The sequence below is a fragment of the Suillus subalutaceus genome (assembly GCF_016647625.1).
Source record: "Suillus subalutaceus strain FC151 chromosome Unknown DFJ58scaffold_102, whole genome shotgun sequence".
NCBI lineage: Eukaryota > Fungi > Basidiomycota > Agaricomycetes > Boletales > Suillaceae > Suillus > Suillus subalutaceus.
The window spans coordinates 1-130,195 of NW_024540351.1; the positions used below are offsets into that span (position 1 = coordinate 1).

At 47.7% G+C, this 130,195-nt stretch overlaps 39 protein-coding genes and 1 non-coding gene across 40 annotated transcripts; 21 read left to right on the top strand and 19 right to left on the bottom strand.

Annotated features, from left to right (window-relative positions):
* Positions 1-4,883: 4,883 nt before the first annotated feature.
* Positions 4,884-5,528, bottom strand: DFJ58DRAFT_802753 (uncharacterized protein; the record flags this gene model as incomplete). Its single annotated transcript, XM_041390940.1, has 2 exons — positions 5,296-5,528; positions 4,884-5,230 (listed from the first exon to the last, which is right to left on the bottom strand). Coding segments are annotated over exons 1-2 (223 nt in total), but the record flags the coding sequence as incomplete, so codon positions are not given.
* A 1,195-nt stretch (positions 5,529-6,723) lies between these two features.
* Positions 6,724-7,964, top strand: DFJ58DRAFT_731228 (uncharacterized protein; the record flags this gene model as incomplete). Its single annotated transcript, XM_041386012.1, has 6 exons — positions 6,724-6,883; positions 6,938-6,988; positions 7,027-7,114; positions 7,170-7,384; positions 7,431-7,647; positions 7,706-7,964. The coding sequence occupies 6 exons, from the start codon at positions 6,724-6,726 to the stop codon at positions 7,962-7,964; spliced, it is 990 nt and encodes a 329-aa protein (XP_041240672.1).
* Positions 7,965-8,474: 510 nt separating this feature from the next.
* DFJ58DRAFT_664845 (uncharacterized protein) lies at positions 8,475-9,386 on the top strand (the record flags this gene model as incomplete). Its single annotated transcript, XM_041382467.1, has 3 exons — positions 8,475-8,700; positions 8,754-8,941; positions 8,979-9,386. 3 exons carry the CDS (start codon positions 8,475-8,477, stop codon positions 9,384-9,386), a joined length of 822 nt encoding a protein of 273 aa, XP_041240673.1.
* A 675-nt stretch (positions 9,387-10,061) lies between these two features.
* Positions 10,062-10,319, bottom strand: DFJ58DRAFT_617349 (uncharacterized protein; the record flags this gene model as incomplete). Its single annotated transcript, XM_041380987.1, has 2 exons — positions 10,062-10,148; positions 10,218-10,319. Coding segments are annotated over 2 exons (189 nt in total), but the record flags the coding sequence as incomplete, so codon positions are not given.
* A 725-nt stretch (positions 10,320-11,044) lies between these two features.
* On the top strand, positions 11,045-14,255 carry DFJ58DRAFT_731230 (uncharacterized protein; the record flags this gene model as incomplete). The annotated part of the gene is made up of 11 exons (XM_041386013.1): positions 11,045-11,263; positions 11,344-11,602; positions 11,660-12,222; positions 12,273-12,320; positions 12,369-12,423; positions 12,485-12,705; positions 12,799-12,811; positions 12,866-13,062; positions 13,116-13,305; positions 13,361-13,435; positions 13,489-14,255. The coding sequence occupies 11 exons, from the start codon at positions 11,045-11,047 to the stop codon at positions 14,253-14,255; spliced, it is 2,607 nt and encodes an 868-aa protein (XP_041240675.1).
* Positions 14,256-16,015: 1,760 nt separating this feature from the next.
* DFJ58DRAFT_802756 (uncharacterized protein) lies at positions 16,016-18,945 on the top strand. Its single transcript, XM_041390941.1, has 12 exons — positions 16,016-16,082; positions 16,138-16,168; positions 16,227-16,253; positions 16,307-16,437; positions 16,488-16,518; positions 16,573-17,139; positions 17,193-17,573; positions 17,625-17,831; positions 17,881-17,928; positions 17,983-18,390; positions 18,442-18,580; positions 18,632-18,945. The coding sequence occupies exons 1-12, from the start codon at positions 16,060-16,062 to the stop codon at positions 18,874-18,876; spliced, it is 2,238 nt and encodes a 745-aa protein (XP_041240676.1). The 5' UTR covers positions 16,016-16,059; the 3' UTR covers positions 18,877-18,945.
* A 971-nt stretch (positions 18,946-19,916) lies between these two features.
* DFJ58DRAFT_802764 (uncharacterized protein) lies at positions 19,917-21,934 on the bottom strand (the record flags this gene model as incomplete). The annotated part of the gene is made up of 9 exons (XM_041390942.1): positions 19,917-20,310; positions 20,390-20,522; positions 20,646-20,871; positions 20,915-21,081; positions 21,132-21,305; positions 21,351-21,493; positions 21,551-21,579; positions 21,630-21,695; positions 21,848-21,934. Coding segments are annotated over 8 exons (1,254 nt in total), but the record flags the coding sequence as incomplete, so codon positions are not given.
* Positions 21,935-22,831: 897 nt separating this feature from the next.
* On the top strand, positions 22,832-24,534 carry DFJ58DRAFT_802768 (uncharacterized protein). Its single transcript, XM_041390943.1, has 7 exons — positions 22,832-23,034; positions 23,087-23,183; positions 23,235-23,298; positions 23,350-23,571; positions 23,626-23,745; positions 23,799-23,975; positions 24,037-24,534. The coding sequence occupies exons 1-7, from the start codon at positions 22,883-22,885 to the stop codon at positions 24,087-24,089; spliced, it is 885 nt and encodes a 294-aa protein (XP_041240678.1). The 5' UTR covers positions 22,832-22,882; the 3' UTR covers positions 24,090-24,534.
* Positions 24,535-25,183: 649 nt separating this feature from the next.
* Positions 25,184-26,955, top strand: DFJ58DRAFT_802771 (uncharacterized protein). The gene is made up of 7 exons (XM_041390944.1): positions 25,184-25,227; positions 25,291-25,774; positions 25,823-25,843; positions 25,878-25,929; positions 25,983-26,253; positions 26,304-26,705; positions 26,768-26,955. The coding sequence occupies exons 2-7, from the start codon at positions 25,611-25,613 to the stop codon at positions 26,803-26,805; spliced, it is 948 nt and encodes a 315-aa protein (XP_041240679.1). The 5' UTR covers positions 25,184-25,227; positions 25,291-25,610; the 3' UTR covers positions 26,806-26,955.
* Positions 26,956-27,709: 754 nt separating this feature from the next.
* Positions 27,710-29,487, bottom strand: DFJ58DRAFT_907254 (uncharacterized protein). Its single transcript, XM_041395050.1, has 7 exons — positions 29,141-29,487; positions 28,945-29,090; positions 28,807-28,900; positions 28,719-28,756; positions 28,345-28,666; positions 27,765-28,292; positions 27,710-27,730 (listed from the first exon to the last, which is right to left on the bottom strand). The coding sequence occupies exons 1-6, from the start codon at positions 29,438-29,440 to the stop codon at positions 28,032-28,034; spliced, it is 1,161 nt and encodes a 386-aa protein (XP_041240680.1). The 5' UTR covers positions 29,441-29,487; the 3' UTR covers positions 27,710-27,730; positions 27,765-28,031.
* Positions 29,488-29,565: 78 nt separating this feature from the next.
* Positions 29,566-30,913, top strand: DFJ58DRAFT_28283 (uncharacterized protein). Its single transcript, XM_041379654.1, has 6 exons — positions 29,566-29,924; positions 29,984-30,110; positions 30,164-30,230; positions 30,284-30,454; positions 30,505-30,711; positions 30,764-30,913. The coding sequence occupies exons 1-6, from the start codon at positions 29,692-29,694 to the stop codon at positions 30,775-30,777; spliced, it is 819 nt and encodes a 272-aa protein (XP_041240681.1). The 5' UTR covers positions 29,566-29,691; the 3' UTR covers positions 30,778-30,913.
* Positions 30,914-32,865: 1,952 nt separating this feature from the next.
* On the top strand, positions 32,866-33,561 carry DFJ58DRAFT_731237 (uncharacterized protein; the record flags this gene model as incomplete). The annotated part of the gene is made up of 4 exons (XM_041386014.1): positions 32,866-33,090; positions 33,155-33,268; positions 33,336-33,399; positions 33,452-33,561. 4 exons carry the CDS (start codon positions 32,866-32,868, stop codon positions 33,559-33,561), a joined length of 513 nt encoding a protein of 170 aa, XP_041240682.1.
* A 281-nt stretch (positions 33,562-33,842) lies between these two features.
* On the bottom strand, positions 33,843-35,061 carry DFJ58DRAFT_664803 (mitochondrial carrier domain-containing protein; the record flags this gene model as incomplete). Its single annotated transcript, XM_041382462.1, has 7 exons — positions 33,843-33,909; positions 33,959-34,128; positions 34,191-34,447; positions 34,504-34,720; positions 34,767-34,859; positions 34,921-34,956; positions 35,008-35,061. The coding sequence occupies 7 exons, from the start codon at positions 35,059-35,061 to the stop codon at positions 33,843-33,845; spliced, it is 894 nt and encodes a 297-aa protein (XP_041240683.1).
* A 336-nt stretch (positions 35,062-35,397) lies between these two features.
* DFJ58DRAFT_907256 (uncharacterized protein) lies at positions 35,398-37,680 on the top strand (the record flags this gene model as incomplete). The annotated part of the gene is given in 5 exon segments (XM_041395051.1): positions 35,398-35,757; positions 35,779-36,883; positions 36,903-36,942; positions 36,992-37,421; positions 37,476-37,680. The coding sequence occupies 4 exon segments, from the start codon at positions 35,398-35,400 to the stop codon at positions 37,413-37,415; spliced, it is 1,929 nt and encodes a 642-aa protein (XP_041240684.1). The 3' UTR covers positions 37,416-37,421; positions 37,476-37,680.
* Positions 37,681-37,687: 7 nt separating this feature from the next.
* On the bottom strand, positions 37,688-37,891 carry DFJ58DRAFT_664819 (uncharacterized protein; the record flags this gene model as incomplete). The annotated part of the gene is made up of 1 exon (XM_041382464.1): positions 37,688-37,891. One exon carries the CDS (start codon positions 37,889-37,891, stop codon positions 37,688-37,690), a length of 204 nt encoding a protein of 67 aa, XP_041240685.1.
* Positions 37,892-38,936: 1,045 nt separating this feature from the next.
* DFJ58DRAFT_28349 (NUDIX hydrolase domain-like protein) lies at positions 38,937-40,767 on the top strand. Its single transcript, XM_041379656.1, has 7 exons — positions 38,937-39,034; positions 39,096-39,693; positions 39,749-39,861; positions 39,915-40,011; positions 40,066-40,209; positions 40,262-40,349; positions 40,408-40,767. The coding sequence occupies exons 1-7, from the start codon at positions 39,024-39,026 to the stop codon at positions 40,692-40,694; spliced, it is 1,338 nt and encodes a 445-aa protein (XP_041240686.1). The 5' UTR covers positions 38,937-39,023; the 3' UTR covers positions 40,695-40,767.
* Positions 40,768-40,828: 61 nt separating this feature from the next.
* On the bottom strand, positions 40,829-42,833 carry DFJ58DRAFT_687283 (glycoside hydrolase family 18 protein). The gene is made up of 5 exons (XM_041383323.1): positions 42,431-42,833; positions 42,285-42,372; positions 42,086-42,231; positions 41,384-42,029; positions 40,829-41,330 (listed from the first exon to the last, which is right to left on the bottom strand). Exons 1-5 carry the CDS (start codon positions 42,622-42,624, stop codon positions 41,151-41,153), a joined length of 1,254 nt encoding a protein of 417 aa, XP_041240687.1. The 5' UTR covers positions 42,625-42,833; the 3' UTR covers positions 40,829-41,150.
* Positions 42,834-42,886: 53 nt separating this feature from the next.
* On the bottom strand, positions 42,887-43,416 carry DFJ58DRAFT_664850 (CoA-binding protein; the record flags this gene model as incomplete). The annotated part of the gene is made up of 3 exons (XM_041382468.1): positions 42,887-43,069; positions 43,125-43,271; positions 43,321-43,416. 3 exons carry the CDS (start codon positions 43,414-43,416, stop codon positions 42,887-42,889), a joined length of 426 nt encoding a protein of 141 aa, XP_041240688.1.
* A 1,400-nt stretch (positions 43,417-44,816) lies between these two features.
* Positions 44,817-47,049, top strand: DFJ58DRAFT_717635 (tryptophan synthase beta subunit-like PLP-dependent enzyme; the record flags this gene model as incomplete). Its single annotated transcript, XM_041384379.1, has 14 exons — positions 44,817-45,039; positions 45,097-45,167; positions 45,228-45,273; positions 45,329-45,444; positions 45,529-45,591; positions 45,629-45,664; positions 45,795-46,007; positions 46,055-46,148; positions 46,202-46,305; positions 46,356-46,438; positions 46,491-46,553; positions 46,607-46,759; positions 46,814-46,848; positions 46,985-47,049. The coding sequence occupies 14 exons, from the start codon at positions 44,817-44,819 to the stop codon at positions 47,047-47,049; spliced, it is 1,365 nt and encodes a 454-aa protein (XP_041240689.1).
* Positions 47,050-47,364: 315 nt separating this feature from the next.
* On the bottom strand, positions 47,365-49,610 carry DFJ58DRAFT_664827 (uncharacterized protein; the record flags this gene model as incomplete). Its single annotated transcript, XM_041382465.1, has 10 exons — positions 47,365-47,675; positions 47,728-47,817; positions 47,867-47,945; positions 48,002-48,108; positions 48,162-48,279; positions 48,325-48,939; positions 48,994-49,138; positions 49,194-49,240; positions 49,292-49,476; positions 49,562-49,610. The coding sequence occupies 10 exons, from the start codon at positions 49,608-49,610 to the stop codon at positions 47,365-47,367; spliced, it is 1,746 nt and encodes a 581-aa protein (XP_041240690.1).
* A 1,624-nt stretch (positions 49,611-51,234) lies between these two features.
* On the top strand, positions 51,235-52,399 carry DFJ58DRAFT_915784 (uncharacterized protein; the record flags this gene model as incomplete). The annotated part of the gene is made up of 2 exons (XM_041395449.1): positions 51,235-51,263; positions 51,322-52,399. The coding sequence occupies 2 exons, from the start codon at positions 51,235-51,237 to the stop codon at positions 52,397-52,399; spliced, it is 1,107 nt and encodes a 368-aa protein (XP_041240691.1).
* A 1,448-nt stretch (positions 52,400-53,847) lies between these two features.
* DFJ58DRAFT_802821 (uncharacterized protein) lies at positions 53,848-54,869 on the bottom strand. The gene is made up of 2 exons (XM_041390945.1): positions 54,090-54,869; positions 53,848-54,031 (listed from the first exon to the last, which is right to left on the bottom strand). Exons 1-2 carry the CDS (start codon positions 54,638-54,640, stop codon positions 53,962-53,964), a joined length of 621 nt encoding a protein of 206 aa, XP_041240692.1. The 5' UTR covers positions 54,641-54,869; the 3' UTR covers positions 53,848-53,961.
* A 3,265-nt stretch (positions 54,870-58,134) lies between these two features.
* DFJ58DRAFT_t118 lies at positions 58,135-58,206 on the bottom strand. The gene has a single exon. It is a non-coding gene; the product is annotated as a tRNA-Ser (tRNA).
* Positions 58,207-61,328: 3,122 nt separating this feature from the next.
* On the bottom strand, positions 61,329-62,484 carry DFJ58DRAFT_28666 (uncharacterized protein). The gene is made up of 6 exons (XM_041379679.1): positions 62,186-62,484; positions 62,108-62,134; positions 62,039-62,050; positions 61,898-61,985; positions 61,612-61,845; positions 61,329-61,555 (listed from the first exon to the last, which is right to left on the bottom strand). Coding segments are annotated over exons 1-6 (492 nt in total). The 5' UTR covers positions 62,188-62,484; the 3' UTR covers positions 61,329-61,426.
* A 1,936-nt stretch (positions 62,485-64,420) lies between these two features.
* Positions 64,421-65,578, bottom strand: DFJ58DRAFT_802844 (uncharacterized protein). Its single transcript, XM_041390946.1, has 4 exons — positions 65,200-65,578; positions 65,051-65,148; positions 64,698-64,997; positions 64,421-64,644 (listed from the first exon to the last, which is right to left on the bottom strand). Exons 2-4 carry the CDS (start codon positions 65,078-65,080, stop codon positions 64,489-64,491), a joined length of 486 nt encoding a protein of 161 aa, XP_041240694.1. The 5' UTR covers positions 65,081-65,148; positions 65,200-65,578; the 3' UTR covers positions 64,421-64,488.
* A 2,285-nt stretch (positions 65,579-67,863) lies between these two features.
* Positions 67,864-72,102, bottom strand: DFJ58DRAFT_731251 (WD40-repeat-containing domain protein; the record flags this gene model as incomplete). Its single annotated transcript, XM_041386015.1, has 19 exons — positions 67,864-68,067; positions 68,123-68,180; positions 68,237-68,468; positions 68,519-68,653; positions 68,712-68,771; positions 69,017-69,030; positions 69,089-69,117; positions 69,173-69,211; positions 69,265-69,279; positions 69,332-69,360; positions 69,402-69,434; positions 69,500-69,679; positions 69,736-69,745; positions 70,452-70,526; positions 70,578-70,787; positions 70,870-70,941; positions 70,994-71,005; positions 71,065-71,091; positions 71,143-72,102. The coding sequence occupies 19 exons, from the start codon at positions 72,100-72,102 to the stop codon at positions 67,864-67,866; spliced, it is 2,394 nt and encodes a 797-aa protein (XP_041240695.1).
* Positions 72,103-74,924: 2,822 nt separating this feature from the next.
* DFJ58DRAFT_802867 (uncharacterized protein) lies at positions 74,925-79,294 on the bottom strand. The gene is given in 18 exon segments (XM_041390947.1): positions 74,925-75,251; positions 75,304-75,336; positions 75,431-75,534; positions 75,613-75,730; positions 75,782-75,992; positions 76,045-76,084; positions 76,116-76,197; positions 76,283-76,384; positions 76,445-77,025; positions 77,073-77,678; positions 77,730-77,928; positions 77,981-78,187; positions 78,243-78,416; positions 78,468-78,568; positions 78,619-78,633; positions 78,653-78,754; positions 78,802-78,912; positions 78,965-79,294. The coding sequence occupies 17 exon segments, from the start codon at positions 79,191-79,193 to the stop codon at positions 75,304-75,306; spliced, it is 3,015 nt and encodes a 1,004-aa protein (XP_041240696.1). The 5' UTR covers positions 79,194-79,294; the 3' UTR covers positions 74,925-75,251.
* Positions 79,295-79,388: 94 nt separating this feature from the next.
* DFJ58DRAFT_29099 (uncharacterized protein) lies at positions 79,389-80,230 on the top strand. The gene is made up of 5 exons (XM_041379696.1): positions 79,389-79,481; positions 79,537-79,568; positions 79,620-79,661; positions 79,711-79,872; positions 79,929-80,230. The coding sequence occupies exons 1-5, from the start codon at positions 79,396-79,398 to the stop codon at positions 80,192-80,194; spliced, it is 588 nt and encodes a 195-aa protein (XP_041240697.1). The 5' UTR covers positions 79,389-79,395; the 3' UTR covers positions 80,195-80,230.
* A 54-nt stretch (positions 80,231-80,284) lies between these two features.
* Positions 80,285-82,284, bottom strand: DFJ58DRAFT_664831 (uncharacterized protein; the record flags this gene model as incomplete). The annotated part of the gene is made up of 7 exons (XM_041382466.1): positions 80,285-80,628; positions 80,679-81,280; positions 81,338-81,456; positions 81,509-81,717; positions 81,765-82,062; positions 82,114-82,179; positions 82,234-82,284. 7 exons carry the CDS (start codon positions 82,282-82,284, stop codon positions 80,285-80,287), a joined length of 1,689 nt encoding a protein of 562 aa, XP_041240698.1.
* Positions 82,285-83,929: 1,645 nt separating this feature from the next.
* On the top strand, positions 83,930-86,052 carry DFJ58DRAFT_706521 (aspartic peptidase domain-containing protein). Its single transcript, XM_041383732.1, has 6 exons — positions 83,930-84,281; positions 84,330-84,373; positions 84,423-84,649; positions 84,699-85,001; positions 85,058-85,225; positions 85,278-86,052. Exons 1-6 carry the CDS (start codon positions 84,054-84,056, stop codon positions 85,700-85,702), a joined length of 1,395 nt encoding a protein of 464 aa, XP_041240699.1. The 5' UTR covers positions 83,930-84,053; the 3' UTR covers positions 85,703-86,052.
* Positions 86,053-89,499: 3,447 nt separating this feature from the next.
* On the top strand, positions 89,500-92,214 carry DFJ58DRAFT_29242 (uncharacterized protein). The gene is made up of 8 exons (XM_041379705.1): positions 89,500-89,758; positions 89,819-89,926; positions 89,990-90,002; positions 90,052-90,340; positions 90,392-91,101; positions 91,152-91,308; positions 91,357-91,652; positions 91,717-92,214. The coding sequence occupies exons 2-8, from the start codon at positions 89,859-89,861 to the stop codon at positions 91,909-91,911; spliced, it is 1,728 nt and encodes a 575-aa protein (XP_041240700.1). The 5' UTR covers positions 89,500-89,758; positions 89,819-89,858; the 3' UTR covers positions 91,912-92,214.
* A 2,958-nt stretch (positions 92,215-95,172) lies between these two features.
* Positions 95,173-99,243, top strand: DFJ58DRAFT_664815 (Fusaric acid resistance protein-like-domain-containing protein; the record flags this gene model as incomplete). The annotated part of the gene is made up of 15 exons (XM_041382463.1): positions 95,173-95,654; positions 95,705-95,946; positions 95,996-96,029; positions 96,079-96,736; positions 96,788-97,071; positions 97,128-97,294; positions 97,429-97,670; positions 97,725-97,757; positions 97,806-97,843; positions 97,894-98,070; positions 98,139-98,288; positions 98,338-98,520; positions 98,570-98,753; positions 98,804-98,959; positions 99,016-99,243. 15 exons carry the CDS (start codon positions 95,173-95,175, stop codon positions 99,241-99,243), a joined length of 3,258 nt encoding a protein of 1,085 aa, XP_041240701.1.
* Positions 99,244-101,244: 2,001 nt separating this feature from the next.
* On the top strand, positions 101,245-102,684 carry DFJ58DRAFT_802904 (uncharacterized protein). Its single transcript, XM_041390948.1, has 3 exons — positions 101,245-101,446; positions 101,506-102,105; positions 102,154-102,684. The coding sequence occupies exons 1-3, from the start codon at positions 101,401-101,403 to the stop codon at positions 102,366-102,368; spliced, it is 861 nt and encodes a 286-aa protein (XP_041240702.1). The 5' UTR covers positions 101,245-101,400; the 3' UTR covers positions 102,369-102,684.
* A 3,719-nt stretch (positions 102,685-106,403) lies between these two features.
* On the top strand, positions 106,404-108,010 carry DFJ58DRAFT_29464 (uncharacterized protein). The gene is made up of 6 exons (XM_041379717.1): positions 106,404-106,670; positions 106,724-106,979; positions 107,031-107,067; positions 107,119-107,197; positions 107,249-107,571; positions 107,635-108,010. Exons 1-6 carry the CDS (start codon positions 106,589-106,591, stop codon positions 107,836-107,838), a joined length of 981 nt encoding a protein of 326 aa, XP_041240703.1. The 5' UTR covers positions 106,404-106,588; the 3' UTR covers positions 107,839-108,010.
* A 5,037-nt stretch (positions 108,011-113,047) lies between these two features.
* Positions 113,048-113,934, bottom strand: DFJ58DRAFT_29493 (uncharacterized protein). Its single transcript, XM_041379719.1, has 3 exons — positions 113,821-113,934; positions 113,625-113,767; positions 113,048-113,575 (listed from the first exon to the last, which is right to left on the bottom strand). The coding sequence occupies exons 2-3, from the start codon at positions 113,673-113,675 to the stop codon at positions 113,159-113,161; spliced, it is 468 nt and encodes a 155-aa protein (XP_041240704.1). The 5' UTR covers positions 113,676-113,767; positions 113,821-113,934; the 3' UTR covers positions 113,048-113,158.
* A 768-nt stretch (positions 113,935-114,702) lies between these two features.
* DFJ58DRAFT_802923 (uncharacterized protein) lies at positions 114,703-115,842 on the top strand. The gene is made up of 6 exons (XM_041390949.1): positions 114,703-114,978; positions 115,030-115,056; positions 115,116-115,127; positions 115,180-115,266; positions 115,319-115,552; positions 115,608-115,842. Exons 1-6 carry the CDS (start codon positions 114,880-114,882, stop codon positions 115,734-115,736), a joined length of 588 nt encoding a protein of 195 aa, XP_041240705.1. The 5' UTR covers positions 114,703-114,879; the 3' UTR covers positions 115,737-115,842.
* A 925-nt stretch (positions 115,843-116,767) lies between these two features.
* On the bottom strand, positions 116,768-118,446 carry DFJ58DRAFT_915792 (uncharacterized protein; the record flags this gene model as incomplete). Its single annotated transcript, XM_041395450.1, has 10 exons — positions 116,768-117,035; positions 117,071-117,095; positions 117,431-117,526; positions 117,573-117,780; positions 117,836-117,865; positions 117,964-118,010; positions 118,061-118,120; positions 118,184-118,240; positions 118,298-118,339; positions 118,385-118,446. Coding segments are annotated over 10 exons (895 nt in total), but the record flags the coding sequence as incomplete, so codon positions are not given.
* Positions 118,447-121,361: 2,915 nt separating this feature from the next.
* Positions 121,362-122,257, bottom strand: DFJ58DRAFT_29546 (uncharacterized protein). The gene has a single exon (XM_041379724.1). The coding sequence runs from the start codon at positions 121,964-121,966 to the stop codon at positions 121,409-121,411; it is 558 nt and encodes a 185-aa protein (XP_041240707.1). The 5' UTR covers positions 121,967-122,257; the 3' UTR covers positions 121,362-121,408.
* Positions 122,258-123,678: 1,421 nt separating this feature from the next.
* On the top strand, positions 123,679-124,550 carry DFJ58DRAFT_802940 (uncharacterized protein; the record flags this gene model as incomplete). Its single annotated transcript, XM_041390950.1, has 4 exons — positions 123,679-123,786; positions 124,005-124,079; positions 124,132-124,365; positions 124,422-124,550. The coding sequence occupies exons 1-4, from the start codon at positions 123,739-123,741 to the stop codon at positions 124,548-124,550; spliced, it is 486 nt and encodes a 161-aa protein (XP_041240708.1). The 5' UTR covers positions 123,679-123,738.
* A 2,905-nt stretch (positions 124,551-127,455) lies between these two features.
* Positions 127,456-127,931, top strand: DFJ58DRAFT_802947 (uncharacterized protein). The gene is made up of 2 exons (XM_041390951.1): positions 127,456-127,589; positions 127,801-127,931. Exons 1-2 carry the CDS (start codon positions 127,497-127,499, stop codon positions 127,888-127,890), a joined length of 183 nt encoding a protein of 60 aa, XP_041240709.1. The 5' UTR covers positions 127,456-127,496; the 3' UTR covers positions 127,891-127,931.
* Positions 127,932-130,195: the final 2,264 nt, after the last annotated feature.

Genomic DNA, 130,195 nt, shown 5'->3' on the forward strand with positions numbered 1-130,195 from the left:
CCAGTGCCTTGCTGTGATTCAGCAGAAAGCATTGAAAGGTGGTCTTTCAGGTTCAACCTGAAATATGATCTGTAGTCTCAATTTATTACACATATTGACTTAATCTCCTGCTAGGCTTCCACTCTATTAAAAGCCAATTTAACATGTATAGATTCTCATTTGGACTCTAAGTCTGTTCTGAGAATGAGTCTGTCTCAGCCTCTGATAAAGAGTTTGAGTTGAAGTTAAAAAAACTGAGTAGGTTGGACTAGAAGGTAAGCACAAATGATAAGCACCCTGTATGCTCATGCTTATATCTAGCTCAAAAGCTTTCTTCTTTTCTTCACTGTGTGACCCAGTTTATATGGAATTTAAGTTGAGGTTAGTCTGGTAGTAGAATTGCACATTAACAAATTCAGCAAATCTTCAATTTCTCTTGTGTATATGATGGGTGACTAGTTTTGAGCTATTTTTTTGCCATTAGACAGTCTAGATACTCAAAATGTTACTAGTAGTTTACTCACTTTCAATATAAAGATATTGATATGATGAAGTAGGATGTTTGTTAAATAGAGACACAGTGTAATACTGTACTGACTCTTCATAAAGCTAGAGCCATTACCAAAAGTCCATATCCCACAACCGAATGACACTGAGTGGTCAAGGTTTACATGAGGTTTTAAATTATGTTATTCTGAACTTCAGGGATTCTATAGATCTTAAGCCTATATATACAAAGTTATTAATAACATATATAGTCCTACTACAGTTCTTTAAGAATCCAATCCCTATATTATTCAGACCACCCATCTACATCATTGGTGGGACTCTTGAGAAGCTTTGCTAAAGTCTTGGACTCCATCTTACATATTTAACCCAGGACTGTAGTCTAAAAGATCTAAGATAGTAAGATGTCCTGTTAAATCTTTGATACTAAATTAAAATGGCTTAACCCATATTTATCAGATCAATTTACAAAACATATGCCCTCTGGTATGAATTTTATCCTCCTATTAAATTCATGTCCTGCTCTGCTTCCTTGCTCAAGTCATTCAGATTTAGTATTTTTTCTGTATACCTAGTTCAAGCTTAGGATGTCTGGCTGCAGCTCACCTTATGATATTTTTGTCATCTGTTGTGGTAAAATATAAAGTGAAATCTTAGATGCAATTTGTTAAACCTGAAGATGTAAAGTCTGTAACTTCAGAAACAGACCTAGGCTGACAAGATAAAAAACCGAATAAAGAGGTAAGAATTGATGCCTGGTCTCACAAACTTACCTTATAATCATGTAAAATGTGAAAGATTACATAAAATACATGGAGGAGATGGGTGAGACAGGTGCTGGCATAACCCACAAAGATGATATCAACATAAATGTCAAAAATGTATTCACAACCAAATGGGGTACATACTTTAAAATGTGCCCTTGTTTCTTTGATATATGCAAGCTCATTACAGAGCATCCAAACCAGGTTCCTGTAGATCTTGGCAATAGCACAACAAGTTTTAACATGACTGTCATCACTGCTAGCTCTAAATTAAAACCAATAAGCAAGCGCGGGTAACAACTTTCTTTTTATCGGAGTTGTAGATTGAAGCGTTAATGGTGAAGTATGCTTTTACCAAATATAATTATCTTAGAGCCTGGTCAGGGCTTCCGTTGTAGTGTGTAGGTGCACCTGCCTTCAGCTCGGAAGAGGTAGTGGTTGACATTCTGAAACTAGGGTTGGCTGTTAGGTTTCAGGGTGGTTGTTCTACTGGGAATTCGTCGGATGAAGTCAAGGATTGGTTATCTGGTTCTGTGGTTACAGGAGACGGTGTGCGTCTCTCTCTGTCGTCTGGTTCTTCTACAGGGGATGGTGTGCGTCTCTCTCTGTTATCTTCTGTATCCGGACCGGCGGCCTCGTGATACTCTTCTGGGGAATCGGGTTCGTTAGGATCGCGTTCCCACCAATACTTTCTGACCCAAGTGGTCGTCTTTGCTGATCAGCAATCTGGGCCTCTCATGGTGGAGAGGTTCGAAGGGTACTTGAATCTTTTGTTACGAACTAGGATAGTTCCAACAATAGTTACTCAATACGAGTATTTGGCTAAGGTCGAGTCAAGACTCTCACGTATGCAAGAGTTCGTAAGACAAGGCAAGGAGAGTGTCCTTGACTTGAATCAGTTTCAGACGACTTAAGATTGGAGGTCTTAAGCAAAGAAAGTTCCAGGTAAAACCTAGTAAGATTAAAGTAAAGAACTACATACATAGTACAAAGTGGGTTTATATAGTGAGTGATAACTGCTTTAGGGCTGGTACAATGAAGTCAGAACGAGTCAGAGATAACAAGAATAGATCACCTAGCGACGGCATGATGCGATCATGATGTAATACAGCTGATGATAAGAGATAAGTCTAGCGACAGCTATGATGGCGATCATGACGTAATACAAGGTAAGAAGAGAAAATGAATAGGGGCGTACGTAGACTGTAACAAGGTCTGGAGTAGAAACAAACAAAGGTAGACTACACTTAAGTAGAGATGGAGTTGACAGGAAATAGACAGAAGTCTCAGAAAGGCAAAACTCTGGCTTAGAGAGTCAATCCCTAAGCATGGATGTAGACAGAAGGATAAATCCAGAGGACTGGAAATTCAGCCTAGGGAATCCTTCCCTAGGCCTAAGGAAAGGTCAGACTAAGATGGACCAAGGTCTGAGATAGGAATGAGTAAAGAGAGCAAGTCTATGTTGATATTCGAACTAAGGAAACTCTACAGGAGTTGTACAGAGGTTTATATACTGGACAAGATCCAAGAGGATCAGTAAGCTGAAGACAAATGCTATGTACAAGCATGTGGAAACATATTGGTAAGTATGAACGGAGCATAAGTAAATGAACTTGGAGATGAGACAGAATACAAGGATCAATAAGCAAGACAGAAACAATAACCAAAGTCAAGAGTCAAGGGGATTACCATAAGGAGATAGATGCTGATTTAAGGTTTGAGCTTCAGATATGGGTATAGGTCAGATCTGGAGGTCTGGAGATATTGGATGAGGTGTCTGGATATTAGATGAGCGGATCCAGTGGTCTAGGTGAAGACAGAACTAGGATATGAATCGTGGATATAGCCCGGTAGTCTAGGGAAGGTAAAGTCCCAGGTGGAATGAGCTCAGATCCGATTGGAACAAGGGTGGATGAAGCAGGCTTAGCTGCGGAGGTCTGGAGGTATGGATATATGGATGTGCGAAGTTGTACAGATCTGAACCGATAGTGGACTGGAGGTCTGGAGTCATGGATAAGGGTATGGAGGTCCGGATGTGCATCCAGAAGGCGTGGGAATATCATCGGACATAGGTCTGGAATATGGGATATGACACACCCATACCCCACACCCACACAGATATACCCATACCCATGTAGTACCCTAATAATAATCACCTCATCAGGATTACAGAATACAATTTCAATAAAGGTCATCCTGTCATTTTAAGATGCTATAGAGGAAGAATTGACAACATGTATGAAAATGTGACAGTGGATAGGAGAGTGTGTAACAAATTCAATCTCCTCTATGGCAACTTGGTTAATTCCCCCCCATTCTCGCAGGCAGCATGTTGAAACCAACAACAACACTACTGAGTCAGTACCGCAAGACATGCTGAGTCACCTAGTCATCAAAATTCAATGTATGCACCATTTGGCGACTATCAACCACAGCCTATCCCTCAACATTGCAACCCTCAATGTCATGCATGGATCTTCCTCCACCTGGTAGGTACACACCCCCATATTATCCCATGCACCATTTGGTGCTTCAGCCCCAGTGAAAATCGACAAGAATGAGGTAGATACATGCCAATAGATGTCTAAGTACAAAATGAGATGGATACAAATCTAAGAAATTCGAGAAGGCAAAACTCTAATTTTGTGCAAACGCAAAGAATCTTTCCAAAGGTGAAAAGATGCAAACATGTCGGACTTCGATTGCGTAGTTTGCAACTTTGCGACAAATTTTGCACCTGCATGCATTCAATGCACGTGTGTATTTTGCATAAGTCCATAACCCAGACCGTATTTGCATTATGTTTATTGGAGTCCTAGTACAGTTGAAACACTCGCATCTTCTCATCTGCCCACCATGTCATTCGCCCCCACTGCGACACTGAGTCCAGCTCGATATGACCACTCCCTTGTGTTACTAGCACAACACAACAACCACAAGCCCAGGGCGGCCAGCAGTTGTTTCGCTTAATGTGACTGCCAGTGTTGTCCTTGAGGAGAGGAACTCGGTCCTTGCTAGTTCTTCATGCCTCTCCCTTATGTTTCCTTGGTCACTGGTCTTTCTATCACACTGATTAATCTCTCTACTTCACTCAAACCAATCTCGTCTTCCACGCTTCATTAACCAGTCACGGTAGCATCACGCACATGAAATCTATTCATTTTCAAATCATCAAACTAATCTACAGCAGCCCTTCACTCTCTCATCCTTCTCATCCCTTACCTCCCCTGATTGACCTAGTAGTGAGCTGGACTTGTTTCATGGATTGTCATGAATGACAATCCCGTCTACTGGACTTATTGCTGGTGCGCTCCTGATGACATCGACACAACACCTGAAACCCACGAGTCCTCCATCAAGATCCCAGATACATTGGCCACCTCCCCCTCTAATCCTCTGAAATGAGCTGTATCTCCTGATGTCGAAGTTCAACCAATACCAGCACCAAAAGAAAAGTGGACTGGCAGTACTACGAGTGGCCTCCCAGACTCACCTTCACCACTCTCCATCAGTTCCGAGATTCCCTGTATTGAATCTCGTGATCAAGAGAATGAGGTAAGTGCCATATTTTTCGTACTATTTTATTGAATAAGTCACTGGCAGGTAATGAGGCGACCAGACTCACCCTGCGGCTCAGACGTTCTGTGGCACCTGCCGTCTGAATGTGGATCAGCACCAGCGCTATCGCCGCTATGTAGTGCCGACAAAGGAAACGCTAAGGAAACGGCCAACATAGAGGTGAGTCAAATGTGCACCTCACATTGCATCAATTTGGCACTGACTTCAACTGCGCTCGCTAGATAAAAAATCCACTGTAAGTTTTAGATGTCTCGATACTTGGTCACCAGCGTGAACCGGCTGCATTCGCACTCTACTGGAACAATCTGTCTACCAGTATCAAGGAGGTATGTGCTACATCGGGGAGAACCTCCCGCGCTAATGCAGTACACCAGGAATACAAACAAAAGGCCACAGCACAGGTGAGTGTCGTCATGGCTACTGGTTCTATAGGCCACTGTACTAACTGGTTCTTCTACTACTACAGGTCAGCTCTTCTTTGACGCTCCAAAGCAAGGGCAGCAAGAATGAGCACCATGACTAGCGGCAGGATCCTGGTGGATGTGTGCATGATAGCATTGGTGTTGGGATGGCGGGATGGTGGGAGGAGCGACCCCACTATTATAATACCTGCCTAATACCAGCAATTCACAGTGATACCCATCTACAATTCATTCAATAGCATTAGATCTGTATTGATATCATTTTCCGGGCCAAATCGGGCCAAATCAAACCATTTTGACCTATCTAAAGATCTCAATTTCCTTTCGACTTCTATCTTTTCTCATCTCAAAAAGTGCTGTTTTTTCGAAAGACCTCAAAACATGATGATAAGATCTATAGGCTTTATTTTCTTCAATATATATTGACACGTATCTACCTCTTTCTTGTTGATTTTTACTGGGCTTCAGCTTCAGCCTCCACCTATTCCTCTCTTTGCACCAGTAGCTGGTAGCAGAGCAGATTTTTGAGTTGGTGGTGAGGTACAGATGTATGATGTTGCACACAGTCAACCTTATTCAGGACCATATCACCAGTACAATCACAACAATTAGATGAATCACAATACTTAATAATATATTGCTGTATTCATTATTTTTCAGACCTTGGCACAACTTCAAGCTTCCAGTTCGATGACTCAATGTCAACAGATCGAGAGCTGCGGAGAGTCAAAGTTGACTGCGCCACCTGGTCTTCCCAATAAGTAAGCCTTATTAAGCTTGGTGCTTACGCGTACCGGCAAGCTTAATTAGGCTTGGTTACAGTAAACCTCCAACACCAGCGTTAAATATCGCCCCAAATACCTTTTTACCTTACAGCTACTACTACCTACCCGCTCAAAAGGGTAAGGACCGCCCCCTGCCCTCCCCACGTATACAGCACTTCCCGCGACCTCCCCGATTTACCTGAACTTTGATCAACGGCGGCTTCCCACGCCCTTTCTGCTCTTACCCTACACCGTCGACGTCACTGGGCAGTTACAGCCAACAATCCAGGCATCTGGCTAGTGTCCTAGGCACTGCACTGTCCCCTCAAGGTACCTGCGCTCCTGCCATCCTACTAGACCTGCTCTGTACCCACCTGCGCACCATCCTCCTCATTCCCGCCACCCTGCGCTGCCACCATCTTCCTAGTTCCTGCCCTGTACCTACCTGTACGCCATCTTCATCTTTTTCAGCACCCTGTGCTGCCACCATCTTCCTAGTTCCTGCCCTGGACCCACCTGCCCGCCATCCTCGTCTTTTTCAGCACCCTGCGCTGCCACCATCTTCCTAGTTCCTGCCCTGTACCCACCTGCACGCCATCCTCGTCTTTTTCAGCACCCTGTGCTACCACCATCTTCCTAGTTCGTGTCTTATACCTACCTGCACCCCACCCTTCTCATTCTCGCCACCCTTAGATCATGCTGTCCATCATGCCGCGTGGGACGGGGACTTCCAGGCTGAAAGGCCTTTCTAAATCTATCATCTCACACAGCTTCAGAGGGCGGCATCGCCAGTCACATGTGTTGACAGCTGGCAAGCAATCTCAGCGCCGCGAGGCAGCTGCAATGAGTTGTCTGGCTCTAGTTCAAGGTATGTAGTATTTTTTCTTACTTTCTATGACCGCCATACCAATTTTTCCCATAGAGATGTCATCTGAGGACCGCGAGATGGTCGAGAACATGATCGTTGACCATGGTATGGATGTCGAGCCACAACTGTACACAGCCCCCCAGGTGAGGAAGGGTTAGACATGAGCCATGCTGGAGGTGAATTTGAGGCATTCGAGGGACTTGCCCATGAAATCGCTGGGATCAGTGGATGGTGAGTGCTTTTTTTTTCACTACCTGCGCTATCTCAAACACACATGGATATGGAGCCGCTATGTAGACCCACGCACTTGTACTGATCGCATCGAAAATGAAACGAACCACTGGAGCATTCAAATGGGCTGCCTGGTAGAGGCCTATTTAGACTATCGCCACCGCGACTTGGGGGATGGCATGCCCAACTGCAATGGGATACCTGCAGCATCACCCTCTGATGATACTCAGCGTGTTTCACTGAGTGAAATTGAACTTATCGATATCTTTAGTACGTATATTGACTGCGTTCTTCTTGTCAGTACTAATTTAAACAGGTCGAAAGTGCTCTTCGCTTCAATCACAACCCTTCCATATGTATCCTAACGAGACTTTAATTTATCACGGCTACATTGGATGTGCACCGGTGTATCCAACTGTTGCTATATCTCTCCGTACCCTTGCTGCTTACCAACAAACACATCCTGTGTGCCCTTCATTTGGTTTTCAAGCACAGTGCAAAGCTCTCTGCTTTCTTCATGGTGTAAGCACTCTGTTTGTTTGGGCATTTACATAAATTATAACGAGATTTGACTTGACAGATCTCTTATAGGCCTTACCTCACCGCACAACTATCTTCCGCCTTCAACGTCTATTTGGAAATTCTCCATTGTGTGGACCAACGCCTTCACATGGCCCTGAAACGTGATACTCCAAATTGGCGCCTTCTAAACTCCTGTCCTGCATGCTTTTACAAGCTCGAGGATGAGCCTAATCTGGAATTTGAGTGGCTCGTATCAATTGACGGCAACAACAGCCTGAAGAGATGGGATTCCATGACATACGGGACGAATGCACAACTTGATTCTTGAAAGGCTCGCTCTGACTTTTGGGTTGATGCAGAGTCTGTGGACGAATTCAGCGGCAAATTGAGAGCATGGGCAGTGAGTGTCGACTTATTGCACAATTATGTTCTCATCAGCCGTATAGGCGGAAGACAACGATGTTGAGAATACAGCAGCTGAGACCAACCCTGCCCCATTCAGTTGTGCCTGATCGGTGGAAAAATGCAGGTCCGGAAACTCGCAAGAAGATGTTCTCGGTGTTCGATGAATCGGGAATCTTCATTGCAGCATGTTGTCATTGGTTCGTGCTTATTGCTTGTGATATGATCCGAAGCGGAGAATTGTGAGTTTGTGTTTGCTCATCAGTTAAGTTTCATCTAATATATTAGGGCAAAATACCCACTTGCCATCATTGACAAACTGCTTACAGTCTACGGCAAGAACGGTGCATGTGCATATGATATAGGCTGTGCCTTTACCAAGACATTAGGTACCAGCGCTCTAGGGCCACAAGCGCGAGAGCTTGGGTTTCGTCTTATGGTTGGGGCATTCCATGGGCACGCTCACAATCGCATGTGTCAACTTGATTGGCATCCAATGTACATTACAGGAACTGGACACAGCAAAGGAGAGGGCTGTGAACATGTATTTTCTGCATCTAATGCTCTCGCACGTGGCACCCGACATGCAAGCACATTCCACCGGCATCAGACGATTGAGCAACACTTCGCATTTTGGAATGACGACAAATATGCTAACCTTAGTAAGTTCTTGTCTAACTGTGTATAAATGAATGATGACGTTAATGTACCTCAGGCAACTTTTTGTGGAATCACTACCGCGAGGCCCTAAAATCAATTGAGACCCTTACTGTTGAGCTATCCGCTATCAAATCGGAGCTGAACATTACCGATGATGACTTCCTGCGCTACTTCGAGCAAGAACGTGCTTATCTACATAGCTTGAAAGAGCCACCTGCAAGAGACCAGCTTTGTATCCATTATGTTGAAGCACTTGATGAACTAACTGAATGAAGGTAAGTTGTTTTTATATGTAGATATGTCTGACATTAACAATCTCAGAACTGATTGGCATGCAGCACGTGAAGCTGCTAATAATTCCCTTACAGGGATTGCAGCTAGCAGCTTGCAGAAGATTAATGAAGCGCTCACACAAGCTCGGATCCGAGTCGATTCATCATATGCGAAGTTACAGCACGCAGAAGCGCTAGTGGCACATGTCGAAATTCAGCTCACTGTGGAAGCACGATGGGAGGTAGGTGGCCCAGAATACAATGAATTCAAAATGGAGGCACGTATAGGCAAGTATCGTGCTGCACTTGACGAGCTGGAGCGCCTCGTAGTCATGCATTTATTTGAGCTTTCCAAACTTTTGTTGTCAGGGACAGGTGAGTTCTGCATTAGTACCCATATAGATTCTCTCTGCTAATTAAAATCTTAGGCTACAAACTACGTCAGCAGATCAGCAAGGCTTTACAACGGTGTTCCGAGGCTATCCGAAATGTGATAAATCGGTATAACATGCAGGCTGTCGCCCTAACTCCCCGCGCTCATGAAGAAGTCAAGCGACTTAACGTTGAAGTTCGCCGCTTATGCACTGCAATTCACACTGAGGAACTCCAAACCTCTGCCGTCATCAATGACTTGCTTCTGTCGGACCCAAGACTGGCTGCAGAGCTGCAGTGCCAATGCCGTCCATTGCTATTGCTTAGATCGTATTGAGCACCTGGCTGGATTATCGGGCATCAGGGGCATTGGTGTCCGCATGCAGTATCCTTTATCGACTCCCAACATCCCTCCCGCCTCGCATCCTTCAACATCTCCTGACGTTCATACAAATTCAGGTAGGCCTCCTCGCATACTTTCTGTGCCGATTTAATTTCTTTCATAGGTGCACTGCAGAATGTTGACGACATTGATGCAATTATCACATCTGACTATACTGACATAGAAGCGATTGATTGTGAGGAGCACAGCACAGTGGTAGAGGATATGGCCGACTTTTTCATTCGATCACTGACTAGTTTACTTGTGTCATTTTGTGTTATTAAACTTATTCCAATGCATCATAGGTTTTGAGAATTCTCATCTGCTGCAGCATCCATTCACTGGCCTTCACACCAGCATCAGAAAGAGCCTTGTCACACAGGTCTATGGTACGCTTGAGAAGAGGTTCCACAAGATTCTCCAGCTGCACACGTCCAAGCCTTATGTTGATGTGCTTGGGACTGTCGACGGTAAGCTCGATAAGAGGTTCCACAAGATTCTCCAGGTGCACACGTCCAAGCCTTATGTTGATGTGCTTGGGACCAGATGCATCAGCAGTGATATATGAGAGGTTGATTTCCGTCTGCGTTGTTGTGGGTCAACGGTACGCTTGATAAGAGGTTCCACGAGATTCTCCAGCTGCACACGTCCAAGCCTATATATGTTGATGTGCTTGGGACCAAATGCATCGGCAGTGATATATGGGAGGTTGATTTCTGATCTTTCTTGAACTTCGCCAAGATGTGGTTGAGCAGAATGATGTTGAAGTACTGATTGGAAACGTGATTGATGCAATGATTCACAATGAAAGTCGACTCAACTTGAAGTACTTGATCGCAACAATTGAACTAGGAGTTAGGAAACAGCTTTATGATATCACAGTACTTGAATCTGAAATCATGAACGGCTTGTTGCATGAAATTCAAGTTTATTTGATCTAACATCTCAAATCGGCAGCACTGCGCTGCATCTTGTCCGAGTCAATCACACATCTGATTGCATGCTTACTAGTAGTAGTAGCCTCACACAACCTTAGATCATCCATTTCCGATGCTACAAGCTCTTCAAATACTCTCATCCAACTCAAATGGATTGATCCTGGTCAACACTCTTACATTACATTCACAAAAGAATTGGCCACTGGCAAATATCAAGGTAGAGCCCATGGCAGAATTTGACTTTTGCACTTTGTGTTATCTAATGCTTTAGCCCATTTATGTTCAAGTACAGCGAATACTCGCTACCTCTACAACTACTCTCATATTGTCTTCAATGACCATGCAGTCTCAAACTGAAACACAGGGTTCACACTATTTCACAATGTCTGGACTCGCTGCGCTACATTGCTCGACGTTTGCACAAGGCTTCAGCAACAATCAACGCCAGGCTGCTGCCAGGGCACTACTTAGGCACGACGCTCACATTGATGGCACGCATTATCATACCAAGACACTTTGTGGCCTTCATCCCTCCTACATAGCCTTTCACTCTAATGGTCAAGAACTGGAGTCAGGGAGAGCGCTATCTCCCAAAGAACTTGTGGAAGCAACGCTCCAAGACATCTTTGATGCAGCAAGCAAATTTCTTCGTTTTTTATAGCTAAATCTGACACTCTTTAGATTGCTATGCAGGACCATCTCGACGGTGGTATATCTCTGCTTGTTCGATGTGCAGGTTCTGGAGTAGGACCGACTATGTCACCCGAGAAAATTCCTCTTGACCTGTATATCACGCCATGCGAGCTGCAAGAAGTTCCTCAACAGATTGGAGGAGATGTCGTGGTGCTTGTACAAGCATTCGCTCAAGAGTTTGCGATACCGCATCTCCAACGTTTTGCTAAGCGCTGTGCCATTGAAAATATCAAACCACCTCAGTCTTGTAAGTCAAACTGAACTCTCCCTTTTTTCACAACACATCGCTAACAAATCCGTGAAGTCCCTGCTACTCATATCAGTACAAATGGACCACAGCACCTCCCAGGGCCTATCGTGGCTACTGGGGCTCGCATTGCATGCTCTGCACAAGCACCAAAAACCTTCGAGAAGAATCTGCAAACCTCATCCGTTCCTGCTGCAGATCCAAAGAAACCGGCATCTGCAGCAATTTCTGAAGGAATCCAACTGGGGGCAAGTGTTGCAAAAGACATGTTAACTCCACGTTCACAGATTCGCTGGCGCCGAGCTGCTGAAGTCTTTGTTGCTGATAGAGTCCCTGGCCCAATCTTTTTGGTTCGGCCTGAATTCGGTTACAATGCGATAAACTTTAGTCCTCCGCTCATTAGTATCGGTCCTAATACCGATGCTGCTCTTGATCGGTTCAAACTGGGAGATGAGCTCTTGCCCAAGCTCCGTGTGCTTGTTGGAACTGTGCAAAGCAGTCGTTGGGAGTTGGTTCTCAGGTCCCAGAAGTGGGATCTGAGCTATGAGCAAGCCTCTATCTTGGCAAACGCCCTTCTTGCAGACCTTCAAGGGGTGCCGTTCAGCCCTGAAATTGTGAAGGTTTGTAATTTGATTGCAGCTGCACACCTGTCAAGCTAATAATTTGCTAGCGCAAATCTTCTGTGCTATCCGTCATTCTGAAGTGTCTTGGCATTCTAGTATTTTTATGTGCGCTTTACCTCTTTGGATTGTTTATCATCTTGTAGATCGTGAATAATTATCTTGCAGTTTTTCACCGTGGCATTATGTCTAAGCACAAATGTTTTTAACGTCTCTGAACTTTGTGTACCGACGCTAACTTGCTTTCTCTCTCTTTTCATAGACATGGTATCTCCCTCCACCCACAAGAGCAGCGCCAGGCGCCGCATGCAGCAACCTCGCATCCATCCAAAGGTTGTCATAAGCAAAGAGGCCCATGCTCTACTCACAGCCAACCAACGCACCAAGTCTCGTCAGTTCAAAATCGCCCTTGATGAGGCTTGGGGCCAGATCGACGAGGCCACGAAGACTATCGCTTCAGCTCACCATAAAAGCATTCGCCGTGTGCAGAATGAACTGTACATTGGCCAAGGGATCCTGCGTTCTAAGCGCTCCAAGCTGAACGCATGGAATGCGTTCTGCTGGAAAAAAAACTAGGCCAGCGAAAATCGTAAGTTTTGTTTTTCCTTCTCACTGTGTATTGCACCTGACGTATCTCCTACAGGCAACCAAGGCAAAGGTGCACTTCAACAGCTCGTTCATGAGCATAAGGATGAGTACCACAACCTTTCAAAGGACGAGCGGGCAGATCTACTTAAAGAGTATGCCGACTGGTCATTAACAAAGGCTACTGGTGTGTGCACCTCCACCAAATCGAAGGTCAACGATATCACTCAAACACTCAAGGCTGTCGAAATTGAGGTTTGTGTCCCCCCCTCTGAATTTTCTTTGGCTCATACATGTGTTTAAAATAGCTTAAAAGTCTGCAATGTCGTACAGGCGCAGAAAGCATATTCTATACCACGCGCGGGTCGACTGATCTTCCCCTTCGAAGCATAGCCTTTGCGACTGAAGGCGTTCAGGACTTCATGCCATCTGTGATGGGCGTCGACAATCAAGATCTACTTGGTAAGATGGAAGGCTTTGCGGTTCAAGGTGTGAAAGGTGCGAGTTGCTGCTTTTTTTCGGTAGAACTCTAACTTATTTACAACAAAACCAGGTGCTGCACAAAATCACCAAGAGCGTGTGTCTCAAGCACGCGCAGCCATCCGCAATATTATCAACAGTACTCTTCGTAAGTCCCTCCTCCCATTCTGTATGATGTATAACTAATTTACTGCTATACAGGTCAGATCACTGGCAACCCTGACGCCAACATGCAATGGGCACTTTATTTCCGGAACATTATCCAACGCTACCAAGTCATGATAGAGGGGTGGCCTGACAATATTCCATTCGCCAACCTTAGCCAAGTGTCTAGCGCCCTCCCAGAGCTCGACAGGCTCTTCCGGAGGTGGAAGTCGGGTGCGACGCACTGGAAGACTTTAACGGACAAGGAATTCGAGAAAGTTCTCCAGGAGCACAATGATAAACTCGACCATGGCGAGATCGACGACCATAGACGACGGACTCGATCTGACAAGGGTAAGAAACGAAAGAAGCCCACAGCCATGGATTCTAGCTTGTGCGGCCGCAAGAAGTATAAGAGTGCAGCTACTGTCGAAGACAGTGATAAGGAGAATGACGCTGAGGAAGAAGACAATGACAAGCATGAGGCTCGTGGCCAGTCCTCCGCACCCTCTGGCGCACCCTCTTGTCATGCTTCCAACGCCACTCCAGCACCCTCTGGCGCACCCTCTGGCGCACCCTCTCACACACCCTCTGGCGCACCCTCTGGCGCACCCTCTTGTCAGCTGTCTGACACTACTTCCAACGCCACTCCCGCACCTCATGTGTCTCGTGATACTTGCTTCTCCACACCCTCTCCTCACTTCAGCAATGATTCTGACACTAATAGTGCTCTCCTGGACTGTGATGCTATGTTGGATAGGTTAGGCGAAATCTTTGGATCTACACATCAAGATGAAACAACGATGTCTATGATTGCACCATGATCTACTAGACTCGACTCCTCTACTCCACACGACTTCATCAATTTCAACATTTTTGGTACTTCATTCTGACCCTTTGAACCTTCTACTAGACTCGACTCCTCTACTCCACAAAATTTTCGAATCTTTCACTTCTCATGACTCCACAAATTTGGTACTTCATTCTGACCCTTTGAACCTTCTACTAGACTCGACTCCTCTACTCCACAAAATTTTCGAATCTTTCACTTCTAGATGTTTGGTTCTATGTTCTGACTCTTACATTTTGTCTTCCAGAAATCAAACATTGTTCAGGCATGTGATAGGGAGGGAAGATGCTTCACTTGATGCTATTGACTTCGTGAAACTATACAAGTGTATGATAACAGCAACTCCAGTAGGCTACTCGAACTTGCAAATGTCCACTACACCATGTTGTCTCGACCATCTTGCAGTACTAAGCTGACACTGGGGAGACGAAGATTTAAGAGCAAGCAATGGTGATATAATTTTCTATGCACAAGGCCTTTCAGCCTGGAAGTCCCTGTCCCGCACGGCATGATGGACAGCATGATCTAAGGGTGGCGAGAATGAGAAGGGTGGTGTGCAGGTAGGTATAAGACACGAACCAGGAAGATGGCAGGAGCACAGTGTGCTGAAAAAGACGAGGATGGCATGCAGGTGGGTCCAGGGCAGGAACTAGGAAGATGGTGGCAGCGCAGGGTGCTGAAAAAGATGAGGATGGCATGCAGGTAGGTACAGGGCAGGAACTAGGAAGATGGTGGCAGCGCAGGGTGCTGAAAAAGACGAGGATGGTGGGCAGGTGGGTCCAGGGCAGGAACTAGGAAGATGGTGGCAGCACAGGGTGCTGAAAAAGATGAGGATGGCGTACAGGTAGGTACAGGGCAGGAACTAGGAAGATGGTGGCAGCACAGGGTGCTGAAAAAGACGAGGATGGCGTGCAGGTAGGTACACAGCAGGAAATAGGAAGATGGTGGGAGCGCAGGGTGCTGAAAAAGACGAGGATGACGTGCAGGTAGGTACAGGGCAGGAACTAGGAAGATGGCGGGAGCGCAGGGTGGCGGGAATGAGGAGGATGGTGCGCAGGTGGGTACAGAGCAGGTCTAGTAGGATGGCAGGAGCGCAGGTACCTTGAGGGGACAGTGCAGTGCCTAGGACACTAGCCAGATGCCTGGATTGTTGGCTGTAACTGCCCAGTGACGTCGACGGTGTAGGGTAAGAGCAGAAAGGGCGTGGGAAGCCGCCATTGATCAAAGTTCAGGTAAATCGGGGAGGTTGCGGGAAGTGCTGTATACGTGGGGAGGGCAGGGGGCAGTCCTTACCCTTTTGAGCGGGTAGGTAGTAGTAGCTGTAAGGTAAAAAGGTATTTGGGGCGATATTTAACGCTGGTGTTGGAGGTTTACTGTAACCAAGCCTAATTAAGCTTGCCGGTACGCGTAAGCACCAAGCTTAATAAGGCTTACTTATTGGGAAGGCCAGGTGGACTGTGCTGGTGCTATGCCGAGGTGTGACTCGATGTGACCATATTTTGCAGATTAGCAGAATTTTCTCGGCTTTCATCCGACACCACACCATAACATCCTAAAAATGAGAAAAAATCAGATCTATATAGAGGCGGTACGAATCTACAACACACTAAATTTGTGGAAGATAATATGAAGTGGTTGACGAGCTACAAAAGATTTGCTGAAAAAGTTGCAGATTGCCCGGAATGATAGTAATATTAAATAGACAAACTTGTTTGTCTTTGCTTGTCCCACTATACTTTGCTCACTGTCTCGGGTGGAAATTCCTTGGTGTCGCAATTATGCAGGACGGCAGAGCACCTAGGTTTGCCTTATTAACTTTTCGTATCATGCAGAGACTGACTGGCTATGACTTCCAGAATCAGGAATCGGGCGCCTGCCGCTATCCAGGTTTGTTTCATTGACATATGTGTCTGTATTTGTTGACCCTCCATATTTACATCCATAGATCACCGCAGAGCAACTTCTACGAGAGGCGCGTTGTTCAAATTCCCCGCCTTTCAGTATTTAGAATTTGATATCCTTTAGGCTCAAGAGCGTCAAGAATCCACCTTCCGCGCTCCCAAACAACGTGTCGAGGATTTTGAAGAACTCCACGAGTACCGTGGCCGCAAGCGCAAGGAGTTTGAAGAACGAGTCAGAAGGACAAGAGGTAGCATGTGAGTGTAGCATTCGGCCTTGGTGGTACTCCCGTTGAATATTGTATCAGCAAAGAATGGACTCAATATGCAAACTGGGAGGTACGTGGTTTCAAATCTTTGGTTGATGTCGCGGTCTGATACACTCCGTATCAGGCCAGCCAAAATGAGTTCGACCGATCTCGCTCTATCTTTGAACGCGCTTTGGACGTGGACCCTCGAAGCGTTCAGCTATGGCTCAGTTATACTGAAATGGAGCTAAAGTCCCGAAATGTCCAACACGCGCGCAACCTATTCGATCGCGCTGTGACTCTATTGCCTCGAGTAGACCAGCTCTGGTACAAGTATGTTTACTTGGAGGAGCTTCTGCAAAATGTCCCTGGTGCCCGACAAGTCTTTGAGCGGTGGATGCAATGGGAACCGGATGACAAAGCTTGGCAAGCATACATAAAGATGGAGGAGCGGTATGATGAATCGGACAGGGCCAGTGTTATATATGAGCGATGGATAGCTGTCAGGCCGGATCCTAGGGTATGGGTGAAGTGGGCAAAGTTTGAAGAAGAGCGGGGGAAGTTGGACAAGGCAAGAGAGGTATTCCAAACCGCCCTCCAGTTCTTTGGGGACGAGGAAGAGCAGGTAGAAAAGGCTCAAGCAGTTTTCAATGCTTTTGCTAAGATGGAAACTCGGTTGAAAGAGTACGAGCGTGCTCGAGTGATATACAAGGTATGTCGTCACGCGCATACTCTGCTAGGGCTGCTTCACAATCCAAATAATAGTTCGCACTATCACGTCTTCCGCGATCAAAGTCAGCGAATTTGTACGCAGCTTATACCAAATTCGAGAAGCAGCACGGCACACGGTCCATTGTAGAATCTACTGTGCTTGGCAAGCGAAGAATCCAATATGAAGACGAAGTTTCGCAAGACGGACGAAATTACGACGTCTGGTTCGACTACGTTCGGTTGGAAGAAGGTGCCCTACGAACTTTGCGAGAAGAAGGGGGCACCAAGGAAGAGGAGGATGCAGCCATGGAGCGCGTGCGAGACGTTTACGAGCGCGCTGTTGCACATGTACCTCCTGGACAAGAAAAGCGTCATTGGAGACGGTATATCTTCCTTTGGCTTGAGTATGCTCTGTTCGAGGAGATCGAAACCAAGGTCTTTTTATTTCCGCACACGCCACTTTTTCACTCTGACATTATTCTACAGGATTATGACCGTGCACGCCAAGTATATCGTACCGTTCTGAACCTCGTGCCGCACAAACAATTTACTTTCTCAAAACTGTGGATCATGGCTGCCAAGTTTGAAACCAGACAGTTGGATTTAATGGCAGCGCGCAAAATGCTCGGGACCGCCATTGGCATGTGCCCGAAGGAGTCTTTATTCAAGGGTTATATTCAACTCGAGATGGATGTACGTTCTTTACTTTCTTGGCTTTACGATATGCTAATATCATGTTTAGCTGCGAGAATTTGACCGCGTGCGGACATTGTACGAAAAGTATCTTGAGGTATGTTGTGAAGGTCTCTTCCTTTCCTTGGCAGTGATGAAACATCTTCTGCAGTACGATCCTACCAACTCAGCGGCGTGGATCAAATACGCTGAACTCGAGACGGCTCTTGAGGATTTCACCCGTGCAGAGGCGATCTTTGAACTCGGAGTGTCTCAAGCATCACTATCGATGCCCGAAATCCTTTGGAAGGCATATATCGACTTCGAAGTTGATGAGCAGGGTGATCGGGAGAAGACGAGATCACTTTACGAGCGCCTGGTGGTTCTCAGCGGACACCACAAGGTGTGGATATCCTATGCCGAGTTCGAAGGGTCAAGTATTCCATTGCCCAGAGCTATGCGAGAAGAAGAGGAGGACGAGGATTCCGAACCTCGTGTTGTCGCTGGTGATCCCGAAATAGCACGACAAGTCTTTGAACGTGGTTACAAAGACTTAAAGGTCAAGGGCCTAAAAGCTGAGGTATGAGCAGCAGTTTTATAATCCAGTTGGAGCTGACCGTTTTCATCACAGAGGGCTGCTTTACTTGAGTCATGGAAATCGTTCGAACAAGAGCATGGCAGCGAGAGCGATTTAGCCAAGGTGGAAGGCATGATGCCTATTATCGGCAGGAAGCAACACGTCGACAAAGAGACAGGCCAGGTAGTGGAAGGTCAGCGATCTACCCCGCATATAGCACAGCTTCCTGATTACTCTGACACAGATTGGGAACTTGTATTCGCCGATGATGAACGAGAAGCCAACCCGAGATCTTTCAAGTTCTTGCAGATGGCTCATGCCTGGAAACATTCACAGGCCAAGAAATCTGGAGGGCCTGGTATTCTTTCTGGTTTCACTCCTGCGACGGCGAGTGTGCCTGAATCTACTCAGAATGATGATGTACGAATGGAGGACCGTAGGGAGCAGGACGATTCACATAGCGATGTCGCTAGCTCCGACGGCGAATGATGGTTGACCACAGGTACTGCTTGAACTATGTATTCTGTAATTTCTGAATGCATTTGCTTGTTGAGACTCTAGGCTGTAAGCTTGTAAACACGGCACGTGGAGGTAAATAACGGTGTGCAGTCAATGTATGCTTTGACACTTGCCTTCGCGGAGTTCAAAGTGAAGGGGGTCCCGTCTTCGTTTTAGATATCTCTCGTGGAGAATTCAGGTGTGTGGCTGTCTGCACAAAAATAATTGACAAAAGGATAAGACGGTCAGACCCCAGATTTCAAAACACCGTCTTATGTGGGTCCACTGACCCACGAGGAGCTGGGCACATGTACAGATATAGCATTGCACTGCCAAAGCGTGCCCAGCACAATAGCCCCAATCCGGTACATCAGCGGCGAAAAAATAACCCGAAAATGCCCTCGGAGGCTCGAGAAGCAACCAATACGAATCTTGTTTTTGTGGGTCCAAGGAAAATTCTTCGACTGATACGTGCAAGTCGGACAACCTATGCTCTGTTATTGAAATAACGTGGTCAGCTAGACGGAGTTAACTTGTGACAGCGGTGCTCATTGACTCGAGGCTGCGCGTAGACGATCGGATAGGTGGCTCTTCTTCCATCACACGATGTCTTTTTGTGTACACGTCTGCCTGATAATTTTGTCCCTCGAATAATCGAGGAATGCTTGCACACTGCGGTATGCACTCCCGGGGAAAGACATTGCTGTGATCGCGATTTTTATTGGACAGTGCTTGACTGTTGATCCCCGTGAATGGCCCACTCCCCCGGAACTCGATGGCTTAAAGGTGTATAAGAATGTGCCGGCGTTCAGTACCTTGACTTCTAGGGCCTCGTTGCTGGTGGCTTCCTCCCCCAGCTCTTGCTTCTCGTTTGGAGATCTATGATCATGGGCACTGGGTAACGCCTAACAGGTCAGAATAATCTTTGATTCGCGCGCAATATCCGAATATGTGGCATTGCAACGGACTTCCTCCCAGCCTCATCTAGCCTCACAGATATTACTATCGGCTCAAGAAATCTCTCTCGTTCATTTAATGTAAAACATAAAAATATATTATCGCGATCGACGTGTATTACAGATGCTAGCAAGAGAACTTTTCAAGATACACTATTTTTCGGAAACATTATGCTCCAAGACATTGTTCGACGGCCTCCTCACACACCACATCAATCCTCTGCGCGCTCTCCTAAAAATCTCAGTCATACAAATTACCGTGCAGTGTAGCCCGTATACGATGAACTGGAGGCTGATCAGGGAGCCAGCGATAAAACACATGACCAACACAGCAGTGGGCCAAGCGGACCATGCAACTGAAAGTAAAAAGGCCATTAAGGCGCATGCTGACACAAACATGCATACAGCAGGAAGACGCGACGATATGCAAAAGAACAGATATTTGCCGTATACATCAGCGAGCAAATTTCTAGGCGGCCTTGAGCATTGTGTTCCGATATGCGCAATCGAGAATTACCTGAAATCTTTTGGCGTTTGCTCCACTGTACACCAAGAGGAACCAACCATCGATTGCGATGCCGATGCCTGAAGCAACACTCCCCAGAGCTATTGAGCTTCGGGCGAAAGTAGTTGACGGAGAATAACGAGCTGGACGAAAAGCCGAACACAGCCGCGTCAAGCCTAGGAAAGCAGATCAATAATTGCGGAAAGAAGTCATCTTTCATGATGCACATACCCGGCAAGAGCGACCAGCTACGGATAATCCAGGCTAGATGAGAGCAAGTGGAACAATAATGACATCACGCACCGATGCACCCACAAAATACCATTCAGATGTGAGTTTTTCCAAGATACGCTCGTACTGAGAGTCACTGCAAGCCTCTCGAAGTTCAGAATAAGGCGAGAAAGAGTCGACAAGGGTATCGATAAATGTCAACGAATTATCCACAGATATCTGTTCTGTGTAACTGGGTAAAAGGGAAGGCGCAAGGGAAACAACATCGACCACAGCACTCGAGTCAGGCATCGTCTGTAAATGCATAGCTGTCACAGCTGTCGTTAATGCGGTTGACGTGCTCGTCGAGTGGACGGTCATCATCTGTGTCCGAAGTATATCCTCGGCGGATGCGTATGCCGGATAATTCAGGTGGGACTGGAGGAGTTATAGCGCGACTAGAACAAGAAAAGTTACTTGTCCTATCTGATTCTGATTCCAAACTCGGTGAAGAGCGCCCAAGTGCTGTATTACAGTCGTCAGCCATTGAACACGACTGACAAGACCACTCTCACACTTAAAGTCATCGTCGTATTGGTCTTCTGATGTCAATGAATCTTGTAATACGTGGAGTCTCGCCTGAGTCTCAGGGACCTCAAGCGTAGCAACAAGGGAAACTGAACATGTTCCACCTCGAGCCAACCTACGCGTAGAGGGCTGAACTACAGGGCTCAACGGTATTTTTAAAGCTGGAATACATTAGGCACAGTACAATGGCAATTCACAACACTCACAATTTGCAGTATCCCTTAACTTAGATAGAGCCTGAAGCGACAAGGAAGCCTTTGCAACTAGATACCGCTTCTTGCGTTTCTTCTTGCTCGGCGCCTGGTAATATACATTGATGTCCACTCGAGAACGGCCGTCCGCACCTTGTCTGGTCAAATGTATAAATGAGCGGAAGGAAACTGCAATAGTTAAAAAGATGACAAACATCATAAAACGTTCCCTGAGGTTTGGGTTCTGACCAGTCGCATCCTAGATTTACTTCATAACGGCTGGTGTTGGTCTACCACCACAGAAACAATTGGTCTCCAAGACTTTTCAGGACGCAAAGGCTGATAGCCTTGGGCACGAATAACTGTGATTGCATAAATAGTAAGTCAAGCAAGTTTTCCAAACTGTCTACAGCTGGTGTATACGTGCCAGTGATTACCCAAGGACTTAGGAAGTAACGTGTTACTAGTGATTAACTTCGACCCTTGCGCTATTCAGCTGATAGTATGCGCACCGTGACTCTAATTCATATTGCATGTGCAGCAGAAGTAACTGGGAAAGTGGGTGGTGTGGTCGGATGACAGTGTGAGATAAGGCTTAGTGGCAGTGCTGAGCGCTTTGACTTAACTTGCACTTTCCAACAATATTTTTCAAAAAATAATAATAAGTCGTGTGATAGCCAAATCCGCGCCGGATATCTTCTGTTCTTGAAGATGTGGGAAGACGTGGGTGATCATTCTTCTTGTGAATCATCATGCGGCTCGGAAAATATATGCACCAAGCTAAACACCTGGTCCATATTTAAGCCTGCGCACGGCCATCTTGCTTCATGGGTCAATCAAGCAGACGCCTTGCTGAGGCTTCAATATTCTTGTAAGTTGCGAGATTAATCGGAAATACAATACATACTATATCGAATTTGCAAAAATGGAAGATGGGATCAACTCCATCAATCAATTATGATACAGGCAACGCGGGTCCTTGCAGGCGCCCTTGATCAAGGTCTCATCGATACATCCATGATGACATGATGGCTATGTAGCCTTGTGATCGTACCGAACGCACGAAGCACTGCAGGGGTTCAAAACTCCGCGTCATGTATTTCAAATAAGTATTTGTCCCAAACTTTCTACTCCGCGAGGGCGGTAAACTAGCAAGATGCATGATGCGTGAGCATTAATATTGATGGTATGCACAACGACGGAGGACCTTAACTGGGAACCTGCAGCTCATGACAACGGTTCAATAGGCTCGGTGTATATAATTGTGTCATGGTGTTAACGTTGACTTTGTTGAGCATTGCAATTTGTGGGCGCATGTTTTTCCCACTGAATTGAATCATACCAGAATCACGACAAATCCCGATCTTCAGTCTCCTTGTTCTATCCATGATTTATTGTTGCGAGGGAAACTCCCAATCGAGGCCGAACACTAGCCTTACCAGGTCTCGCAGGGGTAGAAATACCAGACGAATTAGAGGTATGTGCTAGATCCCCATCAACATACTCCACAGATTCACCACATCACTAGATTCTATCAGAGCTGCATCATGGTTTCCTTCTGGAAGAACTTTCATACGTCGCGCGAGCAGGTCCTCGCCGATATAGAGAGCGTCCTGGAAGCTATTCTTAAAGTCTGTACCGCCAATTTGGACTCACTAACCCAGGAGGAGCGATCATCTTTCATGGATGAATACTCGAGGTACCGTGCATCCATCATGTCGTATTATATACTACATTTTAATGACTGATAGTCTTGCAGATGCTCGTGTTCAATTGAATAAGGGCACATCTAATAGCAAATTGACCGGGGCACTCAACGAGTGCGAGAAGTTGAAGTTGAATATAGAGGTTCGTTCTTTCTAACTTCCTAGTAAAAACTACATTGACAGTGGTTTACAGAGAGCGTGCAGGAAACACGAACAAGACAAAATAAGAAGAGGGCTGGAATCTCCTGCCGCCATAGGTAGGCGCTATCTACCGTTGCTGTCGCTCAAGACTGAGTGCCGCAAATCAGCTACCCCTGAATCTCGTCAATCATCTATTGCACTGGTTGATCCCGACCCATCTTATAGGACCCCACCGTCCGAAAGTTCCACTCCAGTTCAGTCCAATCTCGCCCTGACAAGCGGAAACAGCTCGTACCCGAGCCCTTCCAATCCTTCAACAGGAACAAGCAGTTCTGCTGTTTCTTCCGGTACTCCTGTAGCCCACGAAGCAACCTCGAGCACTTCCGCAGGCACGTGCACCACATCTTAGCCTTCATGTTCAATAATGACACCATAAAAATTAGTACCCACGGATGGAAGTCTACATGCACCGCCCACCGACACAGAGTGCATGATGTTCGGCCCAGACTCGTCTGTTGGGTCACCCACATTCAACATTGACTCCGAGGAGGCAACTGGAGCAAGTAAGCTACATGTTTTTGAGTGTGCTAATCCGGAATACTGATCTGTCCTTTAGCTCATACGTCCCCTGGCAACAGTCCATCTCTCGGGCTTTCAGCACAGAGACCGCCCACGGGTGCTCACCAGCCGCAGACAGCTCACACCGTGAGGCGTGAGCGTGTCATGCTTTTCACCTCTGGCACAGTAGCTAGCCCGACCTTCAACATCCGGTCTCCGCGCGCTTCTGGCACTAGTGAGTTCACTCTTAATTGTATTCGTCTGTTATGAGCTCGGCGTTAACTGAATTTATTCAGTCGAACAAATCGTTTCTCAACGCTCAGAAACGGTGACCGAATCATTCCGTTGAACACGTTGTTTATGATACTCACAAGCCTGGCACTTGGGAATGTGAGCATGGAGAATATTATACAAACATATAGTGTTGTCCATGTGTTAGCGACCCGTGTTGTACATATAGATTACTTAGTCTGTAGTCTCATAATAGAATGAAGAGTAGCCGTTCCTTGTAGATCTATATATGAGATATCGAAATTTTAGGAGTACAGCGTACAGCTACATACATAGCCAAAAAAAGCCATATGAATGTGTATGTCTAAAGTTAAGTAGTGGGTGGAGGCATAGCAGGGAGATGTCTCGATAAAAATCGGAGACAGCGAAGCCAATGAAAGGCATCATAAAAGGGCCGCCTAACAATCCATTCCTCCTCCATAACTGCCCTGGAGCGTAACGCTCGATGCTTGGTATAGTATTACGCATGATCATTCTGCAACATATCCGAAATCAGAGGTTCCATAAAACCCAGGCCGCGATAGATTTATTATTCGTGATAATCGTGATAACAGAGTACCACCGAGAGTGAATGGCCTTCAAGAAGCTGTTGTTGCATAGTAACGCCCAGATACCACACGTCAGTACTTCGGAAATGGGTTATAAGGTTGATCATCAGACAACAGAAACTCTGGGACGTTCCTGGATACTACCCTCCCCAAATCGGAAATTCTAGGGGAGCACTCTCCGAAGGTTGATAGTGTTGAGATGTTCCAAGGCCGATAAAAAGGTATCGCAGACGGTGCTTCGTACATGAGCGATGTTCTACCTGATATTTGATGTCCAGATGTCTTAGAAGGTAGGCATGGATGATATGCAAGTGGATGTGGGTGCATCTTCATGCAGGGAACCATCATGAATATGATGTTCAATCCATACAATCACTGAAAAACCACAAATCAACAGCGAAGCAAGAAGATAATTGCGTACCGGCTACGTGGTGCTTATGCGTGATCATGAATTGCAAGTCCTATATGTTGGAAACTAATAATCCACATCACGGACAACTTGATAAGCGAATAGTACTGATTAACGGTCTAATGGTTACATAATACGTCCTATAAAACCGATCTATCATACAATTCAAATAGTTGTAAACATGGACCCACCAGAGTCCGATTTGTGTCCACTTCTACTCCGCGAGGGATGTAAACCTGGTATGTCGAATTTTGACAATTAAATATACAGGCCCTATGATAAGGCGCGACTCATAATAATAGTTTTGTATATCATATTTGAAAGTTTCAAACACATGCGCTTAGCAGTCCACGTTGTAGCCCTGTAATGTGTGGGGGCGAATTTTCGATTTATGGGCGTGTGGCGACACCTTCCCAGAACCGCCTGCATCACCGTGAGTCCTTCAACCTTCTTCTTCCAGCGGCTGTGTTATTGTTTAATGCTCTTCAATCGTCGCGAGGGAAACTCAAGGCCAAACACTCTTCTAGCTGGCGTTCCTGGCGAGGCTTGAGTTGTATACTGAGTCCTTTGGCTACCGATTCTAGCATAAATATGCTATGCTAAATGATACCAACGGCCCCGCATGGTTCGGTTCAGCATGTTTCGGTCACTCCTTAAATTCCCCACCAAGCACCGCGGTCATGAAGACGCAGAGAAGGAACTCGTTGAAGTCATGGACCTTTTCTCCGAATACCCATTGCACCTGTCAGAGACTGACAAGACCGAGTTTAAGGATGAACATGACAGGCATGTCCTTCTTGAGTTTTTTCTCTTTATCGCTGATATCGTCTACAGACTTCAGCGCGAAATTCGATTGTATAAAGCGGGGGAATCAACAGCAAAACCTGAGGAATGTGGATATAATATCGGATGACTGCAGAGCCCTCAAAGGCAAAGTTAAAGTTACGACCCTGCTTCTCTTTCTTCTCAGATTCGTGCTGATATTAAATTGTAGAAGACGATCGACGATCGTAGAGTAGCTTATGTGAGGAGAGAAGTTTCAGTACCCACAGGTGTAGGTGGACTCGGAGGCCACCAGAAGTTGAACCCATCACCTGCTAGAGTTGCATTAGAGACAAACTCTAGCCACTCAGATCAACCACCGGACGTCAAGACCATAGCGTCGCTTTCTACAACATTAGCAGGCACGTTGCCCACTGATAAGACTCGTTTCAAACCTCAGTCAGGTGTCCCTTCCGTTAACCCTCGTTCTGGCCTCCCTCAAAGTGAGCAACCTTGCGATCCAAAAGTTAAATTCTGAACCATTTTTAATCAGGCCATCATATTCCTACACACGCTAACTTGAAGCAGGCGATTTCCCAAGTAACGTCGGGAATCTCGAGTGAAGTGGACTCGATGGTCATGGTGGGCACTACTGCGAAGTGTCCAACTCTGAACATCGACTCCCCAGATTGCACTGGTGCTAGTACGAACTTTGATCAATGCTTTTTGACGAGATTGACAACCTCAACCACAGAAATCCTCTCGCATGGGCCCCAGATTGCTCAGCAGGTACCTCAGCCCGCTCGCCCTCGCCGAGCTGTTGGTAGGCGTGCACAACAGCAACCCCGTAATTTCATGCAAGGAAACTATTCGAGCAATAGTTCTATGATACTCTGCGGTTCCAATGTGACGGGTGCTACGTTGAATATCAATTCCACAAACTCCTCCGGAGCTGGTAAGCACTTTTTGTCTAGCCAAATGTGAAATCAGCTGAAAAACACGTTACATAAACGGCAGTGTTTCATCATGATAACCATCTCAAGAGAGTTCGATAGAGAAGAAGGATAGAGATGATCGACCCTTAGTATGGGGAGCATCAAAGACGTGGTCCGGGTGCATCATATGTTCAACCGTGATTAGCCAGATAGTTTATCTCAGTCTTAATACGGGCAATGGCAATGTCAGAATCTTCACAATTGGCTTTCGTTGGCGCAGAAAATTAGTGGCTCGTTCTGTGTTGTAAAATTGCTCAGTGATTCCATTATGCCATAAACTATGTAATTTGACATCAAAAAGTCTTATCGTGAATGCGGTCGTAGACTTTCGGAAGTCCACGTTTAGCTAACCGTTAGTAAAAAACGACACTGGTACATAGTCGACACAATAGTCAAAATTACGTGCTTTGTTATGCTAGAACTACATAGAAGGTGTGTTACCCGTACCAATCAAGTGTCATGAAAGGACAAGATTGCCCCCCGTTCCCATGTGATCGCATCGACAATCCGTGACATCGTGTTGTCGATGATCCTCACTGTTCTTCCTCAAGTTGATAGCATGAGAAGGGGTTCTTGCGCGAAGGAAATACCCAACTGCACTGGTGAATTTGATATCGGTGTTCCTGGTGTAGTACCATTTGTCAACTATCTTTTCTGCGGTAATTACCACTATCAGCAACGAGTAGTAACGCCATTTGCAAGGGCTTGTGGATCAATCGATCATGATTCATGAGTGAACTGGTGACGTGGCCGAGTCATAAAACAGGGACCTATTTTCTTGTAACGGGAAGCTGTCCGATGTGTCATTAAGCGCGAGCACCTCGGACACCTTTCATACGGGCCAACAACAAGGACAAGAACTCACAGGCTCCAAGATGTTGTTCTGTGTGATTTCTGGTTAGACATTTTTAAATTTTAACCCATCGTTGGATTGAACGAACTAGTAGTTAACGCGACCCCCCCTTCATTCCAAACTCCGCGAGTAGCGGTATCCGACGATCGTTCTCTCAAAATGATATCGATCTCAGCTCTCTCTCCGCGCTGGAGGTAAAAAACAACAACAGAAGCACACTGATACATCCTCAGTATTAGACTACTGGTGAAGTAACGACAAAAGGATACAGCATAAGCATATGTTTTAATCCAGCTTGTGAATTGACCCTAGTATGTAGTATCATCGAAGATCTGGACATGTCAAGTTGCGACTCGTATCGCCAACCAACGTCGTAGATAATTCAGAGTAGCGGTGTTCTGGATATACATCGCAACACTGCAGAGGTATGTGATCATTCCTGAAAGCGAGGTATGGCTGGTGCACGCTTGACGATGAAACCTATCCGTCGCCTCCAATGGGTAGCACTGCGATACATAGTTTCGAAGATATCTTCGTCTCTTGCAATAACACGGGAGCGTAGTTTCCATGAGCTGAGCTGCTGTCGAATCAAGTCATAACGTTCGACTACCACATTCATCGTAGGTCTCGCATTGGGATCATTCTGAACCATGTCATCTACGAGAGGTTTCAGAAAGCCAAAACCTATTTTTGTCTTGATCACGGTGATAAGCAATCGACAGAAGGAGTTTCGTGCAAACACCTACATCTATAAACTCCTCTCTAATGACGTTGCCGAGATAGTAGACATCGGTGGGGAATGGGTTCACGGGGACGTCTGAGTTGTTTTGAAATTCCGGTACCGATTTGTCGCCGCCAAAAATCGGGTACTCTAGCGGAGTGGCCTCGGGAGGATCGTATCGACGTGATAAGCCAAAGTCGATGAAGTAGTATTTTGGTGGTCGCTGAGTGCGGGTATAATGCCTCACACGGCCACTGAAGTCACGTTTCATGTGAGGATCAACAGGATGATAGGGCTCGGCATAGAGGTCTTTGGCGTCCATCATTATGTTCATCCACATGCAGTCGCTGGCTATTGGTTAGCCGAGAACGCGTAAAACAACAGCTCACAACTACTCACCGATGTGCCACATGGTTATTGTGCATGAACAGCAGACCCTATGACAACTCGCTGAGACGGTATGAACATTTCATACAGTTGTACTTACTTCAAATAGTTGTCTAAAACACTCCAACACCTCACCAAATGTGTCGAATTGTGGCCGAGCGAAAGGAAGCAGCAGCGGCATAGCAATCAATTGACTATCTTCATCGTTCGGTGGCGATAACACCTCAAAAAAAGGTACACAATGATTTTGGGATGCGACGAAAGTGGCTCTGACATGAACCATTGCCCGATCTCTGCTTCATGAGGGTGTAGCGACTTCTCCACGATTTTGAGAGAGACATGTACATCGTCGGATACACGTGTTGCATCCATGATTTGGCCAAACTATTCATCGCATCAGCCAACAAACGGTGAAGGACCGAAACATTTCTTACTTCCATAGAATGACCATCTTCGCAAGTCAATGGATCGCGCTCGGTACCTTCCCAGGATGGCACCCAACCTGGCGCGTACCGAGGACGAAGTAGATACCCTTGACTCTTCAACCACAAATAATGTTGACACCACCAAGTTTCATTCGCAGTCAAAGCTCCAGGCCGGTAATCGTGTTGTCGTCCAAAGAGTTCGAGTTCCTTGCGAGCTCTGCGTCTCTTATTTTCTGCAGCCTCTTCGGCTTTGAGTTCGGCCTTCGTCTTGGTAGTGCTTTTGCCCTTCAGAAAGGAAAGTGTCTTCATGGGAAGATGCTGAGACAGTGCATGAGGCAAAGAATGGTGGATCGTTCTAGCATAAACAAGTGTACACAAGGACTAAAGCTTCAAGCTCGATATAGCGAGTACTTGGATTAGTTCCAGTCGACCCCCCAGTGGTTACTGTACTAGATATTTCGCATATCCAAGTATGACTATTCCCTTGTTGGATTTAACTTTCGTACATAAGACCTATAGAGCCATGGTTAACTGGTTCCTGATTCGACGCCTCGCCAACGATGTCCTCCGAGCAAGAACGCCAAACTATCCTTATTCCTCTAAACCTTGGTTCCCCTTCCCAATATGATCGATCGATCTTCCCTCTCATGAAAATGAAACGGATGAGCGACCTGGATCAAGTAGATATAGTTCTTGAAGCCACAATGGATGAATTATTCAAGATACGTGAAATGGCAGGGAATTTGAAACAGTTAGATAGAGTCTTTGTGCGTGCTAAGGAGGAATATGATAAGTACGTTTCGTATACTCATCGCGCCGTTGGCGTGTTACCGTGACTAACCAGCGTCGAAGGTTAAAGTCGAAGAAAGAACACCTGGAAAACCAAAAGACGTCCTTCAATCCTGTGAAACTGTTTTCGACATATCGTTCTGTTCGACTGCTCGCAGTAGCAGGCAAAAACTTGTATAAGAAAACTAGGGTACGGTGGTGCTACCTTGATTGTTCGCAGTAACCCTCATACAATTTCATCAGAGTACATCTGAAAGCCTGAGGAGGCAGCTACTTTCTGTAAACGGACGAGATGTTCAACCAGTCGACTGTCTGTTCAAAAATTGTACCTCTCCATGTACATAACTCACGAACTGACTGCAGATGACGACGTACCATTTGACGCTCGCATTAGCGCCATCGCTATTCCACTGGAATCGCAACTAGACGAACCCACGGCTACGTTCTTCACTGAAGCAGCGGATTTTATTTCTTCTCAGGTTAATCTCCTTTCTGACGACAATCCTTTCGGAGATGATCAACGAGTGGAAGAGTGTAAGACAGATCATACATCCTAATAGTCTTTGCGCTGATGTCTTTGCTAGCTGCAGATACTGAATACCATACACCCTTTGATTCTGGAACCCCCGATAGCGGGGCTGCATCACCAGCCAGTTCTCATTTCTTTGGAACATCCTCGGGGCAGGGATCTGGCAACAACTTTTTCATCTTCAATAACAGCTACGTTGCCTCGAGATCAGTCATCCAATCGCCGACTCTTAACCACGGTGGGTCACAAAATCAAGGATCATGTTTGTACTTTCAACATTATCATGCTATAACGTTATTCATCACACACATTAGCTCCTCACCATTGACACCATCAATTATTGAATATTTGCTTATATACACGATTGAAAAAATATCATGGCTCTCACTTGCAGTGGTTTTCGTTGGGGATAAGACGTTCCGTAACACGCCGCATACAATGTTCTCAAGATTTCGATGGCGTCGAATAGCAGTCGACGAATACTTTTGTGTGTCATTCCCTATTTGTCACTGCGCTCAGGTCTCAATAATCACGTTCTACCACCAAATCTGCCTTTTATGCTCCGCGATGTTCACAATATCTCCGCGTTACTTCCCTTATTAAGATTCCCCTCCAAATTGTATTCCAGGAGTTTCGACTGGAGGTTGCATACTTATTCTTGGTTGGGAGACCTTACGCATGATTTCAGCTTACAACCGCATGCGAGCTCTTCGACAATTCCATCGAAACGTCCAAGAAGCGCCTGCAAAATAATATCATGCATCAATCATGCATAGAGGAACACTTGCCAAGTTTGTTCCGACTCCCTAGTCAGGTCTTCAATTTATAATCGAGCGAGTCAGTACTAAGTTTAGGGTTGCACAATTACGGTGAAGGTGGGATCTTCCCTATCCAAGTATGTAGTATATTCCGTTCAAGAAGTCCGCAGGAAAAACACAAAAACCTGTTACTGGAACAAAGACAAGCATCCCTATAGTAATATATTCGTGTCTGGGGGACTGTAGGACATTAAAATCCAGCTGAAGATATGTTATTTGCAGTACACAAGCGACATGACGTGAAACTTGGCCTGAAATCAGGTACGCAGCCGGATGATACGCAATTCCACTTGATGTTGGAGCCTAACAAAGCATAGAAGAGCACATAATATTATTATTGACGATTCCTGTGTGCACATGGCTCGTTAATGCATTAAGTGCAGTGTGCTGCGGAGGGAGAGAGCTAGGGACGCTGACATCCACGATCTAAATCTCACACTCCAGTGGTTCTTGTGGGTGGCAACCAAGCCTGGAGCAAATAGAGATCGAGGATACAGTCACAATCCTTGAACCAGCAGTAGTGATTATTTTTCTTCCGCAGCTGTCGTGGGTGCGAGATCCACGAGCGGGGTATCATTTAGACTACATTTCAAGGGTTTGAAGCCTATGCCACAACCTGGGACGAATACCCACTCTGAGCCCTTATGTATCATGGAGAACATATGTCAAGGCAGCTTACTGGCAGTCTCAACGCTCCGATGCGAGCGTGAGGACTGCAGGACGACCTGAATTGTGACTTTGTGGTCCAACGACCCAGTGGTTTTGGTCTGTCCGGCGTATCGTAAACATCAGTGGCATCAGTGCTGCATCACATGTTGTTCAGCCTGTCGAGGAGTTGTCGGGAAGTTCAAACTGACCTCGAGCTGTCAATGGGTGTCTCCTCTGGGTTGTAGATACAACCTTACTCACGACGCTCACGTGCGCTGTTTCATTGCATTAACCTGGGTAGTCATTGTGATCGTCAATTGATTTATATCCCTGTGCCACACCATAGCACAGAAGTGAAGCGCCCAAACATCTCTTACCCGCAAAGACGTCCATCTTCACAAGTAAACGGATTGCGCTCGGTACCCTCCCCAGATGGCACCCAATCCGGTGCGTACCGAGAACGAAGTAAATGGCCTTGATTCTTCAACCATAGATATTGTCGACACCAGGTTTCATATACCGACAAACTTTGCTCCTGGACGAATCCGAGTCAGGGACGATCGTGTTCTTGTCCAAAAAGTTCGAGCTCCCTTGCGAGCTCTGCGTCTCTGATTTTCTGCAGCCTCTTCTGCCTTGAGCTCGACCTTCGTCTTGTAGTACTCTGGCCCTTCGGCAAGGAAAGTGCCTTCATAGGAAGATGCTGAAACAGAGTGCATGAGGCAGTGAATGGCCCCGGATCGCTCCAGCATAACACAAGGACCCATCCCATTATGATTCTACTCGATATAGCAAGTACATAATTAAAAAGTCTTCGAAGTTCTACATAAGGTGTACTAGATGTTTCACATATCACAGTCATTGACTATTCCCTTGTTGGATTTCCACAACATCTCTGTTCATATATAAGACCTTCTATAAGCCATGGTTTCTGATTCAATTTCTCGCCAACGATGTCCTCCGAGCAAGAACGCCAAACTATCGTCATTCCCATGAACCTTGGCTCCCCTTCTCAATATGATCCATCGATATTCCCTCTCATGAAAATGAAACGCATTGACAATCTAGATCAAGTGGCTATAGTTATTGAAGCTACATTGGATGAATTATTCAAGATACGTGACATGGCAGGGAATTTGACAGAGTTGGAATCGATCTTTGCGGATACCAAGGAGGAAGTGGCAATATGCTAGGTATGCTTCATGTGCCACACTGTTAACATGTTACTGAACAGCGTTGAAGGTTACACTGAGAGAGAAAAGAGCTGGAAACCCAAAAGACATTCTTCCATCCTGTGAAATTGTTCTCGAGATATCGTTCCCTTCGACTGCTCGTAGCAGCAGCAGCCATAAATTTGTATAGGCAAACCAGGGTATGATTGTGTCACCTTGATTGTTCGCAGCATACTCTAATAATTGGCTAGAGCTCATCTGAAAAGCTGAGGAGGTGGCTACTTTCTGTAGAGGAAGATGTTCAACCAGTCGAGTGTCCGTTCAAACTCGTGCCTCTCGATGTACATAACTCATGAACTGACCGCAGATGACGATGTACCATCTGACGCTCGCATTAGCGCCATCGCTGTTCCACTGGAATCGCCACTAGATGAAGCCACGGTTACCTTCTTCACTGAAGCGGCCGATTCCGTTTAGACTGACCTCAAGCTGTCAACAGGTGTCTCCTCTGCGTGGTAGGTACAACCTTACTCACGACACTCGCGTGCACTGTTTCGCTGCATTAACCTGGGCAGTCATTATGATCGTCAATTAATTTATATTCCTGTGCCACACCATAGCACAGAGATGTGAATACAAGAAAACTCATGTGTCTGCACATTGTTGTTCTAGTGCGATCTAAAATATGAAAATATAAGCGGACTGATCCACCATAGAGAGCGTGTCCCATTGACGTGCGGGAGTTGAATCCTCGATAATTATGAATAAAGCAGTCTACTAGCCATCTCAAATCCAAGGAACGTCGCCCCGTTCGCAAATGGTGAACTAGTGAACCATGAGTTAGTGAAACATTTCTGAGAAATCAGATACGTACCGAATCAAAGTGGGCCCCAGACCACGTGTAAATGCGCCAATTCCCTCAGTTCTCCAAACTTTCCGCACACAATCCCGTGCCGAGGCATATTTTTGTCCAGTAGAAGGGGTAAATCCATCAGTCTGCATTCTAGATTTGATCACATCTATAGGGTATATCACCGCCCAAAGCTATCGCGGAATTAGCTCAATGTACACGCGAACATGCACTGGGTAGAGGGGATGGGACTTACGGCGTATCCAGCTGTCGCGCCGTACAAAACGGAGTTCATAGGGTTAATCTGGTCCCGTCGTATGCCCTTCTGGGTCATTTCGCGTTGTACAAGCTTTTCGTATACCAAGAAGTAGGCGCCGTAGCCTGTCGCTTCACGTAAAAAGGTAACAGCTTGTCCTTTGAATAGTGCGGCAATGCCGTGTTGTGAGGCGATTTGTTTCATTGCGTTAAATGGACCTTTGTATATTGGATTCGTGTTTGACTGTGTCTGCAGACCTAAAGAAGAGGTTAAAAGTCAGATACTAGTCATACACATAACACAGGGGACTCACGAATGCGAATGTGTTCCACCGGACCAGACACCACACCATTGGCAAGCCCTGCCGCTACTCCAGCAATGACCAGCTGCCCCCCACCAAGCATCTTTCCTTCTTCTCCCCCTTCACCTCTAGCTAGATTCCGAGCCGTAAATATCCGTTTTGCATACTCGAGTACTCCAAATTGTATCGATACACAGACACCAATTCCCAGTAATGGTGTTAACGTGCCCTACCAGAATGTGAGAAGGAACAGCGTAGAGTGACAAGAGCGTTACCTTATAGAATGCCAGAGGCCCTTCATTTTTCAAGATACCGCCAGCGCAATGCAGCATGCCACTGTAAGTGCCCTTTGCCGAAGTTTGCATGCGCTGAGGGAGAGTCATAATGGGTATGCAAGTATCCTTGCTTGGATTTTATAGCCACTCTCACCACTTTCACGATGTCGAAGGGTTGTCCGACAAGGACCTAATACGCGAGTTGAGTCAACACGTAGCACTGAGCCTATTTCATACGCACCTGAGCTATTCCTCCAGCTGTTCCAGCCGCAAGGTCCTTGATTGTGTTCGACATTTGCGACTGGTTATTCCTGAGGGAAATTTAACCTAAGTGTGACTCTGAAACCTTGAGATAAACAGCTGGCGGTTATGCAAATCGCGGAGTTTCGCACAAAAAGTAATTGCCGACTACTAGCGCACGCGCAGACGTAACCCTAACTCATGCTAGCCAGCTCATTGCCACGAATATGATACGTAGAGACACAGCATAACAAGTGTGATACTCAATAAGATGGACGGTTGGCTACATTGATGATGAATCGATGAAGTTCAGTATATAATTACTCCGGTCTGCACCCGACCATAATCAAGACTATACTTATGACCTTCCATTAAGCATCTCCCAGTACTCATGACTGAACCTAGCTCCGGGGAAACAGACACGACAGCAAACTCGACTACTAAACATATTGGAGATGAGGAGGTAGATGAATGGGTTGAAGAGGACGAAAATTATGATGACGATGACTACGATGACGGAGAAGAGGAAGCGGAGGAAATTGCACGTCGGTTGAAGGAACAACTATGGGCGGACATTAGTAAAGCACAGGCAGACCGCGTAAACGTCACTACGACGGCGTCAACTCCTGGTGCACCACCACATGGTGGTGTTCCGTCTGCGGTTCCTTCTCCAGTCCCAATCACACAACCGCCTCCCCAATCATCTACATCGTTCAAGAAGGAAGAGGCCGCCTTGAAGACAATGGGGAACGTGCTGAACATTGCTGGAAAGGATCCTCTGGTTCACTCAACTCTAGCGTCTGCAGTCGTTCCTGGTGCGGGCACCAGCGTTCTGGAAATACTCAGTCACACAGTTTCTGCTGGGACAATTTCCAAAGAGCTTGCAAAAACACTCAGCATGACCCTTGTATCTTTGGCTCGCTCCGACACTCTTTTTGCCGCAATGCGTCATTCCAATGCGCCCGCACTACAGCTAGACAAGGGCAAGAGGAAACGCGACGAGACCGAAGAAGAACGGCAGAGGAACGAGCCACGAGCTTTCAAACGGCCAACTTTTGCACATGGTCATTTACAGAGCCAGATAACAGACGCAGTTCGCGCGGTTTCAGAAACTCTAGCCTCCCATCCACATTCCAAGGGCCCGCCAGACCCGTCGATCATATCCTCAATCCAGCTACAGTTACACCAAATATTTCTTTTTGCGGTCACTTCTTCTGCGAGAGGAGGACCTGAGACAAACGCCTTACAGGAGATCAGTGGACTCATTCAGGTGGTTGGAGTCCTGAGTGGTAGTCCCATTGGTCCCACCGCTGTCCCACCGCACGCTCATATTCAACCCCCTGACGTATCGATGTATCCTCCCCGCCCATGGATACCGCCGGGAACTGGCCCCCAGCCTGTCCCTTTCAGCGACATTGGTACCGCAGTATATCCCTGCCTAGTTCCAGGTTGCCGCAAGATTTTCGCGCGATTGTTTAGCCTACGAGCACACCAACAAGTGCACGCAGTGCACAGGCCATATCGTTGTGCTGCATGTCCTGCCTCTTTTGCCCGAAATCACGACCTGAGACGCCATGCCAAACTACACGACAAGACGGGGTACCAGTGTGCTGGCTGCTACAAGTTATTCTCGCGGCGTGACGCAATAAAGAGGCACAAAAACAGCAGTGCGGCTCGTGGTGGCAAAGGAGAAGCATGTGTCAACGCGGCAATCAAAGAAGTCGAACTGGACAAGGAAGGTGGGGACGATGCAGTGCGGGAAGGTCGACGAACACGGATGTGGGCTGATATTGCGACGCATTCTGTGGCGTCCACAGCAAGTTACGGAACGTTTGGTGATGATTGGGGCCCAGAGGAAGGGGAAATGGACTGGCAACGTCATCGGCCATGCACAAGAGGCTGTGCTTAGTCTCCATAAGACGTTGCAAGCGCATGTGTCGAGCGCGCTAGGAACAACAGCGGATCATAATATTCCACCCATGCAGGTTCGAACCGGCTGGAGGTCAAGCGACCTTGGCTAGCGTCATCGCTAGGGCCCAGCTGCAAAATATGCCGTCTTCGCAAACTCAACAAGATAATTCAGCGGTGAGCGCTGCCAATCCTAGCATGGCCGATTCGCAGCCTCTCTCTCTGGACGACGGATATTACGCTCCGAATAATGATCCAGCCGCGGACAGTGCAAATGTTTCTGCCCCGCCGCTATCACTGTATGGTCTTTCGGAGGAACAAGCGCGACTTTTGGAGCAGGCAATCGCTAATGCTGCGTCTGCAGCTCAAGCACAGGCAGAGGCAGAGGCTGCGTTGGAAGAACAGGAAGAGGACTATGAAGAGGATTACGACGAGCTGGACAATGACGACAATGACAGATCAACTGTCGGAACCGAAGTCCCTTCAACGTTGGGACAATAATCTTGTGTAGGTATTGCGAGTGTGCCAAGTACGTATCAATCTGATAATTAGTACTCTAGCTTCTGCCACCTCCCAGGCATGTTCGGCAGCCTTCAGCCCATCTGTAATGCATCTATCTAATCGTACAATTGTTGATAACGTCCAAAGTAATGAAAATATGTACACAGAATGCGAAGAACCTGAATGGCAATAGCATGGTAGCAACGTGAGTAACGAACTAAAATTCATGGAGGTGGTCGCTTACTAGTCATGCCATCATCAAGATATGGACCCTACATCTTTCCCCGTGGGTTAGGTGATCTGGGTATTGTGTAGAGTTCTTTGCGTTTTGCCTCTGCTTGCCGCCAAAATTCTTGGCTTTGTGGAGACTCGCGTCGCCACGCTTCCGCAATGACTTGAGCGGGCGATAAGTTTGCGTGATATAATGACCCTGTCATGGTATTCCCATCTTGTTTTGGGCGGGGGTCGGACGTCATCGCATTCTAGAGTTCAGAAAACATACGAGTTCAGGATTCGGAAATACTAGAGAAACCGATGTAGCAAAATTGGCGTACGGCAGCTCAAGGTTCAAACATCAAACAGGTGGGACATGGACAGGAACCGGGTGATTGGACTTTTATACAAGGTTTGGTTAGTGGACCAAATCTTATTTCTTTCCGTCTGCGGGAGCGGGTCGAATCTCGAGGCATACCAGGGCAAACTCTCCATTGTTGTTCGCCGTATATGGAAGGATCAAAGCTGGCGGATAGACTACCGGACGGTATATCTAGGCCTTCTGCGATGAGCGCAAGACTTCGCGTAGTAGCCGAAAATGGGTAGTGAATAAACGAATTGCCGTAAAAGGCAGTTTCAAGGCGGACGGCGCACGTAACTTTCATGGAATGAGCGCTGTGTTAGAACGCCTCGTGCAAATTGCATCAATACATGTCATGGTGTCCATTGTCTGAAGTTCACAGGGTGACAGAATGACTTGCCTCATGGTTCAATGGGAGCTAGGAGAGTGAGTCAGGGGATCAGCCAGACCCACGAGTGTGGCAAACGCGGCATAGCTGCGGTGAATAGCCTGGGTGTCAGGGACCCAAGTGCCAACAAGGCACTGTTCTTCGTTCTGATTGGAGTACCACCCACCAAGCTTTGACCGGTTAATAGGCACGGGAAGCACGGAGAAGAAGCGTTCTACTTCGAAATCACCTTGCACATGCATTGTAACCCAAGTATGGGAAGATCAATGTACATTGTACGACTTCATCTTAAGCGGAACATGTGCGTCAACTGTGCAGAAACAAGATAAGATTGGCGAGTACCTGCAACTGGTACAATGGACTTGTCTACACGCTCGCAGTTCCGTAAGGTTCGATATCATTACATGGGCGCCCACTGGCTTAGTTCCGGGGAATGGAAGTAATGAAATGCGGGGTAAGAATTGACGTTAGAACAAGGCATAATTACAATTTTATGGTCTGTCGTTTGGTCCGAGCTGCGGCAGTGTGTGCTTGGGCCTTGAGGCCTTGAGGGGACCGTGTTAACTAATCATGACTCCACGCGTGACCCGCTTGCGGCCGCCTCTTGTCTGCAACCATACCCTTCCGAGCACTGCACATCAGCAAGATGGCCGAAGCGTCAGTGTAATGATTTACATACGTGACACATCGTTCTGATCGGATGGATTTTGTCTCCCAGATTTACAAATTTCCTTGCGGGATCACCTCTCAATCGTCTATCATGGCTGCGGACTTCTCATTCATTCCTCAATGCAGTCGTTGTTTCACCTGCTACGAGGTGGATCTTATTTAATGGAGGCCAGCCACTTATCGCTTCTCATCCTGGTAATACACAGAAACGAAGTCTGGCGTTATTGACCACCGAGGACGTTAGACCCTTGCTCGGTGCAGAGCCGTTCTTTGGTCAAGGCGAGCAGGAAGGGGAACATTGCGCATCTGATGCACCCGTTCTTCAGGCTGCCCGAGTCCGTGGTCCTTCAGTAGTGTTCCTTGGTTTGAAAGAGACGGAAACTTCAGGAAGTGCTCTCCCATCTTCCGAATTCAAAGATCCCCATTCTGCTGTTGCGAAACTCACTGGAACCCCTTACTTTTCCGCGGATGTCGCGGACCTAGATGAGAACAAGGTTAATGAAGCCATAGAGAACACTGGGCTTGTAAAGGATGGATCGACACTGGCTTTTATGGAGCCACGTGCGGCGATGTCAAGCCTCGATGCATATACCGCAGCGATATTTGCGGAGGCTCGGAGTATGGTAGACTGGAACCAAAGGAACAAGGTACGTGGCAGTATTTGCAGAACAGAAGCCTTATACGGGAAATGTGATGATACAGTTCTGTCCTGCTTGCGGTTCACCTGTATATTCCTTGTGGGCTGGATGGAAGTTGAGCTGTACATCTCTACTTCCTTGGGCCGATAACACGGATAGGAAACCTTGTCCCTCTGGGTTCGTTCCAACACCGTGACTGCGTCGGAAACAATCACTTATATGACATGAAGGCGAGGGCTGCATAACTTTGCTCATCCCCGAACGGACCCCGTTGTAATCATGCTCGCCATTGATGAATCAGGAGAGAAAGTCCTTCTCGGGAGAAATGTTCGCATGCCGGTCTTCAATACAAGTTGTATTTCCTAACGTGGCACGTAACAGAAAAAATTCCCCGGTAAATTCTACTCCGCGCTTGCTGGCTTCATCGAGCCAGGCGAGTCCTTCGAGGACGCCGTCAAGCGGGAGATGTGGGAGGAGGCTGGAGTGAAGGTCTGGAATATCCGATATCACTCTGGACAGCCTTGGGTACGTCAACTCTGCACAGCAGAACTCCAACCTATCAATCTCGATATTTTAGCCATATCCAGCCAATTTGATGGTTGGCTATTATGCAACCGCTGATTCTTCTGCACCAATCCGTACAGATTTGGATAACGAACTTGAAGGTCAGTGGTCTGCTACTGAAACGTTGATGTTGTAGTTTGACTCTGGGATGTGCCATAGATGCTCGATGGTACACCAGAGAAGAAATTCTTACTGTCTTGAGACATGCTAGTGGAACTCACTTGTCCCGTCGTGACCACAAGAAGATCGGGGAGATCCAAGATGGTCCCGACAACTCCACGTCGGCGAAATCTCAAGATCAGTCTGTAGAAGTTAATAACAACGACGAGCCACCCTTCAGGATACCCGCGCCAACTGCAATCGCGGGGGTTCTCATTCAGCATTGGGCAGAAGGAAAGGCAAAGATGCTATTAGAGAGCGGGTCTACAGCCAAGGCATGCATGTGAATTAGTAGATTCTATAGAAGCATGACATATAAATAGATGTGGGTATGATTCAATCTATTCATTTAGTGTGAGACTCTGCGCCACAAAGGTTACCAGCCTGGGGGTGCTTCCTAGTGACTACATCGGAGGAAACTGAAGGAGATGAGAGTAATAGATATCTACAATACGAGTTTCGAATAGGAATCAATAGTGATTCGGAACTAACTAAAGAATAAGTATATGGACTAACTACTCAAACTGTAAGGTTACTGTAGCCGTGTAACGAAAGATAAAGGCGTCGCGGCTAAGGATGCAGCGGCGGCCGCACAGTAAACAAAGGGAAGTCCTTTCAGACAATAAGTGCTGATAGACTGGCAAAGAGCGTAATCGCGATAAAGAGTGTAACGTACGTGGTCATATCTATGTAAACGAACGTGATTTGGCAGTGGTTCCAGACCTTAAATAGCGCAGACGAATCTAAGCACACTCAAAAGCATCGATGATAGAGTCGAGGAGCATATCATTGTGATCACCACCCGCCTCCCACATCGCGAAACCGCGCATCTTGGTGTCCTTGATATATTTGCCCTTGGTAGCAAACGATTGGGCGTTGTCGAAGGAGATCATAACTTGCGAGGTCTCATTGTACACATACGGCTGTAAAAGCAATGAAATGAGCACTATTCCTTCAGGGCGCAAAATAATATTACCGTCTGACTGCAGGTGTCATATCTATAGTGGATGCCATCAGCAGGCTTGCCTTCTTTGGTGAGGAAACCGTTGTCGATGAGGCCCCAGAAGTTGAAAGTGCCACCTGGGCCCTCGTAAACGCCACAGACATCAACAGAACCAGTGTTATCCCATGCATCACCCAAGGGCTGGTTGGAGGCGTTGAAAGTAGGGTATGCAGCTAGCGTCTTCGCGCCGGATGTGAAGGCTTTAGAGGGAGGGACGCTGAATGAGTGACCGTAGGAAGCAACACCGAGTACGATCTGGTTGACTGGCATCCCTGCGTTCGTCCACGCCTTGACTGCAGAAACAGCAGAGCCCTGTTGGTTCGCGGGCGCGGCGCAGGTGTCGTTCAACGGTGCGTTAGGCCCCACAGTCGAGAACCAAGGGCCCCAAACGTCGTAATTCATCACGGCGACGTAATCGAGGACCTTCGCAAATCCAGTGACGTCAGTTAAAGGACTTCCTGTAGCATTAAAGAACGGTCCCAGTCCTACGGCGGCCGAGAGGGTGAGCTTTGCCGCCACTGGGTTTTGGCGAAGCTCTTGGAGGAACGCGAGGAAATTTGCCGTGTCGTGCACGCTAATAGTGTTACAGCCAATTCCCTGATCGTTCGGGGACTCCCAGCTGTTAAGGACGACTTAGGTCAGTGCGTGATGTCAGATTCACAGGAACCAACCTACTCGAATTGGATGCCATCGAGCTTGTACTGTGAAGCAAAATCTACCACGGTCTTGACAAATGCCGTCCGGTTTTTGGCAGTGGCAAGGTTAGAAGAGAACCACATGCTCCCAGTCCAGCCTCCGACAGCAATATGGGCCTCGACACCCTGCGCATGGGTTAGATTACAAGTGTAGGAGCAGCAAATTCTTATTTGCTCACGTGTGCATGGGCCTCAGAGACAAACTGAGGGAGCATTTCGCCATCAGAGCCTAACAGGCTCAGATTATTGACATCTCGAGTGGTCTCTCTAAGATTGATCGCGTTAATCGAAGCTATTTGCATTTACGCCAATACAGGTAACTTACGCAAATGAGTAGTACAGCGTGTTGTACTTGTCCCAGCTAACTGAAGAGAGCGGGAATCCTTCAGTCGCATGCCATCCCGCATACCAAGTTGCTTTGACGGGTGTAGTGGAATGGGCGGCAATGGAACGGGGGGTAAGAGGGCTGGCGCTTACATTAGTCAGGGCAAGAAGCGGTAAAAGGAATGCGAATAGCATGACGAGAGCCTGAAGGAGAATATTGTGATCACAGAGACAACTTCTTATATCTTGATTCCTTGGCTCGTTTGGGACTAAATTAATAGCGATCCACGTGGTTGCAGACTGGCAGTTGGATGATCTTGCGGTACGAGTGACTCGGACTCTAGTATCATAGAAGCGGTCAATCGATCGGACTTGCCGGTGATCGCAGACTATCCGATGATCTGCCAGAATGCGGAAAAGGCAACTTCATAGGGCAATGATAGTGCATTCATGAATATTATAACATTGCCTGCAAGACCCCGTCACCATCTCTCAGTATACACTCCCCTTCGAAAAGTACACGGTCAGACATCCCGTTGTCTTTGATGTACTGAACGCAAGCAACATCAGTTGCTCCTGGCTGGCACCAGACAGCGGGAATCGAAAGCTCCTCGACTTGCTTGAGCAGATCGATAGTGATCTTGTCAAACACATATTCAGTAGTGAAGCTGTGAATGTGGCAACATACTACTGACCCTAGCGGGCGTTATGATACTCAGTGACGTTTCGGTTGGGTTTGGAAGGTCGGTTAAAGACCGTATGGTCTTTATGCCCTCCAACTCGTCATTCGACGGGTGGACCGGGGTTACTGGTTTGTTCCGCTGAATATACCATTGCAAAACCTATAGACGATATTGTCATGTTTGTGACAAATGCTGAAGTAAGGAGTACCTTCGTGCCGAACTTTGACTGGTCTGTAGAGGCACCGACCACGGCATAGCGCGGAAATGACAAAAAGAGCTTTTGCTTTTGAATTGTGTTTGTCATGGTGGAAAGAAACCTGAGATGCATATCTACAGCCACAGCTGTGAGACTTGGGAATGACGTGCTTGACAAGGAAATAATCCATTTATAGCCGTTGTGACGCCATGACGCATGTAGATCTTGGCTTTCATTTCGTGCTTATGCTTGGAGTTGAAAATTCACAGTATAATACGATTGGATGCCTAGGGGAGACTAATTCACGTGGCGGGATGTGGCAAATATATCAACAGCCTTGAACAGCACTGGTCCCTACTGATCCCTGCAAAAACAATCGAATTAGAGGGGATAGATACGGTGTGTGTAGAAATAAACATTTTACCCAAATAATTTTTACCGACCATTCAGTCCGCAACGTAAACAGGTCCCCGACGAGAGGAAATTCCGAAGGTCGTGCGCACCATAGTGCTGGCGGCATTTCGTTGGACTGTGTCACGACCACGGAATAATCCATCGCCGAAAGTAATGGTTACCAAAGACGCGGAACAGACGCAAAGACCAAACGATGTACGAGGTGGGCGATATCTTCTGAGCAAAGCGATCCATACCATCCGGAGGGTCGGCGAGGAAGGGTGCAAGGTACATACGTTTCTGATTTGTATTTCTGTCGGATGGGCTTGATCAAGGCGGAAACGGAACAGAGAGGTGCATGTACATCATGTACATGTGTCATGCGTTGTGAGTAGAGAAGAGAACAATCTCACAACGCAACTTGATCTGTGAACTAGGTCGTTATTCTTCCCGTTGAAAACCATCAAGTCAGCCAGATGGGTAGTATTTCGCAGGACCTCAACAACCTGCCATAGAGATCAATGGACCGCCGTGCAGAGTGCACATGCATGTTAAGCGTGTGGCAACGCGGTAGTGAGTGAGCCGTGGGAGTGTCGCGCACGGACCAGGTCGAAAAGATATATAAACCTTTCATCCAAGTAATTGAATCCTTAGAACATACTCAGCTAGGATCTATTTTATAGAAACTAACTCGAGTCTCGCATGTTTACACATGCCACATCCTTAAATCCACTCGATGACATTCGCGCTCTCTCGTTCGACAGAGAACATGGTCTCGCGTTTACGTGGGGTCTCGAGGACGTTTGGTTCTGTCTTTCGCGCGACTGCTTGCAGTTTAGTGAAACGGAGCCAGCGAGTTGAGCGTCTGTCTGATGGATTCCTACTTGTATCGTATTGTAATTGCCCAATATAAATTTGTTTGACTTTATGAAAATTTGTTATGGCAAATCAATTACTTGCAAGCTTCGCTAGAGGTGTCCCGGTCTTATATTGAGTAGCTAGCTCGCTATGATTGCCCTTGAATTAGCGTATACCATGCAGATACCAGGTGTTGGAGTCCTGCGGTCAATTATAAGTTTGAGCATGTACTTCAAGGATCTTGTTCAGTTCATGCCATGAAACTTTTTGAGTTGGCTTTGCCTCCCTGGTATTCCAACGCGGTTGTTCGTTATATTACGTTCGGCGTCCTCATCGGGTTTACTTTGTCCGTAACGTCGACATCCCTATCATCATATTGGCGTTCTCGACGACGTCAAAGCCTTTCACAGGAGCAACACGAGTTTCGGCCAATTGTGTTGAGAAGCGATGAAGTTGTACATGGTGTCACTGGGTTGATAGGTGTGTGACTTAGTCGTTTGAGCGTTCTTCCAGGGTATCGAAGTTTGAACGGTCCAGGAAATACGCCTTTGGTGAGGATCGACTCATTGAGTGATGCTTTGGGAGTCGAGATTCTTGGAAAGGCAGAGGTGTGTTTCGAGCTAGAACATGCCCCTTTAATCATTTTCCAACTTTTCCGCAATTTGTAGTTTCTGAATCCTGGAGGGAGTGTCAAGGACCGAGTTGCTCTGCGCAGTGAGTTTGTCACACAGCAATCGACCTAAAAACTCATTATCTTGCGAATATGAAGTAATCGAGGACGCGGAGCGGCAAGGTTTGCTGCACCCTCACACTGGATCCCGTATCTTTGAAGGCACTGTTGGATCTACTGGCATTTCAATAGCGACGATAGCCAAGGCAAGGCAAGTGACCCTATTTCTGGTGCGAGAACATCGCATCTGATAACATGATGTTGCAGGGGATATGATACAAGTAGGCAAATTCCTCGAGCTGTTGAACCCTATCTCATGTTTCTTAGCGATTATCATGCCGGATGATGTTGCCCAGGAGAAGGTGAACTGCTTTGCAGGCCCTTGGAGCTGATGTTCAGCGTGTTCGTCCTGCGAGCATCGTCGACAAAAAACAGGTGCGAGCTCATACCATGGTCACCATTTTATTTATTTAACGGGATCGACATGATAATCGCAGTATGTGGTGAGTACTAATTTCTTTGTTGAGGAAAGTTGCGCAATGAAAGTTCACAAATTTGCAAAAAGAATATCGCCAGGCGAGCAGCCATCGAATTCGGACGTTCGGATATAATGAGAGGCTTGGAGGACGCTCATGCCAACCACGAGCTCCATACAGGTTCTGCATCTGTAGTTGTCACGACTACGTCGTCGCACGTTAATGCAGAAGGCACCATTGACGACCCGCTGGATGAAGATCTGCTAAGCAAGCCAAGGGGCTTCTTTGCCGACCAATTCGAGGTGCTCACCTTGATAAATAAATGATAACTAAACTCACGTATGCATAGAATCGCAGTAATTTTGAAGCCCATTACAACGGGACTGGTCCGGAAATCTGGCGTCAAACTAATAGTCATATCGATGCATTCGTATCTGGAGCAGGTGCGCGTGTGTTTTATTCAACTTGTCCGGTTTTTCAATACTATGTAAACTAGGGACGGGCGGAACGATCGCAGGCATTGGTCAATTTTTTAAATCGATGAATGAGGAGGTGCAAGTCGTCCTAGCAGACCCAGAAGGCAGCGGTCTCTACAACAAGGTCGAAGCCTGTCTTTGTTGGCTGCCCGACTTTCTCTCACTCAACTTCAGGTCAAGCACGGCGTAATGTACGACCGCAAAGAAGCTGAAGGAACAAAACGAAGGCATCAAGTTGACACAGTAGTCGAGGGAATGTGCGTATACAAGCATCATTTTTATTGCCCTTTCTGACTTATCTATCTCCAGAGGAATCAACCGGATGACAAATAACATCGACCTTGCGATCCCGATCATAGATGACGCGTTCCGGTACGTTGAACCCTTCATCTTCGACCTCAATGGGGAGCTCACCGACAATGAAGGATAACTGACGTGGAAGCGGTTGCCATGTCCCGATACCTCGTTCAAAACGATGGTCTATTTCTGGGCTCCAGCAGCGCCTGCAATCTGGTGGCATGCATCAAATTCGTAAAGAAAAGGGGATGGCGGGACGGTGAAACGCTTGTCACGATCTTGTAGGTTTCCCTGGACACCCGCGGAATGAATGATGTGATTCACCATCTTCCCAGATGTGACTCTGGCAACAGACATTACTCAAAGGTAAGTGCATGGTATCTGGGAAGAGTGAATGCTCCCTAATGCGTTTGTGCCTGGGTTGTCGTCAGTTCTGGTAAGAAAACCTCATGTCTGGTTGGAGAAACGTTGACATCTGTGTAGGAATGATGGATATTTGCGTAAAGCTAATATCCCGGTCGACCGCAGTATAATCGACAATCTAATCGCCCAACCTGGTTCTGGAGTTTAAAAATCTCAATAATGAATCCATAAGTTGCACATGGTAAATGATGTATGCGAGTGCTATGGTACAAATGCTACTTGATGAAGCAAACAGACGGCGGGATAAAGATAGCAAGGACGTCAAATTGAAGGCCATAGTGGGGCAGATATGCTAGATGGTGTGTGGTTGGGCATTGGTCTGTGACCAAATCCGTTTTGACTAATGGAAAGATTCCCTGTTGCGGGAGGATGTGGTGGGATACGTGGTGTTTCTTTGGATGGAGATACACTTGATGATGTATGGGAGATGCCGTTCATACTAGAGAATCTCGTTACTATCCAGCTACAGGGAAAAGTGATATACATACGAGGTATCCTGAGCAGCAGCAACAGGCGGCGGGTCAGGTGTGATTTTGAGGAAACCAGCTTGCACCAAGAAGTCCCAAACTCGACTCGTCTTGTTCACATCAATCTTGACGAGATCCCGCGCTTCCCTGCGGCGAAGCTTGCCTCCACGACGAGCGTACTCCCGGACGAGGGTCTCCTTGATGATAAGATAAGGTTTGGGAAAGATTCGGAGCTGCGTGCAGAGGGTCTGCTCGGCTGGAGTAAGCAAATGCAAGGATGGGCTATTGGCAAGATTGAGAGGGGCGGCTGGATAGTAAGGTCAGGGATTATATGACACTTTCGGATGGAATAAACGAACGTGGTCTGCGGATCGGAGGACCCGTTCCAGCAGGGGTCCCAAGTTTCGGAGTTGATTCTCTCTCGTGACTTTTGCGACCTTCAGATTCTCCTGCAACAGTGTGAAGAACGTAAACAGAGACAATGAAGAAACATCATACTCGTGCTGCCTGATGCACGAAGCTGTGCCAGACGTTCTGAAGAATAATAATCGCGAGATAGATTTGCTTTCGCTTGAGTCTAAGCGTACAAGTGAGTTGCATTACTTGAGAAAACAATTGTGGAACATTTCTTACCCTGCGAATGGAATCGAGTTCAAACTTATCGATATCGGCCGAAGTGGTAAGTCCCATTCGTCGATAATGCTGCAGTTCTTGTATTCTCTTCCTTAGCATGGCTTCATCTGTTGCAGCAATATCATCAGCACCTTTCCACCACAATGCTAGAAGTTCTTACAGAGAATATCAGCTGTGAAAACCTCGAAATCCTCAGCAGTCTGAAGTCGAGCGAACGGTCGGAGCCGCTGAACGATGTCCTTTTCTTCCTTCGGACGCTTCTTTTCGGCGGCTTGCATCTGAAAAGAAGTGAGTTTATGACGTGCGTACACACGCCGACATACCTTCTTGTATTCCAAGAGACCTCGTTCATACATGATAGCTTTGGCTTCTCGTCGCTTGTCAAGACGCTGATTGTACATCTCCATCAGAGTCAGCTTAAAGGCGAGTGAATCTTCCGTCTCATATGGAGGAGGCAGAGTTGCTTCTTCCGCATTTGGGTCGTCCTCCGTTGAAGTCTGCTGTTCGCCAGACGGTTCCTCTGACTTGACACGTGAATCGCCATTCATTGGAAGATGTCCGTTGCCATTCACAATGCCATTGACACCATTGACGGGTGGTTGACTGCTGTTCCTGGAACCAGCAACAGTTTTGCGCTCTTCCAGCATCCGTACCCTGGCGCGGACATCCGCGTCGTTCTCATCTTCCATAATCTGATCACCGCCCCATGCATGACATATTCCAAATTCCAGGTCCTTCACAAGATCCTCTGCTTCATTATCGAGCTCGTGTTCGAATTCGAGCCTACCAGGAAGGAAGGTGGCAATTTCGTGTACACCAGGAGCGGAGGTTGGGGCTACCTTGGGTGGTGGAGGTAAAGAAGTGGTCATGGCTGACATTCGCCTGCGCTTGCGAGCCTGGAATTCATCTGGGTCGATATTGAATTCGACATCCATCCGCTGTAATACAATGCAATCAGTGAAGGGACAGGCTTGAATCATATGTAGACGTACAGGAAGTGGCCAATCGGAGGATTCAACATATACGCTGTTGTAGTGTTCTTCCGCATCTTCTTTTGTGCGAGTACCAATGTGTTCTGCGATCATCTGCCAATTTCCAAGGCCTTCCTGAGATATCCCCTCGATAAGTAAGAGTTCCCTATAAGTAGGTTTCAGATGGAGCGATGAGGAAGGGATTGGTAACGGTAACTTACTCATCCGCTCCCCAGTCAGCGGAGAAAATTGGATACGAGTGAAGTTCCTAACATGACAATCAGTACAAGAACGTGCGTCAAGCGTGAATATGTCATACAATAACTCGGTACGCATGGCCTGCTTTATGTTTATCGAACTCTTTGCCAGCGCAAAAGCAGGCGGGGCATATATCCACGCCATCACCTGGCTCACAGACAGGATCGGCGCACTTGATACGAACGGAATGCGTCAAGTCGCATTGACAGCAATCACATTGAATCTGCAAGCCGGGCTCGTTTACAGCTGCACAGTTTACGTAAATGAAGCGTGAGAAAGGTATTCCATGAAGCAGACGATACTATTGGAATAGGTAGAAGGAACCACGTACTTTGGATTTCATCCGGCTGGTGTTGTCGTTTTCTATGGGAGACAGTCATCCCAGAAGAAAGGGACGGACAAGCCCAAGGTACCGGAGCTCGAAAGACGATGGAGCTCTGGGCTCACGATCTGAAACAGGTTAGCGCAAACGCAATCGTATGATCGCGGGAGAACATACAGAGAAGTTGTATCTCAGCTCTCTGCCAAAAACCAAGGCGATACGCGTCGTCGGCGACAGAAAGGATATTGAACGCGCTAGTTGCTGTGCGACGCGGAGTGACCGTCGGAGTTCTGCAATGTGGAAAGGAAATCCCAGCAGGGTACTTATTAGGAAGCCAAAAGTATTGGTCTTAGAATAAGGAATTGAAAGATGTACAAGGTCTCAGTAACGTACTGACTGGCGCCAATGCCAGAGACGAGGAGGAGAGTATTTACACATATTTGGCCTCCCCGCCCTATCCAAAAGTGGATTATTGACATTGAGCTGATTCAGCTGTTGTGGCAACTTGTGGGCTTCGAGTCTTCGACCACACCACAACAATATATTCAATCTACATTGTGGCACATATGAATGTATGAATTTCGACAGGCTCCAGTTCACAATGTTGAGGAAGTCCACGCCACAACAATCAATCCAGGTGTTACGCGTCTCTGAAATAAATGTCGACCTCCAGTTCACAATGTCGAGGAAGTAATCTAGCAACGCATGCGGTACGACACTTTCATTGAATGATTTACTTGTCAAGGAGACCACAAATACTGAGCATACCCCGCATTCCAGCAGCCTATAAAATGCAGAAGAGTCATTATATATCAGAGCTCAAGTGTAGCTCCCTTTCTCAAACGCAAGTCATCGGAGTCATCATCGTCTCGGACTCTCAGAATACTGGGATGGACATAATCACTGATGGACTAAGTCGCGGAATCACGGTAATCTCATTTTCTTCTACTCAAGAGACATCCACTTCAACATTGACATAGTACGTTATCACAAAAACGTGTTTTTATCAAGGTCCCTTGTAGCATCTGTCCAGGTAGCAACTGCATGCCCTGCATTCTCGCAACTAGCTGCATGGTTCAATACGGTGGAATGAACAAGTCGAGTTCATCGCCTTGCTCAATAGTCTCATCAACAGCAGAACTTTCGTGACTCTCCTCTTGGGCCTCTTTCCAACATTGTACGGGGTGTATCTAAGAGTCTCAATGGGCACCATGATATCATGGGTTATTAGCCCATTCGCTGCATGAAATGTGTCTGTATCTTCGATGGGACTATGTCGACCATCTATTGCACGAGATATGAGCCACGTTGTTCTGGTCATCATCTCCGGTAAGTCTTATTCCGTGTCCACAAGCTATGAGCTCTTGGGAAACATTGAACACGTCGTGCTATGCATTCATTTAGCCTGTGGCATCCGTGCCAGATAGTGGGTCGGTTGGTGCATATTGTGTCTTTGTGACACAAATGGGGCGACATCAAAGGTAATCAAAGCATCCACTAATGCTTGCATCGGTTGTGGACTTTGAAGAACGGCTTTGTCGTTGTGGGTGTGGATGACCATGATGTGTCCACAACAGCCCAGCCCATATATATTGCAACACAGATTCGCCACATTTCCAGACAGTCGACCTCTTCACAATCTTCGTAGCTGTTCATCCGTTTTTTTTTCCAAAATATCAGCCATGAATTCTTTCAAGAAATTGTTCCAAAAGTGAGTCAACCGTTTTCAGGTTCTATTAGTTGACATAACAGTAATCAATGCCGCTCAGGTCCTACGACGACGACACGCCGTCGCTCAAGCATTCTAAATCGATGACATTTGGACTCTCTTCACAAGGGAGCACGCGTGACCCTCGCGCCGATCCTTTGAAACCCGCGTATCGTGGCAAGACCCTTAAAACTTCGGACATTGTCTACATTGGGCAAGCTCCGAGGATATTGGACATCCATCGCGCGCAATGGTACCCAGATCTCCGAGACCTTGCGCCACCTCGCGACCACTTTGACTCGTGCGCGGACTTGTTGGATCAGTTTCCCAATCCCCCACCACCACCTCCGAGGCCCCCCCGCAGCGCCTTGAGAACGACTTCGTTAAACTCAAAGAACAGCAGGCCCCAACTGCCCCCGCAGAACTGCCGCTATCAGCATGTCGCAGGCAAACAGCGAACGATTCAGCAATCACCTTCAGTCACGTGCTTTTCGCGGCCCACAGCCACGGCCTACCCTTCCCTTGCCCGCAAACAGCGGCATGAGGCCACCGATGACCAAGCTGTCGCGAATGTGGTGGAAACAGCTGATGGCCAGGCCCCAGTAGTCGAGAGCAGTAGACAGGCGGACTGTATACCCGCCAAGTCGAGCGCTGGTCGCTCGTACGCCCTTGCCCCTGCTCTCCCCTGTTCCGCCGTTCTTACCACCCACTCGCCGTATCCACCGATCTCGCGTTCTGCGCACAACTCACGTACAAACCTGCGGCGGGTTCCATCTCACCTCGCCATTCCACGTATTGCTGCTCCAGACCAGGGACAGTCTTACTGGCCTCACAATAATTACCATGAATTTTTGGACGAGCAGGACCTGAATGTCATCAGTACAATGATCAATCGTTATCCGGTAGCTCCTTGCTATGAGCCTTCACAAGAGCAGCTGCGGCCTATCCGTTTTGACATGGAGGACCCAAGCCACTTCAGGAAGACGCTTAGTTACTTCATTCATATGGCGGTAGCACAGGGTCGTCCCCTGGATGCACGGGCAGATGGCCCTTACCACCGCATCATTGACGCGGGTGATCCGACTGGCATCGTGCCGGAGATTGGGGCAGATTGGTCTCGGCGGGTGGAATATTGCTGAATCTGTGCAGACGGAGGATAGTTTGTGAAGATACTAGGGTCTTCGTCCTGTTCTACTCAAGCATGTATGTCGCGTAAATCATTATGTATATGTATATGAACTATGAAAATAAATCTATTTGTCATTCGAGTCCATGATCAGCTTGGATACCAGAGTGTAAGCGCTACGATAGGGATGGTGACTTTTGAGTGCAGTCGATTTTAATACCATCCTGCAGAAAAGTTAAAGCCTTACTATCATTCGCCACTGCAAGCTAGTGCACTGAGCTTCTCTCACCAAAAACACCTACGCGAGGTATGTGGGTAGGTCGTCTATCAGAGACGATGGATCGAGCAGATGTGCAAACGTTATTTGCTCGAAGATGGCGTTGATTAGTACAATGTGGAATCAATACCACGTAGTCACTCGTATGTCATGTTATCAAGTCAATTTCATATTACTATGGAGCGTCTCAGATGTTCAAAGGTTCCACCGTAATATGCACTGCGCAGGCAGGATTGAAAATTTATGCAGAAACAGCCGTATTGATCAACTCCAAACTACGTATTGCGCCATCAAACACGGCACCAAAGCTCAAGCAGAAACATAACTCACTGTCACGACGCGCTGCTCTGGCTGCTACCTGGTTGGTCGTTAAAATCGCATGTTTGATGGCAATGCTAAATTATATAGAGCAAGGGTCAGTCATGTTGCTGAATCCTGGATGGAGAACTCAGGAGTTCCGATCGGTTTGGACGGATGGTCATCGCTGTTGAATGGCACGAATTTAGGCAGAACCTGCAGGCTACAAGCTACTTCCTATGATCAGTAATGGCTTGGCTGGAATGAATTGCCAAATTTGCATGTCAGCGAGCAGATAGTGCAATGTCCGCCGATGCTCCGTCATGTCCGAGTCCAAGTGTAGTTTGAAATTGTAAGACTTTATCCTGAACGGATCCACCGTCTTAAATTTGGGAATGAGCAAACTCTCGTACGAGAATTAGGGCCACTCGAATGTCGTATGAACGGGTGAGTATGTGGATTATTTCGCGTTCCTCGATGCATGGCGGAGTTTGGCGAGAATCTTGGTCGAATGACTGAGAGTCGCTACCAGATTCCAGAAACCAACAGAGAGTCAAGAGTTTTACCCGACGTACACCAGCATAAGTGAGCCAATTTGGATTTCTGGATTGCAAAAAATGGAGCGCTGCGAAGGGACGGATTCAGAGATGGTTCAAATCAGTAGTTCATGCGGGAGAACTCACATATCATGAACTATACCCCTAACACAATACGATTACAGTAACGGCAGGTTATGAAATGGTCGTAACCAATTGAATACGCTCCTGGAGGTTCTACCGAAATTTCTGTCATCTGACAGCAATGACAATTCTGCCAAATCGATCAGAATCGTGCCCATAAGTATATGCAGGATATAAAAGCGGGTCGTTGTTCATTGATAGTGTTCCCCCATCCTCAGGGATATCATTCGAGATCCCCTTCAGAAGATTTCATATCACCTCGCACAGAAAATGCGTTCTCCCTCCTCGCCGTCGTCGTTGCTTTAGCAGCATCTATGTCTGTCAGTGCATATCAGGCCGAGACACATACTTGCAAAACAAAGCAAGATTGCTGCAGTGGCTTGGTTTGTGCCTATGATGTAGAGAGTATGAGCAGGTCGCTGTGCGACCAGAATTCAACATCTGCGCGCCTTAGTATGGCCAGGGAGCCACCAAAGGATTGACCTGCCTGTACGTTGGCAACGAAAACCCAAAACTGTACAAACACGCAGGTTGAATCTGTTCGTCTAACGTTGACCTCGAAGGCCAGTTCATGGATCTCTCTTGGTGTGTGTAATGGAGCCAACGGGACGTCACTTCGTTTCTGATCGTGATTCGTGACAGACACGTTATTTTCTGCTATGCAGTCAAAACCCAAGGTCATACAGGAGGGCGCGTTATGATGAAAGTGAAAAAGGGCGACAACGATAAAGAGGATAAATATCACTGATTTGTGGTACTTTCCGTCAAGGGGTAGTGTGGAGAGTTCGAGACTGATTCTCTTCATCGAGCGAGTGTTGGACGAGGTGCAAGGGACACGTGTGACACGGTTGACGAGGAAGAGGAATTTGGAAGAGCGTTGGCCCGGGTACCTTGATAAAACTGGTTTCGTCAACATTGTTCCTTGTCTCCGAGGGAGTACAGGGTCGCCTGGGTAAAAGTGCGGTGGATGGGTGTACTCAACTTTGGTCGCCGTCAACATCGAAAAAAGACATGTGGCTGCGGCCTACGCTGGCCAGTCCTAAGTCTGATGATCGAAATTTGTGGGCAATAGTCGGCTGACAGGCCTCGTCTGAATGCCAGTGTCGGGCCCAGCGCGTCCGAAATATACTGATTCAAGTTGGTACGAAAGTTCTTGCTGCACCGAGGTCCCCTGGATCTAGGTTACATAACACTCATCAGCTGTGCAAAATCGACAGACAAGTTAGGATGTTGAGAGGTCTGATGGTGTAGCGAACGACACACAACAACATCGTAGCAAAACAGAGGAACTAGACACTATACACAGACAAGATACATTCAGGGCGAGTACTTTAGTGTACTTGGGAAGTATCATACAACCACAGCCCTTGGCTCCAACGGACAATAATCAAGGATTTTCTATATAAAAAACCAGGACACTAGGACAAAAAATAGTTTGTCCATGCGCCACACCCATTAATGACGGTCGTTGGTGGACGGAGATGCACAGCAGAGAAACAGCACAACACGAGCCCACAATGCGGGGTTCTTGATGCGTTTCGCCTTGTCGTTAGCTCGTTCCTCCGGCCGCCAAGCAACATGCAGTTCCTGTAGATAAAACTTGAGACACCAGCCATTGAGAATGCATCCCTGAAAGGACGTACCTTCCCGGGATCTAGCGCAGGAATTTCGACAGGAGGACTGTGACAAGAGGGGGTACTAGGTCCTGGGCGTGGGTTAGGTTCGATTGGTTCATCGGTGTTGGGTTGGGAAAGCCGGAAGAGTGAGGGAAGGCGAGTGAGGAGCGCACGTGTATCTGATCCCCAGGAGGGTGCAAAGGCACTGCGGCGGCGATGTAGAGAGGGATCAGGATGGAGATAGTTAGAAATAAGCGACTAAGAACATAGAAGTCAGGGCGAGGAGGGAAAATGAGACGGTGGTATCGCACAGGGCCACGGTCTTGCACTTCATGAGAGAAGTCTGATGGCACTTGACGGGGGGCTGGACGGATGGCGGAGCATCGCATAGCATTAGCCTAGAATGACAATGTCACAATCAATGTAATGATCATAAAAAGGTGCAACATACATCTGGTAACGGCTTGTGCAAGTGGGACGTAAGTATGTTTCATTCGTGAAAAGTCACAAGATGATACATACCCTCTTCGTCAGTTCAGGTTTTTGTGCCTAACCGCCATTGAGATCAATGAGATGGCGAGTGGGTGTTAAGTTGGCACTCACATCAGGTATGGACAGGAGATTTTCTAAGCTAGCTGTTTTGAGGATGGCTTGAATGTCCCATATGTACGCATTTTTATCCTCACAACCTGTGGATAGCAGTTTTCCATCAGCGGAAAAGGCTGCACACTGGACGTCCTTTTCGTGTTGGAGAGGCGGTCCGACTTGAAGGTTTGCGTCCAAATTCCAGAGACGTGCTGTTCCATCCCAAGATGTACTCGCAAGGAGGCGGTCGTTTGGAAATAAAGTGATGGACTTGACGCCCTGTGTGTGACCCTCCAGGACGGCGATCTGCTGCCATGTGACAGTGTCAAATATCCTAATCAAGCCATTCCTCGACCCGGAGATAAGTTTCTTTTCGTCCGATGTCCAGGTTAAGCTCCAAACTGGTCGCGATCGATGGAATTTGATTGTGGAGAGCCATTCGCCTGTTTTTGCATCCCAAATTTTGATTCCATCACGTCCGCAAGTTGCAATCTTTGTTGCGTTGGGTGAGTAGCTCACCGCGTACACGTGCTGGTGCCCTGTCTCTATTGGATTCAAACCCTGGATGGGTTCTCCGCTCTCGACATGCCACACTCTTGTCGTCCCGTCGAAGGATCCGCTCACCACTTGCTCACCATCTGGATTCCAGCACACTGACTCTACGGTTTGAGTGTGCGCTTTCCACTTGGCAATGACCTTCCCCGTCTCAGCGTCCCACAACCTTACTGTCCCGTCCTGGCTTCCGCTGGCAACAATTCTGCCGTTTGGAGATAACGCCATGGTTAATACTCCCGCCTCATCCCCTTCATCTCGCCACTCGTCGCTTATTTGTGCACCGCTCTCTAGGCCCCATAGTCGAAGTGAGCCGTCGAAAGAACACGTGATGATGCGCTGCCCGTTTGGCAGGTGCGCAACGCCCACTACCTGCTTGGTATGTCCTCGCATTGTCTTACGAGGCGTTACTACTGACGTCTTTTTCGTCTTAGCAGCGGCGGAAGACATAGCCAACGTTCGTGGATCTCAACGAAGGAAATCGTGGGTTATATGTACGGGAGCAGCTCGCTGGATTTTGGATTAGAATGGGTTGTCTTGCGCGGGTGTAGATTGTAGGCGAGTTCATTGGCATATCTGCTTTGACATCAACTCTCATCGATAGACAAGCATAGGACATTACTCACGGTCTAACTTGTTTCAAAGTAACCGATCCTGACGGCTTCGGGACGGGTGTATGTTCGCTGTTGGATCTGTACGAGGATACATGATACTAGTCAGTGAGTAGACTTGTAGCTTTCCTTATCTCGACCTTTCCTGGGAAACAGTGTGACTCACGGCTCAGAAGACCCAGACACAGATGAGTACCATTGACGAACGAGAGGTGCAGATTGATAGCTGAGACAGCGAAAGTTTGGAACTCAGGAATTTTTTCTGAGAGGTCATTCAAGTTGTCTACTAAGGTGCGTGTTCCAACCGATATTTTCGTCTCCACAGGTTCACAACAGTTGCTGCGCAGATGAAGCGCCCAGGCACGTCGATACTGGTGCCGTGTGCATTTTCTGCCTTGAACTTGGCGGTTTATGTCAACATTTGACAGAGTGCCGTACTTCATTTCCGTGTTCTGCTAGCCAGTCTATTTCAAACTGGATTCGGCGGACGGTGAGGTAGCACACAAGGGTGCCTACCCTGTCTCGTGTTTCTGGTTCGTAGCTGATAGTCATCTTTTCATTTCGAAGACGCTGAGCCCTCCAAGAGTATTACTAGTTTGTCGAATAATTTGTCTTTGAAAAAATCCAAGTTTATGTCCTATCGAGAGTACTACTGGAGGGGACCCCCGGTGTCCCTGGCGCATCTCTGCATGCGCGAATGTCCTAATGCGAGGCATACCTCCACAGTCCGCCGTCCTCGCCGGCCATTTTAGATGCGCCATCCTGCGAAGATGAGATGCTTTTAGTTTGCATGCAGTAAGTGCAATATCTAACAAGTGATTTTTTTTTCCCGCCTCACCGCCCCCTTTCAAGTCGGGGCCGGGCCATCGCACGCTCACCCTCAACTCGCAACTCTTCTCTTGGGCGATCCACGAATGGGACGGAGAGCGCTACATGCTTCCGCCCGAATGCTCCGTAGTCGCATCCTTGATTTGGTAGTGGAATGTTATATATTTCTTTCTTTCTATGAGGACTTGTTGGCTACTTACGAGCTTCCTGACACCCGAGCATTCGTTAAGTTGTCTACCAAGGTGTGTTCCATCCATGCTGAAACGCCCGAGCAAAGGCAAGGTTATTGAACACCAAAATCATGGCAGGACCAGGATTTGAACCTAGGCCTTCCCAACTCCGGGGGGACGTCTTAACCACTAGACTATCCAGCCGTTACAGTTTCCCTCACTGCATCCAATGTGTGGATTACATCATATTCCAACAAAGGTATCTGGGAGATATATCAAGGCCGCAACGATGCAGATCGCTCGTGAATAGGTATGACATAGCCCTCAGCGTTATAGAGTTAATCTTTCCTTCACAAGAGACGATAAGTGAGAAAATGATGTCTTAGGTTATGGACGGATACACAGGTTTCGTCGTCTCAGATCTCAACCCTGCGCCATCTCTTTCCGGCCTTCAAGATGCCTTGATTAGGATAGGATACATACACGAAGGTCGATATGATGAACGCAGGATACGGGACGATGAGATAGGGTTACAATTGAATGAAAGAGATATGTGGAATGCCACGAGATGAATCGCCTACGTACTATGATAAGCGTTGTCCGTACCGGGAGAGACACAACAAAGAAATAATACCACGCGAACCCACAGATGGGGTTCCTCATGCGTCTGGCCTTTTCACTAGCATTGGCTTCGGGGTCATGAAAAACCCTGGTGAGAGTTCATCTGCGTCCCTGATGTGGTCAAAACCCTTTGGAACCTCGCGCAGTGTCAGTCTGGAATGTCGACGTTATTACCACGACGGACGAGGTTAACAAAAGCATCACGTACCTCCAAAAATGACTTGTCTTTGTGCCCTATGCTTGACGAGTCAGATGATGTATATGTCTTTTGTTTTGGTTCAACGTTTGGTACCTAGTCACAATGATATCAGCATTGTCATGGGTGACATGACAGCACTAACGCTGTCAGGTATGGACAGGAGATTTTCTAGGCCAGTTGCTTTGAGGATGGCCTGAACGTCCCACACATACGCGTTTTCATCATCACCCGTGGATAGCAACTTTCCATCGGTGGAAAAGGCCGCACAATAGACGTTGCCTTTGTGTTGGAGAGGTGGTCCAATTTGGAGTTTTGTGTCAAGATTCCATAGACGTGCTGTACCATCCCATGACGTACTCGCAAGAAGGCGGTCATTTGGAAATACAGTGAGGGACCGGACGAGATTTGTGTGACCCCTCAGAGTGGCGATCAACTGCCATGTGGCAGTGTTGAATATCCTAATCGGGCCCGAATGCAACCCAGCAATAAGCTTCTTTTCATGGTTAAGCTCCACACATTCTTTTGTTCGTTAGAGTCGTAGATATCCGGTTGATCATCCCAGTATACCACCTGTGTGCCAGTACCAGTGATTACTGAAAGTTCGTCTGACGTCTCTGCATCCCAGATTTTGATTTTGATGTTGTTTATGCCGATTTCTCCTGCTGTCGCAATCATTGTTGCCTTGGGTGAGTAACTCACCGCACACACTATATGGTGGCCTTCAAATGGTCCCATCTTGATGTGGACGAGTTTGCCGCTCTTCGCATCCCACACTCTTGTTGTGCCGTCCCCGTCTCCACTCAGCACTCGCTCGCCATTCGGACTCCAGCACACCGACTTCAAAGCACGTGTGTGCCCCTCCCATTTGGCAATGACCTTTCTGGTTTCAACATCCCACAACCTCACTTTCTTGTCATCGCTTCCGCTGGCAATAGTCTTGCCATCTGGAGACAATGCCATCGTCCTTATCGGTGCCTCATCCCCTTTATCTCGCCAGTCGTCACCTATCTGTGCACCGCTCTCTAGGTCCCATAGTCGAAGTGAGCCGTCATACGAACATGTGATAATGCGCTGCCCTCCGGGTAGGTGCGCAACGCCTTCTATGATCCTGGTATGGCCTCGCATCGTCTTGCGGGGCGTCAATTCTGACGTTTTCTTTATCTCAGCAAGTGGAGAAGACATAGTGGGCGCTCGGGGATCTCAATCAAATGAATCGTGGGCTATATGCGCGAGAGCAGCTCGCTGGATCTTTGGATTCGAAAGGTTGTTTTGCGGGGGTATAGATTGTGGGTGAATTCGTAGGCCTGTCTGTTTTCAATGCGTGTCAATAAATGTGCATGCGACCTTACTTACGAGAACGTCAGAGACGCAGGAAAACTTTGGGATTGTACAAGACGATTTCGCTGCTGGTCCTTGAAAACTTGCAAGAGGTCTCCACGAAGATCCTTGACAGCGCTCAGTAAGTAAAGTTTTCTTCCTTCACCCTTTTCGCTCAGCATGTTACTCACAGCGAGCAGACATAGATTCAATCCGCAGGAACGAGAGGGACGGGCTTGTAGCCGAGACAGTGGATGTTTTTTTTGGAGTTGAGAGTGTTGCACAGATATGGGCTTAGGGCATATGATAAGATATGTATTCCATGCGTTATCCTCGTGTTCCACAATTACACCACGTGCATCTTCCTGTCTCTATTTGGACCTTGAGCGGTTGGACCGATCCGTTTTCTTCATATGTGCTCCCTTCTAGACTATCTATGTCGGACCCTACTCGAAGGACGCACACTTCTCCATATACGACATCGATTGATGGCGCAACGGTGAGCAGTTGTATCTTTAAGACTTGCGTACTAAACCGTCTACCCATATTGCTAGAAGTTCGTCTAAGTGTACACGAATTGCGGGTTGTCCTTCTCTTGCAGAGGCCATTGCCGGTAAGTACGCAAGTCTATCTATTGTTACGTCACATCAACTCTTATCCATAGACGTGTATGATGCATTGTTCGATCCTGTCATCATCAGGACAAGTGCTTGCTCCTATATTCCTCCAAATGTCGCGGGAGATCGTTCAAGACGATCCAGGACACCGGTATGATCTTATCTTTGTGGATTTTACACTGTATCACTCATGACACAGACAAGCTTTGCTGAAAATGAGAAGGCCCGTTGGATGCTGTGACGTCGTTTATTTTGGCATTCAGGACTGGGCAAAAGTATTGGAGTCTTCAGGCAAGCGATAGATACCGACAACATCTCTTATTTCTGCTTGCCCTATGCTCAATCCATGCTCCCTATCGCGTAATAGCACTTTCTTATTTCCACCTCGAAAGTTGTGGGCATCTGGTCCAAATTGAATTCGCTGACACGTTCGTCCAGAATTTTCTGCTTCTGGTTATCGTCCTTTCACGTGATGGACAGCAACATTAAATGACTCTTTGGATGCAGCGTGGAAACAGTCCTGACCAACTGATGTGCAAATTGACCTATCATTTCACAGACGAATTAGAATGCGAGGCGTCAATGATTGTTAGTCAAGTTGGCGGAAAATACTGAGACATTACAAAAGGAGGATATCAAAATGAATGTGATGGTGCATATTCTAACGCCATCAGTGACCGTCATCGGTAGACGGAGACACGCAGCAGATAAATAACACAACACGGGCCCACCACTTTAGGTTCTTGATGTGTTTAGCCTTGTCGCTAGCTCGTTCCCGCGGCGGAGCAACATACAGTGCCTGTGAAGAAAGCTTGAGACACCATCCACTGAATACACACCCAAAAAAGAACATACCTTCTTGTCATCGAGTGCAGGAACTTCAACGACAGGAGGACTGCGATGAGAGGAAGTGCTAGGTCCTGGGCGTTGCTGAAGTTCGATCGGTTCATCGGCATTGGGTTGGGAACGGCGGAAGAATTGGGGTAGGCGAGCGAGGAGCGCACATGGACGCGATCCCCAGGATAGTGTAAAAGTGCGGCGGCGGCGATGTAGAGAGGGATCAGAATGGAGATGGCGGGTAGTGGAGGACTGAAAATATGAAAATCAGAAGAAGTATTGCAGGTAAATGGTGGTAACGCACAGGATTACGGCCTTGCACGTCATCGAAAAAAGCCTGCTGGCAATCGACGGGGGACTGGATGGATGGGCGGACGTCGTGTAGCATTAGCCTGGAATGTCGATGTTACAATCAGTGTCAAGGTCAGAAAAGGGTGCAACATACACCTGATAACGACTTGCGCGAGTGAGACGTAAGTGTTTTTCATTGTTGAAAAGCGACAGGGATACATACCTTCTTTTTGAGTTCGGATTGTTGTGCCTGACATTCATTGGGAATGAGATCGCGAGTGTGAGTCAAGTTGGCACTCACATTAGGTATGGTCAGGAGGTTTTCAAGGCCAGCTGTTTTGAAGATGGCTTGAATGTCCCACACGTACGCGTTCTCATCCGAACCAGCTGTGCATAGCAGCTTTCCATCAGCGGACAAGGTTGCACACTCGACCTTCTCTTCGTGTTGAAGAGGTGGTCCAACTTGGAGGTTGGTGTCGAGATTCCAGAGACGCGCTGTGTTATCCCATGATGCACTCGCAAGGAGGCGGTCGTTCGGAAATAAGTGAGGGAGTAGACAAGCCTTTCATGACCCTCAAGAACGGCAATCTGGTGCCATGTGGCAGTGTCAAATATCTCGATCAGGCCTTTCCCTGACCCGGAGATAAGCTTCTTTTCGTCCGATGTCCAGGTTAAGCTCCAAGTGACGTAACGATCTCCGACTGTCACGGTGTTGAGCAGCTTGCCTGTCTTTGCATCCCAGATTTTGATTGCATTTTCCTTGAATCCTCCTGTCGCAATCATTGTTGCCTTGGGTGAGTAACTCACCGCGTACACCGACTCGTTTCCCGTTTTGATCGGATTCAAACCCTGAACAGGTTCTCCGCTTGACACATCCCACACTCTTGCCGTCCCGTCAATGATCCACTCACAACTTGCCCACCAAGCACACCGACTTCACCATTTCAGTGTGCCATTCCATTTGACGACAACCTTCCCCGTTTCAATGTCCCACAACCTCACAGTCCCGTCCTGGCTTCCGCTAGCAACAGTCTTACCATTTGGAGACAATGCCATCGTCCTTATTGGTTCCTCATCCCCTTCATCTCGCCACTCGTCACCTATCTGCGCACCGCTCTCTAGGTCCCATATTCGAAGTGAGCCGTCAGCCGAACATGTGATAATGCGCTGCCCACCGGGCAGGTGCGCAACGCCGCCTACCCACTCGGTATGGCCCCGCATCGTCTTGCGGGGAGTTATTGCTGACATCTTTTTCATCTCAGCAGCAGGAGAAGACATGGTGGGCGCTTGGAGGATCTCGTTCAAGGGAATCGTGGCCTGCATGCGCGAGAGCAGCTCGTCGGATATTTGGATTAGAATGGGTTGGCCAGCGGGATATATATTGTGTGTGAGTTCACAGGCCTATCTGTTTTCACTGAATGCGTGTCAATAGCTGTACAGGCGGCATTGCTTACGAGAACAATAGAGACACAGGAAAATTTCGGGACGATATGTATGCAGGACGATTTCGCTCCTGGTCTTTGGAAACTTGCAAGAGGTCTCCACGAAGATCCTTGACAGCGCTCAGTAAATAAAGTTCCTCCTTTTTTCGCACAGCATGTAGTAACTCACAGCAAGCCCTACTTCGAACAACTAGATACTGATTCACTCCACGCGAGAATGAGAGGGATGGGCTGGTGGCTGATGCAGTGGATTTTTGTTTTGGAGCCGAGAGAGTTGCACAGGTGTTGGTTTAAGCCTTAAGGCGTTTGATAAGGTGCGTGCGTTGCCCTCGTGTTCTCCACAGCTCATAGACGAAGCGCCCTCAGACCATGACTGCGCCACGTGCGTCTTCCTGTCTCTATTTGGACCTTGAGCGCTTGAACCGAACCGAACCATCTCCGCTCTCTTCATACGTGCTCCCTTCCAGCCTATCTATGTCGGACCCTACTCGAAAGACACACGCTTGTATACGACATCGATTGGTGGTGCATTGATGGTAGGTGGCCGCATTTGTAGACTCACGTACTAAGCTGTACATATTTCTCGAAGTCAGTCCAAATGTATATGAATTGCGGGTCATCGTTCTCTTGCAGAGGCCATCATTGCCTGTAAGCAAGCAAGCCTACCTATTGTCACGTCACATCAACTCTTATCCATAGATGTACATGAAGCGCTGTTCGATCATGACACCATCGCGACAAATGCTTACTTCTACATTCGTCCAAATGTCGCAGGAGATCGTTACGATGATCCAGGACGTTGGTTTTTTCTCATCTTTTTCTCACCTTGGCTTTTCTAGGAAGCACCCACAGTCTCACTCACGGTACTGACAAACTCTACCAAAGAACGAGAGGGGCTGTTGAATACCTGAGGCAGCATTCATGTGGCAAGGCCTCAGTTGTTGCATTTGATCACGCAACGAAGAGTATCAGAGTCTTCGGGAAAGAAATAGATGCCAGACCCGTCGTTCTGCTCTAATAGTACTGTTTGTCGTAGGCATTTAATGTGTTCATGACAGGTGGTATCCCTTGACAGACAGGTTAGAATAGAATCACGAATGAATATCTGGTCATAATATGGTAGCAAAAGCAACATCACACTACACTCGATAAAAGTATCTGTCTATGCTCCGCGATGTGTCTCGTTGGTGCCAGGACCGTCATCGGTACCAGGAGACACGCAGCAGAGAAACAACACCACGCGAACCCACGGTTTTGGGTTCCTAATGCGCTTGGCCTTTTCACTAGCAGTCTCGGGCCGACGAGCAACAAATATGACCTGCACAGAAATCATCGGACCCAGTAATTACAATACACGCAAGAAAGGCGCACCTCCCTGTCTACCACTGCGGCAACATCGACGACATGAGGACTGCAATGAGAGGAGTTAGTTGGCCCTGGGGGCCCTGGGCGTTGCTGAAGTTCAATTGGTTCATCGACGTTGGGTCGGGAACGGCGGAAGAGCGAGGGAATGCGAGCGAGGAGCGCAAGTGGACGTGATCCCCAGGAGGGTGCAAAATCACGGCGGCGGCGATGTACAGAAGGAGGATTACGATCTTGCACGTTATCGAAAAAGCCTGTTGGCACTTGACGGGGGACTGGACGGATGGGTGGACGTCGGGTAGCATTAGCCTGGAATGACGATGTCACAATCAGTGTCAAGGTTAGAGAATGGCGTAACATACACTTGATAACAACTTGTGGGAGTGGGACATTAGCGTGTTTCATTCTTGAAAAGCCATGAGATGATGCATACCTTCTTTTTCAGTTCAGATTTTTGTGCCTAAGAGCCATTAGGAATGAGATAACGAGTGGGAGTGAAGTTGATACTCACATTAGGTATAGACAGAAGGTCTTCTAGGCCAGCTGCTTTGAGGATGGCTTGAACGTCCCACACGTACGCGTTTTCATCCTCACCACCTGTGGATAACAGCTTTCCATCAGCGGAAAAGGCCCCACAATTGACGTATTGTTCGTGTTGGAGAGGTGGTCCAACTTGGAGGTTCGTGTCGAGATTCCAGAGACGTGCTGTATCATCCCAAGATGTACTCGCAAGGAGGCGGTTGTTCCGAAATAAAGTGAGGGAGTAGACAAGCCTTTCATGACCCTCCAGATCGGCGATCTGGTGCCATGTGGCAGTGTCGAATATCCTAATCGAACCATTCCCCAACCCGGCGATAAGCTTCTTTTCGTCTGATGTCCAGGTTAAGCTCAAAGCCAGGTTGGGATCGCCGAAGTATTCCGAATCATCTTCGAAGTCTCCATCAACTTCGATTGTATTGAGCAGCTTGCTCGTCTTTGCATCCCAGATTTTGATTTCAAGTTCTCCTGTTGCAATCATTGTTGCCTCGGGCGAGTAACTCACCGCGTGCACCATGTCGATGTGTCCTGTCCTGATTGGATTCAAACCCTGAATGGGTTTTCTGCTCTCCACATCCCACACTCTCGCCGTTCGATCTTCGGATCCGCTCACCACTCGCTCACCATCTGGACTCCAGCACACTGACGTCACAGCTCGAGTGTGCTCTTTCCATTTGGCAATGACCTTTCCCGTCTCAATGTCCCACAACCTCACTGTTCCGTCATTACTTCCGCTTGCAAGAGTCTTGCCATTCGGAGACAATGCCATAGTCACAAATCCCCGCCTCATCCCCTTCATCTCGCCACTCGTCACCTATCGGTGCACCGCTCTCTAGGTCCCATAGCTGAAGTGAACCGTCCCATGAACATGTCATAATGCACTGCCCGCCAGGCAGGTGTGCAACACCCAATATACGCCAGGTATGTCGCATCGTCTTGTATGGGGTTACTTCTGACGTCTTTTTCGTCTTAGCAGCAGGAGAAGACATGGTGGGCGCTCGGGGATCTCAATCAAGAGACTCGTGGCCTGTATGCGCGAGAGCAGTTCGCTGGACCTTTCGATTGGAATGAGCTGTCTTGCGGGGGTATAGATCCGTGGATGTGTTCACTGGCCTATCTGTTTTTCATTTCAGTTGATGTCAATAGAAGTGCCTGGAGGGGTTGCTCACGAGAGGTCCTATCCAGGGGGATTCAATCCTCACAGGACAGCTTCAGGGCGACGTATCCAGGAGATATCCCTCAATACCGGTATATAAGTGGCCCTATCTTTTTCTCGCTTCAATGTTTCCTACGTAAAACAATCAGTGTATCGCTCACGCAAGAACGAGAGAGGCGGGCTGGTAGTTGAGATAGTAGATGTTTGCTTTGGGGTCCAGAGGGCTGCGCAAGTGTTGGTTTAAGTTGCCTATTAAGGTGCGTATTCGCTATCCTCGTGTTCTCTCCACAGCTTCACAATACTGCGCAGACGAAGCGCCACGTGCATCTCCCTATCTTTATCCGGCCCTTCAAATGGTCCCGTACGTCTCCGCTTTCAACACATTTTCTACCAGCGTGTCTATCGCACCCCTACTCGGAACACGGTGTTGCACGCTTCTCTGTATCACACAGAAAACTTCGATTGGTGGTCCAACGGTGAGCAGCCACATTTTATGCAGTCACGCACTGCGCTATCCTGCAAAGTTCAAGCATACACGAGTTGTGGATTGTCATTCTTTTGCAGAGTCTGCTGCCGATACGTTGACAAACATATCTATTGTCCTACCAGCTCTTATACATACGATGTCCATAGACATGTATGAAGCATTTTTGGGTCTTGACAATGTCAGGGCGATGTATGCAGGAATCGCTCACTCCTGCGTGTTATGACATTCCAGGAGTGATCTGGCTCTATTCTTTCCTCGCCTCAGCTTTTGTGGGACGTGTACCGTATCACGGCAGACAAGCTCTACTGCAGAGGTGCCTCGCTCGGATGTCGTTGGGTTTGTCTTTCAGGATTGGGTAAGTTTTATCGCTCTATCACACAACGAGGAATGTCTTCGGACAAGTAATATATGCAGACAGCGTGTCTTATCTCTGCTTGCCCCATGCTTAACCAATACTTGTCAATACCAGATGGCTCTTTTTCTTCCCCCAAAAGAAGGCGTTGGCTACGCCATGATGCATAATCGCTAACCGTTTTTAAGAAAATACAACTTTCGGCGAACTAGTGGGGATGCGCCATACCCAGCCAATTTGAAACTCCACCCATGATTTGTGTTGTAGTGCGTGGGGTCGAATGAGTGTCCAGAGAAAATATCGACTGGCACTACGTTACCACAAACATTTGACAAAAGGTTTGTATGGAGAGATATGCATGAATTAACTGAACTTGGGTTCATCACCAGTTCGTGCATCCCCACCTCTCGTGCATCGTTCAAAAGACTGTCAGAACCCATAGCTACTCACGTGCACTTGAATAAATACTACGACGAAAGACATTCCCCAGACCCATATGTCCTTTACAAGGGTCCACTGCACAACACCACATAACCTAAATCAATACCAAGGCAAAGGCGGGACTGAACAAAAGCGAACTCACCTGCTGCTTCCTGCAGGGCACTAGACAGCCTTTAAGTAGTTCCATCGAGTATCTCCCGTGCTATACACCATTGCCAGTCGATATATACACCCGCTCCTGGAAAGCGATTGAGGTCATGCCAGTTGCTGCGTCGGAATCGGCCACGAGCTTAGCGTGATATTCTCGAACCCCAAGGATCAGGCGTGGTCCTAGCACAAACATCTGCACGACCGCTGAAATCTGAATCAAGCCATAATAAATCTGAGTTTCCAGGGAATTTTGGTCCTACAGAAATGATGAATCGTGGTCGCATGCAGAGGTCAGTGAAAGATTGACATACCGCTAAGAGTGTTGGAGACAGGTTAATAATGAGGTGGAAGCAAGAAACAGCTACAAAGCTGACATGTCCGATCCTTCAGTGGTAATGGGGACCATATTCACAGCATAAACTCACCTCAGAAAGTAAAGCACGTGAGTTTGAATCAACACCGTGAAACAGTCCTCGATAATCCCTCGTGCCGAATGTCGTCGCCGTTCACGGAGGTGTTTGACAGCAATCCATATTGCGAGAGATAGTGCGAGGACCTCCCACACGGTGCCGAGTATCCAACTAATGGGACTCAGAAGTGGGATATCTCCCAGGTAGCTAATCGAACACTGATAGGTGCCGGAAAGAATGAATTCCTCTGGTATTCATCAATGTGATGCATATCTTGTGATCCAAAATTGAGCGTACCTCCTGAAGTATACATCGTTGCCATTATGGCGACCACTACATTGAAAATTTTCTCAGCCAGGGCGGTGACAATGAGAAATATCAGGATCTTTCTGGATCCTTGATACATGGCATGTAACCGAGTGATGATGATGACTTGCGCCATATTTCAGTCAAGTCAATATCACTGAGGTCTCGCAAGTGTCAAGCGTACCCCACAACATTGCAAATACCAAAACAGTCGTCCAATTCCATACGACGAACGAAATCCAGCCTGAGGAATCCAGTAATTGATCAGCCTTGGGTAGCACACACTCCAAACAGACTCACATCTGTGGCAGTCATTAATAAACCAAGAAGTTAGTAAAGGACCGCACCCACTCCTACAGGGCACCACAATTAATTGGAGGGGGATAGCAAGCATTTGTGCAGAAAACTGACTGTATCTGTTAGCGAGACGGTCGGAACACTGCCTGTATGCCGTTCGTCAGAAGAAGTGAATGTACTAAGGAGACATACTCAGCATGTCCAGGCTGATTATGAGAGATAAACGATTAGCACAACACTGATTGTTTAGACTTCTGAACATACGCAGTAAATAAGATTCCAAGGTAGCGCACCTAGGACACTTTCAAGTCAGCACAACATGACAATGGTGACAGGTAAGCTACACACGCTGAGATACAGAATTGTCATCAGGGACCAGCGTTGTCTCTGGAATTGAGTATACTTTCATGCGTGTTCCTCTGACGTAAGACTCCACTCACCCAGATCAGTTCGACCTATAAAACCTTTCTTAGCGAAATGGCTGCTCCGGTCATCGCGTCAACATACCTCTTGTCCGAATGTAAGTGCTGAAGATACTTGTAGGATATCAGCAGTTCTTCAATATTATCATGCTCACCCCAGTCATACGCAACTCCAACAAGAGCGGCAACTGCGAAACCAGAGTCAAGGTTAAGTTGAGACGTCAGCTTCAACATCTGGCTGCTCTCCACGAACCAAAAAAATAGCTGCGGAAGCGATATGCATTGATGACCGGCCACGCAGTGGAATCATTTGATATTATGGTCATATTGGGGATGAGAGGCGAACTTGGTGGACGTGTGGCGATGACGTTCGTGCTAGATGATACACCACCAACGTAGATGTTGGTCGTAAAGGAGTTGCGCGGGCTGATACCTGAGCACCGTAAGAGATAGAAGAATTTCAACATGCATGCGTATCTTCTTACGCACGGCTATCGGACTTTCGTATCATAAGGATGCCAGAAATGGTGAGTGCTGAATCATCAATTTGCAACATGGTATTAGTGTGGTGCATCAGTTTGCACAGCCAGAGACATCCTACTTGAGAATTCGTGATTGATATCTGGTGAAGATACAACGCCATCCCTAGATTAAAAACAGCGCTGAGAGGACATGTAAAAGAAGACTCGGCGTGCTGTTATAACCACATGAATCCTGACTTGTTCTTCAAACTGATGTAAAACCTGATCTACGAGCCTCAGCAGCGTCCATATCCCAGGACTCTGAATTGTGATAACTCACCCACCCGCATAGTTCCAAAGAAGCTTGGCATCTCCATAGGGATGCTCAATGCTAAAATATCCTTGTCGTTTGCTGTTCAAACATAGGTCTGGTCGGTGGCACACTCCAGCCGCTTGACCGGAACACTGCGTTATCAACCTTAATTGAGTCAACGACCAAACGTTCAACGTTCAACGTGGAACTACCGTTAACATGCCTCGCGCACAGCGACAGAAACATGATTATAGGACATCCTTACTTTACATTCCATCTTAGCCAGTACACTGGCTGTATACAAGTATTCAGAACACAATCTTGAGCAGGTCTTCTCCCCAGATCATCTCCATGCGCTACGCCCATTAATGACTGTCATTGGTGGACGGAGATGCACAGCACAGAAATAGCACAATACGAGCCCAACATACGGGGTTCTTGATGCGTTTCGCCTTGTCGCCAGCTCGTTCCGGCCGCCGAGCAGTATACAGCGCCCGTAGAGAAAACTTGAGACACCAGCCATTGAGAACCACACACACCCCCCAAAAAAAACGTACCTTCTTGTCATCTAGTGCAGAAACTTCGACAACGGGGGGACTGCCACGAGAGGAAGTACTGGGCCTTGGGCGTTGCTGAAGTTCAATTGGTTCATCAACGTTGGGTCGGGAACGGCGGAAGAGTAAGGGAAGGCGAGTGAGAAGCACACGTGGATTTGATCCCCAGGAGGGTGCAAAAGCACCACGGCGGCGATGTAGATTGGGATCGGGCTGAAGACGTTGGGTAGTAGAGAATCGAGAAAATATAAATAAGAAACAAGAACTACAGGAAAATTGAGATGGGGTCATGCACAGGACCACGGTCTTGCACGTCATCAAAAAAGCCTAGCAGGCGATGGGGAGCTGGACGTTGTGTAGCATTAGCCTAGAATGTGAATGTCACAATTAAGGTCAATGTCATAAAAAGTACAACGTACACCTGATAACGACTTGTACAAGTGGGATATAAGCGTGTTTCATTCTTGAAAAGCCATGAGAGGATACATACCTTCTTTTTAAGTTCAGATTTTTGTGCCTAACAGCCATTGGGAATGAGATGGCGAGTGGGAGTCAAGTTGACACTCACATCAGGTATGGATAGGAGGTCTTCTAGGCCAGTTGTTCTGAGGATGGCTTGAATGTCCCACACGTACGCGTTTTGATCATCACAAGCTGTGAATAGCAGCTTTCCATTGGTGGAAAAGGCCGCACACTCGACGTGGTTTTCGTGTTGGAGAGGTAGTCCGATTTGGAGGTTTGTGTCCAAATTCCAGAGACGTGCTGTACAATCCCACGATGTACTCGCAAGGAGGCGGTCGTTTCGGTGACCGTCAAGAAAGGCAATCTGGTGCCATGTGGCAGTGTCGAATATCCTAATCGAGCCATTCCTCAACCCGGCGATAAGCTTCTTTTCATCCGATGTCCAGGTTAAGCTCCAAACTGGCACTTTGAACTTGTCTCTGATTGTTGAGAGTAGCTCGCCCCTCTCTGCATCCCAGATTTTGATTCCATCTTCATTGTATCCTCCTGTCGCGATCTTTGTTGTCTTTAGCGAGTAACTCACCACGTACACTTGCTGGTGTCCTGTCTTGATTGGATTCAAACCCTGGACGTGTTCTCCGCTCTCGACATGCCATACTCTTACTGTCCCGTCCCAGGATCCACTCACCACTCGCTCGCCATTTGGACTCCAGCATACCGACTTCACGAACTCGGAGTGCCCTTTCCATTTGACGACAACCTCCTCCGTCTCGACATCCCACAACGTCACTGTCCCATCCTGGCTTCCGCTGGCAACGGTCTTGCCATCTGGAGACAATGCCATCGTCCTTACTCCTGCCTCATCCCCTTCATCTCGCCACTCGTCACCTATCTGCGTACCGCTTTCTAGGTCCCATATTCGAAGTGAACCGTCGAAAGAACATGTGATGATGCGCTGTCCACCTGGCAGGTGCGCAACGCCTTCTACTCGCCCGGTATGGCCTCGCATCGTCTTTCGTGGCGTTACTGCTGACGTCTTTTTTATCATAGCAATAGGAGAAGACATGGTGGACGTTCGGGGATCTCGATCAAGGAAATTGATCCTGACGGCTTCGGGACGGGTGTGTGTTCGCTGTTAGATCTGTACGAGGATACAAGATACCAGTAAGCAAGTAGGCTTTAAGCTTTCTTTACGTCGACCTTTCTTGGGAAAGAGTGTTACTCACGGCTCAGACAACTTCGACGAGCACCACTGATGATCGAGTGCAGATTGATAGTCGATATAGCTGATGTTTGTTTGGAAATCAAGAAGGTGACCAAATGATCGTTCAAGTTGTCTACTAAGGCGCGTATTCCGTCCGTTATCTTCGTCTCTACAGGTTCACGGCACCTGCTGTGCAGATGAAACGCCCAGGTACGATACTGCAGCGACGTGCATCTTCCACCATCATTTCCCATGCCGACATTTGACAGAGTGCCATGCTTTATTCCTGTGTTCCGCAGCCCGTCTAATTTGAACTGGATTTGGAGGACTGTGAGGCATGTTCCCGATTGGTGGTTAGTAGTCATCTTTTCATTTCGAAGTCGATGAGCTCTCCAAGAGTACTACGACGTATGTAGAATAAGTTGTCGACTGACTCCTCTCTGCCCTCGAGGTGAATAAAACGTATTATTTGTGCGAGATACATGAAAGGGGGATCTTGAATCACAATTATTAAGAATGGGAGACACGGTAGGAAGACGGCTGGCCCAATGCTTTATATCCTGAGCATAGTAGTGGGTACGTAGCATCAGCCTGGAATATCAGTGTTATTATCATTAACGAGGTTGACAACCGCGTCACGTACTTCCAAAAACGACTTGTCTTCAATGTCCTGCGCAACTTTTGGTGCCTAATTAGCCTAAGAGCAAATGATATCAGGATTGTCAGTGAGACCATGAGTGACATGTCAACACCCACTTCAGGTATGGACAGGAGGTATTCTAAGCCAGCTGCTTTGAGGATGGCTTGAATGTCCCACACGTACGCGTTCTTATCAACACAACCCGTGGATAGCAGCTTTCCATCAGCAGAAAAATGCTGCACATTTGACGTCACTTCTGTGTTGGAGGGAATAGACTAGCCTGAGGTGGTTTGTGTCGAGATTCCAGAGGCGTGCTGTGCCATCCGATGATGTACTCACAAAGAGTCGGCCATTGCGAGATACAATGATGGCATTGACAAGGTGCCTGTGTGTATGATGCATGTCACCATACCGATCAATGGGCTGCCATGTAGCAGTGTTGAATATCTGAATTGAGCCATTCCCAAACCCAGAGATAAGTTTCTCTTCATCTGATGTCCAGGCCAAGCTCCAAACTGTCACTGGGTGTCGCATATCAACTGTGCAGAGCAGCTTGCCAGTCTTTGCGTCCCAGATTTTGATTCCACTGTATGCGTCTCCTCCCGTCGCGATCTTTGTTCCTTTAGGCGAGTAGCTCACCACGAGCACCGACCCGTGCCCCGTTTCTATTGGATTTAGACCCGGAACGGATTTGCCGCGGCCGCTCTTGACATCCCATACTCTGGCTGTCCCGTCCCAGCCTCCGCTCACAACTTGCTCACCATCTGGACTCCAGCACACTGATCTCACAGCTCGAGTGTGTTCCTTCCATTTGGCAATGACCTTCCCCTTCTCAATGTCCCACAAGCTTACTGTCCCGTCCCTGCTTCCGCTTGCAACGGTCAGGCCGTTTGGAGACAATGCTATGCTCAGTATTACCGCTCCCCCATCTCGCCAATCTTCGCCTATCTGTGCACCACTCTCCAAGTCCCATAATCGAAGTGAACCATCTGTTGAACATGTGATGATGCGCTGCCCGCAGAACAGGTGCACAACACCTCTCACTCGGTCGGTATGGCCACGCATCGCCTTGTTGGGCTTTATTTCTTCAGAAGACATGGCGGACGTTCGGGGATCTCAATCAAGAAAATTGCAGACTATGTTTGCGAGAGCGGTTCGGCTGGGTCTTCTTTGAATCAGAGCAAGTTTCAGGGGCGTAGGTTGCTGGTGAGTTCGACTGCCCTATCTGCTTTGTGATCTCAACCCTTGTCGACAGACGAGCATGAGGCATCACTCACGATATAACTTGTTTCAAGCAAATCGATCCTGCCAACGGCTTCGGGATGGGTGTGCGTTCGCTGTTGGATCTGTACAAGGATACAAGATACTAGTCAACGAGTAGGCTATACTTTCATTACCTCGACTCTTCCTGCGAAAGATTGTCACTCACAGATGAGCACCGCTGATGATTGGGAGGCGCGATTGATAGTTGAAATAGGAAAAGATTGGAAATCAAGAAGTTGTCCAAATGATCGTTCAAGTTGTCTATTGAGGTGCATGTTGCATCCGTTATCTTCGTCTTTATAGGTTCACAGTACTTGCTGTACAAATAAAACACCCACGCAGTGACGACACTGCTGCGATGTACATCTTCCACCATCACATTTCCATGGCAACATTTGGACAGGTCGCCGTAAGTACTTTGTTCTCGTGTTCTGTAGTCTGTCTGATTTGAACTGAATTTGGAGGACGGTAAGACTACTACCTGTCTTGTGTTCCTGATTGGTGGTTAGTAGTCATCTTTCATTTGGAAGTCAATGAGCCCTCCGACAGTAACTTACTACTAAGTATGTAGAATAAGTTGTCGGCTGACTCCTCTCTGTCCTCGGGGTGAATGAAACACATTACTTGTGCGAGGTGATGTGGAATCTCCGAAGGGGGATCTTGAATAACAACTCTTAAGATTGGGGGAACACAATAGGAACATGGCTGGCTGAATGCTTTATATCCTGAGCATAGTAGTGGGTAGAACTCGGGAGTTCTGATCAATTTATTAAAAAATCATGGTCAACGAAGGGTGCAGACAGTAATAAGCATAAATTACATAAACACTGACAACAAACAAGCTACATCTAAAATACGGCTTCTTGTTCTTGTTAATCTAGCTACTAACTGAGCTACATAAAAGACAGAAGAGACGAAGATAGGCGTTCACTTCGGATTAGTATGATACAGGATATATGTATATACACGGAGCGATTCCGAGCTTCAAAGAAAGATGGCGAGGCGTAGCTCGACAGGAGCCCAACACAAACTAAAGCAATATAGACAGACTCTACCGATATCATGACATTTCCTCATCGTCCGTGTCCGATATAATTTCCTTGCTTTTTACTGGCGAGAGAGAATGAGCAAAAGCTCGAGAAATTTAGATGTCTCACGTACTATTGCTTTTTGCGTGGTCCTCCAACAGCGTCCTGGTCGTCATCATCTCTGACGACTCGTTTTTTTCGGGACACGCTAATTCAAGGAGCTCAGTATTTGCAATCAAGCCAAATCAAAATGCCATACCTTCTTTGCTGGTTTGCTATCGACCTCATCATCGCTGAAGAGCTGCTCGTTGTCGACATCCTGATCAATAGCTTTTTTGAGTTTGCCTCCGCTTCTCTCTTCTTCTTAGGTTCAGCCCCTTCATCTCCACTCTCCCCTTCAACTTTGACCTTCTTAGCGGCCCCTCTTGGATTTCCGTTCACGCTCTTCCTCGCTCTCCATCTGAACCTCCCTCGTCCATTCCTGAGCTTGTTCCCTCGCCTTACGACGCTCTTCTGCAAGCTTTTCCGCTTGCCGGCGGTGTTCCTCGATTTTTTCTTGCTGCGAACGTAGGTCAGAGATAGAACGTGAACGAAGCCGAACGCGGCCTACCTCAATAGCCTCCAACTTATCCCTCTCCATTTGTCTCCTCAGTCTAGCAGCCACGAGTTTCGCTTGTGCTTCAGCTTCGAACTCCTTTTGTGTCGCTAGATGCTCGTCTCCCCTTCTTAGCATACTTTCACCGTATTTCCTACGTTGGTCTGCGATATCACGGCTGTAAGGTACAACGGAGGCAGAGTCTGCGGCAAGAGAAGCGAATAATCTAACGAAGCGCATTTAATTGAGCCACGACACTGTCAATTAAATGATCTCACCGTTGCGCATGGCCGGCCTGCAATATTGCCCACTCCAGATCTTTTCAGGGTACGCTTCGACGGGCTGAGACCGAAGAGCAGCTCTGCAGATTTTTGTTGAACCATGGCGATATTGTACAATATGGCCTTGTCGCTTGGTTGTAAGTGGAGGGCCTATCAAAAATTAGTTCCAATGAAAGTGAAATAGAAATATCATCATACCTTTTGTGCATATTTAAGCGCTTGTACTCATAGCAACAAATGACTGATCCTTGCTAGCCTTTGCGTACCACGTTCGACACAGACAAAGGAGCACAGAAACATTGTGGCCACTGTAAAATCGTACAGATGCTGTCTCATACTAGAGTGCGTACATGTCAGTCCAACTGTAAAACAGTGAGACAGACCATGGAAGACTCACACTTTCAATAGCCCGATCAAATTCGTCTCGAGCATAATAGCAATGCCCCATATTCAGGTACACGCTGCCGTCGTTGAGGGATTCCCTTATCTTGGCAAAAATGTCGAGGGCGTCTCTTGCGTTCCTCATTCGCTTTTGTGGATCGTCTCCACCAGAAGTAGATGGACCACCTCCAAAGGACCCGAGTGCATCTTCCGCGGTCACAATGGCCAATCCTTGAGCAGCAAAAGCACAGAGCGGGTCTAAGAGCAACGCTTTATCGTAGAACTCGGCAGAGCGCTGGAAACCACGTCTTCGCTCTTCTAATCCCTTCGGACTCGGGTCTCGACTTTCCCGGCTTTGGTGATATTGGATCCAGCCAGCGGCGCATAATGAATAAACGTCATGCTTATCGTGGTCCTTGAGCGTAGCAAAGACGAAATCTTTGGCAGGCTTCGGGAGATTACTTTGGATGAGGAAGTAGGTGTAGAACGCGCGGAGATTGAGGTTGTTGTTTTGCGACGCCATGGCTTGTTTTAAGAGATCGTGCGCTTCATTTGACTGATTGAGATCAGCTAGCATCTGCGCTTGTCGAACCTTGGCTAAAAGACAATCAGACAGAGGCGTGAGTGCTTTTACCTGCACTCACCATCGACGTACTCAGGATGTCTGGCTAAGAGCTTGTCGTATGCTTCCTTCGCCATTGCAACGTCGCCACCGTCCTCGTACACCCGTGCGAGGTTGTATAACATCGATGTTGACATCCCCTCTCCAACATCCGGGCCCAAGCTTGCTGCTTTTGTAAGTGAGTCTTCGTACAAGGCCCGTGACTCTGCTAGGTTGCCTTCCATATGCTGAAGGGCACCCATATTATTGAGCAGCCGCGGGTCGATCTGTTCGTTCGCCTCGCTAAGCCTCAGTGCCTCCTTAAGGGCCCGTGTTGTCCGGTCCAGATTCTCTTCTTGCCAAAGCCGTGCAATTTCAACATGCATATCCAAATCGTCGTTGATATAACTGGCTGTGTGTTGCGGGACGTGACCATTGGCTGTACGTGAGTCGTCTTGCTCGAGAGCTTTGATAGCGCGATCGAATAGTTCCCTGGCTTTAGCTTTTTCTTGAGCAAAGTCTGAGCTCGAAACTCCTGGACGAGGGTGTGCGCGGAGGGAAGCGAGCATGACCATTGCTTCAACGGAACGCTGAGGATTTGGAGGTTGCAGAAGAAGATCGAGGGTGTGGATCGCTGCAGCTATCTCGTCTGAAACTGAAATGAGATACTTTTTCTACTTCTCTGTCCAAGTCAGCTTACCGTTCTGGATCTGCATTTGTGCCATGCCGATGGCGCCTAAAACGTGTTTTGGTTGGCCATCTGTGGCTGTCGTGTAATACTTGGTGGCTTCTTTGAGAGAGCCCTCTGCATGTAGCACTCGAGCAGCTCTGAGGTTTCCCTCTGTTAGCAACGTAAGGGTATCTGCGAACTGAATGGTGCGCTCCGCAAGCTTCAAAGCCTAATGACGTGATATGAAGTGCGTTCGCGAAGGGAGACGAAGAATCACGTACTCGTTTATAGCTATTCTTCCTGAGGAAGAGTTCGCAAAGTGCATTGGCGGCGGCAGCACTCTTTTGGTTGGCATTGAAAGCCTTCTCTATGAATTTTGTACCGGCAAGGAAGGCTTGCGCACGTTCTTTCTCGCTCAGATTTTCGGTCTTACTAGCGTTGATGGACTCGAGTCCGAGCAAAAGCTGCGCCGGCCAATCTGTTGGATTCTATGGAATTTGTTGAGCTGTGTGATGCTACCCCACACTTGGAGCCAGAACTTACAACTTCTAAACTTCGTTGCCATGCCGCTTTCGCTTTCGATTTATAGTCCATTGCCCATAGACAGAGTCCGATACCAATGCGTGGGTCAGGGATGCAGCGCGGGTTGAGTTGGAGAATTTGTTGGAATAGTTTGAGCGCTTGAGGATAACTCCGTCGAGCATAGAGAATTCGAGCCTGATACCAAGATGTCACCAACTGCCTAGGATCATAAGGCAATAAACCTACTTTTCCGAGGAGTGCCACAACATTAGTGGGTTTCTCAGCCAGTACACCCTCAAAGGAACGCATGGCATCATCCATAGACCTCGTCGCGAGTTGTTGTATCCCTGTAAAATGTGGTAAGCTACTCAAAGACTAGATGAAACGAGCGCAATACCTCGAGTCAAGAATGCTAAAGTTCCGCCCCACACCCTCACCACCTTCTGCAGCAGCCCTCTCACCAGTGTTGAGATACTGGGCAGCTTGCTGGTAATATTCTTCCTTTGGGCGCACATTCGTCAGTTTATCCTCGCCTATGACATGTTCAGTGGCGCCTAAGGCGGAAATTGACGGAGCTCACGAGCTTCTGAAAGTACCAACTTGGGTGCCTTTTGAGCATGAGCTATCTGGATATTCGCAAGAAGTGCGTATATTGGAGGAGATGAAGCCGTCGTTCCGTTTGCATGTAATGCTGTAGATACGTTCGGGTAAGTTACACAACCAACTTGAACTCGGAGACGCACATTCAATAGCCGAATGAGCTATTCTTTCGGCGGCTGCTAGGTAGCCCCTTCGCCAGTACTCGCCAGCCAACTTTGTCCACACAGAGACTCTGCACTGGCCCTCCTTCAAAAGGTCCAATACATCTTCCGGGTTCGGATCGAGGTTGTCAAGATCGATGGTGATAACTTCTTGTCCCCCAAGCTCGATGTCGATTGACCTTCCGCTGCCTACATATACCACGTCTTCCATCCTTGTAAAGTTGTTTTAGTTACAGTCGAAGAATGAAACGAGTGACGCTGCTGCCGCAGCTTGAGTAGTGGAGAGCAAGTTAATGACGGACCAAAACTCGACGGGTAAAACATCCGAGGCACTGTGGATGTAGTGGTCACGTGCTACGTGGTTATCAAAATCAAATTGTTTAGGTCTAAAGCTTGACTCGGAAGTGACGACGATGCCCCCTCGATCCCGCAACTTGTGCCATGTCTGTAACGAAACCGAATCAAAATATACATGCGCAAAATGCAGAGCAACCGTCTAGTGCGTTAACCCCGTGTCATCGCGCTTCAAAGCGTTTGCTGATATCAATGTTCAGCTGTTCTGTTGGATGCTATAAACGCCACAAAGGTATAACAAAAACACACCCGAGATAGATCTCATCCAAAAATCACCCCACAGAATCTTGCGGCTCTACTGAAACTTCAGCTGTGACTCGCGAAAGTAATTCCCCTCCTTCCATTCTAGACCCCTTGCTCAAACAGAGGATTAGCAGTACCACCTTCATCCGCAGAAGAGACTCTCGATGATCCAAAGCCACTACGCCCTCTCACTTCTCTCAATTGGCCATACGTACCCGAAGAATCGGCATATCCCGACCCCTTGAAACGTGATGACCCACGGCCAATACAACTTCACCAATACGAAGCCATCGGTATGTCCATTCATCGACTTTTCCTTCCTGCGTTCAACCTTATCTCCGTTTGTTAGCTACTTCCGCTGCTGTGCGTCACGCCCTGGAGTCGAATCCTCGTCTGCCAGAGCTCCTCACTTCCATAGACAAGCTCAGAGGTGCAGATAGAGAGGATGCCTTACATCGCGCCCTTGGAGTTGACACTAGGCAGCTCAAGAACGACTTATTGGGACCTCAAGAGTTGGACGAAGACACCAAGATGCTGAGGCAACTCGCAGAAGCCGTGGAAGCTGCTGTACGAGGAGGGAAAGAAGGAGTGCTGGGTCTCGATTGGGACGAATGACCAACATAATCAAACGGTGGAATATGCCAGAGTATAAATGCATGCACAAGGAAGAAAACCCGCCAAGTCTATCAAACCCATCCCTTGCATTCACTTGACTCCCAAGAACAACAGTCCCCTCTTCGCCTTCTCAACTTCCTCCTCGAGTTCCCGCCCATCACTAGCTGTCCACCAATCTGCCTTGTCAATGTCTTCGGCCTTCTTCCCGCTCCTAATAGCAGACTCAAATGCCGATTTCCTGGCATTTAGGCTGGCCATCCGTCGGGGATCTGAGTGGCCGGTGAAGATAATCAATGCAGTTCGTGCAGGGAGAGATGTGTAGAGGGTGACCAGCTGGTTGTTAAGGGTTGCTTGGGCGTTGGCGAGAACGATGGGCGATGGTTCTGCTGGGGTGACAACCGGGGTCTCTGCAGCAGTCGCCTTTGGTGTTAGCCCTACGAATCGTAAGTATGTATAATGGGGTGAGCAGTTGTACGGTACTCACAACCCAGTGCATCTGCAACACCGGTAAACCGTCCAAATGCGAACTCGTGTGCTGGAATAGCTTGCAACAGCCCATTCAGTACTTCCTCATCGCTGGTACACGGCACATTCGAGCTGGCTTTTGATCCATGCATCACACCAGGGTTACCATGGTCCACCACCACGCTCCGTACAGACCCTGGTCCTCCCCTCCCGCTTGCCCTCCCCATACGTTCATATATGCTCTCAAAATCAGTCTTATACTCCCCATAGCTTGGACCATATCTCAGCTTCGCCCGCAGGAGGTCAATGCATGCCCGAGCATCTTCCTCGGGATCGTGTCCGCTATCACCCCGCGTCTGGATTTCGCGATTCAGCCATTTTTTGGTGAGCCACGCAAGTCCCGGTTTCAACGGCCGGCCACGTGGGTGATGGTATATGACCGCGGTATCGATACACCTCGGGTGGCAGATCCGGAGGGCGCGGAGGTCAGATTCAAGGGAGTGTCCGACGAGGATGGATATCGGTCCATCTTTTGGTGCGAGGATGGGCATAATCTGTGCTTGAACTTCAGCCACAGTTGTCGTAGCCGATGCGAGCAAAGATTCTGTGATACCTGACCATCTGAGATAACGCATTTCAGAATCTGGATCTGATCATGAGATGTTAGGTTCCACTTACTTGGTCATGTAGTCGGTGACTGGCTTGGGAGGCTTGACGAGTTTGTCGTAAACGACTATTCCGCTCTCGTAATCGATCATGCAAACCCTGGTAAGTTCTTTGCCGTCCTCTGTCAAGCACTAGGGTGTGGTTTGAATTAGCGACCCTGCACCCAGCTGTGTGACCACGCACCATTTCACAGTCGATAGCATATATTTTTGATTCCAGCTTATCTGCTGGGAGTAACAACAGTGATTCTTCCGATACTTCTGGAGTCTCGATCCAACCGGGACCCTTTTCGAATACATCAGCCATGTACGAAGGAACCGGATATTCGTTCTCTATCATCTCTTTCAACGTAAGCATGTACAATGCCGGCGTACTATCGAAGGCACGTTGTGCTACACGAGGTCATCGTCAGCCTCGGCAATAATGTCATATATAACACACATACTAGCCCGTTGTGCTTGTCTCTTGGCTTTCTCTTGTGGTGTGACCTGGCATTGGAAGAACTCGCTAAGAACGGAATACATCCGAGTTTGATCGCCCGGAGCACGAGTTGGGCATGCATGGCTGTAAGTAGATGCGATGAATGGAATGGGAGTGTGCGATTCTGCAGGGAGAGGGATTGAGAGTGGAACATTTGGGTTGGCGGTGGCTGAGGTCGGCAGAGGAGGAAGAGCCAAAGTCGAAGGAAGAATTCCAGGTATGAGGAGCGCTACGACTTTTTCGATCGATCGGGGATGCTGCAGATGACGGTCAAAACAATGATCCAGAGATGAAACCTGAAGACATACCTCGACCTTGACCCAGTTAGGCGGAGGTGCATCTGCGACTATGTGCAATATCAAATCTCGAACATCCTAACGACAACGCAACGTCAATCCGCCCCAAACTCCTAAAGACAAAGAACTCACGTTTATATGAACAGCATCTTTTCTCTTTACAATCTCACCGTTCACATACATGAATCTGGGCATCAGTGCCTAAAACATATATCTCATTCAAAAAAAAGCTGTGGACGACAAAGGAAGGCACTAATAAGACACACATCGTGTTTGGCTTCAACCTTCTTGTTCTTTTTGGCCTTGCGTTTTTCCACGCGGGTCCATTCCCCATCACCAGTGCTATGATCCTCGCGTGCTGTGTTCGCGTGATGGACTACCTGGTTAGGCGCTACCTTAGCTTTTTTATGATTGGATGATTTTGGAGGAGACGATACGGAGTCTTGGGATCTTTTCATTGTGGATTAGTACTTAGTGTCTGTGCGGACAGGGTTTCATGAGCCAGGGAATTGGATGTGATGAATGGGTTTGACAATCGTCCAGCACGCGTTTGATGCACGCAGCAAAGGACCTTCCATATTGGATAAATGGAGGGTCGCGTATCTTTATTTGGTTATTATTACCATGACCCCTAATTTGTGTCGTGGGGTCCGAACATATAACTACCAGTAGGATCTATTAGTAGGACCGTGAATACAAAGACTGCGCAGTCACGGTAGAGTGCAGGTATCGGCCGAGAAAGTTCGAAAGCAACAAGAACATGCGAGTGCACGGGCGAGAGATGGTACAAACGGAGAAGTGAGATGCCAAGCAATGTAATCGCCGGGAAATTTGCGGCGTGCGTTCGACCTGCAATCTGACATGCATATGCATGTGTCGCTGATTCATCGCAAGATGAAAGGAACGTTGAGAGGACTCACGAAACGTTGGTAGAATGCGGATATAGCGTCATAGCAATAAAGGCTAAGATGACATAGAAGAAACCAAAATAATGATCACGCGGCCCCCATGTTATTCTGGATCACAACGTTAACACGCACGCGCGAGAGATACTGCGCACTGATAAACAGGACAAACAGAGGAGTCGAGTCGGGGTTGGCAATGAATTGGGGAAATGTTTTCCTTGGGATGTGATGGAACGGGAACTCATTGAAGTGAAATTTATGACAAGATCCAGCGACGGGAATGAAAGGACTCACGAAACGTTGATAGAATGAAGGATGCGGACACGTGCAGGCTGACCTTGATCGATAGAAAAAGCAGAATAGTATATCAGTGCTTACACCAGGAGCCGGTGAGCGGGTTTGTATACCTAGTACGTCCTAGAGCGTATGTCACGGTTGCCTGCAGCCGGGTTTTTGGGCTGTGTACCATGAGTTGTCGCGCGATCATGACATATCATTGTGCCATCTGACACGTTGCTTTGTATAGCGTATTGTAACCGCGTAGAGTTAAAATTAAAGTCCAAGGCCTCCAGCAGTTCCGCTGTCATTAAATCTGCAGCATGACTGACCTTTTGACGAGCTTTAAGTTGATCACGAGTTCAAGCAAGCCCCCCGTGGAAAAGAAACCCGGGTAGAAATCGCTGCTTACTTAACGAAGACCACCGTTGTCTACACCGTCCGTCCGGACTATTACATAATAAACTATTATTTTTGGCGGCAGTGTGGCAGTGCCACAGTGAGCTTCCACCCGTGAGAAAGTCAGAAGCACCCCAAATAAGGGGGTTTCTCGGGGAACTGTCCCCCAGGATAACCCCAGATGGGTGGGAACAAAGTTGTCATAACCTTAAGCGTGTGTAATGCCAAGATATTATCGGAACTTTGCACAGCCCTACACCGCGCGCACTGGTAGAACAAGTTTTCTGTTTCCTTGTAAAAGCGACTCACGCAAGCTAGTCTTGTGTTTAAATACTACTCTCTCTTTTATTCTGTCTCATATCACGTTCCGCGATGATTTCCCTACTATTTGTGGCTGTCGCACTCCTTCCATTCACTCTCGCTGCTCCCCAGCCAGATGCAGGTGTTATTCATGTCCCAATCGTCAGACGTAGTCAAGCAAACAGAGTCGCAAACTTGCCGAAAGCCGTGAAAGCACTGCGGGCAAAATATGGTTATCAGCCAACAAATGCCCCAAATTCGAAGCGAGCAAACACTGCTACAATTCCGATCACTGATGAGGTTTGTAATTCAGACTTCTATTTAGTTTGCGTATAATAATTTTATTAGCTAAACGACTCCAGTTACTCAGGTGTTGTGAGCATTGGGACTCCGTAAGTTACAATGTTGAAACACCATTCACAAATGCTCATCGTCTTCAAGGGCACAGGATTTCAATCTTATTCTCGACACCGGTTCTTCCGACCTTTGGGTTGCAACATCCTCATGTAGCTCTTGCGCGTCAACTGAGTTTACTACCACAAAATCCTCGACGTACCAGTCATCAGGCTCTTCCCTGCAAATTACTTATGGCTCAGGATCGGTCAAAGGGACTCCCTCCCAAGACACTGTCAGCTTCGGTGGCTTCACCATCACCCAGCAAGAACTCCGTACGTCTATCCCGAGTCGAGTTAGATCTAGACTTATTTTTTGTCGCAGTGGCTGCTTCTTCACTTACATCCGGCTTGCTCGATAGTGTCCTCTCAGGTATCATGGGTCTCGGGTTCAACACTATTTCTGCCCTCAATGCCACCCCATTTTGGCAAGCCCTCTATAATGCCAACCAGCTCTCAGAACCCTTGTTCTCTTTCTACCTTGAACGCTATATCAACCAAGCCGCTATGGACACTGCCCCGGGCGGCACCCTCACTCTCGGTGGAACAAACTCGAGTTTGTACCAGGGCTCTATCGAGTACATGAGCCTAGCTGGTTCGCCATCGTATTGGCTGCTCGATGTTAACAGTTAGCTCCTTTACTCTGTTATATCATCAGCCTACTGATCGGTCATAAATGTGCAGCGCTCTCTGTGCAAAGCAAAACAGTCAGTGTCGGATCCAGTACTCTTGCTGCCATCGACACAGGCACTACCCTCATCGCCGCACCCAACACCGTTGCCGCAGATGTTTGGGCCCAAGTTACAGGCTCCATGGCGCTTACGGGAGAATACGAAGGCCTATACGCATTCCGTCAGTATGATTTGTACATTGCAGGACACGCAAGAGACTCATCTATTTATAGCTTGTACCACTGATGTCACAGTCACCATATCTTTTGGCGGTTCCGCCTGGACGATCAACCCTGCCGACATGAACATCGGCCCTGTAGACAGTTCCGTCTCGGGTTCTACGACTGAGATGTGTGCTGGTGGTATCTTTGACATCGGCAACAGCGTTGGCAGTGGTTCTAACGTCCCCACCTGGATCGTCGGTGACACGTTCCTCAAGAACGTGTACTCCGTCTTCCGTGCGAACCCCGCTGCCGTCGGTTTTGCACAGCTTACCAATGGCGCGAGCCCTTCAACGAGCGGTACTTCCTCGCAAGTGTCTTCGACAGCTACCTCATCAAGCAACCCCCTCCTCGGCTCTGCATCTACTAATACGAATATTGCTGTCACACTCACCCTCCTTGCATCTGTGACAGCCTGCTTCACCCTCTTACTCTAAAGAAAGAGATTATATATACCACACAGTATTACCCACGCCTATTATTGTGATACCATACAGAGTCTGCTTACCCAACTCGGATACTCGTGCACATTCGTATACTTACTTACTTAGGGTCTGACGTCGCTCGTTGTTTGGATATTTAACGCTACACTTTCACGTCCGTTCTTTTCTTTAGGTTTTCTTCAGGTAAGCTGTAGTTATCATGGTTGATTCTTGCGGTATAGATACTTACTGGGTGGGTTGTATGTATTGTATGACATTTGCAGTCGCTGGACATCGACGGTCAAGGGATTTTATCCGCTTCTACCAGCTCAGGGTTCATGATAAGAAACTTACACGTATCGCGGATGTGGAGGTATTTGATTCGTCTAGCGTTAACTCAGCGCAACTTGCTCGTACATGTGCACTCGGTGATTATTCCTCACGATCAACGGATTTTGAGGCCTTGCATACACGTGTTGCATTGGATTTGCAATCGCTGGTTACCGGTTATTCCTCACGCGCACGATCAACGGATGAAGAGATTCGTCTCTAGCAACTCACTGGCAGCACCCGAGTCGATAGGTGAGGCCATGTATCGATATTGAAATGGATTTGTCGTCGCGGAGTGTTCCTCTCAATGGGGTGTTGAGATAATTTCTGCTATTTGTCTCCAGTAGTTTGATTGATCAGTATCAGAAGGGCAGTTCATTCATTCTTCTATAAATAAAGCTTGGAGGTTCGAATTCTACCCCAGTCCTACACGATGACAGCGGACTGATCATGTTTGTATGTATGTACATAAGATTAATTAAAGCGGACAACTTCCGCGCAGCGTGCCTGGAAAGGCACCTATGCTCTCACTGAGTCAGGCGGGACATCTCTTACGCTTTTACAGTTGGTTCAAGCTGGCATCATCAATGAACCATCCAGGGACCAGGCTGCAAATGTGATCGTGCGTAGAGCTCCGGCGGCACGGCGTCTGTACCATCAGCCATCATGATCGTCCGACACTCTGGAGCAGAGGGACCTTCCCGAAGTTCTTGTTATCTTGAAAATTTAAGCCATCCGGTAATTCACGACTTCAATCTACCACGAATGAGCGACATGTGCGTTATGATCCGTTTGTATGGTTTTGATAGCAGGATGTATGTAATTCCTATGAAATACCATGCGTGGAGATATAGCTTTTCGTAATTTACTTGCGCACTCAGCGCAAGAAGTCGAGGACTCCTGACGAAATTTAAATTCCCGAGGCAATAGGAAGCGAGCACCCCTGAGATTCAGAGTAATCGGTGACCGACAAACGCATATGTAGATGCCTATCAATGAAAATATAATGCCACGACGTTGCAAATGCGGCAATACCTCCCGCGAAGAGGGATTGGAAATGTCCCCACAATATTAATAGTCATTGCATGCTGGCAAAAGATCCACAATACAAAAGAATTCGAAGCTGAATTCCTCTCATTATATTTCCGAGCTAGATCAAAACAGCCTAACAAGCACGGCGCACGAGATGGGAAACGTACGGCACCGAACGTCTTGAGGTGTAGAATTGCCACTGTGAGAGCAGTGGTTATGTCAGGGTAAATGCTGAGCAGGGATTTCAATGGGGCAAAACCCGGGGTCGAATGAGGATCGCAATCTTATCTATTGCTGGTTGGGAGAGAACGACTACTATAGGTTCCTCAGGGTATGGCTGTATTCGTGACGGCGATTTAGTCCCCGATCAATGTCACCGGAACCGAACGTATCGAGGAGGATGGAAGCACTAGTACATGGTGCGAGGTGGTATTTAGTGTGTGCACGGCACCGAGCGATACAGGCACTACCCGTCGTGCGAGCTTGATAGCAGCGGTGATACGGTTGTGATTGCGGTACTGGACCAACTGACCTTAGGACGAAGGTACGCGATGTGCGCTAGAACGTAGTGCGGACAGAAGCACAGAGGAACGAATACAGTGTGCCGATATGCGGCCCCAGACTTGTGCTGGCGAGGATAACCTAAACGCTAAAGAAATGGGGATATTGAGTTTGCACCGAGGGATTGAATGTGATATCAATGACGTACGGAATATAGACGGGTCCTCGGGGAGATAAGACACCTGCGCCTGTGCACTCGAAGCTCAGTTTATAAAGAAGATGCGGCCAGGTTGAGGATTTGAGATGAAATTTTCGAGGCAGTGTATACCCTGATCCTTACTGGGAACGATGGGGGACATATATTTTCTCATCAACGGGTAAAAGGCAGGTCAGACAGGACGAGTCTGTATAATCTTAAAATATAGAGCGCTCTCAGGCTGACTTGCCAGTGCAAGCTAATGCCGTGAAATTCAACATCTTGCATTGGCAGATATGGTAGTGCAACATGGCTACGGTCAGTCCCGACCATAAATTATGCTCGATCAAAGAGCTGTGTAAGGCCATGCAATGAACAACGGAGCCTCGAAATCTGTTGACGTCATCAGGGAAGAGGATAAGCCCGGTAAAAAAGTTACCCGCGATCATAACTTGCTTATAACAACGTCGGTTATGAAGGGTTAGATTATCATGATATGGCAGAAGGCAAACGACATACTGGGGCGTCGTAGCTTATGCGAACGCGAGGATGGCAGGTTATGCGGGGGTGAAGGTACACCATCAAACCTTAGCTTGAGCGCCTGGCGCAACTCCAAACTTGGTGTAAGTTGATTCAATATCATCTTGCACTGGACTGAGGCGCACCTTATTAACAGGTGTCCCAACTTGAACCGTTAATTATTTGTAAGGCCAGTACATGATGGTTGATGTATCACGGACAGTGTAGTAAACTATGCTCGCGGAGTGAACAATTCATCATGATCGAGGAAGAGCGCTGGTGCAAGCTACCGATCAACAGGCATCTGATGCGAAGTACGCAAGATCAAGTTGAACATAAGGCATGTCTGATGTTAATGGTATGAGGTCTGCCTTCTTTGGGAGCGCAGGGAGGAGAATCTCCAGCAGACGAATGACACGCAGACAAATTGGCACAGCTTCTGGCAACATGACATCTCCTGGCTTAGCCTTGACAGTTAGCTTGAATTCAAGAGTCCACGGGACAAACAAAAACGTTCCAAGGCGCTGCATCTTGTCTTCCGGACCGGGAAGATGAAAGGACCGACGAACACGATAATAACGAAATGACCTGAGAGATCTAGTGGAGAAGGAGATACTGGGGTGTCGTAAGATGGATTGTCTGCACAGATGTTTTAGCGCCACCCAGTCCGACGTGAAGGGAGAGTTGAAGAATCAATATTGCAGGGCTGGTTGCCTGAAATGTCCCAAAAACGTAGGTCGTTACCCATTCCGCGGACTATGACCAGAAACAACGTGGCGAATATGGTCGACCCTGCTTCATTCCGTCGGGTGACGAAGAACCAATCTGCCTTGGCGGATTTTGGTAGCCAGAAGTCAGATAATAGTTTCGCGCGACTCGTCACGCTTGTTTGCGAGAGGAGGTGAAATTTAGTGAAGATACTACCACATTGTTTTGTGCTTACCTAGTACCTACTGATTAATACGGTCGGATTTTATTCCAGACCGTACTGTCTGAATGCCGGGTGACATTGACCTTGTGAGCCAAAACACAGCATATTAATATTGGTGTGGATCTTTACCAAGTCTGATAGATTTATAGGAGGTCCTGAACCTCTAAGATGACGGACACGGGATAAGAAGACCGTTGTGAGATTTGACCAGCAGACGATCCTAATAGAAACAAACAGCCACCAAAGACCGCCCAAGCATATGGATCATCGACTTTTGTCGGGATCGTAAAACCTCGGAAGTTTCCTGGATCTCCGGCGGAACTAACCAGTCAAAGGTTGTCCGACATCACGCGGCTCTGCTATCTGATCAACCAGACAAGCCACGGCTGCAGGAACTATTTGAGCACACACAGTTCATGCGTTCCCAGTAAATTATTTCTGACTAGTTCTCGTCACCGCCCCCTACTAGCTCTTCCTTGTTCACTTCATGCCTGGAGTACTCATACTCCCTCTCTTTCTTCATCTTTAGCGTCTCCTGAGGTCACATCCCGACGGCTCCTTGGTATGTCAGTCTTCTTCACGCCTGTACTCCGCAGCTCGTTGATGCGGTTTCACCCATTAGATCCACTCTCATTCGTGTATATTTAGTATCCGTTCCCATAATGGCCAGTAATCAGTCCACCACGCCCCCGCCAACTCTGCAGAGGGGGAAAGCATGCTTGCGTTGCAGGTATTTTCTCTACTCCATCATTCACTAAAATTCGTTAACCATGCTCAAACGCGCCTTGTCCAGAAAAAGGAAGATGGTGAGTCATCGTCCTATGAGGGAATGCCAGTCACTAATGAAATCATCAGAGATGCGACGGAAGCAAACCAGCCTGTCAACAATGTGTTCGTGCAAAACAGCATGACGCCTGTCAGTACGACGATGGAAAGGGAAAAACGAGAACCCAACTTCTCCGTGAACATATTGAGCGTTTAGAACAGCGTATACGAGAGCTCGAGGATCCTGAGTACACCTCACCATCCGTTACTCTACACGATCCGCATCGTCATGGCCGCTCAGAAAGCTCGTCGTCTTCCCTTACCGGTTCTCCGGCAAGTACAGGCTTCTCGCTTTCAGTGTCTTCCTTCTCTCCTTCCGGTGTGTTGATCCGTTGTGATTATCTCGCATTAAATCTCAAATATTTTACAGCAAATAATTCCCCTCAAAGCTCCTGGATACAGGGCATCCCCTCACCTTCGCCCACGCCATTTACGGATATCTATCATGAGGAACCACAGCCCACAATAGAGCTCGCTCAGACTCTCGTAGACGTCTTTTTTTCACATTGTCGTCAGTCCCTCCTTGGTCTACACATGGGTCGACTACGAGAATCGTTCACTCGACCTGTCATGGAGCAACATCACCCTGTCCTCACTAATGCCATCTTTTTGTGGGCATGCTTTATCTCCAGGCCTGGCCCTCTTAGCACGCACGAGTCTCATTACTTGAGTCGAGCTCTCGACTCCCTCAGCGATGCCCTCCAATATCAAAACAGGTTGCTTGATGTCATCCAAGCATCCTGTCTTCTATCTGTGTACTTCCTATCAAACGGAAGGGCACTGGAAGGCAGTTACCATGCCAACGCTGCTGCATCACTGGCTATCCAATGCGGTCTTCACGGAACGATAATTAATCGATCATCATCATTTGAGACCACAGCCTCCATTTCACCCTTCAAACTTGACCCCCCGAAAGACGCTATCGAGCAGGGCGAGCGCATATTGACGTTTTGGCAGGTATTTGTCCTGGATCGGTGTTGGTCGGTGGTACTTCACAAACCAGTGACCATTCCACATGGGTCAGATGGATACGCGTCCATCATAATGCCGTGGCCGCAAGATATGGAAGAATATGTAGCAGTACGTTACGTTATCAGTGGGTAGATCATAGACTGACTAGCCCTTCCCAGGGTCAAATCGATGATCTGCACAGCTTCCATACTGTTCGGAGCTTCTTTGACCATCAGGTCACAAACGTCCGCGGAGGGTTTTCCCCACTGGCCCTCCGTGTCAAAGCATCTGCTCTGTTCGAACGTGCGCACCACCTCGCGTCAACCTGGGACCAACGTAGGCCCATTTCCTCCAGACTAGTACCACTTTCTGATCAACATGCAGCTTTAGCCATGTCGAACACATTTACCGACGACTTTCAAACTTTAGAACACACAATCGCCCGTTTTATCCCAACCCTTATTCCAGTGCATCAACTTGACGCCACGGTGCCTGATGAGAAACACGCCTACATTGCAACGCACACACTAGCTCACGCTGCGATGATAAATCTGTATTATCCATTCGGCGCTGACGACCCTATCTCGTATGACAAATGCCTTCGGGCCGCGCGGTGTCTTGTGTCCATCATCAAACACATTGCTGACGCAGATTACGAGTTCCTCGATCCCATCATCGGCGTGAGTATCTTTTAGGATGCGTTACAGAATGAATGATTGATGATAATCTTTTTTCTTGACGCAGCCCTGTTGGACGTGCGCTATGGACACATTGATTCGAGAACTCAATGTTATCGAGTCTTCATGGCCGCTCGTCAGCAGCTCGGATGTCCGTAGTGAAATCGGGACTATGCTTTACGCCATGAACAACCTGAGCTCACGCTTCCCCCTGCTGGGATATTCAGTGGCCAAGGTACAAAAGCGACTGTCAGGGCTGTAGCCCACTTAGCGACGGCGAAATTCTTGGTAACAGCAGTCCATGTGCACACCTTGGAAGAAAAAAAACCTTAATTCCCGGCCTAACGGACTCTTGGCTCTCATGACTTGGACACGCTAGTATATTGACGCTTTCCCCGCCTAGCCTTGTTTCTTCACTTTTGACCTTACGGACAGCGCTTTTTGCATTCTTATGTTACTGTTACGCTCACGTTCGTTACGAACCCTCATGGACTCCTAGTACTCTTCGGACGTTGTGATCTAGCCTGGACTTTATAATATTCTCCACGGACAGCAGCGCGGACACTAGACCTTACGGACTTGAAACACGCATTACCCCCACGAAGCTGGACATTCCTCATTCTCATTCCCGATCACGCCGAATCGTAATTGTTAATCTAGTGATATATTTGTATGTCGTGTCATATCTCTTTTTTTTGCTTTCGTTTTGTGTTTTGATAGACCCTTGTTGAATAGTCATCTCTGTTTTGAAAGTCTTCTTTGCGTACTATTAGTGTTGAGCACTACCAGTAGTTGTCGCACCGTGTCTGGCTCTTGTTTGTTGTACGGTTATGTAGTATATCGAAGAAGAAGAAAATGGTGGACGTCTTTAAATTTGTTGCTGGCTTGGTATGCTTGGCAGTTCGGACTCCGGGTTAGTGTAGTCGACCAGATCCAGCGAGTGTTTTGAGTTCATGTTCGTGTGGACAATGCTATGATGCATGACGGGCCTCAGGAGTGCTTTCGAGAGAAAAAGGTGGACGATCGTTATTGGTGGGCTAGTTGTGCTGTGGCGGTCAATGCATTTGACCAGATGCAGCGAGAGTTTGAGTGTCCGTGTGGATGCACATAATCAAATATTATGCATGATGGGCGTCGGCTGCGCAACTGCTCTAAAAGCTCACGAGGCCGCAGTTCGAAGGAAATGGAAATGGAAGCAGGATACGGACTACCAGGCACATGAAAGATACACAAACGTCGGAAGCTAACTTAGTTACCAACGGATCAAGATCACGCTGACGATTGAAGACTATATATTGATTGGGAAATCTGCTCTATATGTAGGTTATGTGGTGCATGGAGGCTGAACAACGTATTGCATTTGTCTTGATTTGATTTGACTGAAGCAAGGAGAGATGATGTTTTGAGGGGTTGACGAAGTGATAATCAAACAGGGAAGGGATAATGATGCTTGGTGAAGAATGAAGACTGTGACACTTGTCAGTCAATCCAGACTAGTCGGTGATGGTGACGCAGGTTTATGGAGCAACTGTCATAACAAGAGTCGTGGACTACAACCAGCCTCCTCGTGCTCACACGCAGGGTGGTTGCTAAAGTCGCACTTTCGGATGTGATGGCACGATGAAGAAGAATGCGTGTAAACGCCGTCAATCTAACGCCAGCAGAGCTCCTTCCTGTCGGGAGTTTTACCTTTAGATTCAGCCTCTGAGCTCTCCACGTACTATGTAGTTTCGGCAATAAGCCATAAGGGGAGAAGTAAAAGGAGCGGGTAGCCATGAATCTCTCGAAGTTGGAGTATTCCAAGTTACGGCATGAACCCACCCGCTTTCTGATTGCCTTGTCCAAATTAATGATTTTAAAGTGAGATGGGGTGACATGTGCGTAGACCATAGTGTTGATGTAATTTCCGTAAGCATCAAGTTCAAGTATTCGATGGGGACACGAAACAATATACTTGCGCAAGGCAGTTCCGTGCGGAAAGCCAATCCAGCGCAGCAGTGACGGTCGCGGTCCCGGACCTGCATAGATGTCGGAGAGGACGATGTCGAGGTTGACGAGCTGACCAGTGATAATGTTGTCCCACTCTAAAAACGGTAGTTCACGTGATTAATGAACCGCTGCTTGACCTCTTGGACATTAGGGACCTACAATGCAAGAATATTGCAGGTGCATCGCACATCAGGGGAAATATGACGATGCGAATGATTATCGGGGTGGTCAAGGTTGGAAAGATCAGGTTCTACCCGTCGTTTCTTTGCTGGCGGTTCAGGGGTGTCTTCTTCGGCACCACGACAAGCCATCCACTTTAATTCGCTCCTCAGGGCCTGCTCCGGGTTCTACTTGAACTGTTCTGACAGGGAATTCGGCCGAAGTGAAGGCGTTGCGGCGATCGCCCTCGATGTGGTCCAGCATCCGCAAAAGTGGGTCTAGCATCCAGCGCCTATTTTGTACTTCCCGGGAAGTCGAGGTTTGCTGCTTGAGCAACGCGGCATGCTGTGTTTTTTTTCAAGATCTCCTCTATTGAACCGCTTGACGATGCTTTCGCACTCGTCGGCGAAGCATGAGGGGACCTGATTGAAGGACTGAAGGGAGACAGCCGTACCAATAGTAGTAGGCTGAGCACTAGCAGAAGATGTCGATGATCTGGTGTTTGAGCCGTTTCTTTCATGAGCCATATATCACAGAGGACGGACAAAGTCAAGGATGTGGAATAGGAGATTCAATTTGGCTCGTGACGCGGCCACGGAAGGTTACTTGCAAGTTGCGATTTGGATGATGCTGCCTGCGTGCTATGTAAAGTCAAAGTAGTGGCGCGACAAAATATTGGTCAATGGTACTAAGGCTGAGCAGAACATATCTGAAAAGCATCTCAGAGACGTAGTGAGACTTACGAGTCTAGGTTAAGGGTACTAACTGCCTGCCGAGCCCGTCTCAATATCGTTCGGGTCCATGTTACATAAATACTCCCTACCCGAGTCGGTTCCGGGTGGAGCAATTGTGCCAAGCTATCTGGGCGTCTAGCCTGTCATATAAGTAAAACATCGTGGGCCAGCATTAGTGCAACACGTTCACTTTGACCACTACCACGCCTTGTCCGCATTGAAGACAGTTACCCCAGCAGGTTTCGAATAAGCTGAGATTGAAGTTTGAAGCTTGAAGTTCATGTGACACCATGACATCTCACGGGAACAACTCACAGGATGACCTTCTGTATTTGTCTTTCCACAGTGATGCACCAGTCTATCATGGTGGCGCCCATTTCGTTGGCTCTCCTGGCCAAATCACCCCTACAGGGGGGCCTAATTTCCCACATATGCGCCAGATTCCTTCTTATGGTTCTCTTCCATCGTCTACTTTACGTCCAAGCCTCGAACAGAGTCGAAGTGTTTCCCTCATTGCCGCTCATACGCCTCCTCTAGAAGTTAATATGGCTAGTGCTCAAAACCTTAGGGAGTCCCTTGTCCGTTTGTCCCGCGTCAGGCCCCCACCACCAGAATCGCAATGGTCGCTATTCGAACAACTCATGGAGAACGAGGGCCAGCTTAGGAGTCCTATGACACGTGACAGACGCCATCTTATAAACTCCTCTCACCGCTCCGAGCACTCTTCAGCGGGACCTCTGACTTCAGAAGCTACCGCCACTGACTGCGATCCATTCAACAATGTCCTCCAATCGCATCCGCAGGAGCACAACACCCGAGAGGCGTCGTTCGAGCAATCCAGTGAACATCATGGTCCCACTGAATCAGAAGACCAGTTCAAAGCCTCCTTTGACGGCTCTTCAGCTACCTCTGTCCCTACATTGCTATCACGCCATCGGTTTCTTCCCTTGCAAGTACCCACAATACCAGTTTTGTGGAAGAACGTTCTCAAATGCGCAGTGGCATATCTTATTGCCTCTCTCTTTACGTTTTCACCATATCTCTCCGGATTCTTCAGTGATATTTCCGCACCGGGAGCAGGGAATGGCCTCCCATCGCCCACTGGTCACATGATAGCCACTATGTACGCGTCTTTTCTCACCCATTTTCAGACATGACACTGATCATTCGCAGCGCTATCTACTATAACCCCGCAAAAACCATGGGGGGAATGATGGAGGCCGATTCGTACTGCTCGATTGCGTTTCTTTATGCAGCATTTGTCTGTTTGGGAAGCATGTCCATGTTCTGGTCCCTCGAGGTCAGACCAGGATGGGAGTGGCTCGGTGACGCTCTTGTCATTTTGTGGGTTGGAGTCAGTATGTGGGGTCTCACTTGGATTAGAGCGTGGATGGACAAACCCACATTTAATTCGGGTATGTCAATCAAATACTTTAACTCGTACTTATACTGACTATTTATCAGCGTGTAGCATGGCTGCCATAATATTATCTATTGTGTAGGCTATCATGCGTCATATTTGGAGCATGTCACTTATATATTTTTAGAATTGTCAAGGAAGGAGGCTGGGAAGTACTCCTGCAAGTCTCATCGGTCGTGCTTGTCGGCACCTTAATATCAAACGTCGTGTGTTTCGCGCTATGGGCCCAAAGCGCCACAGACAACCTCCAGTTGAACATGACAAAGACCTTGGATTCGTTTGCCACCCTCCTTGGCATGCTCACAAACACCTTCCTTCTCGAGGAGCCCATTCACCAGCCTAGCCAGGATAAAATACACAAGGCGGTCGAGAACCATCAGGCAAGCTTCACGAGTCTCAAAAAGAACTTAGGAGAAGCCAAGTCGGAATGGTTCAGCGGTCTGCGTGGACGAGGAGGCAAGGAGTCCAGACAAGCATATGAGGACGCGGTTGATAGCCTCACGCGTCTTGCTCAACATCTGAATGGCTTGAGAAGCGGCACCCGGTTGCAGTACGAACTCACAAAGGCTCACAGCGAGGGACGCTTGACGTTGAAGCGACATAGTCAAACGATCGGAAGAGAGCGTGATCCAAGCGGGTATCGTTCTCCAGCCGGGAAGGGGAGAAGGATGTCCAATGGCGGTTCGGACATGCGGGATGACACAGATGAAGTCCTACTACAAGCTGCGGCGGATATGTTCGGCGATCTGGTCGATGATCTGGGTCCACCGCTGAAGGCGCTGACAGTGAGTCGAATGCCATCTGTGCTGCGGAAGGTACTCACAAGCAGCTATAAGAGAACTTGTACTGCAAGTTTCGAACGTCTACGCGAGGCATTTGCGCAGAGCAAACATGTCCAAAGAGAAACTCCATTTCAACCTCATGATTTCCATATTTTGATTGATGAGATCGACCGCGCGCTGTTTACTTTCGAGACTACCTCGAACCACGCTGTTATGCGTTTATACAAACGGAGCGATTTTGCTGCCCCCTCTATGGGGGATTCAATCGATTCTTTAATCCAAAGGGACAATACAATCCTTACGAACGGCGAACATGAACACATATTTCTTCTCTATTTGTAAGCTCTCGATAATTTTATTCGAGAGGTTCCGTGCTCAAGTCATCGTGGTTCAGTTTCATTTTCACATTGCAGGAATTTTCTGGAGAGCTCATTTCTCTTACGGACGCTATGCGCAGAATATATGCAGTCGAACAAGTCAGAGCGGATACTCAGAGCTGGTTTAACCGATATATTATACATGGCCCGTCAAATCTTTTATCTGCCATGCGATTGCGTCGACGTAACTTGGCTCATCAAAAATTCAAGCGGTCTGGACTGCGCCGACTCTGTCAGTGATCACTTTCAAGACTGCCCACAATCTACTGACATTCTGCTATGAAGCATCATTCTTCACTTCTCCCCATCGCAGCAAAGTTTTCTTCCCAAAGGTCCAACCTCATGCTCCAAACACAATACAAACGCCCCATCCCGCGAATCTCCCCTTTATCGGTCGTATGAAGCGGGCACTTTGGGATTTTGGTGGGATTTTGAAAGAGCGCAAGTTGAAGTATGCGTTCAAAGTGGGGATGTCTGCTGCTGTGTTGACTGCACCTGCGTTCTTTGATGCTACGAGACCAATTTTTACGGACTATAAGGGTGAATGGGCATTAATTTCCGTGCGTGCAGGCGTCTTTTACATTGATATGCATGACTGATTTTTTCCTCTTTAGTTCTTTGGGGTCATGTCGCCTACGATCGGAGCTGTATGATGATTTTTATCGGTCTTGTATCCTTGCTGATTCATTTGTTAGACCAATTTCCTTAGCATTCATCGTGTATTCGGTACTCTGTGCGTTGTCTTTTTTGGTATTTACCCCCTTTTGTTCTGACCACTCGAAGTTTCGGAGCTTGTGCCGCAGCTGGAATTTACAGCCTTTTTCCGGAGAATGCAATTGTGTTGTCGATCTTCGGTTTCTTTTTTTCGATGCCTTGTTTTTACTACATCATTGCGACTCCACGGTATGCGACGACGGGGAGATTTGCTCTTTTAACATATAATTTGACGTGCCTTTATTCGTACGTTGGCGAAAGCTTTGCCGCTTGCGCAGATTTTTGACCCATCCTCCTTTCCTTATCATTCGCAGGTACAACGTTCGACAAGCCGACGTATCTGTGATCGATATTGCGTTTCAGCGCTCGACTGCGGTTATCGCTGGTGTCCTCTGGGCTGCGATTGTATCTCGTTTCTGGTGGCCTTCAGAAGCGCGAAGGGAGCTCAGTCGAGAGCTGGGAGAGTAAGTCTGTCTTTGCTGAGCATGTTACGTATTGACCTGTTACACCTAGCTTTTGTCTGAACATTGGATGGCTATACACCCACTTGGTAGCAGCCAACTCAGGCACGCCTCGCGCAGAAGACGACACGGATGAAGACGAGCCCGAGACGCAGCCTCCGGATGAGACAGTGTCGCTCTTGCCCAAGTCCGCTAAAGCCAAGCTTAGTAAATCCATTCAGGATTTTATGGCTATGTTTGTGTGAGCTTACTATGCATCGACCGTTGCTGATTCGAACCTGCAGGGAATTGCACCTCCAGAGGAAGCTCATTGAATTGCAAGGTCTTCTGGCTCAGACACAGCATGAGCCTCGGTTGAAGGGACCTTTCCCTATAGCACTCTACCGGGCGATATTGACAAGTCTCCAGACTATCCTGGATAGGCTACACAGCATGCGTTGTGTCACTACCCGAGAGGAATGGATTACGGTAAGCTACATTCCTTCATGATGGATTTGTTTTAACGTAAGATCGTTTAGTCTGTAAGGAGCGATTTCATCTTACCCGTGAATAAAGAGCGAAGAGATTTAGTCGGCAACATCATCCTTTATTTCTCCACGCTCGCATCCGCCTTTCGCTTGAAAGCCCCATTACCTCCGTACCTCCCACCAGTTGAGGAATCGAGGGAGCGTCTGGTACGTCTCCGAAATCCATCAAAAATCAATCTGATAGATACCATATCCATTTAAAGGTCAATGCAATCCGGAAATTGGATATAGTCAGGAACAGAGATGTGAAAGCGTCTCGACAGCTCCTTTTCTTTGCGTATGCTCTTACTATGAAAGGCGTCACTCAGGAACTGGAGTATCTTGGGCGTACGCTACAAACCGTTTTTGGTGTGATTGGACATAATCCGGAAGAGTTTGAGGCGTTGTTCATGGAGCCGGGCGGGAGTGTAGATGTCACACATGTTGTTTAACAGTAGAAACCTCTTACAGCAGGCATATACTTTATGGGAAATGATACCCTGACTTGCAGGCGCTCTGAAGCTTGAGACTGCAGTTTTCCATGCTGTATGATGTTATGGACCTTTCATTCAGAATGCAGTATTTCTCAAGACTCATAAAGTTCTGGATCAAGCACCCGCTTTCACGATACATGTCCTTGTGAAATCAGCATGCACGCCTGGTTCTTGAACAGAAGTATTTCCAAGTTTGATGTGATATCCACTTGTTCAAAGGGAGCTGCTTCGAAACAGTCATGCACGTATACCGAGCCTAGAAGCCATACCGGAAATCTACAAGCCACTAAGAACCTTTGAATTACTTGGGTGTGTTACGCACATGCAGGCGGAATCCAAATATGAGCATGCCATTTGCTCCAGTGAACATGAGCGTTCGTCATGTCGTGACTCGCGTATCCTCCCGGCGATCAGTGGTACTGCCTCTATGTATATGGCTAACAGGCGCAGGCAGGGATAAAGCCTCAAGGCTTGCTTGTGCTTCAAGAGGTGTCGCCTCGCAAGTCGGGCGAGCTACCACCGCGTCCATCTTCTGTGATCAGCGCTCTGATACATTTAGGAGAAATCCTACCAGTGACTGAGAAACGGAGGATATGATACATCCTGAAAGGGTCCTATTCCTTTCGTAGTCATCGTCTTTCGAACGAACAATAGACTCCTTAGGAGGTGATCGTTCTGTCACAACGCCCTTCTCTTCCAATTCCCGGTGATGACATGCCGCCATACCATACTGGAGGTCGCCGAATGGATATGAATGGGCGTATTACGCCAGAACAAACTGAACCGCAATCATATAAAAATCAGCGAGAACAAGTCATACCCGCTAATCCCCACAGCCTGCCACTGTCATCCAAACTAGTTGGAATACTGCCACAACGCCATGTCAAACAAAACTCCATCCCAGGACGTTTCTCCAACCACTGAAGTACCTGACATGTCATCATCAGCCGACGATGACTCTGTCCATCCGTCACAGTTGTCGGTCGAGATCACCGGTGCGCTTAGTTGGCTGCAAGTTTGAGCCGCTATTGACGAGTATGGTCGTAGACATCAAAGCAAGCGGGCTGCCAGAAAAAATCGGGTTATTCGGTGGACAATTTTACATCCGCATAAAGGGAGACAAATTCACGAAGCAATCGAAGACTACCAAGTACGCCAAAGGCGGCGAGTATGTTGCCATTTGGAAGGATATTATAACCTTGTATGCCCTGCAAATGTCTTGTAGGCTAAGAGACTGATGGGGAGTTAGTGATGCCATGGAGTCTTCCACGATTGAAATCGAGGTCTTTGCTCGCCGTTGCTTCTTTAGCTACAAGATCATCAAGAAGACGGAGAAAAATCAATGTCTTGGTGACCTCCTCGAGAACGCTAATGCAGGTGAGTTAGAGCGTATTCAAACGAGTTGTACTCGGCTAACAGACCCTGACAGCGGTCGAACTTGAGTTGCTTGGGAATGGTGAGCCTGCGGGTAGAGTCACGTTCCACATTTCCAAGAGCAAGGCAGCCACGTCCAAAGGGGAGATATACCATCAGGTATGAAGTTACGCAGTAAATGGATAGGGTTGGCCACAGTCAAATTTTTTTGAAGACAACTCGACTCTTACATGCTGCATAGATAAGTACTACATATGCGCGATCTCAGATATCCTTCTGTAGCTGTTAACGTGTGGATTAGCGGTGAAACACCGTACATAGTAGAACACCTACAGATAGTTATGGCAAGCTAGCTCTTAAAAATAAATAGCATGCAGTATCCATTCTTGTCACATCAGTCAAACCATCTTCACACTGGGACGGTTCCGTAAAATTTGAACAAGTGGATCATTTGCACCAATCATTTAATGATAAGTACTGCGGCGCAGTTGGTGGATATGTTTAGACCGTTTGGGAACGACAACAACACAGGTTGACAATGACAGCGCCTGGCCGAAGGCGGAGTTTCAATCATGACCAATGGCAAGAGTCACTGCCATCCACACCACAGCACACACCACCACCACGTCTGACTCTGAACCATCTCCCTTATAGTCTTCAAAGAAATCTCATTTGTGAACGCCGTCCTTTATAGCCTTAGTTTCCAGCTTAGATATCTAAATCCCTCTGAGAGTAAGCCAAATGCGCCTCTCAATACTTCCCGTCCTTGTTGCAGGGGCTGGTATTGGTACGTTTCACTTGAGCCAGCATGTGATATCTTACTGACGAGTCGAGACGCCATTACAGTCAGCCAGGTTAGTGCGGAGCCCGTCCGTGTCTTAGTCGAGAGCCCCTCAAATGCCAATGCAAACATTCGCTTCGGCCACGCCATTGCCAACGCCAACGTGAATGGCAATGATGACTCCGACAACGTCGGCCGCTTGGTGCGCCCGAGCCTCGTAATGACCACCTCCACCGAGATCAAGGGGAAGCATCACTTTTGTGGCGCGTCCCTGAAAGCGAAGGCACTCCGCATGTCAAATGCGTTCCGTCATGCTCTTGGCCTTCCTCTCATCGAGACGGGTGACCATGACGCATTCAAGGGCGAAGTCGCCAGCACACCCGGTTCTGTTTCTGGAGAACTTCATATCCTTCCCATTCCCTTGTTCGGGCAACCCGTTGCATCAAGCGTCCCCGCCAGTTCCTCTGAGAAGGACAATTCAGGCGATGTCAAGGAGCTTCTTCCTGACGGGTCCGTCGTGCGGGTCTATCGCCAGCATGGAGCTGAATCTCACCATCACCATCATGACATGAAGCACAAGAAAGCCGGATCTTTCCTCAGGCGTGTTCACCGCGCCATCATGGCCCTCGGCCTGTGGGAGGGTCGTGCTGTTGCGTTCGTTCTTGGTGAGTGCTTACCTTGTGTCGCTAAAATATATCTGATGTCCTTGAAAGGTTGCGGAATCGGTGTTTTGCTTCGCATGTTCTGGGTGATGTCTGTCCTTGTGTATCGCACCGTCAGAGGTGAGAGACTGGAGGAAGTCAGTCATGGGTACATCATGTTCGAACATGATGCAGAGAACAACTTCGTCCCTCCTCCTGAATACACTGACGAAAAGGTGAAGGTAGCCGAGGTCGAGGTTCAAGAGATCGAGACTCGCGTGGAGTGAATGACACCGATCCTCTCCATTTGAAACACCACCCACATGCCTATGAATATTTTGATCTCGTTCGCGTACTGTGACCACTACATATTTACACCCAGATCCACTTCTGTTTCTCTCTTCGCTTGATGCATAGCTGGTCGCTTGGTTTGGAAATGCCTCACGTCTGTCTTTGACGGACTCACACATTCCTTTATCACTGTGCACATGTTGTATTTTTGTTGCCTGGTGCTCGTAGTAACACGATTGATAAAATTGCCTACCAAGACCAATTGGAAACGACCAGCATACAAGAGAGAGAATTTATATTTTTATACGCCGCTACAAACAAAGGAAACTTAAGACGCGCACCGTATGGGCAGTGCTGGGGGATATGGTAACGAGCAAAGTTGCGTGTAAGTACGAATAGCCGAGGGGTCCGCGACGACTCCGTGGCATGTGAATGTGTCGGTGCGTTCAGCGTCCGAGTCGGGTACAATGTTGTACACTTCCTCCTCCTCCTCCCTCCTCCGTCTCTTCAAAACCTATACAAGCAGTCCATAGCAATCCCCGAAATGCATGAAGAACCCGCTGCGGCAATAAGCTTTCATACGACTTGAGTTTCAAATTTGGCAAAAGTCAGTATGTCACACGGTGATCCTACCTGCGATCCGCAGAAGTCGAGGACTGTCTCATTCTGATCATCCACCACTCTCAACGGTAGTCGTCCCGCTCCTGCCTTTCTTTACCACTACTGCGTGGTCGAAATGGCCATCAACCAACACTGCAGACCCGTATGAGGGTACTCATGCTTCAAACCTCTGGTCAGCATCCTCGTCGAGGGGTTGAACCATACGAGAAGAGCTTGAAAGTGTTCATGAGAACGGCAATAGGGTACCAGCCCTGACACTGTTCTGTTCGCAGGAAGGACAAATAAATCAAACTATCGAATTCTACCAATGATATCCGCGAGGTCCACAAATCACGCACTTGAATCTCGTGGTGGGTTCCGATTGGCGGGAGTCAGTGGCTGGGTAGGTTAGTGGCCTTCGCTCGCTGTTTTGCTAGGCTCTTATTGTGGGGGCACTCGATGTGCAAATTTTGCAATCAGGTTACTTGTGCATACGTGTTTTGGAGTCGCGAAGATTGATCTAGTTCCTTGCAAGACGAAGATAGTAGCAATGTCACGTTTACTGTTGTTCCAAGCTCCACGCTAGCATTTCCGGGACACATCGAACATGTAACAAGCCCTAGCTACTCGACCGCAAGTCATTGGTTCCAACCAAACTTTGTGTACCGCTCGAAGTTGACATGTTAATCACGCATGTCTTTCGCAGGACTTGGCACATTTCGTGATTCCGACTTGGGAGACACATACTCTGGTGACAGGTTACTATATAAATTGGCGTTCCCATGTAGGCTGGCCAGTGTCACCGGTAGGGTCGGGTACGTGCTCCAACACCACATCAAATAAATTTTGAACTGTTTGAGGGCGTCTGATGATGACGACTTTTACGACAGTGGTGTCGACATTCTATCGGGAACATGCAAGATTGTTGTCACAATCTATGAGATCGTCCCTTGGGATGTCATCACATGGTGAAGCGTGCGAGCGGCATTGGCTTCCAGACCAATATTACACCAGTTTACGATCCTAGCTGGAATTTGCCTGCTGTCAGGGCGCCAAAGGACTTCCATATCGAACTCATGCAAAAATTGTCGTCACGGGTTCATATTGTTTCCTGAAATCTGTCAAAAGTTTAACAGACTTTACCGCCACGCATGTCATTAGTTGGCTGATCATGCACATGATGAATCCTCCTGGACACTTCCGTATCCGTGAAACTGTAAACGCAAGGTCTGCAAACGCAACTTTCTCACTTTCTGGTCAGCGCATCTGTTCATTCTACGACTATCTGGCACTTCACCACAGTTAACGTTACGGGTCTTCAGCCACAACGGACATGAACTCGCACCTTTTGTCAACGCTATCGCCCCAGCACCACAGGGTCTTCCCGAATGTTCATGTCATGTCACTATTTCGGGTATTTTATGTCAACACAAGCTTCGCTCCATCACTCTCTGGTGCTCAGCGGTATTCCATCCGGACCTTCTCAGTTTCAGGGAGCGAACCAGTGTTTTTGTGGTCAAAAAAGTTTCATGTTCTATGGAGGACAATACGTTCGTCCAAGGGCTCCCAGTGCCCTGAACGCATCTCCGAATTCGCAAATCCCCTGGTGTGGGACGTACCCCACCAGTCCGCCGTTTCCGCCGACCATTTTAGATGCGGGATTCGTCTAAGATGAGACGACTTCAGATGTGTGCTCATAGTGTAAGTGTGACTATCAGTGGGATTATGGAACTCATACTCAGTGAACCATGACCTCAAATTTCTCAGACTTTAATGGCTGGCATCAGCAAGCAGTCAACCTTTTACCTGTGAGATATGCAATTCAATGGTATTACCTCCGTATGATCCTGACCTCCTTAATTACAGAACCCGAAGTGTCATTCCTTTGGGACCAGCGAGCCGCATTCATGTTTTACCTTCTTGCCACCAAGTCACATGAAGTGAGCGTGTTAAACAGTCATCTTGCATTGCCGAACGATAAAGCAGACTAAATGAAGATGATGTCATTCGTTCCTGTGGCACGAATGCGTACGTAGCAGGGTGGGTGAGTATTTTATAAAGGCGTGCTCAATTCTTACGATGTCAAGTTCAAGGTGTGCCAAGTGGCCCAAGCCACCAAATTGGGATCGCTAACCTAACCCTTACGGCGCGTAGCGCCGAAACTATTGTACAACCTGAGTGCTACCGTTGTACACTGGCTGGTATCTAGCACTACATGTACATGGTCCTAATTCTCAGCAGTACTTCCTAAACCTCAATAGAGTCCTAAACCTCACCATGTCTAGCGTTTAACCCTCGACATTCCTAAACCTCGGTGTTCCTAAACCTTATTTAAACCTTTTTATGGAATAGCGACTTGTATTCAAGGAAAAAAAAACCTAACAAAGACTAAGATACTAAATGCACCCTGGAAAGGTTTAGGACCACTCACAATGTTGCGGCGCTGCGCGCCGTAAGGGTTAGGTTAGCGATCCCAATTTGGTAGCTTATATCATTGTTTGGTTGCGACTTGACACACCTTGAACTTGGCATTGCAAGAATTGAGCACGCCTAAAATTTGGCATTTGCTCGTTTGCTTAATTACCGTAATGTGCATATTTTTGACAGGGACATGTATGTAGACAGTAGGATAGTATGCAAGAGGTGGTACTGCAAGATAGGTGAGGAAACAATCCAGGATGCAGCGGAAATCACTGAAGAAAAAATGCGAAGGCACCTGCCGCCAGGTAGGGGTACTTACTACTAACTGGCGGGGAGAGACAACGAGGGAGGAGATGTCTTCGACGAGTGCGAAGGAGAGCGCTAGATCTTGACGTGGCCGTGCCGCCCGGTCGTGATGCGCTGTTGCGAAAAAAAAAAATAACCGGCGGCGACGGCATAGCTAGGCTGCAGGTTGAAGGAGCGGGCGCGAAATTGGCAGGATGGCAGCAATCATGGGCACAAGGGTTGGAAAAAAGGCAGAGGATGCTGTTTGCAAAGACCGCGAGCTCGACGAGTAGGACAACGAAGACATAAAAAAGATTCGTACCTTTCTCTAACGCAGTTTGCGGGGTCCAACCTTTACTAAATAACGTCAGTCGAATGCTACTTAACATGGCAATAACATGGTTTCTGAAACATAGAGGTCACACATCACTCGTGCATGGGGGAGTCTGAAAAGACACTGGAAGAATCTAATGAACGGTATGCATATAGAAGTCATTGGGGTCCAGCATGACGAGCAGCTAATTCAAAATTCAGCATAGCTATGAGAAGTTTGAAACTTATGTTTCAGCGCCTGAAGCTATGCTTGAGGATAGTCCGTTCGCTTGCTCGATCCCACGTCAAATTCTTCACGGCATGCTGCGCTGTGGATGATTAATATATAAACCCTCTGTCGCCCTCGTCTTTATCACTTCACGTAAAAGGGTTTCTACTTACCGGTTGTCGCAACTTGATGTGTCCCCAGTCCATACATTATCATCTCTCCCAGGTGAAAACCCTATTCAGAGCCTATCATATATGGCTGCTTCTTCTCCAGGGCTAACTACCCTTCCGGTTATTCTCACCGCTGCCAGCGCCAGATATTAGGACACATCTTCCAGACATCCTCTCAGATCTTCCCAAATTTTGGGTCATGTCGTCCTATACCCCACAGACAGATTTTCCGCTTGAACGCTCTCGTCTTATTGGAATGATTTTGGGAGGTGTGTCCTACGGTGCGTTTTCGGTCCACACAATGATTTGGTGGTTGACCTCTGTACCATAATAGGTGCATACCTTCTCCTTACCGTACAAGCGGTGATTGCTCTCATGCAACGTCCCCGACATGGGCAGAAAATTGCAAATAATCGTCGCACGCTTCTTTGTTACACCCTCATCACGTTCGCACTTGGGACGATAAGCTTTGCTTGCAATACAAAATTCACGGTGATGATTTGGATAGACCTTCGTGATGCGCCTGGCGGTCCCGTTGCGCTGATTAAGAACGTAATGCATTACCGTATCAACTTTATGGCGATATGCTGGTAAGCACCTTTGCCTGTCCATCTACACACAGTGTTGACGACCTCATCTAGTGGTTACGTCACGGAGTGGTTGATGCAAGCACTGCTTGTGAGCTGAATAGTTTGCTGTATGTGCAAGCCTGATGTTTGAAAAACTCAGCTTTACCGATGTTTTGTGATATGGAATTGGGAGAGACACGTGATGATCTCCATGGTCTCCCTCTATACTGGCATGATTGGTGCAGTTGCATTATTTACCAAGCGACCGCAGTCACTGACATCTCGAGCAGCAGTAGCCATCGTCGTCTTGGTCCAGGCAGGTACCGGGACTCCATTTTACGATATCAACAGCACAGTTGCATACCTCGCCTTCCAAGTGGCGCACACCATACTTTATACCATTCTCGTGGCGAAACGTTTGCTCTCCATACGAAGCCAGATGAAGACGGCGTTCAAGGCTGAATATGATTCTAGCACTTATGATACCATCATCCTAATGGTCATCGAGTCCGCCGTGGCATACACTGTCTTCATCATTATATTCATAGTTGGATTTGCTGTGCATTCAGACTCTCTCTCCACGCTATGCTTCTTGTCTATTAACCAAGTTCAAGTAAGCAGGCAGAACGCTGAGTTATCCGTGTTTCTGATACTAGCTTTTTTATTTTTAAAATAGGGCATTACACAATTGTTCATCATCATACGTGTGGCACGGGGGAGGGCAGTTACACATGATTGGTCGCCCCGAATTGCTCCAGCAGTACCTACGACTTTAGTATTCGCAGAGACTACATCCATTCTAGCAGAAGGAACCAATGTGGCACAAGCAGCAGGCAGAGCAGGACAGTGCCAGCTGAGTCCGAGCATTCTGTTTCGGTGAAGTTGGCGGAAGAAAATGCGTAGTGTGCCGTACTTTGTTTATTCCCCAAAGTTCATTTAATCGTAACGACGCTGGTGCCGGCCCCCAACTCGCTTATTCCTCCCTTATTCCTGGCATGTTTTGTGTTCATCGAATTAAACGCAAACCAGCCTTTTCTATTTACATTTTGTATTGGCAAATGACTGCTAATCCCACGTGATCCTACTGTCAATGGATCGGCACGTAGAGACGGCCATCTTGACCAGAGTAGTAAGCGTGACAGGACAGAGATCTGTTGCAGGTTCGTCGAAAACCTGCTCACCAATGTTTTTCCTGTTACCATGCCTTGAACATTCACTCATGGATGAATCCTTCAAGGTCTACCTTAAGCAGTCATAGCCAACTGGCACAAGAACAGATTGGAAATCTGCTCTCTCAGGTGGTGCGGATTCGAAACCTGCCGACAAATGATTTTCCCTCCTATCCCACCTCAATATTCACTCATCGATGGTTTTATCGGAGGTGGATCTTAACTGGTCTCAGCCAAGTGGTTACCACAACAGAATCAAAATCTGTTTCTCTAGATGGACTGCGCAGGTACGAAACCTGCCGAACGACGGTTTTTTTTTCCATCGGAACACGCCTTGAAGATTCGCTCATGCGTAGTTCCGTCGGAGGTTTTCTTAACTTCGTCCTGTCCAAAGTGGCTACCACAACACAATCGAAATCTGTTTCCTTTGGGCTACGCAGGTTCGAAACCTGCGCAACAAGCTTTTTTCTATCAGAACATACCTTGACATTCACTCATGGATAGTTTCGTTGGAAGTCCATTCAAGTGGTCTTAGCCAAGTGGTGATCAAAACGGAGTCAAAATTTGTTCTCTTGGAGTCGGTTCGAAACCTGCTGACAATATTTTGCAGTGTATAGTAGATCCTCGGAGGTCCATCTTTACTAGGCCTAGTCATTGCGTAGAAACCCTTTTTATCTGATACTAGTCTGTCTTCCATGAAGGAATTCACCTTCACGCCCTGCGAGGGTCGTCTCAGAATTTTGGCATGCCTCACTGTCCTGCGGATCCAGTTCCAAAATAGACGGGCTGGAGAATACGGAAATAAAGTAAGACACTCTATCAAATGTTGGTACGAATCATCAAGCTTAAGGTGGAAAATGATGGTGGAATATGCACATGCGTCATGGCACCAGTGTCGTGCCTGAGCGCTCCACCTGCACAGCACTGTGAAGCTGTGAAGATAACGCAAAGAAGACACCTTACCAGCCAACTCAAACAAACACTCACGTAACTCCTTCGACTCCAGACCAAGTGTCCGCTGTGTCAGTCGACAGTGCTTCCTTCCTCTCGTATATTGGCGGAGCGTATCTGTGTGTAAGTGGGACTTGCTGTGAGTGAGACTGACAGTTATTATAGTAGGAAAAGCTAGGACCACTGACCGACCGGTATGCTAAGGATCCTCGTAGAGATCTGCTCTGAAGGTTCGAGGAACAGCAACCCACTATAAGTCAAAGAAAAGTTCAACGTGCTGCTCCCGCACATATTTCCTACGAATCACTTTGTTGAGATACCCGAGCGACGGCCATGTCTGTCGCTGTTGAGATGAACAGAACATCAGAATCGACCCCACGCAAGACGATGCGAGGCCATACAAAGGGAGTACGAGGCGTTGCGCACCCACCCAACTCGGACGGGCAGCGCATTATGACATGTTCACGAGACGGCTCAGTTCGACTATGGGACCTAGAGAGCGGTGCACAGATAGGTGATGAGTGGCGAGATGAAGGGGATGAGGCGGGAGTAATCACCATGGCGTTGTCTCCAAATTGCAAGGCTGTTGCCAGCGGAAGCCAGGATGGGACAGTGAGGTATTGGGACGTTGAGACGGGGAAGGTTGTCATCAGATGGAAAGAGCACACTGAAGCTGTGGAGTCAGTGTGTTGGAGTCCAAATGGTAAACGAGTTGTGAGTGGGTCCTGGGACGGCACAGCAAGATCGTGGGATGTGAAGAGCGGAGAACCCGTCCAGGGTTTGAATCCAATCAAGACGGGGCATGATGAGCACGTGTACGCAGTGAGCTACTCACCCAAGGCAACAATGATTGCGACAGGGGGGTTCAAAGGGAGAATCAAAATCTGGGACGCAGAAGCGGGAAAACTGCTGTCCACGATCAAATAGGATTCTGCAGTTAGGAGTTTAAGCTGGACATGGGTCGAAAAGAACCTTATCGCCGGGTTGGGGAATGGCTCGATTAGGATAATCGACACAGCCACATGGCAGCAGATTGCCATTCTGGAGGGTCACAGAAAAACTGTCTTCTCTACCACTTTATTTCTGAACGACCGCCTCCTTGCGAGTACATCACGGGATGATACAGCCCGTCTCTGGAATCTTGACACTAACCTCCAAGTCGGTTCACCTCTGCAGCTCGAGCAGGATATCAAATGTGCAGCCTTTTCCCCTGATGGAAAGCTGCTATCCACAGGTTGCGAGGATAAAAACGCGTACGTATGGGACATTCAAGCCATCCTCAAAACAGCTAGCCTAGAAGACCTCTTATCCATACCTGGTGTGAGTGCCAACTTCACTCCCACTCGCTATCTCATTCCCAATGGCTTTCAGGCACAAAAATCTGAATTCAAAAAGAAGGTATGCATCATCTCGAGTGGCTTTTAAAGAATAAAACACGCTTACGTCCTACTCTCACAAGTCGTTATCAGGCGTACGTTGTGCCTTTTTCTGACCTTGATATTGATTGTGACATCGACATCCCAGACTAATGCTACGCGACGTCCAGCCCTGCCACCGGGCTTTTTCGATAATGTGAAAGACCCTAATCCCGTGCGTTACACCATTCACCTACAGTTCTTGTTCTGATTTATATATTTTAGTCCACCACTACTAGCCGTCTTCATCCTGATCCCACTCTACATCGCCGGCGTAGTGCTTTTGCACCCTCCTCCTGGGGATCACGTCCACGTGTACTCCTCGCCCGCCTTCTCTCACTCTTCCACCGTTCCCAACCTAACACCGATGAACCAATTGAACTTCGGCAACGCCAAGGACCTCGTACTTCCTCTCGTTGCAGTCCTCCTGTTGTCGAAGTTTCTGCCCTAGATGACAAGAAGGTACGTTTTTTGGATGTGTACCCGGCAGCTGGTTTCTCAAACTTTTTTTTACAGTCGATATATACTGCTCGGCGACCAGAACGAACTAGCGACAAGGCGAAACGCATCAAGAACCCTAAATGGTGGGTTCGCGTGGTGTTTTTTCTCTGCTGCGTGTCTTCCGGTACCAACGGCGCTCAACATGATCCCAGTACATAAACGACTGTCCTTGTCTCGGCATTCTAGCTCTTGTATCGTCATGCATAAGTACTCGGTATTTAGTGCTGAAATGTGTGGCTGGAGTCGAGACGCGAACTCTGGGGATTTGTGTTATGGGTACTGATAATGGTCATCGTGGCACATAGGCATTTACTTTCGTTATGGTATTCCACATAGGAATTGTAATTCTATCTCATTATAAGTATGTACTTTTATATCCTACTACTCATGTTTCACAAGAACAAATATTCAGCAGATCTCAATAAATCCAGAAAGGTGGCTCGACACAAGATGACAAGATCACCCACTCGCTGGCCCTGTGTGTGCATAGCTAAAAAGACACTACACTCTTAATCTTCCATTCATTAGCGACGAGTCTTCGTGGACAGGACTTGGTGAGAGTAATGTGCCTCCCACATCCCTTGCTTTCGTTATGACTTGAGATTAAACGAATATCCGCCTCCGTGTCTCTTCATGGCATTCATGACTTTCCGTTCATCAACGACTCGGATGTGCATCTTTGTGGACTTGGTGAGAGTAATGCATCTCTCTCTCCTTTGCCTTTACTTTGACTCTTCACTTTAAACGGCTTATTAGGAACGTCATAAACGACTTGCTTTCTTGACGCCTCGTCCATCAGAGGAAGAACCATGCTGTTACTTCCTTCTCCAGTGAAACTGTGGTTCCAAACCTGAGCGAACATGCTTGGATCGAGCTGTGAAGCTGCTGGCATCGTTTTGCGGCGAGTTCCTTGTGTTGGCTCGATTTTATGCAATGTAGCGAGGAGTTCAGCAGGCAACCCTTGTTTCCGTTTCCTCTGCTCTGAAGTAATGGCACGACACAAGATGACAAGATCACCCACTCGCTAGGTATTTGTGTGCATAGCTGAAAAACACGAAACTCTTAATCCTCCATTCATTAGTGATGCGTCTTCGTGGACAGGACTTGGTAAGAGTGATGTATCTCCCACCTCCCTGGCCTTCGCTATGACTCCAGACTAGACGAATTAGCCAACTCGTCAAATTGTTTTCTCGACGCCAATCCTGCCTTCCGCCCACCCCATAGAAACAGGCATTCTGACACGATACGTATTTCCTCAATCTGTGGAGAAGAGTGAAAATGAACATGGGTGAGACTTGCAATTTTCTTCAAGGGGGAATCACATATTTACCTTGCCAACTCATATGCATAATTGCGTCAATCCACCTCGATATTTCTTCACAATACTTCTTTACGTTCCGTTCACGTGGGATGTGTATCGTTGCGGCCTTAGCAAAAGCAATATATCTTCCGTGGACCTTGCCTTTGCTCGGGCGTTTTAGTAAGTACATAAGATAGATGGAATACACACTGTGATAGACAACTCAACGAATGTTCGGGTGTCGCTAAGCTAGGACGTCTGTCAGTAGTCAACAAGTCCCCGTAATACCAAATAGATATATTGGATTGCGCCACCAGATCAAGGATGCTACTATGGAGCAATGCCAAGCATCCGGGTGAAAAAACACAGCGCTCTCTAGCCCCATTCGTAGATCACCTAAGAGAAGTGATGCCAGTTGCGAAGGTGAGCATCCGGCCCATATGAGATAACGTGGTGGTCCAAAGGAAGTGGCGAGGCGGGGAAAAAAGAGCTCGGCGATGTTCTGCGATGGCGAGCATGGTTATAAAAAGAGATGCTGATGCCATTTATTACGTGCCCGACGACTCTAATACTTATCCAAGTCATTGCGCGATAAAGCAGCAAATCCTAAAGGCCAAATTAAATGATATCTCAGCTGTCTAATAGCCGATCTCATTCTTCGATAGAGTGAGACTGTCAAGTTCTCTTGAGTAGTACGTATCGTGAGTGACATGTGAACACTTCCAACGTCTAGGAAAAGTCAAGGTGAGAAAAAGATAGCCGCCTGGATGTAACATGGTCAGACTGCCGCCCGCATAACCGTTACACCAAAAGGTGAAATACTGAAAGCTTAGCTTTCAGCATCAGCGACAGTATATGTACTGATTATGGGAACTCAGGTAAGCCGGCGTGCTTACACTGGATTGTCGTAACCACTCCTGCGAAGTTTGGAGGTACACAGGAGTGAGCTATTCTTGCATACACTGTCCTGACGTTGGCAGGATCGGACAATGTTTCATGCACGTCTATGGACATCGGATGGATTGATGGAGACAACGTTGCTAACTTACCGGCAACAGCCTCCGCAACAGAACGATAGCGCCAATTCGTGTACACCTGGACTGACTTACAACTTAGTGCGTGGGTCTGAATAATGCGCTTGCTCCCCATTGCACCATAAATACAATTGGCGTCCTGAGCAGGGTCCGACATAGACAGGCTGGTAGAAAACGGAGAGAAAGCGGAGATGTATCGGACCATCAAGGGCCAAGTAAAGATAAGGAGACGCATGTAGCGCTTGGTCTGCACAGCACCGTGAAGCTGTGGAGACAGGAGGATAACGGATACGTACCTTAGTAGGCAACTTGAACCAACACTCGTGCAACCCGTTCGACCCCAACATCCACTATCTCAGCTACTATCACACCCCTTGCGTTCTTGTGTGGAGTGAATCTGTGTCAGATTTTTCCAAGTGGGGCTTGCGTGAGTGATACACTAATTGTTTTGCGTTGGAAAAGTTGAAGCGAGGAAACGATAGGGCCACTCACTGGCCGGTCCTGAGGGATATCTCCTGCATATATCGTCCCGAAGCTGTCCTATAAGTCAGAGTTGAATCTGCCTGGATAGGGCTTCTCGTGAGCAATCCCCCCAGGCACTTCTATTGACATGAACTCAGGTTAAAGCAGATAGACCAGTGAACTCGCCCAATCTGCGCCACCGTAGTTTCTCCTCCTGCTGAGATGACAAAGGTGTCAGCAGTAACCCCCAATAAGACGATGCGAGGCCATACCAATCAGGTATCCGGCGTTGCGCACCTGCGCGGCGGGCAGCGCATCATCACATGTTCATTAGATGGCTCACTTCGACTATGGGACCTAGAGAGCGGCGCACAAATAGGTGACGAGTGGCGAGATGAAGGGGATATGGCGGGAGTAATAACGATGGCATTATCTCCAAACGGCAAGACTCTTGCAAGCGGAAGCCTTGACGGGACGGTGAGGGTGTGGGGTATTGAGACAGGAAAGGTCATCGCCAAATGGGAAGAGCACACTTACTGGATGGAGTCGGTGTGCTGGAGTACAGATGGTGAGCGACTGGTGAGCGGATCACACGACGGGACGGCAAGAATGTGGCATGTCAAGAGCGGTAGACCCGTTCGGGGTCTGAACCCAATCAAGACGGGGCACCAGCACATGTACACGGCAAGTTACTCACCCGAGGCAACAATGATTGCGACATGCGGATACAGCGAGGGTGGAATCAAAATCTGGGACGCAAATATTGAGACAGGCAAGCTGCTCTCAAAAATCAAACCCAATTGGACAGCTTGGAGCTTAACCTGGACATCCGATGAAAAGAAGCTTATCTCCGGTTTGACTGACGGCTCGATTAGGATATTCGACACTGCCACATGGCAGCAGATCGCCGTTCTGGAGGGTCACACAGATGCTGTATACTCCCTCACTTTATTTCCGAACGACCGTCTCCTTACGAGTGCATCACGGGATGATACAGCACGTCTCTGGAATCTTGACACAAACCTCCAAGTCGGACTACTTCTCCAGCATGAAGACCACGTCGAGTGTGCGGCCTTTTCCGCTGATGGAATGCTGCTATCCGCAGCTTGTGCTGATAAAAACGCGTACGTGTGGGACATTCAAGCCATCCTCAATGCAGCTGGCCTAGAAGCCCTCCTATCCATACCTGTAAGTACCAACTTGACTCCCACTCGCTATCTCATTCCCAATCACCGTCAGGCACAAAAATCTGAACTCAAAAAGAAGGTATGTATCATCTTGTGACTTTTTAAGAATGAAACACGCTAATGTCCTACTTGCACCAGTTGTTATCAGGTGTACGTCGTGTCTTTTTTCACCTTCATATTGATTGTGACATCGACATTCTAGGCTAATGCTACACAACATCCAACCAACCAACCAGCCTCCCGTCGAGTGCCAGAAGGCTTTTTCAAGAACGTGCAAGGCCGTGATCCTGTGCGTTGCCGCCATCTCAAATTTCCCTGCTTTCTGACTTCCATGTTGTTAGTCATCCTCTACCAGCCGTCTCCATTCTGATCCTTCTCTACGTCGCCGCCGCCTTACTTTTGGACTATCCTGGGGATCGTATCCACCTGCGCTCCCCACTCGCCTTCCCCAACTCTTCCACTATTTCCAACCCAGCGCTGATGAACCAATCGAATCTCAGCAGCACCCAGGGCCCAGTACCTCCTCTCGTCGCAGTCCTCCTGTTGTCGAAGTCCCTGCACTAGATGACAAGAAGGTACATCTTTTTTGGGTGTGTTCTCAACGACTGGCACCTCAAGTTATCTCTGCAGGCACTGTATACTGCTCGGCGGCCGGAACGAGCTAGCTACAAGGTAAAACGCATCAAGAACCCCGTATGGTGGGCTCGTATTGTGTTGTTTCTCTGCTGTGTATCTCCTTCTACTGATAGTGTCCATTGATGGACGCAGCACATGGTCGATCTTCATATCTACTAATTCCTCCGTTTGTTTTATCTTGTTGTAATGTATCTTTCGCCATATCATCAATAACATTCATTGACCTCTCGCATCCTAATTCGTTCGTCAAGTTTGCACAGCTGGTGAGTGCTATCTAGCCTGAATCCGGAGGACTCCGTGGGGCGTGAACTTACATATCAATCAATACTTTTCAGGTACGCTGGACACTAGCATCCAGACCTAAGCCTTTGAGCTGACTCTTGCCCACTAATTTCGACCACTAGACTCCTATATACATTGAAGTATGTGAGACAATCTGCTACTCGCTCGTTCATACGACATCCGAGTCACCCAAAAGATCTAGTATTGGATGAACAACTGGAAGGCTGGTGTCACAACATTACCGCTACGTAATCCAGATGGGATACAATTCAAGTTGGTACAAGCTACTTGCCCGATGCTAACTCACAAAATTTGCGAATGAACAACTTGGGCTTGGCTAAAGATGTCAGTAGCCACTCCCCACAAGACGATGCAAGGCGTAGGGAATGGTAGCCCCAGAGTGGCCAGATTCCCGACCATCGACGTATCACATCCAACTCGTCTGTCAAGCGATAGCATGCACCAGTCGGTGAGGATTGTTTATATAGCCTGCAGGAGGCTGGAAGATCAGCGTGATATCAACTGACATCATTTTAGACACGTGCCGAACACTCAGGCTGGAGGACGGCTGCAGCTGATTCTCGGATTACTGGTGTTTGAGGCTTCGGTCGGCGATCACTTGTTGCATGGCTATTCCAATTTCTGCGCGACTGTCGACTTTCTGGAACACTGGCGCAAGACCTAAGAACTCCGTATATACCGTCATCGGCATCTCGATTCATCCACGAGCAAGGTTACCAGTACGTCGGGTAAATTCTTGACGCTCTATTAATTTCTGGGTATGGTGGACGATAGGTTACGGTTTGATTTGCCGATTTGCCGCGACTTATTTGGAAGTCCGATCGAAGTTTATTCTAGTATTACAAATATACCTAGGTATACCAGTAAATTCGTGTCACACTCAGTGCATTCCTTGCTTGCAGAACGCTGCAGATGACCGGTTGACCTGCAAGCGCCTCACGCAACTCCCACAACCTCTCGCTGACCTCTCGCCTCTTGCAAGTGCAGCATGCGGAAACAAGCACCTGTGAGACTGTCACACCCTTGCAAGGCCGTAGTAAGCCGCCTAACCGTCGAGTCTTTGCCAATGCGATTAACTTGGACGCGGGCATCGTGAAAATGTTGCAACTGTCGCGGTAGCTGCTGCGACGTGAGGTGTATTTACACTAACTTACTATGCACTTGCTTTGTTGCTGCCATCTGCGTATATGATGCATTTATCAAAGTTGAAAGCATTGAACAACTTCACATGATGAGCTAGCTCACTCGGTACTTGGTATTTTGAACTGCAGCACTGAAGGCTAATATGTGGTGAGATTTGTCTTCTCGTTCCTTCGGATTGAAATTTCAGGCTTCGGTTTTCTGGATTCTGAGGCGGACCGTGACAGGCTGGGCCAAAGAACTATGCTTGCCGCATTAAGCATGCATATGATACCGATGCCATTCGTTCGTCTCACTCGTAGTTGGTACTATGGTCATTGATGAACCGGAGGGTGCTGTGGCACCTCGTTTTTGATGGGTTTTGTCAATTTAACCTCCATCACCCTCATCCATGTCCGTTGTTCTCGTTCCTGAAGTGGCAAGCCGCTTTGAATGAACAACCTCACAGTAAATGTGCATTTTCCCGCTCCCTGCACCCGCAAATAAATCATATCGAGCATCTCCTGCGCTACACACTACTGCTATTTGATACATGGACCGTCTGATGGACGCGCTCCTGAAAAGCAATTGAAGTCATTGCGGTTGCTGTATTAGAGTTGGCCACGAGCTCAGCGTGATATTCTCCAACACCGAGGATGAGGCGTGGTCCTAGCACAAACATCTGCACGACCTGGAATATCTCAGCGAGACCAAGATAAATCTGAGGGTCCAGGGAATATATGTCCTATAGAAATGATGAATCATGGTCGCATGTAGAGGTCGTCAACGGATCGGCATACCGCTGAGAGTGTCGAAAAGAAGAAACCGATCTGGAGGCAAGAGATAACCAAAAAACTAGCATGCGAAAACCTTGGCGGAAAAAGAGAAACCACATTGACATTATGAGCTCACCTCGCAATGTCAGCACCTTTCTAGATCTCTGATACATGGCATGCAACCGAGCGATCATGATGACTTGCATGATATTTCAGTCAAGTCAAATGTCATGGAGGTGTATAGCTCACCGCCCAGTATTACATTTACAACCTCACCCATCCAATTAAGTGTGTCGTAGATGATAAGGCCTGACAAATCCAGTAACATTGGTTATCAGTTTCGGAAGATCACAGACTCTGAAACAAACTCACAACTGTGGGAGTCGTTATGTTGAATCAACGAGTTTTGTTCGAGAATTTCACTCACCCCTGCATGGTAGTTCAGTTGTTGGACAAGAATGGAAGATATCGGTGTGGAATGCTCACTGCCGCGCCAGTCGCCGAAATTGTTGGAACACTGACTGTATGCTGCCCATCACAAGAAAGAAACAGAGTCTATGCGAGGATACACACCCAGCATGTACATCCTGTGTGACGAAATTAGAGTCAAGGTGAATTGAATCGTCACCGTCATCATGCGGCTGACTCTCCACGAACCTACAAAATAGCTGTCAATAAGACTCGCATTGATAAGTGGCCACCAACTGGGATCATTTGAGATTAGGACCATACTACCATGCTATTAGAAGATCGAGCGGAGGAACTTGGTGGACCGCATTTGTGCTTGATATACCACAATACAGTGTTTACATTGCCAAAGTGAGATTTGAGGAATGATATCTGATTGATCGAAGTGTTTCAGCCCAAATTCCAGTGCAAAGACAATGTGCATCCAGGGATACTAATGGGATCGAGGTAAAAGTTGTTGGTGAGATTGCAACGCAGTGACTCGCGAAGAATTTTTGAATGCTGCATATGATTTGGGCGCGGTGCCCGTGCAATCTCCGAAGTATTCTCGCCACAGTGTCCAGTGTGCGATGCAACGTTCAGCCTCGACCCATCGATAAAACCATGTGGTTCGTTGACCCAACACAGGTTTAAACGGCGCCCACGTCGAGCTCGTGACAGATGCTGACTATAATCATTGACACAAAGGAGCTGAAGTGGAGTACATGCCTGAGCCAAAGTGGAGCAGAAGAGGGGTTCGGATGGAGCGCGCATTGCATGGCGTCGACGCGAATTGGTTCCGCGGGATCAAACGCTCCGAGTCTGTTCTTACAATTGTAGATATCTGCTGGTCGTGTATTAGTAACTTACAAATAATCGTCGCCTCGATTTGATTTGCCTCTGCGGCATCTGAGTCACTACTAGTATGATACTAGTATTAGTATAGCCCAGAGAAAGATCAGGTATAGCTGCTGCTCCCTGTTATCACTCTTTCATCAGGCCAGGGTCCCATCTCAAGTTTGGGCAGCGGTCTGCAAGTAAGGTAATGCACGTTGCATTAATGTGACACAAGTTTGTATGTATGCCTAGGTATGCTTGTAATACTAGAATAAACACCGCGCGGACTTTCAAATAAGTCGCGGCAAATCGGCAAATCGAACCGTAACCTATCGTCCACCATATCTGGGATCCAGTAGCGACTCTCATTAATTCGACCAAGATTCTTGACCATGCGTCGAAGAATGCGGAACAATTCATGTGCTGACTCGTTCATACTGCATTCGAGTGGCCCTAACTGCGTTTTTGTACGAGTTTGCTCATTCCCCAATTTAAGACGGTGATTCCGTTCAGGATAAAGTCTTACAATTTCAAACTGCGCTTCGACTCGGACATGACAGAGCATCGGCGGACATTGTATCATCTGCTCGCTGAGATGCAGTTTGCGTCATTCATTCCAGCCAAGCCATCACTGATCATGAAGTAGCTTGTAGCCTGTGGGTTCTGCCTAAATTCGTGCCATTCAACAGCGATAACCATTCTTCCAAACAGAAAGGAACTCTTGAATTCTCCGTTACTACATTCAGGATATAAAAGTAAGCCGTCTTCATACTCTGTCCCCCCATCCTCAGAGTCATTATTCGAGATAACCCCAGCAGATCCGTCAACTCGTACAACAATGCATTTCTCCTTCCTCGCCGTTATCGTTGCTTCCTTATTTGCTCACAGGGGCTAATGGCTCTGGGCACAAGATCTCAGGCCCGCGAATAAATATATCCCATCAGCTGAACCTTTCCACGGGTGGGTCATAGGTTCGAACGGCAGATTGCTTTGCCTACACCATGCTAGGAAGGTATTTCATGCGCGGACCACTTACTCCCACTCGACAGGCTTAGAAGGGAGCTTCCTACATAGAACTAGAAGTACAAGCAGTCGGGGCAGCGGTAGCCCCCTGACGAGAGCTTTCGCTTGCTCGAAACTGCTACCCTACTGCTTTGCTAGCTTCTCGATGCCCTACCTACCAGCGCTTTATCTTAGGAGACAGTGGTCTGCAGCGCTGGGTGCTGGAAGTGGTCTGCCTAGTGCACTAATCCGAAGTCATAGTTCTTTGGCCTCGCTGCGTTTCGGGCCGAGGACGGCCAAATGGCTATCATCAAATACTCATCATTCCCTCCAAGAGACTAGATGAATCATGCACCTCGTCTAATTCATCTCCATCTTTTTGTGCTAAGGTGTCGTATCAAATGATTCAAATCCGCCTCCGTGTCTGTTCATGACATTCATGACATTCCGTTTATCAATGACTCTGATATACATCTTCGTGGACTTTATGAGAGCGATGCTCCTCCAGTGAAATGATACACATGAAGGTATCTCAAACCTGAGCGAACATGCACGGATCGAGCTGTGAAGCTGTTGGCATCGCCTCGCGGTGAGTTCCTTGCGTTGGCTCGATATTTATACACAATGCGAGGAGTTCGGCAGGCAATCCTTTTTTTGTTTTTTGTGCTCTGAAGTGATCTAGATGATGGCACGACATGAGATGACAAGATCACCCACTCGCTGGCACTTTGTATGCATAGCTGAAAGACACAACACTCATAATCTTCCATTCATTAGTGACGCGTCTTCGTGGATAGAACTTGGTGAGAGTAATGTATCTCCCACCCCCCTTGCCTTCGTTATGACTTGAGATTAAACAAACTAGCGAGCTCGTCAAATTGCTTTCTCGAAGCCAATCACACCTTCTGCCCACCCCATAGAAACAAGCATTCTGACACGATACATGTTTCCTCGACCTGCGGAGAAGCGTGGAAACGTGAGACTTGCAATTTGTTTCAAGGGAGGAACCACGTACTTACCTTGCCAATTCATATGCATATTTGTGTTAGGGCGTTGTATCCAACCCGCCTCCATATTTCTTCACAATACTTCTGTACGTTCCGGTCACGAAAAATGTGCATCGTTACAGCCTCAGCGAGAGCAATATATCTCCCGTGATCCTTGTCTTTGCTCGGGTGTTTCAGCAAGTAGGTGAGATAGATGGAATACACACTTTGGTAGACATCAACGAATGCTTTGCTAGGACGTAGTCAACAAGTCCCGTAATAACAAATAGATATATTGGATTGCACTACCAAATCAAGGATGCTACTATACAGCAATGCTCAGCATCCGGGTGAAAAAAATAGCGCTCTCCAGCCCCATTCGTGGATCACTCAAGAGAAGTGAAGTGAGTTGCGAGGGTGAATGTCCCGCCTTCCGATTGCCATATGAGATAGCGTGCGGTGGTTCAAAGGGAGTGGTGAGGCGGAAAAAGGAAGAGCTCAGTAATGTTCTGCGATGGTTAGCATGGCTATGAAAAGAGACGCCAGCACCATTTATTGTGCGCCTGACGGCTCTAATACTTCCCCGAGTCATTGCGCGATAAAGGAGCAAAACTTGCCTAAAAATCCTGAAGGCCAAACCAAATGATATCTCGGCTATCCAATAGCCGCTCTCATTCTCCGATACGGTGAGACTGTCGAGATCTCTTGGGTGGTTCGTGTCGTGAGTGACATGTGGACACTTCCAACGTCCAGGAAAAGTTGAGGTGGGAAAGAGATAACATCTTGGATCGTCGTAACGACCCCCTGCGAAGGTTGGAGGAACGCAGGAGCGCACGATTCCTGCATACAGTCCTGACGTTGTCAGGATTAAACAATACTTCATCCACGTCTATGGACATCGAACGAGTTGATGGGGACAATGTCGGTAACTTACCGGCAACAGCCTCCGCAGCAGAACGACAGCCCCAATTTGTACAAATGGACTGACTTGGAGCAATATGTACAAATTAGTGGGTCAGGAAGATGTGGCTGCACCACAAATACATTCGATGTCTTGAGCGCAACACAGAGAAGTGTGCGACACCTGCTCCGAGTAGGGTCCGACATAGACAGGCTGGTAAAAAAGTGGAGAAAGCGGAGATGCATCGGACCATCAAGGGCCAAATAAAGATAGGGAGGCGCACGTGACGCTGCGTCTGCACAGCACTGTGAAGCTGTGGAGAGAACACTAGGATAACGCACAGGATACGCACCTTGGCCGACGACTTGAACAAACAATTGCGCAACTCTCTTGACACCAAACTATCTCAGCTACCAGCACACCCCTCTCGTTCTTGCGTGGAGTGAACCTGTGTCAAATTGTTCCGAGTGAGACTTTGTCGTGACTCGTGAGTGATGCTCTGATTGTTTCGAGTAAGAGAAGCTGAAGTGAGGAAAGATAGGACTACTCACCGACCGGTATTGAGGGATATCTCCTGCATATATCATCTCGAAGCTGCCTTGTGAGGATTGAATTCCACTTAGATAGGACTTCTCGTGAGTAACCCCTCTATGCGCTTCTATCGACATAAACTCAGGTGAAAGCAGATAGGCCAGTGAACTAAATCACGATCTATACCCCCACAAGACAATCCGCTCTAATCCAAGGATCCAACGAGCTGCTTTCGCACATACAGGCCACGATTCTCTTGATTGAGATCTTCGAGCACCCACCATGTCTTCTCCTGCTGCTGAGATAAAAAAGACGTCAGTAATAACCCCCCACAAGACGATGCGGGGCCATACCAGCTGGGTAACCGGCATTGCGCACCTGCCCGGCGGGCAGCGCAGTATCACATGTTCATCTGACGGCTCACTTCGACTATGGGACCTAGAGAGCAGTACACAGATAGGTGACGAGTGGCGAGATGAAGGAGATATGGCGGGAGGAATAACGATGGCATTATCTCCAAACGGCAAGACTCTTACAAGCGGAAGCTATGCCGGGACGGTGAGGGTGTGGGACATTGAGACAGGAAAGGTCGTCGCCAAATTTTGGGAAGTGCACAATGAATGGGTGCAGTCGGTGTGCTGGAGTCCAGATGGTGAGCGAGTGGTGAGCGGATCTTGGGATGGGACGGTAGGGGTGTGGGATGTCAAGAGTGGAAAACCTGTCAAAGGTTTGAATCCAATCAAGACGGGATACGAGTCGGTGTACGCGGTGAGTTACTCACCCGAGGCAACAATGATTGCGATAGGAGGATACAAGGAAAATGGAATCGAGATCTGGGATGCAAATATTGAGACAGGCAAGCTGCTCAACACCGTGACAATCGGAGCACCTTATGACAACATTTGGAGCCTGACCTGGACATCGGATGAAAAGAAGCTCATCGCCGGGTTGGGGATCGATGGGATTAGGATATTCGACACTGCCACATGGCAGCAGATGGCCGATCTGAAGGGTCACACTGGCACAGTTGTCACCTCCCTCACTTTATTTTCGAACGACCGCCTCCTTGCAAGTACATCATGGGATAAAACAACACGTCTCTGGAATTTGGACACAAACCTCCAAGTCGGACCACCTCTCCAACACAAAAACGAAGTTTATTGTGCGGCCTTTTCCACTGATGGAAAGCTGCTATCCACGGGTGATAATGAAAACGCGTACGTATGGGACGTTCGAGCCATCCTCAAAACAGCTGGCCTAGAAGACCTCCTGTCCATACCTGATGTTAGTACCAACTTGACTCCCACTCGCTATCTCATTAACATTCCCAATGAATGTCAGGCACAAAAATCTAAACTCAAAAAGAAGGTACCCATCTTGTGATTTTTCAAGAATGAAACACGCTAATGTCTTACTCGCACAAGTCGTTATCAGGTGTACGTTGTACCCTTTTCTAACCTTGATATTGATTGTGACATCGACATTCTAGGCTAATGCTATGCGACGTCCACCCATCCGTCAAGTGCCAGCAGGCTTTTTCGATAACGTACAAGGCCGTGATCCTGTGCGTTACCCCCGTCTCAATTTGCCCTGCTTTCTGACTTCCATTTTGTTAGGCGTCCACTACCAGCCGTGTCCATCCTGATCCCTCTCTACGTCGCCGCCGCCATACTTTTGCACTATCCTGGGGATCGCGTCCACGTGCGCTCCTCGCTCGCCTTCCTGAACTCTTCCGCCGTTCCCAATCCAACGCTGATGAACCAATCAAATCTCAGCAACGCCCGGGGCCCAGTACCTCCTCTCGTCGCAGTCCTCCTGTTGTCGAAGTTCCTGCACTAGATGACAAGAAGGTATGTCTTTTTGGGGGTGTGTTCTCAATGGATGGCACCTCAAGTTCTCTCTACAGGCACTGTATACTGCTCGACGACCGGAACGAGCTAGCGATAAGGCAAAACGCATCAAGAACCCGAAATGGTGGGTTCGTGTTGTGTTGTTCCTCTGCTGTGCATCTCCTTCCACCGATGGTAGTCATTAATGGACATAGCGCACAGACAATCTTGATATCTAGTTCCTCTGTTTTGTTATCGTGTTGTAATGTATCTTTTGCTATACCATCAATAACCTATCTCATCCTAATTCATCTGTCAAGTTTGCACAGCTGGTGGGTGTTATCTGGCTTGGATTCGGAGGACTCGATGCGGTGTGAATTTACATATCAATCAGTATTTTCAGACACGCCGGACACTGTCATCCAGACTTGAGCCCTCGAGCTGACCATTGCCCACAAATTTCAGACTCCTATATACATTGAAGTATGTGACACAATCCGCTACTCGCTCGTTCATTCGACATCCGAGTCGCCCAAAAGATCTAACTACTTTTGTCTTGGGAAATATAGGCCTCCATAGAGGCGGTGCTGTATTGGATGGACAACTGCAAGGCTGCTGTCATAACATTCCTGCTGCGTAATCCAGACGTGACATTGTCAAGTCGGTATACAAGCTACTCGCTCGATGCTAACTTACAAAATTTGTGAATGGGCAACTTGGAGCTTGGCTAAAGACGCCAGTGGCGAAGTCCCACAAGACGATGTGAGGCAATAGGGAATGGTCGCGTCATCGTGAACAGGACTTGGTGAGGGTAATGTATCTCCCACCTCCCTTGCCTTCGCTATGACTTGAGATCAAACAAATTAGCCAGCTCGTCAAATTGTTTTCTCGACGCCAATCCTTCTTTCTGCCCATCCCATAGAAACAAGCATTCCGACATGATATGTGTTTCCTTGATCTGTGGAGAAGTGTGGAAACGTGAGACTTGCAATTTTTTTCAAGGGAGGAATCACGTACTTACCTTGCTAATTCATAGGCATATTTATGTTGGGCCTGGCGTTGTATCCAATCCGCCTCCAAATTTCTTCACAATACCTCTTTACGTTCCGTTCACGAGATACACATCGTTACGGCCTTGGCGAGAGCAATATATCTTCCCTGGATCTTGCCTTTGCTCGGGCGTTTCAGCAGGTACATGAGATGGCTGGAATGCATCCTGGTAGACAACTGAACGAATGTTCGGACATCGCTATGCTAGGACGCCCGTCAGTAGTCATCAAGACCCCGTAATAACAAATAAATATATTGAATTGCGCTACCAAATCAAGGATGCTACTATGGAGCGATGCTAAGCGTCCGGGTGAAAAAACACAGCGCCCTCCAACCCCATTCATGGATCACCCAAGAGAAGTGAAGTGAGTTGCGAGGGTGAATGTCCAGCCTTCCGATTGCCATATGAGATAGCGTGCGGTCACTGCGGTGGTCCAAACGAAGTGGCGAGGCGAAAAAAGAGCTCTGCGATGTTCTGCGATGGCGAGTGTGGTTATGAAAAGAGACGCTAATGCCATTTATTGTGTGCGACTCTAATATTTCTCCTAGTCATTGCGCGATAAAACAGCAAAAACTTGCCTAGCAAATCCTAAAGGCCAAACATCTCAGCTATCTAATAGCCGCTCTCGTTCTTCGATAGAGTGACTGTCAAGGTTTCTTGAGTGGTACGTGTCGTGAGTGATATGTGGACACTTCCGACGTCCAGAAAAAGTTGAGGTGAGAAAGAGATATCGTCGTAACGAATCTCTGCGAAGATTGGACGCAGGAGTGGACAATTCCTGCATACATTGTCCCGACGTTGTAAGGATCGAACAATACTTCATCCACATCTATGGACATCAGATGGGTTGATGGGGACAGTGTTGCTAACTTACCGGCAACGGCCCCCGTAACAGAACGACAGCGTCAATTCATGTACACTTAGGCTGACTTCGAGCGTACAAATTTGTGTGGGTCTGGAAAACGCACCTTCTCACCATTGCACCACAGATATCGTAGACGTCCTGGGCACAATATAGAGAAGCGTGCAACACCGTCCTCTGAGTAGGGTACGACATAGGCAGGCTGGTAAAAAAAGTGGAGGAAGCGGAGATGCATCGGACTATCAAGGGCCAAATAGAGATGGGGAGACGCACGTGGCGCTTCGTCTGCACAGCACTGTAAAGCTGTGGAAGATAACGCACGGGATACGAACCCAGGCGACTTGAACAAACACTTGCGCGACACTCTCTCGAAACCAAAGCAAACCTCTACTATCTCAGCTACCAGCCCGCCCCTCGTTCTTGCGTGGAGTGAACCTGTGTCAGATTGTTCCAAGTGGGGCTTTGTCGTGAGTGATACTCTGGTTGTTGCGAGTAGGGAAAATCTGAAGTGAGGAAAAGATAAGATCACTCACTGACAAGTATTGAGGGATATATCGTTCCGAAGCTGTGCTGTGAGTCAGGATTGAATCCCAGTGAAAACTGGACATGGCCAAAACGGCCAGGATAGTGTGAAATATTGTTTAGACATATAATTTATGCTATAATATTGTATAATCTTCAACGACACGATCGTCTGCGCATCGCATGGCAAAAACATTACATTGTTGTCGATTTGCAATATTGTGTTGGTCACGTCGTCGAGCGTGTTTTCGTCAACACACACAATTTGTTCACGTCAATCTTACATCACTCCGTCCATGTCTCGATCACTACTTTGCATTCACACGTCCACACAGCTTACTTACTCTGCAAAGCTCCACTCGAATTCCGATCACATAGTTTGGGTGAGTTTTGAAACTACCAACGCCCCAAAGTTTAAAAAATGTTTGGGGAATTTCGGCAAAGTCCATTTCCCCTTTTCTTCTTACCACCATCTTCCCAACAGCTAGGAGTCCTGCCACTGCCTTCCTCCACTGATTCCACAAATATGCGGGTCTCGTGGATTCAGGTATACGTGTTGTTACTGCTTTTCTTAAATGGCACTAACTTATTGTCTCTGCAGGCTTATGATCCACTTAGCGCTAGCTGGTAAGTTTCAGCTCTCGAACTCTTATTTTATGATCATTCGTGTTTACTAGGAGCGGGAAGGGTACTTATTGTCGACAGTAGCTCCGCCTCATGATTTCCCTCCGTCCTGTTGTCTTCAGTATACTACTCACCTCCCTCACTCTTGTTCTATGCCTTTTTTGCTGCTGGATGCTCTCCCATCACGTTATCTTGCCGCTCCTCGCCTGTCTACATCATTCCTATTCTTTTGCCATTGCCTGCTGATTGCTTCCCAATTGCCTGTGCTTGCTTGTCTCACTCCTCGCCTGTCCACATTACTCCTGTTCTTTTGCCGTTACCTGCTGGTTGCTGCCTGTGCTCGCTTGTCTCATTCCTCGCCCGTCCACATCGCTCCTGTTCTTTTGCTGCTGTCGAGTTTTGCCTGCTTCTCACTGTCGTGCTGGTTCTATCATTATCATCCTGTATCGTATTTGCCGGTCGCAGGTCGAAGCGTTTGTATCAGTAGATTATAGCATAATTCACCCGAATGCAACCGATTTTGTCGTACCACACGAACTGAACTGAAATATGCTGAAATATGATAACAATATTCTTAGCATATCCTACGACATTCGAGAATATTGCAACAGATGCGAAATATTCTATTTGTCTCCACAGCAAGTCTCCTATACTGAAATATTGTGCTTCTAAATTCGTCATATTCCGCTCGATCTCAACCGTTTTGGCCATGTCCAGTTTTCCCTGGGATTGAATCCCCCTGGATAGGACCTCTCGTGAGCGATCTCTCCAGGCACTTCCATTGACATAAAGTCAGATAGGCTAGTGAACTTACCCACGATCTATATCCCTACAAGACAACCCGCTCTAATCCAAATATCCAACGGGCTACCAGTGCTCTCACGCATATAGGCCACGATTCCCTTGATTGAGATCTGCGAGCGCCCACCATGTCTTCCGCCGCCACTAACATGAAAAAGACGTCAGTGATAACGCCACGTAAGATGATACGAGGCCATACCAACTGGATAGGCGGCATTGCGCACCTGCCCGACGGGCAGCGCATCATCACATGTTCGATGGGCTCACTTCGACTATGGGACCTGGAGAGCGGTGCACAGATAGGTGACGAGTGGCGAGGTGAAGGGGGTAAGGAACGAGTAGACTCGATGGCATTGTCTCCGAATGGCAAGACTGTTGTCAGCGGAAGCCGGGATGGGACAGTGAGCTTGTGGGATGTTGAGACAAGAAAGGTCATTGCCAAATGGGAAGAGCCCACTACTGTGAAGTCAGTGTGCTGGAGTCCAGATGGTGAGCGAGTGGCGAGCGGATTCTTCCTGGGGATGGTAAAGGTGTGGGATGTCAAGAGCGGAGAACCTGTCAGGGGTTTGAATCCGATCAAAACGGGAAACGAGGAGTCGGTGTACGTGGTGAGTTACTCACCCAAGGCAACAAAGATTGCGACAGGAGGAGACAACGGAATCGAAATCTGGGATCCAAAGACGGGACCTTCAAAATGCAAAACGATCAAAATCAAATTCGACTTCTATGTACCTTCAATCAGCTTAGCCTGGACGTCGGATGAAAAGAAGCTTATCTCCGGATCAACCTATGGCTCAATTAGCATTTTCGACACTGCCACGTGGCAGCAAATCGCCGTTCTGGAGGGTCACACTAAAAAACCTGTCAGCTCCATCACTTTATTTTCAAACGACCGCCTCCTTGCGAGTACATCTTGGGATGATACAGCGCGTCTTTGGAATCTGGACACAAACCTCCAAGTCGGTTCGCCTCTCCAACACGAAGAGGACGTCTTGTGTGCAGCCTTGTCCGCTGATGGAAAACTGCTATCCACAGGTTGTGGTGATAAAATCGCATATGTGTGGGACATTCAAACCATCCTGAAAATAGCTGGCCTAGAAGATCTCCTATCCATACCTGATGTAAGTACCAACTTGACTCCCACTCGCTGTCAGGCACAAAAATCTGAACTCAAACAGAAGGTATGTATCATCTCATGGCTAAGGCTTCAAGCTTCAAGAATGAAACACACTTATATCCCACTTGCACAAGGCATTATCATGCGTACGTTGCACCTTTTTCTGACCTTGATATTGATTGTGACATCGACATTCTAGGCTAATGCTACGCGACGTCTACCCATCCGCCAAGTGCCAGCAGGCTTTTTTGATAATGTGCAAGGTGACAATCCTGTGCGTTACTGCCGTCTCAATTTTTCCTGCTTTCTGACTTCTATGTTATCAGTCATCTACTACCAGCCGTCTCCATCTTGATCCCTCTTCAACTCGCCGCCGCCACACTTTTGCACTATTCTGGGAGTCGCATCCACGTACGCTCCTCGCTCGCCTTCCCAAATTCTTCCGCTATTCCCAACCCAACGCTGATGAACCAGTCGAACTCCAGCAACGCCCAGGACCTAGTACTTCCTCTCGTCGTAGTCTTCCAGTCGTTGAAGTTCCTGCACTCGATGACAAGAAGGTATGTCTTTTTTAGGGTGTGTTCTTAATGGATGGCACCTCAAGTTCTCTCTACAGGCACTGTATACTGCTCGGCGACCGGAACGAGCTAGCGACAAGGCAAAATGCATCAAGAACCCGAAATGGTGGGCTCGTGTTGTGTTGTTCCTCTGCTGTGCATCTCCATCCACCGATAGCAGCCATTGATGGACGCAGCATATGGACGATCTCGATATCTAGTTCCTCTGTTCTGTTATCTCGTTGTAATGTATCTTTCGTGATACCATCAATAACATCCATTGACCTCTCGCATCCTAATTTGTCCGTCAAGTTTGC

Bases quoted from the DNA above. Each gene is read 5' to 3' on its own strand.
- DFJ58DRAFT_802756 (XM_041390941.1), top strand. From the start codon at position 16,060: ATGCAGGACGGCAGAGCACCTAG. The intron at 16,519-16,572 runs GTACGTGGTTTC...ACTCCGTATCAG, and splicing joins CTCAATATGCAAACTGGGAG to GCCAGCCAAAATGAGTTCGA. The intron at 18,581-18,631 runs GTCAGCGATCTA...ACTCTGACACAG, and splicing joins GACAGGCCAGGTAGTGGAAG to ATTGGGAACTTGTATTCGCC.
- DFJ58DRAFT_802768 (XM_041390943.1), top strand. From the start codon at position 22,883: ATGGTTTCCTTCTGGAAGAACTTTCATACGTCGCGCGAGCAGGTCCTC. The intron at 23,035-23,086 runs GTACCGTGCATC...AATGACTGATAG, and splicing joins TTCATGGATGAATACTCGAG to TCTTGCAGATGCTCGTGTTC. The intron at 23,184-23,234 runs GTTCGTTCTTTC...AGTGGTTTACAG, and splicing joins AGTTGAAGTTGAATATAGAG to AGAGCGTGCAGGAAACACGA.
- DFJ58DRAFT_802771 (XM_041390944.1), top strand. From the start codon at position 25,611: ATGGTTCGGTTCAGCATGTTTCGGTCACTCCTTAAATTCCCCACCAAG. The intron at 25,775-25,822 runs GCATGTCCTTCT...TATCGTCTACAG, and splicing joins TTTAAGGATGAACATGACAG to ACTTCAGCGCGAAATTCGAT. The intron at 25,844-25,877 runs GTATAAAGCGGG...GCAAAACCTGAG, and splicing joins CTTCAGCGCGAAATTCGATT to GAATGTGGATATAATATCGG.
- DFJ58DRAFT_907254 (XM_041395050.1), bottom strand. From the start codon at position 29,440: ATGAAGACACTTTCCTTTCTGAAGGGCAAAAGCACTACCAAGACGAAG. The intron at 28,757-28,806 runs GTAAGTACAACT...GAGTTGTCATAG, and splicing joins GTTTTAGACAACTATTTGAA to GGTCTGCTGTTCATGCACAA. The intron at 28,667-28,718 runs GTGAGTAGTTGT...ACCAATAGCCAG, and splicing joins AATAACCATGTGGCACATCG to CGACTGCATGTGGATGAACA.
- DFJ58DRAFT_28283 (XM_041379654.1), top strand. From the start codon at position 29,692: ATGTCCTCCGAGCAAGAACGCCAAACTATCCTTATTCCTCTAAACCTT. The intron at 29,925-29,983 runs GTACGTTTCGTA...CCAGCGTCGAAG, and splicing joins GCTAAGGAGGAATATGATAA to GTTAAAGTCGAAGAAAGAAC. The intron at 30,231-30,283 runs GTCTGTTCAAAA...AACTGACTGCAG, and splicing joins AGATGTTCAACCAGTCGACT to ATGACGACGTACCATTTGAC.
- DFJ58DRAFT_28349 (XM_041379656.1), top strand. The intron at 39,694-39,748 runs GTACGTGGCAGT...GTGATGATACAG, and splicing joins ACTGGAACCAAAGGAACAAG to TTCTGTCCTGCTTGCGGTTC. The intron at 39,862-39,914 runs GTTCGTTCCAAC...TATGACATGAAG, and splicing joins AGGAAACCTTGTCCCTCTGG to GCGAGGGCTGCATAACTTTG.
- DFJ58DRAFT_687283 (XM_041383323.1), bottom strand. From the start codon at position 42,624: ATGCTATTCGCATTCCTTTTACCGCTTCTTGCCCTGACTAATGTAAGC. The intron at 42,373-42,430 runs GTAAGTTACCTG...GATCAATCTTAG, and splicing joins ACGCTGTACTACTCATTTGC to AGAGACCACTCGAGATGTCA. The intron at 42,030-42,085 runs GTAGGTTGGTTC...CGTCCTTAACAG, and splicing joins CTCGATGGCATCCAATTCGA to CTGGGAGTCCCCGAACGATC.
- DFJ58DRAFT_802821 (XM_041390945.1), bottom strand. From the start codon at position 54,640: ATGTTGACGGCGACCAAAGTTGAGTACACCCATCCACCGCACTTTTAC. The intron at 54,032-54,089 runs GCGCGCAGATGT...TCTACATCATAG, and splicing joins GGCTCCCTGGCCATACTAAG to GCACAAACCAAGCCACTGCA.
- DFJ58DRAFT_28666 (XM_041379679.1), bottom strand. The intron at 61,846-61,897 runs GTGCGTTACCAC...TCATATTTTCAG, and splicing joins ACGTGCAAGGCCGTAATCCT to TCCTCCACTACCCGCCATCT. The intron at 61,556-61,611 runs GTATGTTCTTTT...CTTTCTTCACAG, and splicing joins CTGCACTCGATGACAAGAAG to GCACTGTATGTTGCTCCGCC.
- DFJ58DRAFT_802844 (XM_041390946.1), bottom strand. From the start codon at position 65,080: ATGTCCCACTCCCACAAGTTGTTATCAAGT. The intron at 64,998-65,050 runs GTATGTTACGCC...TCGTCATTCCAG, and splicing joins CCCACAAGTTGTTATCAAGT to GCTAATGCTACCCGACGTCC. The intron at 64,645-64,697 runs GTGCGCCTTTCT...ATTTCTGTGCAG, and splicing joins CCGCAGTGGTAGACAGGGAG to GTCATATTTGTTGCTCGTCG.
- DFJ58DRAFT_802867 (XM_041390947.1), bottom strand. From the start codon at position 79,193: ATGGAAGACGTGGTATATGTAGGCAGCGGAAGGTCAATCGACATCGAG. The intron at 77,026-77,072 runs GTGAGTGCAGGT...ATTGTCTTTTAG, and splicing joins ACATCCTGAGTACGTCGATG to CCAAGGTTCGACAAGCGCAG. The intron at 76,198-76,282 runs GTTGCTATGAGT...AATTTTTGATAG, and splicing joins CTAGCAAGGATCAGTCATTT to GCCCTCCACTTACAACCAAG.
- DFJ58DRAFT_29099 (XM_041379696.1), top strand. From the start codon at position 79,396: ATGCCCCCTCGATCCCGCAACTTGTGCCATGTCTGTAACGAAACCGAA. The intron at 79,662-79,710 runs GTAATTCCCCTC...ACAGAGGATTAG, and splicing joins TTCAGCTGTGACTCGCGAAA to CAGTACCACCTTCATCCGCA. The intron at 79,873-79,928 runs GTATGTCCATTC...TCCGTTTGTTAG, and splicing joins TCACCAATACGAAGCCATCG to CTACTTCCGCTGCTGTGCGT.
- DFJ58DRAFT_706521 (XM_041383732.1), top strand. From the start codon at position 84,054: ATGATTTCCCTACTATTTGTGGCTGTCGCACTCCTTCCATTCACTCTC. The intron at 85,002-85,057 runs GTTAGCTCCTTT...ATAAATGTGCAG, and splicing joins TTGGCTGCTCGATGTTAACA to CGCTCTCTGTGCAAAGCAAA. The intron at 85,226-85,277 runs GTCAGTATGATT...ATCTATTTATAG, and splicing joins CGAAGGCCTATACGCATTCC to CTTGTACCACTGATGTCACA.
- DFJ58DRAFT_29242 (XM_041379705.1), top strand. From the start codon at position 89,859: ATGGCCAGTAATCAGTCCACCACGCCCCCGCCAACTCTGCAGAGGGGG. The intron at 91,102-91,151 runs GTACGTTACGTT...AGCCCTTCCCAG, and splicing joins ATATGGAAGAATATGTAGCA to GGTCAAATCGATGATCTGCA. The intron at 91,653-91,716 runs GTGAGTATCTTT...TTCTTGACGCAG, and splicing joins TCCTCGATCCCATCATCGGC to CCCTGTTGGACGTGCGCTAT.
- DFJ58DRAFT_802904 (XM_041390948.1), top strand. From the start codon at position 101,401: ATGCGCCTCTCAATACTTCCCGTCCTTGTTGCAGGGGCTGGTATTG. The intron at 101,447-101,505 runs GTACGTTTCACT...ACGCCATTACAG, and splicing joins TGTTGCAGGGGCTGGTATTG to TCAGCCAGGTTAGTGCGGAG. The intron at 102,106-102,153 runs GTGAGTGCTTAC...TGTCCTTGAAAG, and splicing joins TGCTGTTGCGTTCGTTCTTG to GTTGCGGAATCGGTGTTTTG.
- DFJ58DRAFT_29464 (XM_041379717.1), top strand. From the start codon at position 106,589: ATGTCGTCCTATACCCCACAGACAGATTTTCCGCTTGAACGCTCTCGT. The intron at 106,980-107,030 runs GTAAGCACCTTT...GACCTCATCTAG, and splicing joins AACTTTATGGCGATATGCTG to TGGTTACGTCACGGAGTGGT. The intron at 107,068-107,118 runs GTGAGCTGAATA...TGAAAAACTCAG, and splicing joins GGTTGATGCAAGCACTGCTT to CTTTACCGATGTTTTGTGAT.
- DFJ58DRAFT_29493 (XM_041379719.1), bottom strand. From the start codon at position 113,675: ATGTTGGGGTCGAACGGGTTGCACGAGTGTTGGTTCAAGTTGCCTACT. The intron at 113,576-113,624 runs GTACGTATCCGT...GGTGCTGTGCAG, and splicing joins GGTTCAAGTTGCCTACTAAG to ACCAAGCGCTACATGCGTCT.
- DFJ58DRAFT_802923 (XM_041390949.1), top strand. From the start codon at position 114,880: ATGCTGCTATCCGCAGCTTGTGCTGATAAAAACGCGTACGTGTGGGAC. The intron at 115,267-115,318 runs GTGCGTTGCCGC...CCATGTTGTTAG, and splicing joins ACGTGCAAGGCCGTGATCCT to TCATCCTCTACCAGCCGTCT. The intron at 115,553-115,607 runs GTACATCTTTTT...TTATCTCTGCAG, and splicing joins CTGCACTAGATGACAAGAAG to GCACTGTATACTGCTCGGCG.
- DFJ58DRAFT_29546 (XM_041379724.1), bottom strand. From the start codon at position 121,966: ATGAAGTATTGTTTAATCCTGACAACGTCAGGACTGTATGCAGGAATC.
- DFJ58DRAFT_802947 (XM_041390951.1), top strand. From the start codon at position 127,497: ATGATTTCCCTCCGTCCTGTTGTCTTCAGTATACTACTCACCTCCCTC. The intron at 127,590-127,800 runs GTTATCTTGCCG...GCTGCTGTCGAG, and splicing joins GCTGGATGCTCTCCCATCAC to TTTTGCCTGCTTCTCACTGT.